General features: G+C 43.2%; 3 protein-coding genes and 1 pseudogene across 20 annotated transcripts in view; 3 read left to right on the forward strand and 1 right to left on the reverse strand.

Annotated features, from left to right (window-relative positions):
* Positions 1–25,191, forward strand: part of CCDC15 (coiled-coil domain containing 15) — an 81,322-nt gene extending 56,131 nt beyond the window's left edge. Inside the window, exons 14-16 of the mRNA XM_017853823.1 lie at positions 22,306–22,482; positions 22,800–22,948; positions 24,444–25,191. Coding sequence (XP_017709312.1) covers positions 22,306–22,482; positions 22,800–22,948; positions 24,444–24,565 — 448 coding nt within the window. The 3' untranslated portion in view covers positions 24,566–25,191. The remainder of the gene's footprint in view (positions 1–22,305; positions 22,483–22,799; positions 22,949–24,443) is intronic.
* A 9,891-nt stretch (positions 25,192–35,082) lies between these two features.
* Positions 35,083–71,987, forward strand: SLC37A2 (solute carrier family 37 member 2). Of its 9 annotated transcripts, none has more exons than XM_017853830.1 (19): positions 35,083–35,279; positions 59,623–59,704; positions 60,044–60,137; positions 60,264–60,342; positions 61,941–62,076; positions 62,513–62,589; positions 63,408–63,574; positions 64,217–64,254; positions 64,550–64,702; positions 65,039–65,129; positions 66,605–66,667; positions 67,010–67,095; positions 67,603–67,651; positions 67,846–67,919; positions 68,175–68,253; positions 68,358–68,455; positions 68,735–68,799; positions 68,991–69,047; positions 70,873–71,987. In XM_017853830.1, exons 2-18 carry the CDS (start codon positions 59,675–59,677, stop codon positions 69,040–69,042), a joined length of 1,431 nt encoding a protein of 476 aa, XP_017709319.1. In that variant the 5' UTR covers positions 35,083–35,279; positions 59,623–59,674; the 3' UTR covers positions 69,043–69,047; positions 70,873–71,987. The 9 variants fall into 9 exon arrangements, 8 of the variants coding, with proteins under 8 accessions (XP_017709319.1, XP_017709316.1, XP_017709318.1 ...); XM_017853827.1 differs by lacking the exon at positions 35,083–35,279 and adding an exon at positions 45,503–46,101; XM_017853829.1 differs by lacking the exon at positions 35,083–35,279 and adding an exon at positions 45,503–45,852.
* Positions 71,988–78,232: 6,245 nt separating this feature from the next.
* On the reverse strand, positions 78,233–92,982 carry TMEM218 (transmembrane protein 218). Of its 9 annotated transcripts, none has more exons than XM_017853841.1 (7): positions 92,811–92,982; positions 91,876–91,978; positions 91,736–91,793; positions 83,966–84,041; positions 83,349–83,548; positions 82,421–82,523; positions 78,233–78,955 (listed from the first exon to the last, which is right to left on the reverse strand). In XM_017853841.1, the coding sequence occupies exons 5-7, from the start codon at positions 83,456–83,458 to the stop codon at positions 78,821–78,823; spliced, it is 348 nt and encodes a 115-aa protein (XP_017709330.1). In that variant the 5' UTR covers positions 83,459–83,548; positions 83,966–84,041; positions 91,736–91,793; positions 91,876–91,978; positions 92,811–92,982; the 3' UTR covers positions 78,233–78,820. The 9 variants fall into 9 exon arrangements, with proteins under 9 accessions (XP_017709330.1, XP_017709328.1, XP_017709327.1 ...); XM_017853839.1 differs by having other exon boundaries at positions 92,761–92,927; XM_017853838.1 differs by lacking the exon at positions 91,736–91,793.
* A 210-nt stretch (positions 92,983–93,192) lies between these two features.
* Positions 93,193–96,499, forward strand: LOC108516388 (keratin, type I cytoskeletal 18 pseudogene; annotated as a pseudogene). The gene has a single exon (XR_001881807.1). The product of XR_001881807.1 is annotated as a keratin, type I cytoskeletal 18 pseudogene (transcript).
* Positions 96,500–110,944: the final 14,445 nt, after the last annotated feature.

Below are 110,944 nucleotides of genomic sequence, written 5' to 3' on the forward strand. Positions count from 1 at the left end.
TGGAAAACAGTGTGGCCATTCCTCAAGGATCTAGAACTAGAAATACCATTTGACCCAGCCATCCCATTACTGGGGATATACCCAAAGGATTATAAGTCATGCTGCTATAAAGACACATGCACACGTATGTTTATTGTGGCACTATTCACAATAGCAAAGACTTGGGTTGTCCATCAGTGACAGACTGGATTAAGTATATGTGGCACATATACACCAAGAAATACTATGCAGCCATAAAAAAGGATGAGTTCGTGTCCTTTGTAGGGACATGGATGCAGCTGGAAACCATCATTCTCAGCAAACTATCGCAAGAACAGAAAACCAAACCCCACATGTTCTCACTCATAGGTGGGAAGTGAACAATGAGATCACTTGGACACAGCAAGGGGATCATCACACACCGGGTCCTATTGTGGGGAGGGGCGGGGGGAGGGATAGCACTAGGAGATATACCTAATGTAAATGACGAGTTAAGGGGTGCAGCACACCAACATGGCACGTGTATACATATGTAACAAACCTGCACATTGTGCACGTGTACCCTAGAACTTAAAGTATAATAAAAAAAAAATTCAAAAAAAAAAAGGCTACAAATCAATGTTTTCACCTTCTATCTTAAGCTTGGGAAAAACTGCCTATTACATCAGAAAAAAAGAAGCCATAGGAGTAAGTGCAGAAATCAGTGAAATATAAAACAAATGGATAACAGAGGAAATCAAAGACAAAAGTTGGTTCTTTTAAAAATTTTGTTTTGCCAAGGATGTATCACTTTTACTAATCAGTAAAAAAGAAAAAACACAATGTACCAATATTAGGAATAGAAAAGGAACTATTACTACAGAGCCTACAGACATTAAATCACAGTAAGAGAACATTATAAACACCTTTACATTTTAAAAATTTGACAATTTTAGTAAAATAAACTCCTGTGGGGATAAAACAACTAAAATGGACACAAGAAGAAATTGAATACTTGAATAATCCCATATCACTGAAAGGAATAAAATCAGTTATTAAAAATCCTGAAAGAAAATCCAGGTTCAGATTTAGGCTCATATATGTTCACTGGGGAATTCTTTTAAATATATGAGGGAAAAAATAACAAAGTTTTACATAAATTCTTCCAGAGAATGGAAAGTAGCTCTTAGAGCTATCAAACATAAAATGTAGACTGACCTGTAATAGCAGGAAGCCTATTGATTTTAAGAGTCCTTTTGTGGTTACTGCTAAAACAACAACAACAAAAATCAAAACAAAACAAAGGATTCAATTGGATACCTAGTCAGTTTCTTACATTATACAACTGTTCTACGTGGGGGTAGGTTAAATTAAAAAATAAAACTATAACAAAACTATGCCCCAAAAGTATTTAATTCATTATTACTATATTGTAATATTCAGAGCACAGGGCATACAGGTATTTTACAAAGAGGCAGGACCCATTTGACTTGGGGAAGGACAACAGCCCTGGCATTACTTACGCCCCACCCTCTACCCATTCACTGGGAGGAGGGTGCAATTAGAAAATCAAAACGAGTGACTATTCTTAATATTTTTGGGCATCAAATTAATTGAATAAGACTTCAGACTATAATCCAAAATAGGGAAGGATTTAGATTTTCTTTTAGAATAATAAAGACAATTCAGTGCATGATGGAGGTAGTCTAATGGGAAAAAATACAATATGTAAAACATCTCCCTTGGTAATTTGGTCAGTCAGTTCCCAAATTGCCACAAGACATCAAAGAGCAAAGTTAGCTAAACTCGGGAAAATAACACCTGTTGGATGTACGAGTGTGGGTCTGTATGTGAGACTGTTTAAATGGTCTGTGTGTTTTTCCTTCAACTTTTCTTCTGTATAGTCTGAATATAATAATAAGTTTTAATTAAATAAAAAAAAAGTGTGTGGACTCTGTTTGGGATGCTTGGAAAAAAAAATCTTCATCAAGTTGTGTAGTGTGACTTTTAAGTAGAATTCTCTTTAAATATTTCAAAGAACTGTTCTATTTTTAATGTTCTTTAGAGCTGTAGTATAACATTTCAGCATCTAAGCATGTTGATGTTCAGCTCAGGAAGTTCACTCTCTCATCTAGGCCAGATTTATCTTAGGATAGCCTAATTTTTTAGCTGTAATTGTGATCTGATCTGCATCAAAAGATCTTTTCAGTTCTGTATTGCTCATATGTAAGCATTTTACAGGCTAACAGGTAAAAGACAAAATGGAAATTTAGTTCAGTTCATTTAACTGAAGCCAACACACCCCAGCTGTGGGTGTTTGATGTCTAACCTAAATCTTCTCATGACATATCTACCACATGGCATAGTCAGTGGGAGACTTTTCTTTAGCAATACTTCTGACCTTCTTTGAAAGCTTTTCTGCTAAAGGCTTTTGTTTTATTGCCATTTCCTACTGGATAATCTTTTTCCTCTTGGGTTTATACTCTTGAACTCAGAAAAAGTATGAAGGACTGATTGCTTTACAGATGGTAGCAGAAGACTTAATCTTGTATTGCTAGTTGGCAAATAATTAAAAATTAATTTTGCCTTTTACTTATTGAAGAAACTAAATCATTTATGCCTTCTTTGCATGGAAGTTATATAATTTAACTTGAAGACAAAACCACCTTAGCAGCATTCTAAAATAATCATACATCTGTTTTATAAACAGTAATTGATAACTACTTTACCTCACTTAGTGGTTATAAGAATAAAATGATATGATTTCATTCATTGATTTAGCAGCTATTTATTGAGCATCTATTAATTGGCAGAGATGGTGCTAGACATAGGGTATGCAAGAAATGAAAAGACATAATCCCTATCTTCAAGAATCTAGCTAGATAAGTTTGACTAACCAATGGGGAAGTAGATAAATACTGTCATGCCCCACATAAAGATGTTTTGGCTAGTGATGGACTGCACGTACACTGTTGGTCCCATAAGATTATAGTGGAGCTGAAAAATTCCTGTCACCTAGTCATGTAGCCATTGTAATGCATTCCTCATGTGTTTATGGTGATGCTTGTGTAAACCTACTGTGCTTCCAGTTGTGTAGAAGTATAGCACATACAGTTATGTACAATGCATAATAGTTGACAATAATAAACACCTATATTACTAGTTTATATATTTACTATCATATTCTAAAAGAAAAGTTAACTGTAAAACAGCCTCAGCCAGGTCCTTCAGGAAGTATTCCAGAAGAAGGCATTATCATAGGAGAATACAACTCCATGAGTGTTATTGCCTCTGAAAACCATCCAGTGGGATAGGATGTGGTAGCAGAAGACAGTAATATTGATGATCCTGACCCTCTGTAGGCCTAGGCTAACATGTATTTATGTCTTAGTTTTTAACAAAATAGTTTAAAAGTTTTAAAATTTAATAGAAAAGCACATAGTACAAGGATACAAAGAAAGAAAATATTTTTGTACAGCTATACAACATGCTTGTGTTTTAAGCTAAGAGTTATAAGAGTCAAGTAAAAAAATTCAGTTTATAAAGTTAAAAAGTTACAGTAAGCCGAGGTTAATTTATTATTGAAGAAAGAAAATTAATTTTTGTAACTTTAGTCTAAGTGTACAGTGTTTATAAAGTCTACAGTACTATATCATCATGTCCTAGACCTTCACATTCACTCACTACTTGCTCAGTGACTCACCCAGAGCATCTTCCAGTCCTGCACGCTCCATTCATGGTAAGTGCCTTATTTAAGTATACTGTTTTTAATCTTTTATACTGTATTTTTGCTGTACTTTTCTATGTTTAGATACACAAACGCTTACCATTGTGTTACAGTTGCCTACAGGATCCAGTCCAGTAATGTGTTGTACAGGTTTGTGGCTAAGGAGCAATAAGGCTATACCATAAAAACAAGAGTTTTTAAGTTGTTGCAATTGTAAGAAAATATATGTTAAATCCAGTTTCCCTTTGATATCACCTTATTTTCATTCTCTTCGAAATGTAAATATTGACATATTTTTTAGTCTAGGTTTGTGGAAGGACACTCTATGATGTTTTCATGACAAAGATGCATTTTTTTTAAAGAATGTATCTCCATAATTGGGTGACACATGACTGCAAATAGATCATTATAATACCATATATTTAGTATTACAAGACAATACAGCACATGGTTAAGAACATAGGGAGATATGTTTCCAGGTCCCAGCTCTGCTACCTACCGGCTGTGTGACTTTGAGAGTTACTTCTGTAATCCTCAGTTTCCTCTATATACAATGAGGATAATAATGATATATACCTCATAAAGTTCCTGCAAGGATTAAATGCGGTAACATGTAAATGTGCTTAGTACAGAATCACAAATATAGTGTGTGCTCAATAAATGTTAGCTGCTGCTTATCATTAGAAGGAAAAAAGTACAAGAATATGTAGTAGCACAGAGACTGTTTTAAAGCCAAAGTTGGGGATATGGGGTGGCAGAAGGAAAGGGAGGACTTCCTGAGCCGAGTTTTGAAGGATTTGTGGGAATAGTGTAAGACAAAATGGGAATTTGAGAGGGGAAAGGCTGGACAGGAATTCCAGAAAAAAAGGGATAGCATTGCAAAAGCAGTGCTTCGTGAGAGAATGTGACATCTCTGAATCTGATGTGATTGGAGCTAAAGGAATGGCAATAGGTGAGCCTGAAGAAATAAGGATAGACATGACTGTAAAGACCTTAGTATGTCATGAGAAGAAAATTTGACTTTATCTTAAAAACAGGGAGCTCAGTGGCATCATGGGGATAAGATGAAATGACTGTTAGGAGGTTATTGAAATAATGTACGTAGAGAAGAGAGGTGAAATTAATTTTTTAAAAGATCGTTATGTAGTAAGTCCTTTCTGTGTGTCAAGCACTTCACATAGATTATCTCCTCTTAATGGATACAGTAATCCTGCAAGGTAGCAGTAGTTAGCATTCACTGAGTGCTTTTACAATGTGGTAGGCGTAGTGTTGAATGCTTTAGAGGCACTAGGTTATTTACTTGCTTCAATAACCTTTTAAGGTAGATTTTATTACTCATTTCATTTTGCAGATGAGAAAATGAGCCCTAGAGAGGTTAGGTAATTTGCCTCGGATTAAGGGTACATTTAGCAAGTGGCAGAACTGGGATTCAACCCCAGATTTATTTGACTTTATCACCTAACGTCTTTGAAGTTTATAACATGGCCTGCCACATAAGACAAGGCCAGGGAGGCAAAGAGGAGGAGGTAGTTTTAAGAGTGATTAAGAGACTTGATAGGATTTTGTCAGAGGAGAATTCAAGGATAACTACCAGATTTATGGCATAGGCCACTGGGTACATGTTATACTATAAAACAGATTTGCCAGGAAGGTGGTAGAGGTGACGAGGATAAGTTTAGTTTAGAGCATATTGGGCTTGAAGTGCTAAAAGGAAATCCAAGTAGAGAGTACCGGTAGGAAATGTTAAATTATTCTTATTAGTGATTTCTCTCTTTTTTGATACATTATATTTGTACATATTAGTACATATTATGTGAAATTTTGTTATATACATAGGATACGTAATGATCAAATCAGGGTATTTGTCATTTCTATGTGGGGGGTACATTTCAAGTCCTCTCTTCTAGCTATTTTGAAAGATACAATATATTGTTGCTAACTATAGTCACCCTACTCTGCTATGAAACATTAGAATTTGTTCCATTTGAAGTCATAAGGAAGAATACTGTCAGAATCATGGAATTGGGAGGCAAGAGAAAGGTTGAACAGAAAAAACAGGAACAGCAGGAAAAAAAGTTAGACTTCTAAGTTAGACCTTAATCCTGTTACATCAAAGAGGCAGATTTCTTCCACCTGCTTGGGAAGTTATTTTTCCAACAGGGCACCTCTTTCACTCCTGAAGTAAATAAGCTTGTTTCTTAATCTTAGAAGCAGAAATCCTTTTATTTGAAAGTATTGGTGTTGGCAGATTTCTGTGATTGCTTTGGAAATAGTCCTTGCTTTTGGTTCTAGGTCTCTATTTCAACTTTGTGAAGGATTAGTGCTGTGGCATTATATGAAAGACGACTAACAAGAGTTTTTAAGTTGTTGAAATTGTAAGAAAATATATTTTAAATCCAGTTTCCCTTTGATATCACCTTATTTTCATTCTCTTCGAAATGTAAATATTGACATATTTTTTAGTTGTGCAAACACCCAATATAGCACTTTATAAACCTGTTTGCAGTCTTTTATATTCTTAACCTCTCTTTTACTGGAAGCTTGATGCTGGTTTCAGAATACCTTTTGGCATGGCCAGAGAATCACTATAATTGTATTCACACCATTGCTCTAGGAGAAACAGATAAATTGACATATTGATTTCTGATCTAGTCTAGTTTCTATTGTGTATTAACTAAAACATATATTTACAACAGAGGCTTTGAAGACATTGGAGAATAGAAACTTGTTTATGGAATAATTGTTTTTTAAATCAATTTTTAAATTTAGCACTATCATTTTTTATTTTATGATCCCTTCTTAAACTACTATATGGCAGTTGTTCTTAACCTGTGAATCTGACCAAAGCTGTGAATTTTTTTTCCTAAGAGAATACCTGTGAGACATCAAGTGGAGATGTCAAATTGGCAGGTAGATAAATAGGCTTGACTCTCAGGGGAATGATCTGTGGTGGTGCTATAGCTTTGTGAGTTATAGATGGTAGTGTATAGTAACTGAAGCAGAGGGCATACATAAAATCACCTGGGGGGAAGGTATTGAGTAAGAAAAGGAGAAGGCCTGAAATTGAGCTTTGAGGAACACCTAGTGTAGAGCAGATGGGCTTGCAAAGAACAGAGAAGGATGGTCTAAAGAAGTATGTGAGGAAATTCAGGGAAAGTATTGTGCCACAGAGGCTAAGGAACAGAACAGTTTCCGGAAGGAGGGAGTGGTTAGCAATAGTAAATGTGTCTGAGAGGGCAAGTAAAATTAAGACTGAAAAATGTTGCATCAGTGTTTCTCAACCTTTTCTTCATTATTGTCCCCCTATTGAACCTTTTAGACATTTTTTTCTAATTGCCCCCCCAATATAATTTTAATACACAGATATAACTTTGTTTATGTGCTGTGAGTTTTTGGAGAGCCACAAATTAATATCTAGGGGGTTTTTTTTGGCCTCCTTGGGGACAGTATTGCACCTAATAAAAATGCATGTACTGGATGGATTAAGTGACCTAGTGACTGGTGATTAAAGTCACCAGTTGTTTTGGTGGAGTGATGCATCTTAAGGCCATATTGGAGCAGATGGATCTTAAGGCCATATTGGAGCAGATGAAGAAGTGAGGAAATAGAGACAGAAAATCTACTCACTCCTGAGATGTTTGTGAAGAGAGGAATATCTGTGAGGAGAGGAATAGCTACAAGGAGAGGGATGGGGCTGACTCCATCGTTTCTAGTAACCATTCTGTTACCAAGACCTATGGTGTTGACACTTGAAAAACAATGGTGACGTGTTCCCTTAGCCCTTAGTTTACTGGTATAGAGAATAATTCATATAGAGAATTATACCAGTAACTAAACTTTTCTGTCATCATTGACTTGGCTCTGCTTAAATTCCATCATTGAAAACTTCAATTTGATTCATTATTTACAGGAAAATCTTTTATCATTTACTTTTTTTCCACAAGGTTGGAGTTACCAAACTTAACAAATACGAATGTCTTCAAAATGCTTACTTTTCCTTACTGGCTCTCATTGGAATAAGATCTCTATATATGCAGATCCCTAGCCAAGAGCGCCTGTGATCTTAGGCTCATCTTTTAACTTTTGTACTCTTAATAGTTTTCTTTCATTCTCTAACTTATTTCACACATGATCTTTTAAGAGAGCAAGATGACATATATTTTAAAGTCAAGTGTGATATGTTTATATGCCTGTTTTGGCCTTTTTCTATATTGCCTTCCTCACATTCCTAGTACACTGCTTTATATGCCTTTAAATCTTTATCTTCACTAGTATAAAAGCATCTCCCTCTGCCCAAGCTGCAATAATATTTTTCACTTCTCCCCTATTATAACTTTATGTTGCTTTTGAGTTTGAATCATACCATAAAAATGATGTTTATGTCCTGTACTATTTGAGGAATAGTCAATTAGGTTTACAGTTGTTGCTCAGGAAAGACTGGTAAATATGGTAGAGTAGTTGTAAGAAAATCTTTGTTTAAAGTGGCTTTGTCACTTTGCTAGAGATGGCCAGTGATTAGCTGTAAGAATCTAGACAGACTTGGTTTCACAGATACCACCTATTGTGTGTTTTTCCAATGCCTGATCTTTCAGCCTTTGTAGAATGTCTTCCTGGTTTTTAACTTATACCTGTGTTAATCTAACAAATTAGAAGGCTATAGTTCCCCTGGAGTCAATAGCCTGCCACAAATGGAGAGAAGCCCAGAATTTTCACCAGCACATGCTTTATTGAAGAGGTATGAGTATGAACTGGCCTCATACTACTGTTCAGAAAAAACAGCTCATTTGTTTCAAAGTAATTTTTAGCAATTGGCCTCATCAGGCCAATTCTAGTCTAGAACTCAGTTATGAGTTCCAGTCTTGAGTCAGTCATGTTTCTTAACAAAAGTTCTTCACATACTTTTTCGATGGGTTTCTCAATGAGCTGCTTATTTCCTCTCTACATGTTAGTAGGGATTTTTAAGTAGGTATACTTGATGTACAATAAACTGTACATATTTAAAGGATTTGATACGTTTCTATGAATTTCTGTTTTTCGGTTTGTTCTTTTATGGATTGTGCTTTTGATGACTTATTTAACAAGTCTTTGCCTAACCCAAGGTCACAAAGATTTTCTTCTGTTTTCTTCTAGAAAGATTATAATTTTAAGTGTTACATTTACTCTGTGATCCAGTTTGAGTTAATTGTCATGTATGGTATGAGGCTTATTTTTTTGTATGTGGATACCCATTTGTTGAAAAGGCTATATTTTCTTCATTGCATTGCCCTTGTGTGTTTGTCACAAATCAGTTGTCCAACAGACAATAAAAGAGAAGATTGATAAGTTGGACTTCATCAAAATTAAAAACTGTCAGGAAAGTGAAAAGACAGCTACAGAATGGGAGAAAATATTTGTAAATCGTATATCCAATAAGGGACTTATATCCAAAATACATAAATAACTCTTACAACTCAATAATAAAAAGACAATCCAATTTAAAAGTTGACAAGGATTTAAATTAACATTTCTCCCAGGAAAGTATACAAGTGGCTAACAAACACATGAAAAAATGTTCAAATCATAGTTATTGGGAAATGCAAATCAAAACCATGAAATACCAGCTCATACTCACTAGATTGGCTATAATTTAAAAAAAGAAAGATAACAGCAAGTTTTGGTGAATATGTGGAGAAATTAGAATCCCCAAATGTTCCCAGTGAGGAATGTAAAATGGTACAGCCACTTTGGAAACTTGCACCCCAAATGTCCGATAGCTGATGAATGGAAAAATAACGTGTGGCATATCTGTACAAAGGAATGTGGGCAATAAAAATGAAAGAAGTATGGCTATAATGTGGATAGACTTTGAAACTCTTCTGCCAAATGAAAAGCTAATCCAAAAAGACCACACATTGTGTGATCTTATTTATATAAAATGTCTAAACTAGGAAAATCTATAGAGATAGAAAAATTAGTGGTTGCTAGGGCTAGAGGTGAGAGGGTGAGAGTGACTGCTAATAAGTATAAGGTTTCTTTATAGCATAATAAAAATGTTCTCAAATCACATTATGGGGGTGGGGAATTTTATGATATGAAAATTACATCTCAATAACATTAAAAATGAGTCATCCATATATATGTGTATTTATATATACATACATACATTCATCTCTGTATATGCATTTATTCCCAACTTTCTCTTCTTCCATTATTTGTCTATCTTTATGTTAATACTATGAGGTTCTGATTAGTCTAGTTCTATAATAAAGCTTGAAATCAGATAGTCTTAGCCCTCCAATTTTTGTTTTCAGAGTTGTCTTGACTATTCTATGCCGTTTGCATTTTTGTGTGAATTTAAAATTAGTGTTCCCATTTTCTAAAATAGCATTTTTAGATTTTGATTGGGATTATGCTCAATCTAGAAATAATTTGGAAAAAATTAGAATTGAAATCTTAGCAATATTGAGTCTGCTGACCCATTAACATTTATATAGTCCGTCTTTAATTTTTCTAAACAGTATGTTATAATTTTCAGTGCATGGGTCACTCATGTCTTTTGTCAAATCTATCCCCAAGTATTTTATATTTTCTGTGCTATTATAAATAGTGCTGTTTTTTAAATTCCTGTTTCTGATTGTTGCTAATGTATGGAAATGCACAGTTGATTTTTGGATATGGATCCTGTTCCCTGCAACCTTACTATAGACTCACTTATTCATTCCACTGGGTTTTTTACTTGGTGATCATGTTGTCTTCAAATAAACACAATTGTACTTTTTTCTTTAAATCTGGATGTCTTTTATTTCTTTTTCTTGCCAGATTGCACCAAGAATCTCCGTACAATGTTGAATAGAAGTGATGAGAATGGATAATTCCTGATCTTAGAAACCATTTAGTTCTTTGCCATTAAGTATGATGTTAGCTTTAAGTTTTTCATACATGCCCTTTATCAGACTGAGAAAGTGTTCTCTTCCTAGTTTCTTGAGAATTTTTATCAAGAATGGATGGTGGATTCTGTCAAATTCTTTTTCTGTCATATATATATACATATATGTGTGTGTGTGTGTATGTGTGTGTATATATATATATATATGAAAGAAATGAATGTTAAGCCAACCCTGGGTTCCTGGGTACATCCACTTGGTAATAATGTATTGTCCTTTTAATGCATTGTGTAATGAGATTTGCTAAAATTTTGTTTGGAATTTTTATGTCTGTGTTCTGAGAGATACTGTCTAATAATTTTCTTAATCTAAAAAGATATTTGTCTAATATATTTGTCAAGTTTTCGTTTCAGGGTAATGCTGGCCTCATAGGATGAGTTGAGATGTGTTCTTTCCTCTTCAATTTTATTGATGAATTTATATGTTTGGTAGAATTTGGCAGTGAATCCATCTGGTTCTAGACTTTGCATCGTGGAAAGATCCTTAACTACATTTTCAGTGTCACTAACATAGGGCCATTTAGGTTATCAATTTTTTTCTTGAGTTACCTTTAATAATTTATGTCTTTCAAAGAATTTGTCATTTCATCTAAGTTGTCAAATTAATTGACATTTATTAATGTCATATTTATTAATATTAAGAACTTTATTAATGTCAAAGTTCTTAATATTCTATTATATTTTTGATATATATAGAATCTCTAGTGATACCAACTCTTAATTTTGGTATTGATCATTTATATCCTTTATTCATTATCAGACTGACTTTAGTCAGTTTTATTCATCTCAAACGACTAGTTTTTAATTTCATTACTTTTCTATTTTGTGTTTCTTATATTACTGATTTTGTTTTAATATTTGATACAGTTTCCGTATTCCTTTTCTGAAATGCTTAAGACCAGAAGTGTTACAGATTTCAGATATTTTTTGTTTTGTTTTGGAATGTTTGCATTATAGTCTACTGGTTCAGCATCCCTGATCTGAAGTCCAAAATGCTCCAGTGAGCATTTCCTTTGAGCAAATGCTGGTGCAGATTTTAGAGCATTTCAGATTTCAAAGTTTTTGATTACGGTTACTCAACCTGCTTTTGTTTTTTGTTTTTTTCCTTCTGCTTACTTTGGGCTTGATTTCCTTTTCTTTTTTAAATTTCTTGAGGTAGAAGCTGAGGTCATTGATTTGAGACCTTTTTCCTAACATAAGCATTTAGTGCTATACGTTTCCTGCCACATACTCTTCAGCAGCATCCAATAAACTCATTTTTATTCAGTTCAGAATACTATCTAATATCCCTCTTTTTTCGTTTTTTGATTATGGGTTATTTTGAATTGTATTTAGTTTCCAAGAATTTGGAGATTTTCTAAGGATCTGTTTGTTACTGATTTCTAATTTGATTCCATTGTGGTCAGAGAGTGGTATGCCATGTATGACTTGAATTCTTTTGAATTTATTGACACTTGTTTCATGGCACAGAATATGATCTATCTTGGTTAATGTTCCAAGTTCAAGAACCTTACAACAGAAGAATGTGTGTTCTGCTATTCCGTAAATGTTGTGGACTGTTACATAAATATCCATTAAGTCAAGTTGGTTAATGGTATTGGTCAGCTCTACTATAGCCTTGCCATTTTTCTGCCCACTTGTTTTATCAGTAATGAGGGAGGGGTATTGAAATCTGTGCCTGTAACTGGGATTTGTATGTATCTCCTTGCAGTTCCGTATATTCTGAAGCTCTTCTGTTAGGTACATAGATGTTTAGGGTTTTATGTCACCATAATTAATTGACACCTTTATCATTATGAAGTGATCTTCCTTATCCCTGTTAATTTTCTTTGCTCTGTAATCTGTATTGTCTGATATATCTAAATATCTATATCTGCAGTCCATCCTTCTTTTAACTAGTCTGCCATGGTATATCTTTTCTATCCTTTTATTTTTTAAACCTATTTGAACCTTTATATTTAAGATGTATTTCTTTTTTACAACGTATAGTTAGGTCTTGATTTCTATTCATGTTGTTGCAAATGGCAAAATCTCATTCCTTTTTTACGGCTGAATAGTACTTCATTGTCTATATACCACATTTTCTTTATCTGTTCATCTATTGATGAGCACTGGGACTGCTTCTAAATCTTGGCTATTATGAATCGTGCTGCATTAAACATGGGCGTGCAGATATCTTTTTGATATACTCATTTCCTTCTTTTGGCAGGTATATACCTAGCACTGGGATTGCTAGATCATATGGTATCTCCTTTGTAATTTTTTCAGGAACCTCCAGAGTTTTCTCCATAGTGGTTGTACTAATTTACATTCCCAAAAGGGTTCCCTTTTCTCCACATCATTGCCAGCATTTATCAGTTCTAGGAGCTTTTTGGATGAGTCTTTAGGGTTTTCTAGGTATATGATCATATCATCAGCAAACAGTGACAGTTTGACTTCTTCTTTTCAAGTTTAGATGTTACTTCTTTCTCTTGCCTGATTGCTCTGGCTAGGACCCATTTCATTTTCTAATTCTATGAGTTTGACTACTGTGTTAGTCAGGGTTCTCTAGAGGGACAGAACTAATGGAATAGATAGATATATATAATGGGGAGCTTATTAAATATTAACTCACATGATCACAAGGTCCCACAATAGGCCATCTGTAAGCTGAGGAGCAAGAAGAACCACTCTGAGTCCCAAAACAAAAGAACCTGGAGTTCGATGTTTGAGGGCAGGAAGCATTTAGCACACGAGAAAGATATCGTCTGGGAGGCTAGACTGGTCTTTCTTTTTCCATTTTTCTGTCTGCTTACATTCTAGCCTTGCTGGCAGCTGATTAGATTGTGCCAACCCAGAGTAAGAGTGGCTCTGCCTTTCCCAGCCCACTGACTCCAGTGTTAATCTTCTTTGGCAACACCCTCACAGACAGACCCAGGATCAATACTTTGTATCCTTCAATCCAATCAAGCTGACACTCAGTATTAACCATCACAAGTCTACCCCTTGTCAACTTGAGCCCATACACATCTCCTGAGATCATACATAATCTTCAAATAAAGACAAAAATAAGGTCATAATTATGCCTAGCTTCAACTATTCATATAACCGGAAACACACAAATCCCCAACTAAGATGCTATTACATAAAGTTAACAATACTTAAATGCTGATGTGAAATCAATAAATCTATGTCACATGATAAAGGAGATAAGAAATAAAATGAAGATATTTTCTTAGTACAGGTGTATACATGCACAAACATGTTTTTAACAAAAGAAGGAGGGGCCGGGCACGTTGGCTCAAGCCTGTAATCCCAGCACTTTGGGAGGCCGAGACGGGCGGATCACGAGGTCAGGAGATCGAGACCATTCTGGCTAACACGGTGAAACCCCGTCTCTACTAAAAAATACAAAAAACTAGCCGGGCGACGTGGCGGGCGCCTGTAGTCCCAGCTACTCGGGAGGCTGAGGCAGGAGAATGGCGTAAACCCGGGAGGCGGAGCTTGCAGTGAGCTGAGATCCAGCCACTGCACTCCAGCCCGGGCGACAGAGCGAGACTCCGTCTCAAAAAAAAAAAAAAAAAAACAAAAGAAGGAGGAAATACTCATAACAGTTACAGTCCTTGTTTCTGCACTGGTCACGTGATTGTAGCTGGTATGATGACCACCTTCCTCTACTACCCATTTTGTATTCTCTTTGCCTTCAGCAAGCTCCTCAGAGGGTCTTGGTTTTTTTCCTGGTGGAGTGACCCAAACCTTCACTCCTGAAGGGTCTGGGTCATTTGTAGTCCTGCCTGGATTGGGCTGTTGTAGTTTCCCATTGACCTTAATCACAGGGCATGGTAATACTAAGAGATGCCCTAATGGACCTCCTGTATTCCATGCATACTCCTCCTTACCTCTGTTGTGGATAATAGACTGATTTCATCTTGAAAGTCCAGGTCAGTCACCCCAGCCAACACTATCTCCCTTTTTAACCTATTGACTTAAAGGTAGGAGGAGCTCAAAGTGTCCAGGTAGCAATCTTAACTTCCAGTTTATTGTGTCTCCTGGTGGCAGTATTCCTCTGGAACTAAGACATCTAGGCCAACAGAATGTAATATCGTGGGAACAGGAAGCAAATATTTTGCTAGTGGATCACTAGGGGTGATAGTGAGTGGTGCCACTTCCACCCCTTGATTCCTGGACTTGTGAATTCTGGTTATGGGAGGAACAGTACCATATATTGGACGCTGACTCAGAACATACACAGCCTTCTGGAGAACTTTGCCCCAGCCCTGCAAAGTATTGTCACCTAGTTGGTGTTGTAATTGTGACTTCAAAAGGACATTCCAGCATTCTATCAATCCAGCTGCTTCAGGATGATGGGGAACTGATAAAACCAGTGAGTTTCATGAGCAGGAGCCCACTGCTGCACTTCTTCAGCTGTGAAGTCAGAGGTAATGCTGTGTAGAATACCATGATGGTGGATAGGGCATTCTGTGAGTACACAGATGGTAGTCTTGCCAGAAGCATTGCATGCAGGATAGGCAAACCCATATCGGGAGTCAGTGTCCATTCTAGTGAGGACAAACCTCTGCCCTTTACATGATGGAAGAGGTCCAGTATAATCAACCTGCCACCAGGTAGCTGGCTGATCACCCTGAGGAATGCTGCCATATTGAGAGCTCAGTGTTTGTCTCTTCTGCTGGCAAATTGGTCACTCAGCAGTGGCTGTAGCCAGGTCAGCCTCCGTGAATGGCAGTCCATGTTGCTGAGCCCATGTGTAACCTCCATCCCTGCCACCATGGCTACTTTGTTCATGGGCCCATTGGATGATGATGGGTGGCTGGGGAAAGAGGGTGAGTGGTGTCCACAGAATGGGTCATCCTATCCACTTCATTATTAAAATCCTTCTCTGCTGAAAGTTCACCTGTTGGTGAGCACTCACATGGGATACAAATATCTTCACAGTTTTTTACCCCTCAGAGAGGTCCATTCACATAACTCTTCCCCAGATCTCTTTGTCACCAGTTTTTCAATCATGCTTCTTTCAAGTCCCTCACCATCCAGTCAAACCATTAGCTACAGCCCATGAGTCAGTATATAATCGCACATCTGGCCATTTCTCCTTCCATGCAAAGTGCACAACCAGGTGCACTGCTCGAAGTTCTGCCCACTGGTAAGATTTCCCTTCACTGCTGTCCTTCAGGAATGTCCTGGAAAGGGGCTGAGGTTCTGCAGCTGTCCACTTTCGGATGGTGCCTGCTTGTTGTGCGGAACTATCTGTGAACCAGGCCCTAGTCTTCTTTTCCTCTGCCAGTTGATCTAGGGAACTCCCCATGAGGCCATTGGTGCAGGCTGGGGGAGAGAAGGCAGGGTGGCAGGAATGGAGACCATGGGCATTTGAGCCACTTCCTCATGTAACTTGTGCCTTCAGGACCTGCCCAAACCTGATCATGTATATACCACTTCCATTTGATGATGGAATGCTGCTTTGTACGACCCACTTCATGGCTATATGGTTCAGAAAGCACCCACTTCATGATAGGTAGTTCACGTCACATGGTAACTTGATGACCCTTCAGTTTTCACCAAAGCCCAGTAACAGGCTAAGAGCTGTCTCTCAAAAGGAGAGTAGTTATCTGCAGAAGATGACAGGGCCTTGCTCCAAAATCCTAGAGGCCTCTGCTGTGTTTCACCTGTGAGGGCCTGCCAAAGGCTCCAAACAGCATCCTTATCTGCCACTGACACCTCAAGCACTATTGGATCTGCTGAGTTATATGACCCAAGTGGCAGAGCAGCTTGCACAGCAGCCTGGACCTGTTGTAGAGCCTTCTCCTGTTCTGTACCCCACTCAAAACTGGCAGCCTTTCAGGTCACTCGAAAGTAAGTATTAACTCACATGATCACAAGGTCCCACAATAGGCCATCTGCAGGCTGAGGAGCAAGGAGAGCCAGTCTGGGGTAACACACCTAAATGAGGAATGTGTCGACACCAAAATCCAAATAGGCCCACTAGGCATTGTGTCTCTTTCGTGGTTGTAGGAGGGGCCAAATCCTTTACCTTAGAAGGAATGTCTTGACAGGCCCCACACCACTGGACCCCTAGACATTTTACTGAGGTAGAAATTCCCTGAATTTTAGTCAGATTTATTTCCCATCCTCTGGCATGCAAATGTCTCACCAATAAATTCAGTGTGTTTGCTACTTCTTGCTCACTGGATCTCATCAGCATAATGTCATCAATGTAGTGGATCAGTGTGATATCTTGCAGAAGTAGGAAGTGATCAAAATCTCTCTGAATAAGATTATGACACAAAGCCAGAGAGTTGATATACCCCTGAGGTGGGACAGTAAAGGTATCAGCTGAAGGCAAATTGCTTCTGATGGACCTTATGCGCAGTAATGGAGAAAAAGGCATTTGTCAAGTCAATGGCTACATACCAGGTACCAGGAGATGTGTTAATTTGCTCAAGCAATGAAACCACATCTGGTACAGCAGCTGCAATTGGAGTCACCACTTGGCTAAGCTCATGATAATCTACTGTCATTCTCCAGGATCCATTGTCTTCTGCACAGGACAAATGGGAGAGCTGAATGAGGATGTGGCGAGAATCACCAACCCTGCATCTTTCGAGTCCTTGATCATGGCACTAATCGCCGCAATCCCTCCAGGGATGCGATATTGTTTTTGATTTACTATTTTTCTAGGTAGAGGCAGCTCTAATGGCTTCCATTTGGCCTTTCCCATCATAATAGCCCTCACCCTACCAATCAGTGAATGTGGGGGTTCTGCCTGTTGCTGAGTATGTCTATGCCAATTATACATTCTGGCACTGGGGAAATGACCACAGGATGAGTCTCGGGACCCACTAGACCCACTGTAAGTCAGACCTGAGCTAAAACTCCATTATTTACCTCACCTCCATAAGCCCCTTCTTTAACCGGAGAACCACAATGATGTTTTGGGTTCCCTGGATTCATTGTCAGCTTAGAGCCAATGTCCAGTAGTCCCCGAAACATCTGATCGTTTCCCTTTCCCCAGTGCACAGTTACCCTGGTGAAAGGCCAGAGGTCTCCTTGGGGAAGGGTGGGAGAAAGATTCACTGCATAAATTGTCAGTAATGTACTGGGGTCCTTCCTCAAGGGGACCGGCCTCCCCTACATTCAAGGGATTCTGGGTCTGTAAACTGGTTCAAGCCTGGGAGTGGATTGACGGGCCATGATTCTCTGTTTTTATACTTTAAATTAATCTTTTGTCAATTTGACTTAGAAGTTTTCTGCTTATATAAGTTAAGTAGGAATGCAGTAGGCTTCCTGTCAGTTTCACTTCTAGGAACACCGTGAGTAATCAGCCGATGCCAGAGCTCTACACAAGTCAGACTGTTCTAATTGCTGCTTTGCCTCTGCTGTCCGTTATGGTAGCTGCACCCACCTTGCCTTTGATGGTCGAGTGCTGCCACTTGACCCCTGCCAGTTTGGGATCCAATTATTCCCATTGTATTTACATTTCGTAGTTGAGTGACTGTGATTCCCACTGTTAGATCTGACATACAGAGAAGAGCAATTACAGGACTCTTCAAGGATGTAGGTGCTGTCCTCACAAATCTGTTTCGCAAGGCATTGGTCAAGGTTATATCTTCTGGACCCTCCCAGTTGGGATGAGTAGGTCTAAAGTGACTAATCCACTCCATCATCTCAATCTCCCTAAGCCTTTGGATCCTTTCCTCTACATTAAACCAAGGGAGATCAGGCATTTCCACCTCACTCACAGTGGGCCATCTTTTACTCCATATTTCAGCCAACCAAGCAAATAAGCTATTAGAACATTTTTTTAACTCTCTGAGCTGCAACATTAAACGCAGAGTCCCTACTTAGTGGGCGGGCCCAAATCAATAAATTCAGCCTGATGCAACTCTATGTTTCTTCCACCATTATCCCATACCCTTAATATCCATTCCCATGCCTGCTTTCCAGATTTCTGTTTATATAAATTAGAAAACTCAAGCAGTTATTTTTGAGTGTAGCACACTTCTTCATGGGTCACACTCTCAACCTGACCTCTAAGGGCCCACCAGGACTTTAATCCAGTTATAGGTCTAGAAACAAATAGGATGTTGGGCGTGGCTCCTGAGGAGAATCAACATTATCTTGCCTGGCAACTGCCTCAGGGGAGGCCATCACTGTTGCCTCAGGCATCACAGGGTTTATCTCCTCAGACAAAGGTGGAAATGCTGATGGCAGCATGGGTTGGAGAGGGGATGTTGCCACTATCCTTGGGCATGGGGAAGCTGTTTCTTCTGGCAAAAAAGGTTCATCAGAGTTTACAGACTCAGTGTCCCTGGCTTGTCAGGGTCCTCCCACACATCCCCCTTCCAAGTTGCAGGGTCCCATTCTTTTCCAGTCAATTCCTTCACTTTAACAGTAGACACCTGGCAAGGCTGTGCATGCACCTTTCATTGCAGGTCAGCCACTTGCATGATAAGAGCTTATGTCTGATTTTCCACAATTTCAGGTCTTTCTCTACAGGAGATAAGACTCTTACTCAGGGCAATCTTAGAAGATTTGAGGCTTCTGAAGTCAGGAGTTAGAATCCCTGAGTTCATCATTTTCTTTCATCACTTTGTCCAGTGAACATAGGAGCAGCCAACCAACTTCATTATGTTACTTGATTCTCCACATATGGTCAAAAGTATTATGTAGAGAGTCACTAAACTCCTTGCCTCTCATGAGCGATGAATTGCAAATGTCAAATGCATTTATTTGACATAACTCTCTACACAGTTCATGCTAAGGACTATCAGTGTTCTTCATACTATTAGAAGTAGAGTCCTTAGCATTTCTGGGTTTCATCATATTAAGCAGCCAACTGCAGAAACCCCCAAACCATCAAAAGAACTCTATCTTTAATACTCTCTTCCTCTGGAACCATTCCTGGTACCAAAATCTATATTAGGGTTCTTTAGAGGGACAGAACTAATGGAGTGTGTGTGTGTGTGTGTGTGTGTGTGTGTGTGTGTGTAAAATGAGTTTATTAAGTATTAACTCACATGATCACAAGGTCCCACAATAGGCCGTCTGCAGGCTGAGGAGCAAGGAGAACCAGTCCCAGTCCCAAAACTAAAGAACTCAGAGTCCAATGTTTGAGAGCAGGAAGCATCCAGCATGGGAGAAAGATGTAGGGTGGGAAGCTAGGTCAGTCTCTCTTTTCACATTTTTCTGCTTGCTTGTATTCTAGCCTTGCTGGCAGCTGATTAGATTGTGTCCACTGAGATTAAGGGTAGGTCTGCCTTTCCTAGCCCACTGATTCAAATGTTAATCTCCTTTGGCAATGGCTCACAGACACACCCAGGATCAATACTTTGTATCCTTCAATCCAATCAAGCTGACACTCAATATTCACCATCAAAACTACTTTAGACCTTCATGTAAGTAGAATTATACATTGTCTTTTTGTAACTGGCTTATTTCACTTAGTATTATGTCCTTAAGGCTCATCCATGTTGTTTAATGTGACATGGTTTTATTTTCAAGGCTCAATAGTATTCCATTTTATGTATATAATATATTTTGTTTATTCATCCATCAGTGGACATTTGGACTGCTTCTGCCTTTTAACCTATTAAGAATTAGCTCTGTTAGGAACATGTGTGTACAGATATCTCTTTGAGACTCTTGCTTTCTTTTGAATATGTACCCAGAAGTAAGATCATATGGTAGCTGTATTTATAGTTTTTTACGGAATGTCTACACTATTTTCCATAGGGGTTATAACATTTTATAGCCACAACAACAGTGTACAAGGTTTTCAATTTCTCATATCCTCACCAACACCTGTTATTTTTTATTTTTTTGATAGTAAGTATCCTATTTGGTGTGAGGTGATCATTTCATTGTGATTTTAGTTTGCCTTTTTCTGATGATTAGTGATGTTGAGCATCTTTTCTTATGCATGTTAGCCAATTTGTATATCATCTTTGGAGAAATGTTTATTCAAGTCCTTTGTCCATTTTTAATATGATTAGTTTGATATTATTTTGTGCTCTTTTTGTCATTTCAGGTTTTTTTGTGTGTTTCATTTTGGATGGTTTCTATTGTTATGTTTTCAGATTTACTTCTGCAACATCTGTGCTGGCAGTATTCCCATCCACTGTTTTTTCAATCTTGAATCATAGTCTTAAAATTGTAGTTTTCATCTTTAGAAGTTTGATTTCAGTCTTTTTTATGTCCTAACATTTGGAACACATAAAATATAGTTGTAGTAACTACTTTAGTGTTCTTCTCTGCTAATTCTAACAGCTGTGTCAGTTCTAGGTCATTTTGATTGATTGATTATTCTCCTGATTGTGAGTTGTGTTTTTCTGCCTCTTCGTGTGCTTGGTAATCTTTGGTTGGATGCCCAACGTTGTGAGTTTTACCATGTTAGTTGCTGGATGTCTTTACATTCTTGAACCTGGTTTTGGTTATACAGTCAAGTTCATTTGAGGACTTGCTTTTATAACTTTTTAGGTGAGTCTGGTGCAGTACTCAGTCTAGGATTAGTTTTTATTCCCTACTGCTCAGATAAGATCATTCTGAATACTCTACCTAATGTTCTGTGAAATACAAGTTTTTCAAGTTTGATAGGTGGAAATAAGGACTAATTATTCCTGGAGCTATGTGGACTCTAGTCACTGTTCTCTTTTATTTTGGATGGTTCTCTTCCTAGCCTCAGGTTATTTCATTGCATACATGCACCAATCAGTGCTCTACTGTGTACCAGGAGACTGTCTATTCATCTCTGGGGTGCTGTTTCTGGGCAACTTTCTTCTCTCTGATACTTTGTCCTGTGAACTCTAATTGCCTTTGTCTCCCTGCACTCTTAACTCCATCTCTTAAATTCATAGAGCCCATCAGGCTTCACTTCAATTTCCCTGCCCTGTGCCACTGCCTGGAACCTTCCAAGGCAGTAATCTCTGGCAGTTATAGGGTTTACTTTGTTTGTTTCCCATCTGTCAAGGAGCAGTGTCGTTTGTTACCTGGTGTCCAATGTCTTGAAAACCATCATTTCTTGTATTTGTTTGATTTGTGTACCTTTTAAAACTTTTAAAATTTTTTTGGTGGTTTAAGGTTGGAGGGCAAATGCGGTCCCTATTACTCTGTTTTGGTCAGAAGCAGAAGCCTTGTTTACTTGTAGTTTTAATCTGAAAAGACTGTTATGCTACATTCTTACAGAAAACTTTTTTTTTTTTTTTTTTTTTTTTGAGATGGGGGTCTTGCTCTGTCGCCCAGGCTGGAGTGCAGTGGTGCAATTTCAGCTCCCTGCAACCTCTGCCTCCTGGGTTCAAGTGATCCTCAAGCCTCAGCCTCCTGAGTAGCTGGGATTACAGGCCCGTGCCCCCACTGCCCGGCTAATTTTTGTATTTTTAGTAGAGATTGGTTTTCACCATGTTGGCCAGGCTGGTCTGGAACTCCTGGCCTCGTGTTATCCATCTGCCTTGGCCTCTCAAAGTGCTGGGATTACAGGCATGAGCCACCGCGTCCAGCCCGGAAAAACTCTTCTAATAGTAGCTATTGCTCATTTCTCTTTGAGAGGAGATAAAGCAGTCAGCAGAAATTTTTGAAGATATTCTTGGGATATTAAACTGATTTCCCGACTCCTTAGTTTCTGGGAATTTCTTGAGTTATTTGGATAAAGAAGCTAATTTTAAATAATAATTTTAGGAAATTCCTAACCATGTTATGATTTTATTCTCAGAATTAAGAAAAAGAGAGAGCAAGAACGTTATGCTGAAGAGCAGAGGATCTTAAGAATGAACTTTCATGAAGATCCATATTCAGGAGAGAAGATGAGTGAGATATTAGCCCAGTTACAACTGGAAGAAATAAAAGGAGCCAGAGAAAAACAACAACAGAGAGAAAAAGAATACCTGAGGTAATTTGAAAAGGTCTTCATGATATTCTGGCTCTAGAGGAGACTTGGTAGAAAGTCATTGTTCTCATTTTCCTTAGAAGAGAATTGTCGGTGTCTTTTCATACTTGTCCTTGTTTAGGAGTTCATAACTTAACCAAATGTTTTGATTGCCTAATACTTCTCGAGTGGAGCCCTGCACTTTTCCCAGTACAGAGGGGAAATGTCAAGGCCCAGAGATATGGAATAGATTTAACAGTTAAAGCTGGCCGTAAAGTCAGGATTCACGCTCACTTTCTTTCTAGTAGTTCACTTTGCCTGATCATACTTTATTTTTATAGATATGTAGAAGCTTTACGAGCCCAAATCCAGGAGAAAATGCAGCTGTATAATATTACTTTACCTCCACTATGCTGTTGTGGTCCTGATTTTTGGGATGCTCATCCTGATACCTGTGCCAACAACTGTATTTTCTATAAAAACCACAGGGGTAAGTTTCTTGAACAGTCAGGGCCTAATGGCAACAAGAAAAGTCAATAAGAGTAGTGGCAGTAGTAATTTACCATTTATTGAGTGCTTACTATGTGTCAGAGACTGTTGTAAACCCTTTGTGAAATAACTATATGAGGCAATGAAAAAATTATAATGAGTTATATTTCTCTTTGAGATCTGTTATCTTCTTGTCTCCATTTATGCTGGGGAAATATTTTCAGCTCATTCTACTGTAGGAGGACTTGGGTTCCAGGTCCTTTAACTGAAGACTATTAGAATTTGCCTTTTATGTAAGTTAGGACTCTATCTAGTTGAATTCCCTATTACCCACATACTTTAATGGTATGTAACATGGATGTATTACCATGTATATCCACATTAGATTGCTAGCTCTGCCAGGAGACACTGAGGAAAATAAGAAACAGTATAAACTCCATCAGGAGTGTCACAGCTAGAGAAAACTTAGTCCTTCATATTGTCATTAATATTTGTTTCATATCCATCCTTAAATACATTGATTTATATAGTGTAAAGATTGTGTAGCCCTCATATACACTAGGAATACTGCCAGTATATGTATTCCTAGTGCTTCATCTGTATGATAGGAGTTTCTTATCAGCTTTATTTTTAAAAACACAAATCTAATTATGCCATTTCCCTATTCTAAAACCTCTAGGACTCTCCATTGCAGTATAAGATGCGTGGCATATTTGGTGTATTTTCTTTCTGGCACTGGGCCCTACTCCAGCCTTATCAAAGTTGCTATTCCCAGTATGTGCCATATTGTTTACTTCTTTTGCACCTCACACACTCAGTTCTCTGTGTTCTTTTCTTTACTCTTGTCATTTCTTCAAAACTCATCTTAAGTGTTACCACTTCTGGGAATCTTTTCCATCCTGTCCTAGGTAGTTGTGCATTCGTTCCCAACTTCATTCTATGATGACTTTTTTTTTTTTTTTTTTTTCCCCGAGACAGTCTCGCTCTGTCATCCAGGCCAGAGTGCAGTGGCACGATCTCAGCTCACTGCAACCTCTGCCTCCTGGGTGCAAGTGCCTCAGCCTATTGAATATCTGGGATTACAGGTTTGCGCCACCACATCCAGCTAATTTTTGTATTTTTAGTAGATACGGGGTTTTGCCATGTTGGCCAGGCTGATCTCGAACTCCTGACCTCAAGTGATCCGCCTGCATCAGCCTCCCAAAGTGCTGGAATTACAGGTGTGAGCCACTGTGCCTGGCCTATGATGACATTTTGTATATACTTCTGGTTTGGAAGTATTACATGGCAACTTAATTATTTTTGTGTCCATACTCTTTATTATCTTTTCCGTCCTCACAGAGTGTTTGTCATATAGTAAGTAATAAATATTTATTTGATAGATAGTTACTTGTAAGACTCTTGGTAGAGAAGCAGTACTTACATAATAAGATAGAGGCTGGTAGAGTTGTTTAGAATTTGACTTTATTCATTGCTGTGCAAACCTTTTTTTGCAGCATATACTCGGGCACTACATTCATTCATCAATTCCTGTGATGTCCCTGGGGGTAATTCAACTCTTCGAGTCGCAATTCATAGTTTTGCTTCTGCACACAGGCGGACTTTGAAAAATCTGTAATGAGAATCTGAAATTAACTGGTAGTATTTTGGCTTTTACTTAAAATCAGCCCTGAGAGATTATTTAAGAAAAGATGTTCAAGTTATAAAATATATAATCTAGAAAGAAATACTGTCTCATATAATAACTGTCTTTATAATTAGATTATAATCATTGTTTTAATCTGCCTTGGAACCAAGATTGAAAGCTGGCTTACTCTTCTTTCTTGTGAACCATATGGAGCCTATTATTTTAAAACACGATCAGACAATTAAGGCTTCTCTTACTTTGCTTTGCTCTGATCAGAAGAGCTCATGTGAAATCTTTGAGATTCTCTCATTTATCATCTTTCTAAAACTGTGTTTTTTAACTTGACAATACTGAAAATGTCTGGATGAAGCAGAAAAGAAAGTGATGAAATGTGTTTCTGAACATCAGTGGCCATCTATATTGCCATTACCTTTTCTAGTTGTATGTAAGAATTCAAGATTAGAAGAATTTAAATTTGTTGCACATTTTTTTCTCAAAATTTTTTCTCTTGTTTTTAAAAATGTATTGCCTCTTTCCCCATTCAGTGACACTAGACATAGGAATTTTTAATTGTGTAATTTTCTGTTGCAGAAAAGGTAAATAAATCCTTTGTCTTTTGAATATCTTCTATGTGAAATAATTGTGAGTGACATTTGAANTCTAGTTGTATGTAAGAATTCAAGATTAGAAGAATTTAAATTTGTTGCACATTTTTTTCTCAAAATTTTTTCTCTTGTTTTTAAAAATGTATTGCCTCTTTCCCCATTCAGTGACACTAGACATAGGAATTTTTAATTGTGTAATTTTCTGTTGCAGAAAAGGTAAATAAATCCTTTGTCTTTTGAATATCTTCTATGTGAAATAATTGTGAGTGACATTTGAAAAGTGAATCTCAAGTCAAAGTGAGTAAATTCCTTATTTCCCTATTTTAAAAAACCTGGTGAATGACATGGCTACAGGGCAAATGAAATAAAATTGCCATAGTTGGTATGAATTTGTTATTTCCTTGCAGTTTTCCTGATACAAAATATGAAAAGGTTTAATATTATGAATTGAAGATACATACTGACAGTTTCTTTTTTCTACTTTTTCTAACGTACAATGCTGAAGAAGCACTTAGGTTTATGCTCAAAATAAATAAATAAATAAATAAAAGCCTAAACATCTAGCCAAGGCTTTGAAAATAATTAGAATTACATGAACAAGATTAAATAGTTATGTCACCAGATTATCTAGTTCAGCCAAAATCCTCGAAGTAATTATAACTTGATTCAGCCTGTAAGCATTCTATTTTTTAACAGCTCTATTGAGATATCATTCACATATTATATATAATTGACACATTTAATGCGTATAATTCAGTGGTTTTTAGTATATTGACTGGTTGTGCAACCATAACCACTATAAAATTTTCACTCTAAAAAAAGAAGCCCCCATGATCCAGCAATCTCATTTCGAGGTGTATTTTCAAAAGAATTGAAAGTAGGATCTCAAACAGATATTTGCACACCCATGTTTATAGTGGCATTATTAATAATAGCCAAGGTGGAAGCAACTCAAATGTCCATCAGTGGATAAATAGTAAATAATAGATGGTATTCAATAAAATATTCAGTCTTAAAAAGGAAGGAAATCCTGTCACACACTGCAACATTATGCTAAGTGAAAAAAGCAGTCACAGAAGGACAAATACTGTGATATGCAGTACTTTAGGTAGTCAAGTTAGTAGAGCCAGAAAGTAGAATAGTAGTTGCCAGGAGCTGGAAGTAGGAGGATGTGGAGAGCTTTGTTTAATGAGTATACAGTTGCAGTTTTGCAGGATGAAATGGCTCTGGAGATCTGTTTCACAACAATGTAAGTACACTTAACAGTACTGAACTGCACACTTAAAAATGGTTACAATGGTAAGTTTTAGGTTATGTGTTTTACCACAACTAAAATTTTAAAATAGAAACTAAAGGAATCCCTCATACCCATTAGTAGTCACTCCCCATTTTCTCTCCCAAAATGCCCCTCCAACCATAGGCAATCATTAATTACTTTCTGCCCTATAGATTGGCCTGTTGTGGACTTTTCATGTAAATGGAATATATCATATGTGATCTTTTGTGATAGATTTTTTCATTTAGCATGTTTTCAAACATATCTATCTTGTAGCATGTATATTTCATTGCTTTTTATTGTTGAATAGTACTTTATTCTATGGTTATACCACATTTTATTTATCCATTTATCAGTTGATAGACATTTGAATTGTTTCTACCTCTTGGCTATTACGAACACTGCTGTGCCCATTTATTTGCAAGTTTTTCTGTAGACATATATTTTCATTTCTTTTGGATATATACCTGGAAGTGGAATTACTGGGTCTTCTGGCAGCTCTGTTTAACCTTTTGAGAAACTGCAAACTTTTCAAAAGTGACTGCACTATTTTACATTTCCACCAACAGTATGTAAGAGTTCAAATTTCTTCACATGTTCACCATCACTTGTCATTATCTGTGTCTTTGCTTATAGCCATCCCAGTGGGTGTGAAGTGGTATTTCACTGTATTTTTAATTTCTATTTCCTCATGGCTGTTAATGTTGAGCATCTTTTCATATACTCATGTCTTTTGGAGAACTGACTTTTCAGATCCTCTGTTTACGTTGTAGTTGGGTTACTTGTCTTTTTATTATTGAGTTACAAGTATTATCAGTGTATTCTACGTATAGGTTTCTTATCATATATGTGATTTGCAAATATTTTCTCCCTTTCTGGGGATTGTTTTTTCACTTTTTCTGTGATTTCTTTGCAGCACAAAAATTTTAAATTTTGACGAAGTCTGTTTTATATACTTTTTCTTTTGTGGTTTGTGCTTCTGTTGTCTTGTCTAAGAAACCATTACCTAATTCAAGGTCACAAATATTTACTCCTAAGTGTTCCTCTAAAAGTCGTATAGTTTTAGCTCTTATATTTAGGTCTGTGATCCATTTTGAGTAAGTTTTTGCATATGGTATTAGGTAGTGTTGCAACTTCATTCTTTTGTATATGGATAACCAGGATCCCAACACTACTTGTTGAAAAAGACTATTATTTGCCCCAGTAGATTGACAATACACATGAACTTCTATTTCTGAACTGTCAATTGTGTCCCATTGATTTATATGTTTTACCTTGTGCCAGTGCAATCTGTCTTGATTACTGTAGCTTTGTAGTGAGTTTTGAAGTTTGAAAATGTGAGGCTTCCAACTTTGTTCTTTTTCAAGATTGTTTTGCTCTTCTGAGTCCCTTGCATTTTCATATGAATTTTAAGATCACCTTCCTACAAAAAGCTGGCTGGGATTCTGATAAGGATTACATTAAATCTATTGATGAATTTGGGGACTGTTGCCATCTGACTTATGAACATAGGGTGTCTGCCCATTCATTTAGATTTTCTTTCATTTCCTTCAACAATGTTTTATAGTTTTCAAAGCATAACATTTGCATTTATTTTGTTAGGTTTATTTCTACATATTTTATTCTTTGATGCTCTTGTAAATTGAATTGTTTTCTTGCAGATTGTTTATCACAGGTATAAAGACATACAGTTGACTTTTTTGCATTTATTAATAGTTTTTTAGAGAAAACCTTAGGATTTTTTATAGATAAGATCTTGTCATCTATAAATAGCCTTTTATTTCTTTTCCTTGCCTAATTGCCCTGGCTAGAATATCCAGTACAATGTTTTATAGAAATGGCACACTGGACATCCTGGTCCTGTTTCTGATTTTAAGTGGAAAGCATTTAGTCCTTCACCATTATATAGGATGTTAATGGTGGATGTTATTTTTCAAGTCGAGGAAGTTTCTTTCTATTACTAGTTTGTTGAGTGTTTTTATTATGGAAAGGTGTTGGATTTTGTCAAATACTCTTTCTGCATTTATTATTGTCATGTATTCTTTGTCCTTTTTTTCTGTTAATATGCTGTATTACATTGTTTTCAGGTGTTAAATTACTTTGCATTACCAGGATAAGTTGTATTGGTTTTTATTTCTTTCTTTGGTCTTATACAACAATTTTATTTTGCTTGTTTGATTATACTTTTTTTTTTTTTTTTTTTGGTTTGGTAATCTGAAACAGGTGAATTGACTTGTTTGACATCAAGTTAGTAGTAGAATTATGATGGGATTAGATCTTGCATTGGATTAGGAGACTTTCAAGTCTTCTTTTAGCCTGTGAATATAAATTTCATCTGAGAATGTGTGTGCTTTTGCATTATAATTTGGTTATATGTAGACAATGTCTAATGATTTATGTTTGTAGAGTTAGAGAATACTGAGTAGCAGCTACCAACGAGGAAGCCTGAGTCTCATGACCCTTTGTGATGGTAGTATGGTGAATCCTGTTTGGATTGGATCAATGTACTTTGGAAAGGAGCCTGGAATCTTAAGTGGTTTTTTTTTTGTTTGTTTTGTTTTGTTTTTTAGTTTACAAGTGTGTGAAATCAGAGTTGTATAGACATATTCTACCAATTTTCTAGATTAGCAGGGGCCTATAAGAAAGAAAAGGTAAAGATAAGAACTGAGCCGAAATGAATATATTTTGATTTGGGCAGTAGGAGTGCAAGGGACAGGATTAAATTTGAGTCCCGAATTTCAAACAGGGTAAATGGCAGGCGTTTCAACTGAAAAATGATTAAGTAATAATGAACATTTCCTAGATGACTGTTTCATCTTACTCAAACTTTCCTCAAACTTCCTATAGGTTTTTCCTTACCTTCACTACCAGTTGGTGACAGTGCTTCCTGTGTCACTGAAAAAATAAGCAATCAATAGGAAACTTCACAAGTTTCCACCATCATACCTACCCACCTACTTGCATCTGTTAATTCCTGTTAATGTGGATGAACTGTTTGTTCTCCTATCTTAGGCCTACCCTGACATGTGGCTAGATCCAATTCCCTCCCACCTACTCAAGGACATTCCTTCAGCATTTCTTCCCCCTCTCTTCTGCATCATCAGTTTTTCTCCTGACTACTAGAGTATTACTATCAGTCTATAAACATATTGTAATTTTGCCCATCTTAAAAAGCAACCAGCTAAAGAAAACAAAAAGAAAGGAGAGAGGAAGAAAAAAACACCTTTCTTTATCCCACATCTTCCTTCAGCTGCCACTGAACTTCTCTGCTTCCCTTTATAACAAAATCCTTGAGTTGTACATATTTGCTGCTCCTATTCCTTTCCTCCCATTCTCTTTCAGATGCATTTTAGTGAGACTATTTGCCTTTACCTCTTAATGAAAGTACTCTTATTAAAGTCACCCAAAACTTCCACATTGCTAAATTCAGTGGTCATTCTCAGACTCCATCTTATTGTCTTACTTACTCACTGTCTTACTGACTTACCTGTCAACAGAATTAAACACAATTGAGCAATCTTTTTTTTTTTTTTAAGCACCTTATTACCTGGTTCCTACAACACTAGAGCTTTTATTTTCTTCCAACTTCAACTGGCTGTTGCTTCTTAGGTTTTTGTTTTTGTTTTGTTGTTGTTGTTTTGCTGTTTCTTCCCCATCTTTAGTTCCTTAATATTAGAGTATCCTGGGGCTCAGTCCTTGGACTTCTTTTCTGTTTTGCTTTTCACTTGATCTTTTGGCGATCTCTTCTTATCTCATGGTTTTAAATATCGTCTATATACTGATAGCTCTCAAACTTATATATCTGGTCTGCAGCTGTTTTCTGACCTCTAGACTCATCTAACCCTGACTGCCTACTTGACGTTTAGTTTTTCATCGATTTGCTCCTCCCGCAGTCTTCCTCTTATCAGTTGATAGCAGTTGCATCTTTCTAGTTATTGAGGCCAAAAACCTCATGGAAATCACTGACTCCCACCTCCGCTGCTCATCTCTCATCACTCCATCAGCAAATCATTTCAGTTCTACCTTCATAATAGATCTGCAGTTCTCATGACTCCCTTTGCCATTTGTCTGATCCACCCACCATTCTCTCTCTCATGGATTCTTGTAAGAGTTTCCCAAGTAATCTCCCTGTTTGCACCTTATGTATTTTCTCAATACAGCTGCCATACTTAATATATCCCAAAACCAACCTTCTGATCTCTGTCATTGCACACACTCACCAATAAAACTAACCAACAAAAAAAATGTTTTCCTTACTATAGTCTTCCCCATCTCAGTAAACAACAACTCCATCCTCTGTTTCTTCTGGCCAAAAAAAAGTGTGGAGTCAACCTTCATTCTTTTCTTAAACAACTCATATCCAATCCTTATTGGCTTCACCTTGAAAATATACTCAAAATACAATTATTTTTCAGTGCCTTCCCCACTACAACCCTGGTCCAAGTCATCATCATATCTCATCTGAGTTCTTGCAAAAGCTCCCAAGTTGGTTTTCTTGCTTCCATGGTATCCTCCTATAAACTGCTCTTAGCATAGCAGCCAAAGCAGTGAAAATAATTAAGGTCATACCACTTCTCTGCTCGAAGCCTCCTTTGGCTATGCATTTTGCTCAGGGAAAGCTGGAGCCCTTACGGTGTCGTACAGGCCCTACACAATCTGATCTCTGTTACTCCTGAGACTTTATCTCCAACTGCCCTTCTCCTCATTCACTCTACTCAGCCACACTGACTTTATTCTTCCTTGGACATTCTAGGGACACTTTTACTTCAGGGCTTTTTCATTTGTTGTTTGCCTGGAGACATGTCTTCCTTAGAAAATGTTTGGCCACCTCTTTACCTCCTTCAAATCTTTGCTCAAATATGACTTATCAGAGAGCCTTCCTTGACCATCCTATTTTTAAATGCAGTCTTCCCCCTGGCCCCCAAACACAGGTACTCTATATCCCCTTTCCTTTCTTTTTCCTCATGACACTACAGCTGTATGACGTACTATATATTTTGCTACTGTTTATTTCTCTCTGTCCCCACTAATTTGTATACTTCATGAGGACAGAGATTATTGTCTCTTTTTGTTTAATACTGTAGCCTCAGTTCTTAAGGCTATGCCTGGTGTGTAATAGGCTCTCAATAAGTATTTGTTAAATGAATCAATAAATTTGTCTTTAAAACATTCCAAATATTTCTACATGATTAGTACTTTCACCTAATATGCTATTTACTAAAAAGGTCATTAGGAATCATTTTATTTTGTTTTCAGGTTTGCATTGCCATAGTGATTTGGAACAAATAATTTGGTTTCTCTGGGCAGCACTTTCCTCTTTTGTAAACTAAGAGGGTTATACTAAGTGGCCTCCATCTACCCTATAGTTCTAACTTTCTAGGAATTTATTATTTGTTTTATACTTTTGACCTCACTGTTTCTCATTTTTCAGTTCATTCGCTCTTCATGCTGATGCGTGGAGTGATGGTAGGTTTTACTTGTGGACAGTGAGATAAGGGTGGAACAAGTTTATTCGCCTCTACTGTAACTCCAGGATTGATTGTGTTGTCTGAGTAGATGCAGTTTCTATAGGTCAAAGTGGAATAGAAGAGCAGAACAGACAGCAACAGGAGCATGTGGACATGAGCCCACCAAGAGAGGCACAACCCCATGAAAGCTTAACTTTAGCTCTTACCTAGAAGGGAACTTTAGTAACTAATTTCCAGAACCCATGGCAAGAGGTGAAAATGTGGATGTGATAGAGTCAATTCCAGGATTATGGTAGTAGCAGGGGATATATACGCCGTACTTTTCCTATAACAACAGTCAGAAAGCGTGTATGACATGTTTTCCTAGGCATGCAACGTGAAACAGCTTGCTCCAGTTGCTTTGACTTAGTAAACTTCTGTGTCCTCTCCCTTCCATTGTTCCTGGATATTACTTAATTGTCCAGGCCTCACCCTTACCTATTTAACACTTTTATAATGGACAGTCAACAACTTTATTGATGACCCACTGGATACAGAGGCTAGAAACTCTTGGTTTTATATTTTCTAGACATTTAAGGTTTGATAAAGGAGGCAGCAGGTATTATTTTTCTGTGTTTATTTACTTAGATTCTGTTTTTAGAAGTAAAATATGTCCTTCAGTTTCTCTCTGAGTGTGGTGAGCATAATTTACTTGTGCCCTATCTTAAACATTTTTTCATGCTTCTTAGAAAAAAAGCATTTGGGAGATAGCAGCTGTTACAGAGGAAGAGAAAAGCAAATAGCCTCCTGGCATGCTGGACCCACTCTGTTGGGTGAAAGAGTTTAAATATGTTGGTTCAGATTTTTATAGTTCTCTTAAGGTGGAGATGAATGGTCCATCTCTGGTCTTGTTCTCTGTATTACTGACCACTATTTGAGGTGAGCTGTATGGAAGCTCTGTAACATAGCTCACACCCTGCCAAGGAGAAGCCAAAGTGATTCCTTTTGATTAAAACAACATGGTGTTGTACCACATGAGTTATCTTATACAGGCGCCAAGATGAGCCTACTCCTGGTAGAAGTTACCACTCAATTCTTGTCATAGATTCTCCCCATGCTCAGATGCCTACAGCAATAATTAATGGATGAACTTATTAAACATGGTCATCTGATGTAATACAGTATGAAGCATGCAGTGCCTTCTATAAAGTATTTTTGCCAAATAAAAGGTCGAAACTAAATACAATCAAGCTTGTCAGTCGTTCTCACTTGGTTTTTGGGAGAAAAGCCCTAATGCTCTAAGGAATCCATTGTATATAATAAATTAACTTCTCTCCTGTTGATCTAGAATGGTACTAGTTATTTATGAACCATCCTTGAGGGAATTAAGGACATAATCACTCAACTATTTTCTGGTTTAGATGATGATAATATGTAAAGAGAAAAGCCATGAGGATTCCATTTATAGGAAATACAAGGAAACAAGTTAGATTATGCCACAAAGAAGCAAAAATCCAGAATATGGGAAATTCTCTAGGAAAATTAAGTCAATTTTGTTAGCAAGTTAAGGGCTTGAATTTTAAAAATGAGGAGATGGCTCTAGACAAACTCACAGAGTTAGCAACCACTACATATAATGTATGGACCTTGTTTGGATCCTGATGGGAAGAAACAGTCTGAGAAAAGTAACTTTGAAGCAATCAGAGGAATTTGAATAGAATCTAAGTGATTCATTTTGATAGGTAAGTCGATGGCATTGTGGTTATATACAAGAAATATACAGAGATGGCTACTGAAGTATATAGGGATGAAATTATGTTTGAGATTTACTTTAAAATAATTCAGTAAAATGGGCCAGAAAGATAGATGAAGTAAGTGTGGCCACAGCTTGATGATAGTGAATCTAGGTGACAGGTTTGTGGAGTTTCATCATGCTATTCTCTATTTTTGTGTATGTTTGAGTTTTTTAAAGTTATTTACTTCAAAAAACTTAAACCGGAAATAATTTTGTTGACTGTATAACTGTCTTCCTTTTCACTCTCCCAAATATTGGGAGATTTGGATGGGAAAGTAATATCCCTTAGTTCTGGGACTTCTGACATAGTTATTATTAGGTGGTGACTAGAACCTAGAGGCTAGTGTTTTGTGGCCTTTCTATAAGAAGGACTGATTAAATAGAATTTAGGTTTATTCAAGAGACCAGAAGCTCCCTCACATAGCTCACACCCTAAGTAATTAGATAGGCATGTAGCTACCTGGTTTTATAAACTATAACTAGTGAATTCTAAGGCATATAAAAGTTGAGAAATCAGGGATGAAAGACCATGGAGAACATTAATGACAGAAAGAACAAAATGGTAATTTTGTAAAAGCAGTTTTGAAACCTTAGGGTGAGTTGGGGGTAAGAGAGAATATGTGGTTCAATTCAGAGTAAAAGTCCTTTATATTTCTCTCTTCCCTCTGAATAGAGTCCGTAGAGATTGAAAATTGCTCTTTGTTGTCAGCTTTTCTTGCTGTCTTCAAAGGCCCTTTTTCTGTGGGATAGTTTGTAGTGGTTAGGATTGTGTTCACAGTTTAAATTCTGATTTTATCACATATCAGCCATGTGACCTTAAACTAGTTATTAATATTTAGGTCTGAGCCTCAGTTTTATCATCTGCAAATTGAGAATAGTAATAGTACTTACTTCATAGAGTTGTGGTGAGAATTCCATGAGAAAGTACTTAGCATAGTGCCTAGCACATGGTAAGTACAGGAAGTGTTGGAAACTAATAATCAGAATTAGTATCTTTGTTATCATAATTACTACCACTATTATATGTCCTCTGTCCTACATATCTGAATGTTACTACTCATTTCTTATAGTTCTTGCTTAATAATTCAAGAGGGGAGGCCTTCTTCCCTTACATTGGCTGCGTGTGGAATCCTTGATGTTTCAGATATTTAAGCCAGAATAAGCTAGTTAGGCATTGGAACACAGGGACATCCAATTTGGCTTTTTGAGTTATTGCCTAAGAGAGGTTTTCTATGTTCCTAGGTTATGATGACATTAACATTTGATTTGCATTTGGCTATTTGATCTTACTCAGTGCTCCATCCTACACTGAGCCTAATTACCACTAAAACCAGATTTTTGTTTTGAAGGTGGAGGAGCAAAGGAAGAGTTTGCCAGATGGATGGGTGTGCCATTTAGATTGCAAATTAGCATGCCTTCTTTATTGCTAAACCTGATGGTTAGATGATGCCTGTGTTTAAATCCTTCCTGTTTCAAAGCCGTAGGTACCCTCATTTGACAAGTTACGCCCATCTTATCACGTTGCCAGAATTCAGTTATGGTTCAGCTGGAGGAAGAGGATATGTCTGTCCGTTTTTGCCAGGTGGGCACAGTGTTTCCTCTAATGAGTTCAAAGCATTTGCCCTACACATGATCAATGACACTTTTTCTTTCACACATGAGGACGTTACATCCTACACATAAAACTTGACTCTGATACAGCTCTGTCTTTTAGGGCTTAGAGTGTTTTCTCCACATGGTTGTAACTCCGTATTCTTACCTTATAAGTAACTTGGGTCAGGAGTGGTAGATAAGGGGGGATCCAAAACAGAGCTAAGACTAAGAGGGGGATAACACAGATACAAGGCAAGGACCAGGACTGAGCTAAGATTAACAATAGAAAACAGAGTTTGAAGTAGAGCAAGATTGGAACTTGAGCCAACACTATAGGAATCAGTAGTTTAGCTAGACATGGGTCTCTGAAAACGGTGGAGAGGTGATTTTAACTAGTCTAATAGACTTACGTACAGTGGCTCACGTTGGAAAAATCCATTCATCAAGGAATGTAATCTGACATAGATAAACCGTGATAGCTGGAGACTGAGTTAATGCTCTGTGAATGTGTATTTTTATATGTATTACATTTTCTGAACCCCTGACCTACCTCTTCCTTTTCACCATTAGCAAAATAGAAATGTAGAGATGAATAGCTGTTAATACAGCTTAGTTTGACTCCAGAAGTAGAATATAATTGGATCCATATCACTACTACCTGGCCCACTGAGGCAGCAGGGATAGGGAATTTATTCAGGTTGTGGTATAGCATGTGGTGTATAGTTCTGCTATAGGACACACGAGAAGTGGGTTGTGATGCTCATTTCAAGACACATTGCTTTGGATCCATGAGCCATTTATCCCGGTTACCATTACACCTCATGCTTCTGTGTTTCCCAGGAGCCTTTCTTCAATTGAATAGTTGGGACTGTAAGCCTTGCCAGGTAGGATGATAGATTTACTGGGATTGGTTCCAAGTTGGGTATTGCTCCTGCATGAATCACATGGGACTGAGTCTGACTTCTCCTTGGGGACTCTAGAAGCTGGCTAGGTCCATTACCAGGAGAGTCCCTTAGGATTAACAGGCCTTTTGTTTGCCTGAAATGTTCTTCAAATTCTCAATCTTAAAATTCTAGTAACTATTAAGGCAAAGTACTAGTACCATCTGTCTATGAACACTTAATCTGATTTCTCTCACTCTGAAGCAATTATTCCTGCCCAATTACATAGTATACTAGTTTTAAGTATTTAGCATATAGGTTTTCTGAATTATATGATAATGTTTATATATCTTAAAAGATAATTTTCATAGAAAGGTAAAATAATGACTCATACAGATATAAAGATGAACATGCATTAAACATTTTATTTAATCCATGAGAGAAATAAGTAGATGTTTCAACTGGTTCCAAGAAAAGAGGAAAAAAAGGCACAAATTTATATAGATAAAGGAATGTTGGATTGAATGTGCAAATGGAGGCAAAACTGATCTTTTTCACATTTATCTACAGTTTGCAGAATTGTTAAACCAAGGAGAACTTTAGGCTAAAATCAGATCACTTTAGAGGAGTGTCCTCTAGACAATACATTATTTTCCACTGAAACATAAATTTTTTTCTACATCCTCTCCCATTTTGATCAAAATAGTCTCAAAGAAAGACTATGCTTGATCACAAAATAAGGCTGGTCTCATTAGATTGGATCTAATTATAAGTACGGTAAGCATGTTAATTTACCATATAAGTCTTCTTCAGTTTACATTGCTGGAAGTTTTCATAAGGAATTTCAGATTTAACTTTTAAAATACTTGTTAATTGGACTGTATTTGTTCATAGTGCATCTGTTTTCAATGTGATTGGATTGTTAAATTTTGAGGGGTATGTGTGCGTGTGCGCACGTGCCTTAAATTTCATTCTGTGCAGTGGACAAGGACTTGATAAGACAAGAACTTGAAAGAAACTGAAGTGTTTTTGGCTTTTCTAGAGATATCTGGGCATGTCCATTTCTCTCTAGCTGAAACTCTGTCATCATAAACTAGGAAGTACTTGTTTCAATTCATTACTAAGAAGGGGGAGAAAAAGTTTAGTAACAGTGATCAGAAAATACCAGACACGCTGGACATGGTGGCTTTCACCTGTCATCCCAAGGCTGAAGGGGGAGGATCACTTGAGGCCAGGAGTAGAGACCAGCCTGGGCAACATAGTGAGACCCTTATCTCTAAAACAGCAAAAATAAATAAATAAATAAATAAATAAATAATTGGGCATGATGGTACATGCCTGTAGTTCCAGCTACCCAGGAGCCTGAGATGAGAGGATCACTTGAGCCCAGGAGTTCGAGGCTGCAGTGAACTATGGTAGCACCACTGCACTCCAGCCTAGGTGGCAGAGAAAGATCCTGTCTCTAAAACAAATTATTTTAATTAAAAAAAAGAAAGAAAATAGAAATTACTAGGGCACGCTTTGGCATACAGTGAATATTTGGATGTTACTTAATTCTGAAGAAAGAAACATTTGGGCTTAAGAATGAGTTTCTAAGAAGGTAGAGTGGATCAGCACTCTTTTCCCAGAAATTTCCATCTTGATCTTGATTCCTGAGTCTTGTAGCCTGTCCTTCATATATTTTACAATAAGGAATGCCAACCGTGTACTAGGAGCCAGGGCTCTCAGGCCAGTGTTGAAGAGTTGTAGGGAAATTCCAGGATGAAGCTTTTGCTGGGACAAAGCAGATGGAAGAGTCGAGTTTTTCCAGATCTGGGGCCTACCTGTTGGGGCTGCTGTAGACATCTAGAGGCAGCAGGGATATCTTCAGTCTTTATTGTGTAGTGCTGGTTTATTTATTCAGACCTTCTTTAATCTGACTAATAAAACTCTTCCCTTGAAGACCTTTCAGTCCTTGCCTGTGAAAAGCATCATAGTTCTTCTTGAAGTCACATGCTTTTGATTTCTAAACCCATTTCTATTTTCATTTGTTCAACCTGTTCTCCCTGTTTCATTCCTCTTGCTTCACGATGTTACAATAAGAATACATTCCTAGTTGTAGACCTAAGGAGCAGTGTAAGGCAGGGAGGCATTCCCACAACTTCCTTGAGCCTATCTTAGGCTTAATTGGTCACAGAGACAGAGGTTAGTCCCACATGATAAGAAGGAATCTGCTCCTACAAATGGAGTGGCCCTTGGGGAGAGCTTCTATCTCATCTTTCCACCAACATCACTGTGTGAACCAGGCATGTCTGTTCTCTGCAAGTTAAATTTGTTTGAGTAATAGGGAGGAGTATTCTAGAGGTGCTGATGAAGCTGTTCAATAAAAGCAGAGTTACACGTTTAAAAAAATAGCTCAACATCACTGATCACTAAAGAAATGCAAATCAAAACCACAGTGAGATGCCATCTCATGCCAGTCGGAATGGCTATTATTAAAATGTCAAAAAACAACAGATGCTGGCAAGATTGCAGAGAAAAAAGAACGCTTTTACACTGCTGATGGGAGTATGAATTCGTTCAACCATTGTGGAAGACAGTGTGGCAATTCCTCAAAGACCTACAGACAGAAATACCATTTGACCCAGCAATCCCGTTACTAGGTATATACCCAAAGGAATATAAATCATTCTGTTATAAAGATATATGCACAGATATGTTCATTGCAGCACTATTCACAATAGCAAAGGCATGGAATCAACCCAAATGCCCATCAGTGATAGACTGGATAAAGAAAATCTGGTACATATGTGCCATGGAATACTATGCAGCCATAAAAAGGAACAAGATCATGTCCTTTGCAGGAACATGGATGGAACTGGAGGCCATTATCCTCAGCAAACTAATGCAGTAACAGAAAACCAAAAACTGCATGTTCTCACTTATAAGTGGGAGTTGAATGATGAGAACACACAGATACATAGAGAGAACAGCACACACTGGGGCTTGTCAGAGGCGGGGCAGGGGTGGGGTGGCACTGGCAGGGGCGGAGGGAGAACACCAGGAAGAATAGCTGGGCTTAATCTCTAGGTGAGGGGTTGATCTGTACAGCAAACCATCATGACCCACGTTTACCTATGTAACGACCCTGCACATCCTGCACATGTACCCCTGAGCTTAAAAGTTGAAGAAAAAAACAAGTATTAAAACTTGGAATCTAAGGCACAGTACTGAAATCTGTATTGCTAGTGAGGTACTTGAGTTACTATGGGCAGCTGACCATGCTGCTCCATAGCATATTCTCCAAAGGAAAGATTTCTACTTAAAAGGTGAATTTCTCCCATCCTGTTTCTGGAATTAGAAAACTGAGAACTACTAAAAGGAAATTAAAGTTGACATAGAGCTTTCTCTTTCAACTTTGTAAGACTTTTATAAACTAAGGATAGATTCACAGGGAGTTACAGAAACAGGTCAGAGAGTTCATGGTTCCTTTACAGTTTTCCCCAGTGATTACATTTGACATAACCATAGTACAGTATGTCTGTGTCTACTGTTCTATCACATGCATTGATTTGCGTAAACACCAATGCAAACAAAACAGAATTATTCCATCACCACAAAGACCTCCCTTGTGTTACCCCTATAAAGTTACACCCCTCTCAGCCACCACCTTCCTTAACTCCTGTCCATCTCTAATCCCTTTTCCATTTTTATGATTTTGTCATGTTGAGATTGTTATATAAATGAAATCATACAGTATGTGCGGTATGTGACCTTTTGAGATGGATTTTTTTTCACTTGGCATAATGCCATTGTGTCAATAGTTCATTTCTTTTTATTGTTGAGTAGTATTTCATGGTATGAATGTACCACAATTAGTTTAACTTTATTGAGGGGCATATTGGTTATTTCCAGGTTTTTGTTATTATAGATAAAGCTGCTATGGACAATTCATGTACAGGTTTTTGTATGGATGGAAATTTTCAGTTATCTGGGATAAATGCCCAGAAGTGCAGTAAATGTATGGTAAGTGTATTTTAGTTTCTTAGAAAAGTGACAGCATGTATTTGGGTAATGTTTTTTATCTCCTCTGCCAGGGGTCGGGGGGTGAAAGTCCAGGTTTCCTATTTGGCCTCTGTTAACATCCCTGGTGGAGGGAGGCAGGGCAGGGCACCTCATTACTGCTTGGAAGGGTGGGAGTTCTGGCTCTCCACTAGGCCTCCATTGATATTGCCCTGTATGGGCTCCTTACTGCTCCCCATGTGACCTCCAATGACACCTTGGTGGTTGGGGTGGGGTGCTCTTTACCATTGGAAGGTGGTGAAAGTCCTGCTTTCCCATTGGAGTTCTCTGATACCAGCCAGGCGGTGGGTGGGGGGGCACCCCTCATTACAGCCAGGTGCAAGTGGAAGTCTAGGTTCCCCACTAGCCTTTGCTGATAAGGTGGGGTGGGGCTGCAGTGTTTTCTGTGAGGTTTAGTTGGAGCAGGGTGGTTATTGCTAGGTTACCCCTTCCTTGGTCCCGTGGCTAGACAGAGCCAGCATTTCTTAGAGCTTTGGTGTTCTGTGTCATTGGTGCTTCTGGATTTCCTGGCTTCTTCAGCACCCAGTCTGAGATATATGAAGCCAAAATCAATCCCAGATACCTCACCACTGTGTCTTTCCTTAGATCTCAAGGTCCCTCACTGATCTGTCTTCTCTCCACTTTTCAGAGTTTTCTTATGCTTGCTTTATATATAATGTCCATGGTTTTCAATGGTACTTAGCAAGAAGAATAGAGAGAAGTGTATCTCTTCTGTCTTCATCCAGAACTGGAAGTCTTACAAAGCCCTGTTAATGGCCGTTTCTCCTCTGAAAACATAAATCTGATCCTGTCTTCACCCTTCTAAAGCTGTCTTATAGCACCCAACTGTCTAAAGAATACAGTTCCAACCCCTTATTGTTGACATTGAAGGTTCTTCACTGTCTCACCACATGTAATAAGTCATATCTTCTGCAGCTCCCCACCTTGCACACATACTCACCAGCTACAAAGATGTCTCATGCACCATTTCTTCAATGTACCCTGCTTTTTCATGATTCCTTGTTTTGCACATGCAATTTTCCGGTTCAACCTTTTTCCTCTTTGCTTGGTATGCACTTAGCTATTCTTCAAACCTAGTTCTTATATTGTCTACAGTAAGTCTTCTGAGACTCTCCCGGAGTTATCTGATCAGTGCCACCATATCAGTATGAACATTTTCTTGTTTATATAACGTATTTCTTGTTTGAGTTGATCTCTTCTGCCAAGTTGTTTGAAGTGGGATTATCTCTATACATCTCTGTCCCATTTGACTGTAAATTCTTTGGGATTAGGGACTATGTCTGACTTTTTTTTTGAGATGGAGTCTCACTCTGTTGCCCAGGCTGGAGTGCAGTGGCTCAATCTTGGCTCACTGCAAGCTCCGCCCCTCCAGCTTCACGCCGTTCTCCTGCCTCAGCCTCCTGAGTAGCTGGGACTACAGGCGCCCACCACCAGGCCCAGCTAATTTTTTTTTTTTTTTGTATTTTATTTTTTAGTAGAGACGGGGTTTCATCGTGTTAGTCAGGATGGTCTCGATCTGTTGACCTGGTGATCCGCCCGCCTCGGCCTCCCAAAGTCCTGGGATTGCAGGTGTAAGCCACTGTGCCCGGCCTGTCTTTTTCATTAGTGTATCCTCAGCACATAGCACTGTGCTTGGCACATAGTTGTCACTTAACAAATGCTATTTATTTATTTATTTATTTATTGAGACGGACTCTTGCTGTGTCTCCCAGGCTGGAGTGCAGTGGCACGATCTCGGCTCATTGAAACCTCTGCCTCCTGGGTTCAAGTGATTCGGCTGCCTCAGCCTCCTGAGTAGCTGGGATTACAGGCGCGTGCCAGCACGCCTGGCTAATTTTTGTATTTTTAGAAGAGACGGGGTTTCATCTTGTTGGCCATGCTGGTTTTGAACTCCTGACCTCAGGTGATCCTCCCACCTTGGCCTCCCAAAGTGCTGGGATTACAGACAACAAATGTTTATTAAGCAAGTAAGTGAATGGTTACTTTCAGATACTAGAACAACTAAAAACTGTCCCCAGCTGTGAGACCAGGCTGAGACTACCTCACTTTTGTCATTACCATATATTCCTTTTAATTTTTCCTCTAAACAGGGTGACTTTGGGACATTTTAATAATTTAACAATTTCTCCATCCTTCTCTTCTCTTCCTAAGGACTACTGGCTGTCAGGCTGTCTTTGTATATACCTGCTGTCACTACTGGTATCCTAAGGAGGTTGACCATTTGAAAGCAGGGCTGCCCTGTCGGTGGACTGATAGGTCTCCAAAGCCCATTCTTCAGGCCATTATGAACCATCAATCTAGTCTTCAGTACATTGAAGCCCCTACTTTTGGCCAGTTAGATGAGAGCTGGAATGTTCTTTGCTAAGCATTCCAGAAGTTTGACTTCTACTGAGAAATAAAATATTTTTGAATACCTTTGGTCACCTTGCTTATCTATCTTTTGACTGTGTGAGCTGGGAAGAATTTAGTAGTAATTCTTAGTGAGATTTCAGCATCCAACATATTTAAGACAATAACTTCTTTCATTTTTATGACACTCTACTCAACACATCCTTGTCAACTCCAAATTATTCAACATGTATTACCACAAAACTTACAATAACTCAGTGGGTTAAGTTGTATATATATACACACATACACAGATACACACACACACAAGCACACGATATTAAGGATTTTGCAGGTCAAAAATATGTTTTGTTATACCCATTGATCCTTTTTAAGAATTTTGATCCTTTAACCCCTGTATTTTGTTCTCATTTATGACAGTCATTAGTTTCTGTCAGCTGCAGTCAATGTCTGACCCTAATACCAATATATTAGCTCCTGCACACGTAATTGCTCCATTTGCCAAACCTACTTAATATGGCCAGGCACTGTTACACTTTTTATATGCACAAATGTTTGATTCTTACAGCACTCTGTAAGGTAGGTGCTGTTACACACATTTTACAGAGGAAGGAACTGAGGCTTAGTGAAGTAGTAAGTATCTTGACCAGACTTGGTTCTGACTCCAAACCAGTGTTCTTTTTACTGCACCACTCTGCCTCTCAATAAAAGGGCCTAATATGAAATTGAATATTTAAAAGATTGAATAATTACAATTTATCCTAATATCCCAGTTCTTACCCCCTCGATCAAGACTCTGGGTCTTGATTGTATTACCAAAAAATATGCTTTTCTCTGTTTAGTAAGACAGAAGTGGAAGGAGGCAAATATGTTCAAAAACTGATGCTTGTGGATGGGATAAAATTTTGGAGTTCTATTACCTAGTGGCCTATTCTCATGGCATTTGTCCTCATAGACTTAAGCATTTGGATCCTTCTGTCTCTTTGAAAAAAACAGGGAAGACACTTGTTGTTTCTTAAAGGGCATAAAACACCAACTGGCTACCCCAACAGTCCTGTGGGTGGTCATGAAACTTGCTAGCAGTAGGGACTGGTATTTGATGGGTAAAATGGCTTCTTTCTCACCAGTGTCTCATACTGAACCATAGGAAGCATTTTTGACAGAGTATAAGGCTATCCATATAAGAACTGAGGATCTTTTCCTTTAGCGTTTGATTCAGGAGCTCCTCCCCTCCCTCTTTATTTCCTTCAGATCCTGTCCACATTCTGCAGGGTTTGAGGAGGTGGTTGTGGGAGGGGGACCTGATAATAACAAGAAGGTGAGTCGAGAGTGGTGAGGTTGTGTAGGTGAGTGAAGGCACTCCGTGAGGCACAATATCCCTCTTTGCCACTCCCCCAAGCAGTAGGAAGCAAAGAGATCATCCCGCTCACCAACAGGAGCGAGCAGGAAAGAGTTCCATCATTGGTAGGAGTGTTCCCACTGCCACCCTGGCCCCTGAACAGGGATACTTGGCTGGAATTCACAGGAAGTAACTGTGACAAGGCAAAGTCTGTTTCAGTACCGGCCCTGCTCCCTGCTGCTTGGTGCACTGTGAACAATAGCCATACTACCATGAGGGCATATTCCTAATGCCTTTCTGAGAGTCCCAGCCTCAGACAAGCATGGTCTCCTGTGAGGCAGGAACACAGCTTCCTGACAAATGAGCAGGAGTGACCCTTATTCTTGGCTTCTGTCTGTCTGAAATGGAAAGACAGATGTTCCACACTACTGAAGTCTGGACAGCACCTCTGAAGCTCTGGAGATGGTCTCTTCCATTCCTCTGGTGATGTCCACCTACTCCTGAAATGTAGCATCAAGGAACTTCAGCTGCTTCCTTGGCTCAGCTGGATTCCAATTTTACCCTTCCCTTTAGTCCCTCAGAAATAAGCAGCGTAGAAATAATTCCCTTCCTGAGGTTATCAGCTCATTCCTCTAGTGTGTTTGCCACCCCTTAAAGGAGTACCTTAACCTGGGGTGCTTGTGATTATTGATGCTAGAGTGGGTCCATCATAGGTTCTGGGACAGCAGGTGTCTCCTGGCATTGTCCCAGGCAAACCAAGACATAGAGTCACCTTACCTAGCTGGATAATAGCCACCTAACTGACTTGAAAGAGTGTAATGAACATACCCCCAGGCACAGTGAGTGGTCTAATCAGGGGTTTGATTCAGTGAATCGCCGCTAATGACACTGGTCCTTTGGTGTTTCAAGCCTCTGCACCTTATTTGGGCCTCCCTTCTACTTACTGCCTTTCTTCTTTTCTCTGTTCCTTTACCTTTTGTCGTTGGCGTGTTACCGTCTTCATTTCTGCCACTAGACCTATGCCCCTGACTGCCCGGGATTCACAGAGGCTTTTACGACTCTGCTTACCCTCTTTTTCTTGATTCTAGGGCTGGTACCACCCAAGCCCATTATTCTGGGTCCTCATCTGTTTGGTGGAGTTGTTACTCCACTTCTCTGACCTTGCACATAGGGCCTGGGCACTCCTAGGAATTAGGGGCAGGGTGGGGTTAGGGCTGAAACCCATTTGCTCAGACACTCCTATTTTATGTTCTATTAACTTTATTCCTCAGGGGAATACTTCCCTTTGCAGTCCTCTGTAGTTCACCCTTGGGTTCATATACAAGATCTCACAATTATCAGTGGAAACATACCCTGAAATCTTCAGTTTAGAGGCAGTCACTTTCAGGACCACAGAAGTCTGCCTGGTGGCTGCTTGCCTCCAGAAGGCAGAGCAGGAGTGACTGCCACATTGTCATGGCGGGAGCGCGTGAGGGCTAGTGTCTGTGAAGTGGGGGAAGAGTGGGGTCTTGTGGAATATGAGCAGGGCAGGAAGCCCCAGCCTGAACCTGTGCTGTGTTTGGGCCAAATATTGTCGTCCCCCTGCCCCTGCCCACAAAAAAAACTCCTGCGCTCCCAGAAGGTGCGAGTACTGAAATTAGTGTCATGCGGGGCCGCTGAGTGTGACTTCCAACCCTCCAGCATCTCGTGTCCCACCCGTGTCGGAGACCACGGCTTTTCAGGACAGGAAGCGCTGCGGGGTAGTGCGGGCGGGCAGGCACGTCACACTGGACAGCGACCAGATTGCTGCTTTCGGTTCCCCGGCGGGCGGTGAGGCAGAAAGCGCAGGGCGGAAAGAGGAGCCCCAGCACCTCAGAGCTGTCCGGCCATGGCCAAGAAGCAAAGCACCGGAGCGCCGCGGTGCCAGCAGCCGGACTAGGGATGACCGGCAGGTTTGCGCTGGACCCAACCCCGAGGGCGGTCAGGCGCAAGGGGGCGGGCGCTGCCGTACTCCGGCCGCGGGGTCAGGGCGGGCCGGCCGGCGGGGCATTTAAACCCCGCTGACAGCCAGTCCTGCCCGGGACACGCGCCCAGCTCCGTAGCCTCCTCCGTCGACTCAGCCTTGGGTACCGGTCGGGCAAAATGCGGTCGTCTCTGGCTCCGGGAGTCTGGTTCTTCCGCGCCTTCTCCAGGGACAGCTGGTGAGCGGGGCAGGGGAGGGAGGCGCACCAGGACCTCCCGGGCTTGGGGATTGCGGGGCGCCGCGAGGGGCCTCGGAGATCACCCCCAGATCGGCCCTGGCGTCGCCGCTCGGCCAGGGGTGCTGGCGGGACTTGGTCCCGGGCTCCTCCAGCGGCGCCCACCTCGGAGGTTGATAACCCTCCCTGCCTCACTCCACCCGCCCTCCCCCAGACCCCGCGCCGCCGGCTCTGTGACACTGGTGAAAAACAGGCTGCCGGGGAGGGTCTCCAGCGTTTCCCGTTTCCATCCTCCCCTCCTAACACACACCCAGGGCGCTTTCAGAGCGCCTTTCTGTAGTTGAGCAGCTGGAGAACCTGGGCTCGCAGGCTGGGGAACCGAGACCAGGGGATGGTAGAGGAAAGGGGTGGTCACTGGGGTTTGTGAGTGTCCCTCTTGGTCTCCTTTAGCCCTCAAATGCCAAGGCCAGAACTCAGTGGTCCTAGGAGCTCGTCTCGAGGCCTTTCAGCACCTAGAAAGGGCACAGCTCTCAGAGCAGGGCAGGGCAGCCCCTCAGCAATGGGCGAGGGGCTTCACAGTGATTCTCTTCCTGACCGCAGGGACCACATGTTGGGCTGCAAGGTGGGGTGGAGAGGTTTCAGCCACTCTTTCTTAGAGGCAGTCAACCACTGGAGCAGTCCGTTCGGTCTGCACAGTTTTTAAAATATTGTGTTAGTTGCCATCATTTACAAATAAAATTTAACAAAAATAGCTAGATTCCCGACTTCTCTTGAAAAATAGACGATGTGGACCGGGCATGGTGGCTCATGTTTGTAATCCCACCACTTTGGGTGGCCAAGATGGGAGAATTGAATGATGCCAGGAGTTTGAGACCAGCCTGGCCAACATCGCCAGACCACCACCACCCCCCACCACCCCGGTTCCCCGCTCACACCTCTCCCTGTCTCTATAAGTAAAAAAAGGAAAGAAAAGAAAAATGGATGATGTGGCAATACCGGACCTAAATTTCCAAATTAAATGAAAAGGATTGAGGAGTCCCCTTTAAATAGGGCAGATGCTATTAAAATGGCCAATTTGTCCTGGTTTTGAAACAGTCTTTTGTCGGCAACCCTCTCAATCCTGCGCAAAATGAGACAATTGGCTGCCCTACACATTTTTTAATTGTTGAGAGCCCTCATCAATTCTAACCTTCTTCACCAATTTAGATTATCTACCTAGTGTTTTTTGAGTTGGAGACTGTTAAAGTTATTTTCAGAAAAAGGTTAAAATTCTGACTCACAAAGACATAAAAATGAACCCATGTTAAAGATTTTCTTTTACTCATAATAAAGGAGCCAGAAGATGTTATAATTGGTTCAAAAGAGAATTTAGAGAGGGGGATTGGGGAATTATTGTTTAATGGGTATGGAGTTTCAGTTTGGGAACATGAACAGGTTCACGAAATGGATGATGGTAATGGTTGAGAGACAATGTGAACATACTTAATGCCACCTAAACGTAGACTGAAAATGGTTAGAGTGGCAAAATTTACATTATATATATTTTACAATTTCAAAAAGAGAATCTAAAGAACATATTCATTTATAGGTTAGGAATATTGAGACCAAACTGGTCTTCTACAGATTGTGAGGGAAGACTACTGAAATAATCTTCATAGGCATATTTTGCATGACTTCTCAGTTACCTACCACTTCAAAGAATTTTATAATAGCTCAAGGTCAATTAAAAGCTGGAATCTGATAACCTGGAGGACTATCCGCTAGACAAGGCATAGTTTTCCATGGACATACATTGTTTTTCTACAGTCTCTCCTGCTTTGATTTTTTTTGAATTTCTTAGAAAGATTATTCTTGATCACAAAATAAAGCTGGTCTCATTGAATTTGACTTGATTATGTACATAGGTACTACAAGTGTGTTTTACCCTATAGCCCTTGTTAAGTTAATAAACTTGACTGGAAGTTTTCATAAGGAATCCTAGATTCGATTTTTTAAAGCCTTTAATTATTTATTGTCCTGACATTAGAAGCCAAGTCAAGAAACTGTCTCCACCAGGTTTTACCTACTGTACTGATATATTTGGGCAAATTCCTCTTCTCAGGGTCCCCAAAATATCCTAAAGTTTCTGGGCTAGCCAGGGAGTGACCTTCCTTTTGGCTTGTGAACCTGGAAACCCAGTAAGCCCATTTTCTTGGAAGGGTTTTCTTAGTATTGGCTCCATAGAGTGAACCTCAGTTTTTAAAGGAGGCTGGTTGAATCTGATTAAATAGACATCCTGATCAAATACAACATCCAGGCAAGGTCTTGGTTGAATAACCGATTTTTCTAATTATGTACTGGTAAAAAAAAAAAAAAAAAACTTACTGAACCCATGCACATAACCATATTGCCATGAAAAACAAGAAGATTCCATGAGAGTTTCTGAATTCTGAGGAGTCAGGTAGGGAGAAAAATATATTTATAAGTGTTACATTTCAGTTTATGAAAGCAGAATCTACTAAGTTGTTATGGGTTAATATAGCCTAAGAAGAAAGAGAAAGGTCTTCCTTATATGTCCAGAAGATAGAACACTATAACAACATCAACAATATTCTGAACCTAGAAGACCGTCATCCATCAGCAGTTCATGCTGTCTGGTGTGATTAATTCTGTTCCACTGAATCTTGGGTTAGCAATCTCAAAAACCTATCTGCTCCTTGACTTAAGAGTTCTGGAACTCCTGACTCAGTCCACTAGTACGTTCTTAGTGTTGTCTAAGTGGTGCCATCAGAAGCCTATACCCGAGAACAATTAGTACAGTGCTTTTCTGAGACAGTTCTTGGTTGTTAAAAATAAAAACTCTGGCCTGCCAGGCCCAGTGGCATGCTTATAGTCCCAGCTACTCAAGAGGCTGACGTGGGAGGGTCCCTTGAGCCCAATAGTGTGGGACTGTAGTGCACCATGATCATGCCTGTGAATAGCCAGTGCACTCCAGTCTGGGCAACACAACAAGATCCCATCTCTTAAAAAACAAAAAACAAAAACTCCTCCTCTATTCTATAACTGAATACAGAGCCTTTAAGAAGCATCAGAGTAAAATAAAACTATCTGTAGGTGACAGAGACTTAAAAGTGTTGATTATTACTGTTAATTTTCAAGAATGAATGATCTGATAAAAATTCATGACAAGAATAATACAACTGACAAGGAAATTTGGTTGCTTCTGTGGTATGCAAAACAAAAAGATGCTAATCCAAACAACAAAAAAATCTAGACAATGTCTAAAAATATAAGGCTAATTTCAAAAAACACAATGAACATGATATTAATTTATAAAAATGAACATGACTTTTACAGAGAAAAAATCTTATAATAGATAAAATGTCTGAGATATAATTTACATAAAATGCCAAGAATATCGACTGAAGATACTCAGTAAGCTTGAGGTAAGTCCTAAACATCTGTATTTTAATAAAACTGCATAGGAAAGGCTGATGTACAACTCCAGTTGAAAACCAGTGGCCTGGAAGATGCTAGATTTAAATTAAAGAAGGAAAGTTGCAGCCCAGTAACTTATTTTATTTTATTTTTTTATTTTATTTTTTCGAGACAGAGTCTTGCCCTGTCACCCAGATTGTAGTGCAGTGGCACAATCATAGCTCACTGCAGCCTCAAACTCCTGGGCTCAAGGGATCCTCTTGCCTCAGCCTCCTAAGTAGCTGGGACTACAGGCATGCATCACCACACCCAGCTAAGTTTTTTATTTTTGTAGAGACAGGGTCTGGCTATGTTGCCCAGGCTGGTCTCAAACTCCTGGCCTAAAGCCATCCTCCTACCTTATCTTCCCACCTCATCCTCCCAAAGTGCCAGGATTGCAGGCGTGAGCCACCATGCCCAGGCTTCAGTAACATTTTAAATAATAATTGAAATCGTGACTAGTAACACGTATACTGTTGTCATCAGGGAAGGCACCATCAGGGTGCTGATAAATAGAAACATGTCATATACAGAGAGGGCATTGAGAAATCTGCACAACTCTCATATAGTATATAATTTCTCAAATATTTAGATAAATAATATTATTTTACCAATATAGATTTAACCTAGAGAAGGCTGAGCATCTCTTTTGACTTGACAATTATTTCCGAGCAATTGATCGATATTAACATATTAAATAAATCTAATTATTTCTAGCACCTCTCTTTTTAAAAGATGAAAGAACAAATCTTTGTGGTTTTCCAGGAGCCCTCCCTCTTTTTAAGTTAAATATTCAAACTCATCAAGATTTTGCCAACTTTGGCAAAATTTTAACGCATTTAATTGCTTATTTTCAGACTTATTGTTTGCATGTACTATAAGACAAATCAAATTTCCTTTCTACAAACCTACAAATTTATCCATTCAGATTTGAGCTTCACTGTTCTCTTTCTTATTCTGGAGCAACCAGTCATTTTTCTTATGTGTAATATTTTTTCTTTTTTTTTTTTTTTTTTTTTTTTTTTTTTTTTTTTTTGAGACGGAGTCTCGCACTGCTGCCCAGGCTGGAGTGCTGTGGCTGGATCTCAGCTCACTGCAAGCTCCGCCTCCCGGGTTCACGCCATTCTCCTGCCTCAGCCTCCCAAGTAGCTGGGACTACAGGCGACCGCCACCTCGCCCGGCTAGTTTTTTGTATTTTTTAGTAGAGACGGGGTTTCACCATGTTAGCCAGGATGGTCTCGATTTCCTGACCTTGTGATCCGCCCATCTCGGCCTCCCAAAGTGCTGGGATTACAGGCTTGAGCCACCACGCCCGGCCTATTTTTTCTTTTAATAAACAAAAACAGGTTTCAATACGATGTATACAAAGTCATACTTCTCTGCCACTATTGCACCTAGTAGAGTCTCATTCAAGTATATTGGTTATATCTTTTAACCAAAGTAATTAACATTTCAGAGAGAATGGGGAGTGGGGAGGGTGGATCATCATAAACCATCTAGAACACACTAGCATTCTAGAAGGGCTCAGTAATATGCGTAACATGACTTTCTCTAGCCTCCAGCACTCTTCACGTTCACACTTCTCAAGGTGTGAATTCAGCTACTGTGTTCCCCAACATCTCTGGGATTTAAGAGAGACCTGGGTTGAAATCCTTTCACCACTGTGAGCCTTGACTTTGCTGAGCCCCAGTTTCCTCATCAGTAAAAGTCAGATGGGTTCTTGAGGATAAATGCGATAATATAAGGAAATATTCTTGACGTCTTGTGGCTGTTGGAGGGTACTCAACAGGTATCCTTTTACTTCCTTCCAGATAAGTTTAGGTTTGGATTCCTATCAAACACTAAATGTCACGTAGTTCTTCTGTAGGTCCATTATTATGCTGAGCTCTGAGGCCTGCAAAGACAGTCAAGACAGGGTTCTACCTTCTTGGAACTAAGAATCAAGCCGGAGAGAGGGTGTGTACGCATAGTCAGCAATTTTAGAAGGCCCTGCTCTGCTTATTGAGTGCCAAAGGATGACATTTCCCATGTGCCATGTCATTCAGAGGACCAGCGAGGGGAGTGCAGAAGTCAGTTGGGGAGATTTTGAAGAAAACTGACTTGTTGAGCATTTAACGCATAAAAGGTTAGATATTATGTGTATACATTGCCTGGCATACAGGAAGCATGGAATACGTGGCGGCTTTTACCATCATTATTAGTGATGATGATGTTATTATTACAGATACATATTAACCCAATTCACCTTTCTTGTGCTAAACAAAATACAGTCCAGGGTGGAGACAAATAAAAATAAAGACTTATAGTCTCTGAAAATGAGAAATCAAGGCTCTGTCACATTTAACTGCTTTCACATGTCCCCCATTTAAGAAGCGAAGAAGACAGAACAGGAAGCTGAAAGTGGATTGGCCCTGGGCCTTGGACTCTTCCTCTGTAAAATGAGGGTAATAATAATACCTGTATCACACGAGTGTTTTGAGGTTGAAATGAGGTCCTATGTGTAAGGTACTTAGGTCAGTGCCAGGCTGATGTGAAGCACTGAGTAAACACTGATGATTGACTATATTCTATTTGCTTTTCCTACTACTTTGTGCCAGGCATTGTTTATTTGTAATTCTTGTGGAACTGCAAGGTGAATGTTAGCTTCCCTGTGGAACATAAGAGTATAATGAGGCACAGAGCAGTTACGTAAGCCTGTCCAGCGCCACACAGCTGATAAATGACTGAGCTGGAGTTGGAATCAAGATTAGTCTGACTCGTAAGCCCGTGGTCTTTCCACTGCCTTCCTAATGATAGCGTTGGGTGGGGAAAAGATTACATGACCATTTGGCCTTGGACAAATCACTTAACATCTCCAATAAGGCTCAATTTCCTTATCTATGAAATGGAAATAATGATGTACCTATATCACAGGGTTTTGGTGAAGTGAAATGAGAAACTGCTTAAAGCACTTAGCCCAGTGTCTAGCATACTTGGTATTGGCTAGGTGCTTATACGTTTCTGTGAAGGGAGAGATTCATCTCCATTAGGAGAAGGAAGTCTTTGACTTGGATCTGGAGGTGTTCTGAGCAGAGGCCACAGAGCCGGCAAAGGCATGCAAGTGGAGACATGGCCCGTCCCCTGTCTCTGAAGTAGTAACATGTAGCTCCAGCTGGCAGGAACAAAGGGCGCCCCTGGACAGGAGGCTGGGAGTCATATGGCGCCAGGTGTGTGGAGACAGCTGCAGACATCCAAGCAAGAGTCAGAGACGGTGGAGTTTCTGCCCAGGAAGATGTTGCTGTCCTCCTCCTGTTAGGCCTTCGTTGTCAGGATGACGATGAATGGCTTGTCCATGGCGTTTCAGAGCCACAGAGCACCCGGAGGTTCCCCAGCCCGGAGCCTGGCTGGTTCCTGCCTTTTGTGCCAGTGTCTGTGTGGGTGTGTCTGGGGGCGCCTGGCAGCATGGGAAATGACTGCGGCTGGTCTTTATGGGGCTGGGCCCATTTCCCGGGGCCCTCTGAGGGGACAGCCCAGAACGTGCAGAAGAAAAGCCTGTGGGAGTAAATACCAGGGTGACCACAGCTGGATGAGCAGGAATGGGCAGGAGGGCGAATTGGGCAGGCAGGAAGAGCAGGAGCTGTGAGCTCCCCACACCTCGATCTTCCCCTGTGAGCTGGAAAAGGCCACTGCTGAGCTAGGATGGATGGTTCTGCCCTATGGAGTTAGCTAAGGGCTTTCACTGCCGGTTCCTGGTGCCTACCCTGAGGAGGATGCAGGAGAAAGACATTCAAACGCATACCGAGAGAAAACCTGCTGTGTGCCAGACACTTTCACATCCAGGATATCTCATTTAATCTTTATAACACTCTCGTTCAGCAGGAGTGTATGATCTTATTGAAAGGAAGATGAAACTGAGGCTTAGAGACGTACAACAACTTACCCAACGTCACATGAAGTGGCAGAACCAGAAATAAGGACTCAGCCAATTTTGCTTGAAGTCTGAGGTCCGTTTCCTTGTTCTGTGGGCTAGCTCTCTCGTATCTTACTTTCCTGCTGACTGCAAAGAGGTGCATGATAAGGGCAGCAGAAAGGGCTGCTTAAAATGAGCTTTGATGGGAAGAGGCTGCTTGGAATAGGAAACGAGGGCTCCTGGGGAGAACCTGGAGGCTCAGCCCGTGATCCCTACTCCAGCCCCCAAGAAGGGGCACATGAGCCTGTGGAGGTCCCATCCCCACCCCTCGTGACAGCAGCTTCTCCCCCAGCTGCTTTTTGGGCTTCCTCTTCCACCCTGCTGTTTCCTCTTTCCCTCCCTACAGTGGACTGGTGTGCACCTCACTGGCCTGGGGTGGAGCTGTCTGACTCAGGCCCTGTGGGCTGGTCTAGAAGGTAGCAGCAAGGTTTCGAAATAGTCTGTGTGGTTGGCCAAGGCCTTGTTTTTTCCAGTCAAGTTTCTGTATCAACTGAGAGCTGGGGTCGGAGTTGACAGTCCCAAAGTAACAGCAGAATTGAGGACAGACACCAGGCGTAGAGTCCCTGAAGCCCAGGACCTCCAATCTGAGTCACTAACAGACACAGACACTAAGTTGGTGTGTGTGTGGGGTGGGGCGGGGGGTGGGGGGGGCAGTGTCACTAATCTCCTGTTGGCTTTTGGCTCAGGTCTTGTCCCCTGGACCCTTCCTGCTCAGGAGAAGGAAGGCCATCCTCCTACCCCTCTAAGCAGGACTGCAGCTCTGCCATCATCAACATGCTTCCATCAGTGCTATTTACACAACCTTTCTTCAGAAGAGACACCAAGTTAAAACCTGTTGGCTGCCTCTTCTGAGCTCCACCAACACTCCCACCCTCCCCGTTACTCTGGCTGCTGATCGGAGCCCCTGCTGCAGCGTGAAGCCTGTCTTCATTCTGCCTGACCATTCAGGGTCCCCTACTCAGCTTTCTTCCCAAAGCAAAACAATCTATCCTGTATTTTCCTCTTTCCTAAAACAGATTGTCATCTGAGCCACCAATCTCTTCTCAAACGTCCTGAGTTCCTTGTGGCTCCTGGCCAATGGCTTCTTTCTCTGGGAAGGCTCTCGGGGCAAGCTCTGAGTCAACTTGATCTCTCTGAGCATGCACCCACGTCCCAGCTGGAGGAAGGACAGCAAACAGAGGGTTCCCTGAGGGGCTGGCTGCTGCCCTGGGAGAGCTTTGCGCCTCCCAGAGGGAGCCTTGTCCTGTCTTGCATGCTAAAGGCCTGGCTCAGGGCTCTGCCCCTGTGGTATCTGTTCCTGGCTGGCTTTTTCCTAGCAGGGTGTCTCCCAGTGCTGGTGGAGGGCTTGGCGGGGGGAGGTGGGCACTGTCACCATTGACCCTAGCCAAGTTCTTATGGTGCCCAGCCCTCTATCCTTTTCAGATCTGCTTAGTCTCAGAACAGTCACATCCGAGAAGAGGCCACTGAGTCCATTTTCTCAGGACAAGTGCCAAAGTCACCTGTAGCCACAGCCAGCCCAGCCTGGGATGGGGGAGTGGCTAGGGAGCCACTGGGGAACAGGGGCTGTTTCTGCTATCTCCCAGGAGCAGCGTCCCTCTGCTGGGCTGTTTCTTGGTTTTTGCTGTTGCAGTGGTGGCGGCAGTTGGTCTTTTGGGGATTTTGTTTGTTTGTTTGTAATCTGTTGCTGCTTTGGGAGATGCCATTTCTTGATTTTTACCCCAGAAGCATTCCTAGTGCAAAGTCTCAACAAGGTCAATAAAGTTATTATCAGGCTTCTTTGAAAAAGTAGGTTGGACTGTCAGCTAGTAGCTAAGAGATAGCTAGTCGACCTCTCTATCTAACTTGGTTATTCAGTAACCAGTATCCGGTGGGGGGAGGTGGGATTCTGAGAAGTGCCACCTCTTGCTAACAAAGTCTTTGAGGGTCATCAGACAGCCACCCCATCTGGAGCAGCCGGGGATCTTTCCCTCCATCCTTTGGTCATTGGCCTACTTGCCCAGCCTGGCCCAGCCCCTGGGCTGCCATCCTCCCTGTCACAGCCACCCTGGGGCCAGCTAGGCAAGGCCTGGCTGTTCATATTCTGTGCCCTGCTTCTCTTCTGGGACCTCTTGACTCATGAGGGAAGGACTGGTGACAGGAGAAGTGAAACCTGCGGGTTCTAAACGCAGGAGCGCGTCAGCTGCTTTCCTGTAGCTAGTGTGAGCTTGACAATCTTGGCCTCCGTCTAGCCTAGCCCTTAACCTGACCGAAGTTCCCAGTCTCCTGTGAACCATGGCACCTTGGCCTTTCTCTTAGAACACCTGACAATGGGGAATGGATAGAGCACCAGACTCAGAGGAGGCCCAGCTCCAACTATGCCATGCCCAGCGAGTGGTGTGACTTTGAGCTCGTCCCTCCATCCCTCTGGAGGCCAGGAAGGAAGTCCCAGAAGAGGCCAGTGCCAGGCCTAGTGTCACACAACACAGCTGAGGACCCCCTGCACCCCCAAGACTCATGACTCTCCTGCTATCTTGGGTGTGTCAGGTTTTCTACCGGCAGGATCATGGGGGACTCCAGGTGGTGGATTTCAGGGAGTTGGGATCAGAGCTGACAGGGATATCAGGCCACCACCTGGAGGAGGGCAGGGCTGGAATCTAGGAACCTACCAGGTCAGGATGTAAGTGGGGACCCCTGCTGACATGCCTGTCTGCCCAGGGGAGCAGGTAGGAGGGCCCCGGGCCTGGAGTCTCCCCTGTGTCCCACTGTAGGGTCCCCAAGAAGCCCTAGAGCCCACCACAGGCAAGGCCAGAGCTCTAGGAGCCAGAGAATCCTTATGTTCATCTAGACCCAGCTATGCACAGTGGGAGGTGGGTGGAGGGTCCCAGGCTGGCAGCCACATCTCTGCCTTCCAGGTAAATCCAGGGCTAGAACCTCCACTTCCCAGGAGAGTTTGGTTCAGCCCTGACCCCACTTGGCTCCCCTAACAGAGCAGTGTGAGCCGCCTCCACCCCTCCAGCCCTTCTTCCTCGTCTGAAAATTGGAAGCACACTAGCTGTCATCTAAGCGCTCACTGGGCATCAGGAGCAATTTCAGGCTGGTTAGATGCATCTCACTAACCCATCAGTAGTTCTGAGAAAGGTGACAAGACTGCTTTTCCGATGAGTAAAAAGATGTAAGGAATGAAACCAGCTTTTGCCTGATTCCCAAGTCCTTACTCTTTTCTCTTATAGACATCCACTACCTGGGGTCCCCTGTGATGCTGCCATGTGCCTGGGAGTGGCTGGCAGGATGAAAAAGGCCCAGGGAACTGGCCTTGAGCCTTAGTGAGGAAGCCTGTCTGCGCTTCCCACCAAAACCTACAGGGCACAGCCCTGGGTCTTCACCTGGCTTAGGCTGGCTGGGGTTCAGAGCCGCTGACCTGGGAACTCCCGCTCTCTTCAGTGGCTTCCCATCACCTCCACAGACAGCCTAAATGCCACAGCTTGGCATCTGAGGCCCTGCGCCATGCCACCTGAGGCCCCTGCCCTTCCCAGTCACCTCTGCTCCTCTGCTTGACTTAGTTTCACCCTTCAGATGTCCCCACTGAGACAGAGTTCCCCAAACAGGTAGTGCCATTTCACACCTCTATGCCTTTGTGCACGCTGCTTCCTCTCCCTGGCAGTCCTCCCTGCCCCAGCTGTGGTTGGCTTGGCCTCGTCCTGCTTGTTTTTGAAGCCTCGGCTCCAGGAGCCCTTTCCCGACACTGCTCCCTCCTTCTGGCTCGGAGTCTCTCCTCTGTGTCATCTAGGGCTCTCTCTTATAGTGTCGTCACACCAGGTCTAACTGTTTCCCGGCTGACCTGTGCGCCCCGGCAGGTGGAGATCCCACTCACAGATTCTCTTGCTAGTGCTAGATTGTAGCATGGTGCCTGGTGCAGGATGGGCACAGGGATGCGTGGGAGAGCAGCCTCACTTTGGCCAAAGAGAATCAAGATGTTAGAAATGGGCACAGCTCCTCCTACTGAGGTTGGCAGGGACAGGACTCCAGACAAAAGGGCCATGGGGCAAATAAGGTAGAACACCTGGGGCCACAAGCAGGGGAGTCGGGGAGGGCAGACTGGAGTTGACACAGTGCAGCAGGGGGAGTGGGGTGGGAGGGGAAGGGGTGCTGGCAGGAGGCTGTGCCTCCGGGCCCCCATTGGCTCTGACCTGCTCTGGGAGGGCTCAGCGTGAGTGTGGAGGTGCAGTCTGGCTTCCTAGTCAACACCAGGCTACGTAGCCAGCAAGGGCTTCACTGCCGAGCCTGTGATGAAAGAACAGTCGTAGCTGGGGCCCCGAGGCCCCCAGGGATCTTTCAGACACTGAGAGGATCTGATTTGTCACCATGGTCAGTGGTCAAACACCTTGGCAAAGGCCCTGGCACATCCATGTGATCATGAAGGCTGGTCCCACTGACTGGGGTGCCTTACCGGCAGTATAACCAGGGACCTGGGGACTGGGGTAGAGTCATGCTGTGTTCTCTTGTGGGACAGACAGGGTTGATGCTAGCAGCCATGTGTAACTGATGAGGAAACCAGAGGCAAAAAAAAGGCTTAGGGATTCCCGGGAGGCTACACAGGCAATTAGTGAGAGGTGCCACGCAAAGCTTCCTGCCTCTCCCTGAACCAGGTGCATCCCAGGCAGGGCTTGGTGGGTGCTATCTGTAGGGCTGCTGCGTTCTTCCATCCATTGCTCTTTACAGAAGGCCAGCTGGACAACCCCTTCAAAGTCTCTCAGAGGATTTCCCTCAGATTCTAGAAGTCCCTGAACTAAGAGTCATGAGCCGTATGGCAATAGGTGGAACCTGGAAAACATTGTTGCCACAAGCTTGCCCATGTCAGTCACTGTGACAGGCACTTGGAGTAGCCCCAGCTTCCCTAGACAACTTGAGTCCCTAGAGGACCTCTCTGACCCACATGTGCGCCTTTGGGAACCGGTGGTCAGAGAGACTGGGGTGTGGAGCTGCCTGCATTCCAGACTACACTGTTGCACCTTCATGCTGGATGGGATGGAAAGGCACTGAAAGCATTTTAGCAGAGCTGTGGAGGGGCAGGAGCAACTCCAGTCTCTCAAGAAGACAGATGTGGGGACTCAGGTAGGAAGCTCGATCCAGGGGCAAAGTGAGAAGGAGCCTTGTAGCCCAAGCCCATTTCGGGCTTTGCTGAAATGCCCCTTTATTTCCCAAGTGGTCGTGGGTGTTGCTTCATGCCACATTTGGGGGAAGTGGGTTTGAAGGAGGATTCCTAGGCAGAGGGAGCATCCAGTGTCCCGCCTTTGGGCTCTCGGAGCCAGGACAGAAAGAGCTTCAGGAGCCCTCCCACCCTTTTGCCTGACCCTTCTCCATGAAGTCTTCAGTGAGCCCTGGGTCTCGCCTAACTCCTGGCCCCTTCTCCTGGACTGGGGCTCCACGCTGAGGCCTATTTTCCATGCATGTCCTGGCTCCTGGCTGCGGCGAGGAACAGACAGTGACTCAGCAGGGCTCTGGGGTCCTTCCCCAGGCCTCAGGCTCGGGGAGCAGCCGGGGCGCAGTGGAAACGCTGAGTGCCACCCAACTGGACTGTTCTTTCCATCCTGGGCCAGGGCATGGGATGAGACATGAGGAGTGGGAGAGAGCACATGTGTGTGAGTCACAGATGGAAAGAATGGGCTCTGTCCAGTGGGATGGACGGACTGGGACTAAGAAGAAGGCTTGGGTCTGTCACCAGCTGTCCCACTGCCACTTCTTTTCCAACTACCACCTGGCTGAAGGAGTTGCTGTGTCTGCCCTGGTGGAAGCTTCAGAGGAGTGTCGACCTCATTTTAAAAACAGACACTTCTCCTGACTGACTCAGTCTCCTTCCTACCGCCAATCATTTCAGACATGGGAAAACCACTCGAACTCGCTGCCCCCACCTCTGCCGCACACACGCACACACACAGGCGCCCTGACCTCAGGGAGGCCAACAAAAAGCAGAGGTGCTGCCAGCTGGTCAGAGCAGGCGGAGGTGCTTCCCGTGAGCTGGGGCCGAGCTGGTGGTGTCCAGGCCCTGGGACTGCCAGAGGGGACACGGGTCGGGGACGCCGGCCCAGAACTTCCAGCCGGGGCTGACTTCCCACTAACACAGATGCTGTCCCTTCCTGCAGGTTCCGAGGCTCCATCCTGTTGCTGACCTTCCTCATTTACACCTGCTATCACATGTCCAGGAAGCCCATCAGTGTCGTCAAAGTGAGGCTGGCTGGCAGCAAGGGGGAGTGCAGAAGCATACTGTCATAACCGTCCTTACCCCTTCCCATGGCCACCGAGGCTCCTTTTGAGTTTATTCCCCAAGACAGCTGTGTGGGTGGCTGTAGATGGAATAAGCGTGCAGGGTCCCTGGGCTATGTGGATGCTGCTCATGGCTCTGATGTGGCCGCTTTCCCCTGCAGCCAGTTCCTGCAGGAGGAGGTGCCAGTAGGGGGACATGGAATCTGGTTAGGAGGCAGTGTCTCTGGTATGGTTGGGGCAGGTGGTTGCTTGCTCCCCTCTGGGTCAACCCCTGACCTGTGTGTCCCATTGCCTCTCCAGAGCCGTCTGCACCAGAACTGCTCGGAGCAGATCAAACCCATCAATGATACTCACAGTCTCAATGACACCACGTGGTGCAGCTGGGCCCCATTTGGTAAGAACAGGACAAGGTGCTCTTCCCATTCCCCATTCCCTCTTCCTCGAGAAGGGGCTGTCCAGGGAGGGCTTCCTGCAGGGGCATCCATGCAGTCAGCTTTCTGTTCCTCCCATCTGCTTTCAGACAAGGACAACTACAAGGAGTTGCTGGCGGGTGTGGACAACGCCTTCCTCGTCGCCTATGCCATTGGCATGTTCATCAGGTAAGGACAGAGGCTGAGCCTGTGACCAAGAGGAGGATTTAGAGCTGCTACCTCCCCTTAAGGAGCCTGGGGGCAGCTGGGTTGAAGCAAACTCCCACCAGGGCGTGATGGCTCCCCAACGTGGGAGTGAGATCAGGGATGCTGCACATACAGTCCACCCACAGCCATCCTCCTTGCCTTACCATGGTCGCAGAGACTGCTCCTTTGCCTGGTAGACTCCCACTGGTAGCAGCTCTTTTGCCTGGAAAGGTTTTCCTGGATGTTGCCTTTGAGTCTGTTCACTCAGATACCACAGTTGGTAGGTATGGACTGGGACCCTTTAAGGATGGCCCTGTGTGCGCATATAGCTGGGAGAATCCCCGTCCTCTGCTACGTCTAAACCAGCGCGGGAAGCATGCTGTTCATTGCGAGGAAGCCACGATCAATAAGGCTGCAAACTGCCTCCAAAGAGCTCACAGGCTAGTGGGGGCAATGGATGCATCAGCAGCTGGTGCTAAAACTTGTGGCCGGCTCCATGACAGACGTGGCCATCGGGTATTCTGGGAGCTCCGAGGTCATTACTCAGTCCAAGCTGAGCTAGAGCAGAGGGGTCAGGGAAGGCTTCTTGGAGGAGATGGTGCCTGACCTGATGCAAGGGACTTGGGCGCAGTGGTGCAGATGGAGACCTGGGCAGAAGGAATAGCAAGAGCAAGTAGGGCAAATGTGAAGAAGCAGCATGACCTACGGGAGGAACTGCGGGCAGGTGTATGGAGGGAGTGACAATGTAGGGAAGGTAGCAGCAGGGCTGAGGGCTGAGGCACATGAGGTCCACGGGCAGAGATGCATGGAAGGGTTTTCGCCAGGGCGTCCTATCCAGATGGGCATTTCTGAGAGCTCACTCTGAGAGTGATGCTGAGGTGGATGAGACTGGTCACACAGAGGGACCAATTTGACAACAGCCCAAGCTGTTGAGCTTGTGTTACCATAGTGGTGATAGAAGTGGAAAGAGGCGATGTACTGGAGCACTAGCTAAGAGGTAGCCCGGTGAGTCTTGGAGACTGAATGTGAGGGGTGGGGAGGAGGGGCGGGAGTCTGAGGGAGCTCTGAGCCTGGCTTAAGTGGCCAAGGGGTGGCATTCACTTAGATAAGGATAGCAGGATGATGAAGGCGTCAGGGTGGTTGGCAGGAGGAGGAAGAGGAATTCAGCTTAAGAGCACTGGGTTTCAAATGCCCCAGGGGCATCTGAATAAAGGAGGCACCTGGCTGCGACTGTGAAGCTCTGGGAGACAGATCAGGCCTGAAGATACGCATGTGGAGCTATTTAGCCTATGGGTGGTTGTTACAACCATAAAAGTGATGCAAAAGGCTGCTCCGAGAGGAAAACACACGACAGAGTGGCTGGCCAAGCGAGGAAGATGGGCAGGCTAAAGTCATGGAGCATGGCCAGGTGTCACAGAAGCAGTGGGGGACAGAGGTTGGCCCCGTCACATGGCAACACAGAAGTCATTGGTGGGACCTTGGCCAGAGCCACTTCCTAGTGCGGTGGGGGCAGAAATGTGGTAGGGAGTTGAGGTGGACTCAGAGGAGCTTAACCACAGATCCAACTTTCTCTTCCCCAGTGGGGTTTTCGGGGAGCGGCTTCCGCTCCGTTACTACCTCTCAGCTGGAATGCTGCTCAGTGGCCTTTTCACCTCACTCTTTGGCCTGGGATATTTCTGGAACATCCACGAGCTCTGGTACTTTGTGGTCATCCAGGTATGAGTCACCGTCTTACACTTGGGCCTGTGTTCCCATCTCAGGAAGGACCTGGGAGACCGCCGCTCACAGCGGATGGGAGCCTGTGTTCCTGGCTCCCTGTCTGGTGCTCTCTATTACACTGCACTGGGTTCCACCTCCTGGTCCTACTGCCCCGACATTTATTCACTCAGAGAGTTGGCCTTGAGCACAATGCCGTGGTCACTTCTGATGCCCGGGAGGCTTGGTCTCTGCTTGAACAATCTTGAGCGAGAGAAGCCAGCTCATGACACTGGGGAGGTGTGGCATGTGTGTAAGGGAAGAGCAAGGTTTGTAGTGTGGGGTATGGAGGGCTCCTTGGCCATAAAATTGAACCTCCTCAGCCCAGAGTGGTCAGAGCAGGGAGCCAGTTGCTCAGCCCAGGTCTGCTCCCACCCTCCCTCCCCTCTCTCTGCAGGTCTGTAATGGACTCGTCCAGACCACAGGCTGGCCTTCTGTGGTGACCTGCGTTGGCAACTGGTTCGGGAAGGGGAAGTGAGTGTGACAAGGGAGGAGGAGTGGGAAGGATTGGGAGGGCTGGGAGTCCCGAGCTGGTCACTGTGGCCTCTGATGTGATTTCAGAGGGAAGGGTCAGAAAGCGGCCTCTGCGTTGCTGTTCATATACTTAGCAGTGGCTAAAAGCAGGACTGATTTTCTCATTGATGAGGCTTTAACCCATATAGCAGGCAACCTTAGTTATGCTTTTTTCTAATAATAGATGAATTTCTGTTTTCAACAAAGACAAAAAGCCTATAAAACATCCCCCCCCCCCCCTTAATTGGCTTGTGTGCAAAACAAAGTTGCTTCGGAGAAGGGATTTTCAACCTTGGCACTACTGACTTTCTGGGCTATTGGACCCTTGTTTGGGGACTGTCCTACCACTGCAGGCTGTTTAGTAGTAGCCTTCCTGGCATCTGCTCACTGGATGCCGTAGCACACCCCGAGTTGTGACCATCAAAAATCTCTAGCTGTTACCAGATGTCCCTGGTTGAGGACAGTGCTTTAGAGTGAGATGGTGGGACAGAAAAGAACGAGGGCCGGGCCCGCATGCCCTCAGCGTGGCTCGAGCTCCCATCGGCACTCACTCAGGGAGCTGGGCAGGGGGAGTGAGACCCCAGGCCCTGCAGCCACCTGCTTGACACCACCCAAGGTCTCCCACTCCTTGCTGACTTGCGGCTTTGGGGCTCAGTCTTTGGTGCCTTGAGGAAGCTGTAGTCAGCCCAGCTTTAGAGCTTGGTTGGGGCCGTTGCTATGAACAATGTGCTTTGCTTTTTACTTTTTCTACCCTCTTCCCTTCTCTCCCTCCCTTCCAGGCGGGGGTTCATCATGGGCATCTGGAATTCCCACACATCTGTGGGCAACATCCTGGGCTCCCTGATCGCCGGCATCTGGGTGAACGGGCAGTGGGGCCTGTCGTTCGTCGTGCCTGGCATCATTACTGCCATCATGGGCGTCATCACATTCCTCTTCCTCATCGAACGTGAGTGGGCCCCTCACTCCCCACAGACCCACAAGTGAGCCTAGAATGTCTCGATTTCTGGGAGAAGGCAGCTGCATCTACTGGAAAGATTGCTGGTCACAGAGTGGGAGGACCAGCCTTGTGACTTTGGACAATCTCTCAGAGCCTTTATTTTCTCATTTGTAAAATAATAATAGTAATAATAATGTCTATTTTGTAGGATTTCTGCAGGCTTCACTGAGATACCATAGTTAAAATGCCTGGCCCATAGGAGGTGCTTGGCAAGCATTGGTTGAATCTGAGAGGTGTGAGCAAGGAAGGTGGAGTTGAAGGGACATTCTTACAGTGACCAGGCTCTCCACTTGCTGCAGGTGGCCTTGTGCACTAGCCAGGCCAGGTATGAGAGCCACTCTGTAGCTAAGAGTACTAAAGTCCAAGAGGCAGTAGTGACACAGCTGGTTGTTAGGAAAGCCAGGCCTAGAAAGCTGTCTCCTGAGCCCCAGGCCCTGCTCCCTCCTGCTGGGACACACACTGGCCACCTTAGGAATCGGAGGTGGGGCCGGTTCCTAGGATGGCTTAGACCCAGTGCACAGTGAGGGCCTGGCAATCACCTTGGGATTGGGGGGGTTGGGAAGCTTCTTAGAAGGCGATTTTTTTTTCCAGACCCAGAAGATGTGGACTGCTCCCCTCCTCAGCACCATGTGAGTGTGAGCCCTCCCAGCCCCATCCCTGCCCTCCAACTCCATCCAGAGCGCTGGATGCAGAGAGGCCTGGGGAGCTAGAGCAGAGAGTTCTGGCCCTCACTGACCTCACAGACCCAGTGCTAGGCACATGGGTTGGCCCTACAGCCTGATGGGTCTGGCAGGTCAGTCCAGCCCGAGATGAACATGTGCCTCCCCGTCCTGGGAGCCAGTGTCTCTTGCCTGGGCTACACCTTCAGCTGGTGGGAGGCAGCACACAGACGCACCCACATCCGGGCTCATCTCCTCTGCTCAGGGTGAGCCAGCTGAGAACCAGGACAACCCTGAGGACCCTGGGAACAGTCCCTGCTCTATCAGAGACAGCGGCCTTGAGACTGTGGCCAAAACCTCCAAGGGGCCATGCGAAGAGCCTGCTGCCATCAACTTCTTTGGGGCGCTCCGGATCCCAGTAAGAAGTTTGTGGAATGGAGGAAAGAGAGGGGCTCTCCATATTTTTCTGTTGGTGATGAGGAGATGGGGTGCTTGGGTGATCTATTTTTCTAGAACTTCTTTATAGGGGAGATGTAAGCTGGGCAGCCTGCCTGGGGAGGGCAGTGGGGGAGACTTGTCTTGAAACGACCTTGCACAGTGGTCATGTTGCTTTTATTGGGACTGGATGTGTTGGAGGCTGCCTTGTGTGGCAGGTGATGGAAAGTACTGGGGTGGTACTGAGCACCCCTCGGGGCCACCACTGAACCCAGGACCTCTGGACCCCTTCCCATGTGCCCCCTGTTGCACTCCCCAGGGCGTGGTCGAGTTCTCTCTGTGTCTGCTGTTTGCCAAGCTGGTCAGTTACACCTTCCTCTACTGGCTGCCCCTCTACATCTCCAATGTGGGTAAGTCCAAGAGAAGGGGAATGAAGGGGTCTCTGAGGAGGCCAAGGCCACCTCTGGTGGGAGAGGAAGCCCTTTGTGGTGATACCTGTGATTCCAGTATATAGGCAGAATTCCTGCTGAACCTCTCCTAGAGTGAAAGGAGCTTGATTTAGTTCTTTATTTAAATGAAAGCTAAACCCAGCACACTACCCCCTAGACCCTGATTCCAGCCACCTTCCCTCCGTTGGAACTGAGCTGGGGATTAGGAACTCAGAGCTCTGTTCTGCAATTCTTGCTATCTTCTTCTCTAGCCCTTAGTGTAGGAGAAGCCCCCTCCAGGCTGCTTGGCTCATAGGTGGTAGGGTTGGGAGGTGCTAGGAAAGGCCTGCCTGCTGGATCTGTCCCCAGTCCAAGGAAGAGGGCCTGATGAGCGATCCCACTCCTTGTAGCCTGGTGGTGACCATGGTGGTCTCCCAATGGGACCTCATGGGATTGATGCCCCTATGCTTGGGTCTGTTGGGCTGCACTGGTGTTCTGCCCTGTCTCCTGGACCTACTCCCTGCTGCCCCTGCCCAGGGATGTACAGATGAGAAGAGATCACTTGAAAAAGGATGTTTCATGTCCACCTGGCCTGGGTCTCGGCTTTTCCATAGGTCAGGCTACCAAAGAGCAGCCCACCCCGCCCTGCCCAGTCCCCAGGAGCCTCCAAGCTCCACCAGGGCTGAGGACCTCTCACCCAGTACTGCTCCCCTCCCTCCCAGCCCTGGGGAGGAACAACAGCGCCTTGACACACATTGTGCTTGCTCTGAACAGGATACTGTAGGAATTACTCATGGCCAAGTCTCAAGCCGTAGCTTGCCCTGCAGCTCTGTCGGGGCCTCTCTCTGTGACAGTGTGGAGCGCTAGGGCAGCTTCTTGGACACCGTGACTCTTTGTTTTGTGGCCTTGGTGCTGACTTCAGAGTATGAGGCAATCTCGAGGGTGGGGCTACAATCTCGGCTTCTGGACATTCCTTTTTTAAAACATGGAGCCAAGGCCTGTTACCTGAGGCCCCTGTGTCCCTGCAAGTCTCCTTCCTGGCTCTGTGTACCTTAGGCACAGCCTAAGGTAAATGGGAAGAGCTCCTAGTGCTGCTAGGGCCCCAGTGAAGCAGAGAAAGGGCTGGGCTGAGCCTCAGGTTGCGTTCCAGGGGAAAGGTGGCCACAGGACAGCAGGCTTGGGGACCAGATCCCAGGGCTTGCCAGGGAGGGCTTGTTCTGGGAGGTGAAGGTCATCCTGCAGGGGAAGAGGGCAATACAGGATGGGACCAGGAGGGCGTCTGTCCAAACTGCTGCACTCTCACCCTGTGGCCCTGGCCAGCCTGCTCCACACGTCCCTAGCTCCTCCTCGGAAAAGGGGGCAGTGGCCTGGATCGTGCTCTGCAGGGCTTCTAGCTGGGACGCTCAGGATGTTTGTCCTGAATCCCAGGTCTGACCACATACCTGTGTTTTCCACAGCTCACTTTAGTGCCAAGGAGGCTGGGGACCTGTCTACACTCTTTGATGTCGGTGGCATCATAGGTGAGGCCCTGCCCTGCTCTGCCAGCAGTCTCCCTTCCCCTCTTTTCTTGTGGGGTGCAGGAAGAAGGGACAGGTCCGATGGGTAGGTGGCACCAGAGGAAAAATGGCTCCTGGGTTTATTCTCAGTTCTGCTCCTGCCTGGCTGGGTGGGCCTAAGAAAGATGCCCTTTTGTTTGGTCTCCAGTAGTGATGGGCACTAGAGGAAGGGGAGGGCTGCGGACAAAGCAGCTCTGCTGGTTCTTGCTGACAGGCCCAGGCCAGCACTGGGCACAGCTGGGGTGCCAGGTGAGGGGATGGGTGGTCCTGTCTGGGAGGCAGTGTGTGAGTGGGTGTGTGTTCCAGGCGGCATCATGGCAGGGCTCATCTCTGACTACACCAATGGCAGGGCCACCACTTGCTGCGTCATGCTCATCTTGGCTGCCCCCATGGTGCGTATAACTTCGAGGGTAAAGTGTGAATGCATGTGAGCAGGAGCCTGTGTGGGCCTCTGGCCTGTGTGCACGTCCACACGTTACACACATGGATGTCTCTGTGTACACGTGCATGTGCATCCCTGTGCACACACGGGGGAGGAGAGGCGAGGGTCTGCAGAGGCACCTTGGAAAAAGAGCCAGACTGCAGACTTTAGAGGGAGATTCATGACTGTTTGGCCTTGGTAGAGAAGGAGACCACCTCCTAAACTTCTTGATCAAGGAAAGAAGAGATTGAGGTTGAATCTGAGAGAAGACTGTTGGGAGAAAGGGAGATGATAGAGTACCACGTTTTAGACCATCCATCCTGGGACATTTAAAGACCAGAGAAATCTGGGTATGCAAGGGAAAAGGAATAGGATGCCTTCTGGGATTTCAGGGCAGGAGACAGTTGTTCCAGACCTCAGGGCTCCAGGCCGGCAAAGGGATTCTGGGTGACTCTGCCTCTCCCCTCTCCTCTCTCAGATGTTCCTGTACAACTACATTGGCCAGGACGGGATTACCAGCTCCATAGGTGAGGAGGAGGTTGCAAGTCCTGCCAGGCCACGGGAAAGGCACTGCCTTGGGGGCCCCATGAGGCTGGCCCACATAGGGGCACTGGCAGGTGGAGGGGCTGGGAGGGCTGAAGGCCAGAGGGTGCTCCTGCCCTAGGGCTGGGGCTGTGGGTGGTGCCTCCTCTCTGACTGGGCTGTCTCTGTGCCATCCCAGTGATGCTGATCATCTGCGGGGGCCTGGTCAATGGCCCCTACGCGCTCATCACCACTGCTGTCTCTGCTGACCTGGTAAGTGGGGCCACCTCCCGAGGGCCAGGAACCACTCTGGGGGCTTGGTCAGGGTCACCATCTCCAGGTCCATTTCTCACTGTCTCCCATCCTGCAGAGGAGAAACCATCAAGGTCCTTCAGAATGTACCATGGGCCCCTCTCCTCTCAAGCCCAAACCCCAGTCACCACCTTCCCTGAGTCAGCCCCTCTCCTGTCCTGGTTCCGCTCATGCTGCTGCTCGGCTGGGCTTTCCCACGCCACTCTCTCTCTCCAGGGCACTCACAAGAGCCTGAAGGGCAACGCCAAAGCCCTGTCCACGGTCACGGCCATCATCGACGGCACCGGCTCCATAGGTCTGTGACTCTAGCTCTGTTGTGGGCCGGCCCCTGGGCATAGTGCCCTCCGGTGGGCAGGGGAGGTGCAGGTCCCCCTGCTCACGAGCCTGTGCTCCATTCAGGCGCAGCTCTGGGGCCTCTGCTGGCTGGTCTCATCTCCCCCACGGGCTGGAACAACGTCTTCTACATGCTCATCTCTGCCGACGTCCTAGCCTGCTTGGTAAGAGTCTTGGGGTACACAGATAGGTATTAAGGGATGCTCCGTCCTGAGAGGCTGCAACCCTGGAGGTCCAAAGCATTGGCCATTGGGGGTTCTGGGGTCATGAGAGCAGCTGCCCTTTGCTCAGAAGCACTCTCCCTTCCCCTGAGTGACCCCTTGCCAAATGGGAGTGTGTCTCTCCCCCTTCTCCACTGCCAGTCCACAGGTCACCTGGCGCTGGGCACTCAGTGCTCAATGCTAATGGTGCCCTCGCTTCCCTCTGTGCCTTGCACTCCACAGCTCCTCTGTCGGTTAGTGTACAAAGAGATCTTGGCCTGGAAGGTGTCCCTGAGCAGAGGCAGCGGGTGAGTCCTCTGGGGAGCTGAAGTTACTACCCCTCTGCCAAACTCACTTGTCATGGGAATCAGCCCAGGGCTCAGTTTCTCCAAACGCAGGCTGAGGCTCATCCAGCCCAGACCTGAGGAGCACTGAGCCAGTCCCTGGGTGGCCCCCACCCTGCTAACCCGTCCTCTGCTGTCCCCGTGTGTCTCCATAGCTCTAGTGTGGTCCTAACCCACCAGCGACCGTATTTTCCTCAAGTCCCATGACTTTTGTGAGTATTTACTTCGAGTCTGTGACCCAAGTGCCATTTGAATGCGGGCTGCATGCAAATCCTCTGTCCTGCAGTCTGACTTTTTCCAACTTTCTCTTTTTTCTTGTGGGCCACTTGTAAAGACTTTCCACCTCAGCAGAGCGTAGTGCTTGGGAAGTGTTTGCCAAGGGGTCTGAGATGCCACAGAGGTTGGCGGCCTCTTCCCTGAGGGACAGTGTTAGAACTTTGGACATGCCCTCCGGGGACAGAGGAGGCAGAAATAGGGAAACCAGTTTCTCTCTGAGCTGAGACTGAGTTGCAAGTGCCTCCTGAAGTTCAGAAACCAAGGTCTTCTGGCCCCTCTGCCTGGGGTATGCAGAAAAACAGCAACTACCAATCAAAGTCTCTGAAACAAACGTGAATCAAGCATGGGTGCTGGCCTGGTGTGCTCTCTGCCTCCTGTCTGGTGGTGGTGGATGTGGTGGTGGCACCAGTAGGTTAGTGGCTGAGGCTGCACAGTGCTGGTGGTCTGCTGGTCGGCGACCCTCTCTGGCTGGGCGTCCTAAGCAGGAGCCTCGTGCTAACAAGGAGGCCGCTCACGAGCTGGCCGGAGCTGTGGACCGGGGCTGGATGGCAAACGTGAGGAGGAACCCCCTGGGTCATGGTAACCAGCACACATCCGGGGACGCACTTCCACTTAAGGAAGACACCACGCAGGGGAGAGGAAGTGAGAGCAGGAAGACACACGACACAGGAAGCACGCAGAGCACCTGTCCTGCCCTGCCTGTCCTGGAAGAGCAAAGTTCCTGTGCCTGTGCTCCTTGGAGCCGGGCCTGAGGGTGGGAGGGGAAGAAGAGCAGCGGAAAGGGAGAAGGAGTATTTAGTGAGCAACTGCTCGGTGCCTGGAATTGTGTCTGGCTTTGGATGTGTGAGCTTGCCTTGTGCAGCCTCTCATTGGAGGTGAGAGGCAGACCCAGAGCTCGGGCACAGCCTAACACTGAACCTGGGCCTGGGGGTTGTTTGCTTTTCTCTGGACTGCCACCGCTGTCCCAGGCTGGTCCTTCTCCACGGGAGGCCTGTGTGTGAGGTGTGCAGTGATTTGTCAGAGCAGACAGAGCACTGGACTTGAAATCCAAAAACCCTTGGACAGTCCCGCTTTCTCCACTCACTCCATGAGACCTTGGGCATAGCACCCAGATTCTCTGAACCACCACGTTTATATGTATGAACGGGGATGCTTATCGCTGAATACCCGGCAGAATTGACCTGAGGCTGAGATAAGAGGGGATATGTGATGTTGCTTTTGTGATGTTGCTTTGTAAAGCTGTCAAAGGTGGCATGAACAGTGTAAGGTTTTAATTTTTTTTTTTTTTTTTTTTTTTTTTTTTTTGAGGCAGGCCGAGTTTCCACTCTTTGTTGCCCAGGGCTGGAGTGGCAGTGGTACAATCTCAGTTCACTGCCACCCCGCTTCCCACCTCAGTCTCCCGAGTAGCTGGGACAACAGGCAAGCGCCACTACGCCCGGCTAATTTTGTATTTTTAGTAGAGACAGGGTTTCTCCATGTTGGTCAGGCTGGTCTTGAACTCCCGACCTCAGGTGATCCGCCCGCCTCAGCCTCCCAAAGTGCCCAGATTACAGGCGTGAGCCACTGCGCCCAGCCAGGTTTTAAGTATTAATGTGGCTTGCTATGTCCTGCCTGAGAGGTGAAAGGGAGGTCTAATTACAGAGAACTGAGATGAAAGCGATGATGACAGGACCCTGGGACCCTGTCTTTCCTCTCCCCAGTCAGCAGGTGCTTATGAAGTCGTCTCACGTTGTCTTCCGCCCCTCTTTCCTCTTCACGCAGGTATAAAGAAATATGAGGCCCCAGTTGGAAGAGCAGCATGGAAGGCCCCAGTTGGGTCCCCAGTGTGCTCCCCGTGGGCAAGACAATGAAAACTTCCACAAGTAAGGAAGGCAACCCCTCTTAACTGAACATCAGCCAGCCCAGTCCGAACCCAGGGCTGCCTCAGGACACAGATTCTCCATGGGAAGGGAACTGCCAAGCATGAGGAAATAGAATATTCAGGGGCCTGAGCTCTGGAAGCTGCGAGCAAAGGCCATGGGACTGGGGCTGAGTTGTGTCTCCATTTTGATAAGGGAAGGATATGCGCAGACTCTTGCTTGTTCAGATTCCAAGACAGAAGCCTTCACAAGGCCAAGGCCTGGAAAATGTGCATCTCTACTTCCCATGTTAAATTTTAATCTCTGTCATCTGCCTGTATCTATAGGTGGGCATCTCACTCCGTCAAATGAGCCCAGCCTCTCTTTGTCCCTCTATCCATGAAACAGTCTTCTCTGTGCATTTCCCCAAGCTGGGCCCTCTTCTACAGCCTAAATAGGCCTGTTGATAACTCCCTTACCTGCCCGTCACTGCTGTTTCTCCAGGGCTAACACTCGGGCGAGACAGGGGAGCTGCCTTCAGTACATAATTTGAGGGGCACTCCCTCTTGGGCACATGCTGGCCCTGAGTGCCTCCCTTGCCTCACTCTGATCCTGGCCCCATAATGTCCTCAGTGGAAGGTGACGGGAGCCAGTGCTGTGGGGAGAGTAGAAAGAGGGGTTGGCGTGACTAAAAATACCAGTATGTGTATAAAGTCTTTTGAGAATGAAATGTCAAGGAGTGCCTACTGTATGCCAGCTCTGCTCTAGGAATGCAGTAGACAATGGACACAAGGACTTACAACCTGAGCACAGGTGCCAGCAGTGACAAGACTGGCAAGATGTGAGGGCATGCATGGTTCATTCAGGCAGTTGCTGCAGGTGTGGTCGCCTGGCGCCATCTGCCGCTCCCTTTTCCACTTTTCTATATCCTCCTTCCACCCCAAGTCCCGGATCACTCAGTCTTCTGGCTAGCTCTTGGCATCTCCATCTGACCCTAAAGTTGCCCATTGGCACCAATAGATTCCCTTTGACCTGCTGCGCCCATGCTCATCCTTGTTGGGGCTTGGCTCGGCAGTGAGCGGGGCTCGCATGGGCTGCTGAAGTGGGGTCCCAGGACCACCAGGGGGTAGGTTAAAGCTGCTGACAGTGGGCATTCCTGAGAGGGATGCTCAGGACACTGATGATGTGTGGCCAAACTGGGAGCTTAGGGCGCCATACAAGATACAAGCCTTGCATTTCCTGGGATGTGGTGGGCTGGTGCATTAGCCAGATACACACCCTTCCACGCTGAAGCAGGCTGCACAGGTGCCAATGGCAGCCAACAGGGAAGGCTCCTCCTGCCTGCAGTCACTTCAGCTCTGAGTGTAGGAGTCAGCCAGGGACCTCCAAGTCCTCAGAGCCCACAGGGGCAAGAGCTATACTCTGGCCTTATGTTCAGCATTCACGAAAGCTGCTCTCCGCTGCTCTTTGACATTGAGAATGAAATGAAATTATTCATTTAATTTAACTTCACATTTGGTCTCAATTAAGCTTAAAATGTTCTCCCTTATAGATGCTTCAATAGCACTTGTAATTAAGGAGCTTAAGGAGAAGCTGTGTTGCTTACATGAGCCACTAGATGGTGACCCAATCCCATCATACAGCCCAGGGTGGGCTGTGGTTCCATCCTGCTTCCCGGAAGGGAGACAGGAGCAGGCGCCTCTTGACTTTTCAGACTTTCAGCTTGCTTTCTGCTTCAGAGGGCAGGGGAATAGGAATGGGTCTCTCGAGGTCTTCTCTTCGCCGGCTGCACTGCTTACTAACTTTAAGTCTGTTTCGTCATCAGGAAAATGGTGACATTACCTACCTCATAGGATTGGTATGAAGGGAGACAAACATACTCACCACACTCCTGCCCTTGGAGAACTTGTCTAGTTAGGGGATAAGTAGGAAAATACACGGAGACAGTGGCTCCAGGTGAGAGCTATGCTGTTCATTAGTCCAGCCATGCAGGAACAGGGCTGGCAGGAGGGCGATTCCAGGGGCAATGGCAAGAGTCCTTCTTCCTTATGAAGGCAGAATTCTCAGGACCTGGATGATTCATTTGCTGAGGTAGTGAGGGGTAGTGGAAGAGGGAGGAAGTTAACATGAATACTTACCCAACTCCTACGATGTTAGGCCTTAGAGACAGAAAACTGAACAAATGGCATTGGCTCCTACCAGCAGGTAAGTGTAGCACTAGATCCATCCAAAAGGCATTGTGGGAGCTCAGGGTCTGGCCTCAGAAATGAGGACTTAGGCTGTGGGTAGGGAGTTGGGAAAAATACCAGAGGTTGGCGGAACCCCAGCCCTGAGATCTGCCTGTCTGCACCCATCTCCCAGATCCCAGGTTGCTGGCCCTGTTTGGGCAGCTCTGGGCACGGCCTGTTCACCAGAGGCCTGGTACCTGCCTTCTCCCTGGGCCTCAGCACTCACACGGGGCTAATGTAGGAGCATTACGTTAATTAGTTATTCATTTAATTTAACTTCACATTTGGTCTCAATTAAGCTTAAAATGTACTTCCTTATAGATGCTACAATAGCACTTGTAATTAAAAAGCAATAACTCTTTGCGTTTCTCCCTTAGAGATCCACTGGGAAGCTGGGCAAGCGTGTGTGGGGTGGCTGGGGGAGGAGGAGGAGGCAAGAGGCAAAGAAAAGAAAGGGACAGAAGCTCTTGGTCGGTCCTAACACCATGAGGCCACAACTAAGATTGAGGCTGGCAGGAGGAACTCAGCACGTCCTGGGTGTCTGAGTGGGGGTGGGAGAGTTGCTTTTGGGAATCCTGAAACGTGACAAAGGAGCAGACCTCCTACTGAAAGGTGTGGAGGTAGGGAGGGTGGCAGATGGGGGTGGAAGGAGGCAATGCTTAGAGTTACAGAAGCGACCCTATATTCTGTGGTAGGTACAATGTGCCCCCACAAGATGTCCACATCCTAATTTCCAGAACCAGTGAATGTTACCTTACATGACAAATGAGATTTCTGCATATGTGATTAAGGATCTTGAGATGGAAGGACTGATGGGGTGGACCCAGTGGAATCAGGGCTCCATATGAATCACAGAGGGAGGCAGGAGTGTTGGGGATTGGCAGATGCCGCTCTGCTGACCTTGAAGACTGAGGAAGGGTCCACCAACCAGGGGGATGGGCGTGGCCTCTAGAAGGTGGCAGAGGCAAGGAAAAGGGTTCTCCCGAGTCTCCAAAGCCTTTCCTTTACCCCCTGAAACCCATTTCTGGTTTCTGACCTCTGGAGCGATAAATGTGAATTGTTCGAAACCAGTAAGTCTATGGCAATGTTACAACAGTAATAGGAAATTGATAATATTCCCAGTGTAAAACTGGGGTATGACCAGTTTAAAGGCAGGAAAATAACCACAGGCAAACAAAAGAAATCCCCAAAGCTTAAAACAAGTGAAGGGGCTGGCCTCGTAACAGTTAGGCACAGCATAAGGGCTACTGTGTGACGACCTCACCCAAGAGTTCTCTGAGGGCAGGACTTGGACTAAATGCACAGACTGTATCATCCCCAGCATGATGTGATGAAAACCATTAAAAACACACTTTCTCATTCTGTCTGTGGCACTGAGCCTGATTTCGATCCCAGCTCTCATTTCTTTGGTGGCAGGAAACTGAGAAAAGGTCGGAGAAGCGAGCGGGGGGGCGGGTGATAGGGACTCAGATTTTTTTTTTTGCATAAACAGTCACCACCAATAATCTGCTAGAGACAGAGGTCAAGTAGAAAACAAAACAAAAATTCCTAGTGTGTGGCTTTGATTCTGCCACTGGCACCTCTGAAAACCAACCCAGTCTCAACATTCCAGCTGGATGGTGCTTACAAGAGAGGTGGCAGTGTTCTTGAAACTTGAAAACCTAGTCTACTAGCAGCTCAGCTGTTTAGTAGCTCTGAGCAAGGGGGAAACCAAAGTCTAACAGCAGAGACCTGCCAGAAACACGGGGCTAATGGGTGAAGCTCTCTCTGAGGCCTGCGTGCCTGTTCACGCTTTCCCCCAGACTCCTGCACAATTCCTAAGCTGCTGCTTTTTCCACCAGGCTCAGCCACTTTTCCTTGGTATTTCTGTCAAGTGGATTTTCACTGCCTGCCCTTGCCCCTCCTTTTCCTTCGAGTTTATCTTATGGAGCGATGCCCTATAACAGAAAGTAGTCAGGCTCTTAGACTCTAGAGCCAAACTGCCTGACTTTGGATCCTGACTCCTGTTTACCCCTACCACCCTGTGCCTGTTCCCCATCTGTGAAATGGGGATATGAAGAGTACCTACTTCATAGGGCCAATATGAGGAAGACATAATACTTACAACACACTTAGAAAAATGCCTAGCATATGTTTGCTAAATGTAACAAAAATTGTTATTTTGACATGTGGAACCCTAGACTTATTTCCAAGTATTGGGATGAAAATAGAGATTAAAGGTTGAACTTTATGAACTATAAAATCTCTTCCAATCCTGAGTTCTTATGCTCCTATGAGGATAATCAACACTTTTCCAGATTTGTTTCCACACGGTTCTGATTCTCACATCTGGAAATTCATTTCTGTGTAACAGCCAGATATTAAAGGTTTAAGCAAAGGAATTATGATTGAATGTTTATTATTTCTACTAAAATGATCATTAGAATCCTTTAGTGAAAACTTTTACCTTTTGGATATGTGTTAGGAAAATGTCAGGTAAAATAGCTAAGAAACAGTATGAACCAATGTAAAATAAGGAGTTACTTGAAAGCTAAAAGTGATCTTTAAACTATTTGAGAAATGAGATGTCAGGAATCCTGATGTCAAGTTGAGCCCCACTTCTAATTAACTGTGAAACTTTTTAAATCCCTTGTCCTCTCTGCCTGTTTCTCATCTGTAAAATAATCACAGCAGGTTTCTTTACACATTGAGCAAAAAATAAACCAGAAACACTTCAACTGCAACCACCATGAAATAGAGTTGATACTAAAGTTTCTGTTAAATAACAGAACAAAAAAAATGGATTGCTTTATGTTAGAATAAAAACATTTAAAAATCAATTGGATGCCCTCCTTCCAGGATGGAGAGAGGAAGACAGTGTAGATACCTCACAGCCCAGTTCTCTGATGGGCTTACTCCACCAGGACTAGTGCTTTACACCCTACGGGCTACATGCTGAATGAACGGCAGGATGCAAGAATGAATGGCTGTGTACTCCCTAGTCCCTGGACATTGGTATGGTAATTCTGATGCAGTTTTACATTAAATTTACATTGTACACAAAGAATGGTAGCTTTACTTCCACTTTTATAAGTGAAAAATTTAAGGAACTTATCAACAAATTACCCATTGTGATCTCCATTGTGGGGATAGGGTGGTGTCCTGCTAATTCAGCTTTTGTCAGGATACAATTTTAAGAAGCTAAGAAATCACCTATTTTCTTATATAGAAACCCAGATTTACTCTCCCTCTCCACCTTCTAAACGGTGGGGATCACCAGTCTACCACAGGATCCCCTCTGGGTAGGGAACAGTGTAGGAGGGAACACGCTCTAAGGCCACTGATCGCAGAATGGTTCTGAACACTAAGATGACTTCTGTCTGTATTTAAGGAATGACCTCTGAGCCCTGTCTCCAAGAAGGCCACGAGCATACAGGGCACCATAACAGACATTGACTGTAGGGTTATTCCATGCCAAACTCTCAGTGAAATTCATTTTGAGCCCTCTCAGCCTTCTACGTCTTATCCCAACCCCGTGGGGATTTTTTGCATAACTGCACTGAGTATGCAGGTAGAAAGAAATCTGTCATTCATTTCACCACAGCTGGTAATTACAGACTCCAGGTCTGTAGATGGTAGGTCAAGTCAAGCTGAAATAAACTTTGCACAGAGTATTTCTTTTTTGCCTAAAGCCAATCTTTAACATATAAGCCTGTCACATCAGGTAAAAAAAAAAAAAAAAAAAGAAAACAGTAGTATTAAGGATAGAATTTAGTTTCCAACCTTAATACACTTTCCTCCATCTAAATAGTCACCCAAAACCTCACAGTTATTATCCATTGATCTAATAGTTGAATAACTTTTGGGGGGAATAAAAAAGGTGGACTCATGGTCAGGAGCCTGTAAGAGTTTTCCCAGAGTTACTTTTTTAGCAAGGCTCTCAGAAGAACGCAACAATTGGCAGCTCGAGTTTGTTAGGAGCCAAGCTTCCACTTGGGCCACAGGGAGACTCACAGAGTAACACAATAGCATGAGGATCCCAGCTTGTCTCACTTCCCTCAAGACTTACGCATTCTTTTTTCTCTCCCTCAGCCTACCTAGAGGATGTTTCTTCTTTTCTTACCTGTGCGCCCTAGGCCAGATTAGGAAACTATTTCCTTTGAAGTTTTCTGTACAAAGCCTTCTCTGCAAAGTTTTTACAAACTAAGTAAGATAAAGGAAATGGTTCGACGCAGGTAACTATACCTGCCCCTCACCAGCCCATGACTCTCAATGGTTACCTGTTCTTTCTTCTTGGAATTTAGAGCTCAGTTGCCTCTGGGGTGGCAGGACTGGGTACCTTCTCTACCCTGAAAACAGGACTGAGGAAAGAAAGTGAAGGAACAGTGGCCTTAACCTACCTCAAGCTCTCAGAGTTCCACAAAGCCTCGTGTGTTTTCTTTCCAAGACAAGCCCTGGGGCCTACCACACCTGGGTTTGCACACTGGCTGTTAGGTGAAGCTTGGGCAAGTCAGTTGATCTCTTTAAGCTTCCAGTTTTTCTACTTTAAAGTGGGGATGATAAAAACGAGACTGTTGTAAAAAATTAAATAAACCCCAAAGGAATTAGTGTGCTACTGGCATAGAGCACATACTCCATCAGTGATCTCTTTCCAACTTGTTTTCTTGGTTCTTAATTTTAAGCCAGAAGACTCTTTTTCAAATGGCTCTAGGAAGTCAGGATCAGACTTCCAAAGTGGAACCTGACCAGAGCCCCTCCATTTAATGCAAATTTCATTTGGTCTCGGAGATGAGATAAGTATAAAGTTATATCTAATGTTGAGAATATACCTTCCTCACTAGCTTTGGAGAAAGGGCTACAAAGATGAAAGAGAAGACACCCCAAAATGGATTCATGGTAATTAAATAAGGCACTCAGAGCCCACCACATCATAGAAGAAAAAAACCTACAGATACATGGCAAGACAAAACAACAACAACAACAACAAAAAACCAAAACACAGTATTTCCATACCTTTCCTCTAATCCCAAGGAAACCTAAAGATACTTGATTCAAAAAGCTGTGGCCAAGAGTTCAAAGTGAAAGTCAGCCCTTTAGCTATTATTTATTGCTTTATTAGAGCAGAGGGAAGTGACACTCATTGCCTTTATAGAGCTCTGCAGAAATATATGCACAGAGTGGTCAATGACCAACATTTGAGTAAGTCTTCCATATTATCACATTAAAATAGCCTTTCGAATTTGAGTGCCTCTCCTTTGCAAACGACCGCAACTTCATAACGAAGAATTTTATATATTGTCAAAAAGAACCAGAAGCCCATGTGCTCCTTTCCCCAAAATCCACTTACTAAGGACTTGAGTGAAAATCCACTCTAAGCAGATCACTGTTACTATTTCCCTTTCAAAACAGTTGGAAATCCTAAGGTACGGGTACTAAGAAGATAGCGATATCCTTCTTAAGCTGGTAAGAATCTAGCCCCACAGGGACAATTTGGCAATCCTGTTTCTGGAAGCCAGGACTCAGGAGATTCGTCTTAGAGATGGATGGATACTCCTAGTCTTAAGGCAGGAGGGCTGTCAAAACAAGGCTCTGAATAGTGCCTTTCTGCTCATCGATGTCATCACAATGAAGGAGAGAACAGGTTTTCGTTTTCCTGAAGAGTGGTCAGTAGGAGCGCAGTGGTTTGGCATAGATGGGCTCCAGAACATGATGGATTAAAACCAAGAAGAGGCCTCCAAGGAAGATGGCGCTAAGAAAAGCCAGCAGGACATAGCGGCCAATGAAAAAGTCATCCACAATCTGGAGAAAGAAAACATCAACATGAAATTACTACCAGTTAGGCACCCGGGCTCGGTTAATCTGAACTCCGTGATGAGTGGGCCAAGAGTTAGTTCATGAGTGTAACTTCCAGTAATATCCTGCCCTGAGTCTCCTCTGTACGTAGAGAAAAAAGAATCTTTTCCTCAACTCCCTGAGCAGAAGACACAGGTCAAGAAGGGATTAATGAGGTGCAGGGAACAAATGGCTCAATTTAGGAGGTTGGTAGACACTTTGAAGTCCCTGGATTAATTATTTTATATTCTGAAATCCATTATCTGAAAGAGTTAATGAGAAGCTTTTGCTGGGTCCTAGAAAGGCTCATTTTTGTTGTTGCTAAAACACATTTTATTACAGAGAATTTTAAACATACATAAAAATGCAATAGTATAATAAACTCCCATGTATCTAAGACCCAACCCCCAAAATCATCAATCCATTGCCATTTCAGGAGGGTTCATTTTCAAAATGAAAGGTGACTTAACTTTAAAGCTGTCAGTGGAAGAGTCCCTTGCCACAGGGCAGGGAAAATGGTAATTACCTGAGACACTAAAACACTAAGAGGATAGGTAACTTGCCCCAAAGCAGACAATGGGCTGCCTGGCCTTACACTTGAGGCCCCAAAGATGTTGGTCTTTGCTGACAAAACCCTATAATTGGTGTTGGCTCTACCCACTTGTCCACTGTCCCCTTCCAGAGCTCCACTCTCCCCAGATCCAAATGGTGGTACTTAAATTTGGGCAGGAAAAAGCAATTTAATCTACAGACCTAATGGAGCAACATTACCAACCAAGTGGCTGACTGACTTCACAGGTTTGAAATCCCAGTACCTAGGAGAGAATCCAAAACACCTGAAAGGCAATTGTGGTAGACAGAATAACGGCCCAAAGATATCCACATCCTAATCCCCAGAAATTGTGAATATGTTAGATTGTATGTTAAAGGAGAATTAAGATTGCCAATCAGTTGCCCTTAAAAAGGGGGGGATTAACCTGGATTATCCAATCCAGGTGGACCCAATGTAATCACAAGGATCCTTCTAAGTTGAATAGGGAGGTGGAAGAGAGGGTCAGAGTGAGAGAGGTGAGGATGGAAGCGTCACTGAGGTGTGATGTCACTGGCTCTGAAGATAGAGCAAGGGGGCTGTCAGCCAAGGAATATGAGCAGCCTCTAGAAGCTGGAAAGGATAAGGAAATGGAGTATCCAATAGAACCTCCAGAAAGGAATGCTGCGCTGCCAACCCCTTGGTTTTAGCCCAATGAGACTGATTTTGGACTCTAACCTACAGAACTGTAAGATAATACATCTGTGTTGTGAGCCATTAGTTCACACGATTTGTTACAGCAGCAATAGAAAACTAACACAGCGGCCACACACAAAGCACCTCTCAGACTCAAGCCTTGGTGGGATCACTGAGATCCAAAGACACCTCAGCTGCTCCAGAGATTACCCCAACAGTCAACTTACAACAAAGGTCAGTTTGATAAAACAGCTTTAACATAACTTTGACCTTGGCTCCGGTACTGAACAAGTCTCTTGCGGGCCACATGTTTGCTCGTTTGACACGTTTCACTTTTTAATTAGCCAATTAGCTGGCCTTGGGTGCAGAAGGCCCAGCCCATGTATTATTGATACCGCATTGAGCCACGCTGCTGCAAAGGCCAGCTCTCAAAACCTGAAAATGAGAACTCCAATTCTGTCGGCCATACTGACAAAAGTATTTTGCTCAAACCCCATTTTTGTCTCGTGGGTCTCAAACTCATATGATAGAGAATAGAGGGATCGATTTCAAAAGTGTGTTTGCTCTGTGCCCTTCTCCCAATGTTTATATCTGCAGCATCCAGAAATGTGGCAGCCTACATCACTCTCCCCCTTAAAAGACAAGGAAAGCGACCGGGTTCGGTGGCTCATGTCTGTAATCCCAGCACTTTGGGAGGCTGAGGCTGAGTGATCTGAGGTCAGTTCGAGACCAGCCTGGCCAATATGGTGAAACCCTCTCTCTACTAAAAATAAAAAAATTAGCTGGGTGTGGTGGCACATGCCTATAATCACAGCTACTCAGGAGGCTGAGGCAGGAGAATTGCTTGAGCCCGGGAGACGGAGGTTGCAGTGTGCTGAGATCGTGCCACTGCACTCCAGCCTGGCCGACAGAGTGAGACTCTGTCTCAAAAAAATAAATAAATAAAAAAGGTAAGTGAGGTGGGAATTTGCCCCTGGCTCACACACGTGGTACCCAGACCTCCAGAGTATTTTCCAAATACTGACAACAAACTGGCATCAATGGAAATAATTCCTTAAGTGCCTGTGGTAAGTACTATTTCCCTTGGAGTTTAAGTTCCTTCCTCTTGCCATAGTTAATCCTAGAGTGTTGATTTTAGTTCAAAAGTTACACGTATATTCTTGTATACTGTTGTTGTCTAGTGTCAACATGCTAACCCATGAGCTCCCTGGGACTGCCTTGGATATTCTGTTAAGTTCTCAACAATGAAGATTTTGAAGACGGACCTCAGCTTGAATCCTTGTTCTGCCTCTTGCTATGTGGCCTTGGGCAAGTTACCTTAACCTCTGACAGGCTCAGTGTTCTTACCTACAAAATGGGGATAATAATGGTACCTGTGTCATACTAGTTAGGGCTGTCCTGAGGTTTAAATGAGACGGTGCAAACAAAGTGTTTGGCACAGGACCTGGCACACAGAAATCCCTTAAAGAATTGTAGCTATTTTCATGACTATCACTTAAAACATCAAAATGAAGGTTAAGAGGAAAGCTGTGAGAAGGAGTAATGGGACAGAAGAGGTCAATGCCATTGCCAAGATCCCATGGGTCTGAGACCAGCCAGGCATGGTAAAGCCATGGTAAAGAACTCCAGAGAAGGACTCTGAGAGAGATGATAAAAATCCATTTAAAGACGTGGGTGCGGGCAGGTATGGTCCCAGGCATGAGGACCAAAGAACTCCCAGAAGACTGTTGGGAAAATTCTAGCACATGCAGTTGGAGAAGCATGTCCTCAGCACCCTCAGGGCACCACATCAGTTTCAGTCCAGGATCTGCAGTTAGGAGCCCAGGCTGCCAGGAATGGGAACACTTCCATCTCGGGTGCAGGCCTGTGACTATCCTTATTTCATTTTCTTTTTTTTTTCTGTCCCCATGGTACGACGTGGCTTTCCAACAGGCTGTTTTCAACTTGATGCAAACTGGAGATGAGACCAAATCAGGCAAATAACTGCCTGGTGGGGTTAGAGGTGGAATTCAGAGTAAGATTCTTTTCCTGAGTGAAGGGGCAGGGAAACTGAAAACTCTCTCTGAACTTTCCTTACCATTGGTTGAACTTTACAATTCTGACATCTTGGAAAACCTGGTCAGAGAACATCGAGGACAGGATGGACACACAGATGAAGAGAAACAAGAGTTACAGCTCAGGAAGCAAAACAAAACCAACAGCTTTACCTTAACTTCCACCTCTGGGGCTGGGAATTCACCAGCTCGTGGGAAAAGCAACAGAACTGACGTGATGATCACAGCACCGAAGAATAAAAAAATGACAGAGAACCTGGGGTCAAAAAGACAAATATTAAAAGCACTGTTTACAGTTTTTTCTCCGATCAGTTAGGTCTGGAAAGACTCTTCCTTAGAGCCAGTATTCTGTATTTCAGTCCCTTAACAATGTTCAGAGACCTGCTGTCAACAATCCCTTCATCCTAAAGTCCTTCTTCCTACACATGTACCAGCTAAGTGCATTCCCGTTTATTCTTGGTAATTCCCAATTCCTAGGAACGGAAATGTGTAGTTTTTATTTTTACTTCTGCCCAAAGTCATAATTGAGAAAAAACAAAGCATCCCCTCTCCACCTCCACTTCTGTTGTTTTTAGAACAGAATACTTTAGAAAATTCTACAACTCTCTGCTTCATACTAACACTATCTCGGTGTAACTCTACAGTTTTTTCAGAGTCGGTTTATGGCCTAACCCTGTTCTGAAGGCAACGCGTGATACAGAAAAGCAGGCCCAACTCATCACATGTTGCTTTAGTTTTCCTGGGTCCAGGGCTAGAGCCTCGGGGACTGGACCAAGCCTCTGCCATAAATCTGAACAATTCATAAACACACACACGTACGACCTCCAGAAATTCAATAAGCAGTGAAAGCAGAATTTCTTGCCACAGTTAGAACTCAAGAACACCACTTCCTTCTCCACCCATCTCGGCTTCCGAGCATAAATAACACAGTTCGTGCTTATAAGAAGAGGTTAAAATGCAACTCATTCAAACTGCCAGTAATTACAAAACTGATCTCTTAAATTCTAAATGTTTAATGAGCATCAGCGATTTTGCCTCTAATTGCTTTACCTGGGACTCCCAGCTGGAAAGAATGCCTTACCTCGCCGCCCCGGAGGCCCTGGACAGCAGCACACACAGCAGCAGCACTGACACCCACAGCAGGGCTAAGATGAACACGCCAGCACCGACTCCGAGCACAGTGCCAGCCATCCCGCGGGGAGGCAGCGGCGGCGGCCCCCTGCCCTGCGCGCCGCACGATCAAGTGTCCTCTGTGCTCCAGCGCCGCCTTCCTGCCACACACTCCCATGAAGGCATTCAGACAAATACAGAAAGCCTAAATTCAGTACAGGGAATTTTCTGATGATCAGTGTGTTAGGAGGATTACTCAGTACAGGTCATTAATTTTCAGAAATGTCCAGTCCCAGAGTCCCTTAATGGAAACTGGAAATTTAGAACCCAAAGCCTTTCTCTTTGGCGGGGACTGAGAGGGGTGTTTTCTGCTCTGCACTCAGAAGTTCTTTCTGAGTATTTCCCTTCAAATTTGGTACCTGAGTTCTACTTTGACCTCTTCCCCCAGCCCACAGGAGAAAACTGAACCCTCTCAAGATACAAAACCCTAAGAACTGTTAGAAGACACTGGGGCATGGGAAGGAACTCCAGGGCCAAAGCAGAAGTTGAAGCTGTCAGGTGAAATCCATGGTGTGAGCTTTGACTCACCAGGCAATCGATCACAAGACACAAAGTTCTCACTCTATTGTCGAGTTCTTATTCAAGAGGACGAAAACTCTCAGTCCTTAAAGAAGAGGAACAGCCATCACTATTTTTGAACATTTATGTGTGCTAAGTGCCATGCAAACACATCTCATTTAAATCTAATCCCAGCGTGAAGCTTCTGAGAAAGGTATGACTATAGCCATGTTACAGATGGGTGAGATATAAGCGCGATGGGGTATCTATGAGTTTCCTAATTAGTGGCTCAAAATAGAAATTTATTTTCTCACAGTTCTAGAGGCCAGCAATCCAAAATAAAGGTGTCAGCAGGGCTGTACTCCCTCCAAAGGCTCTAGGGCATGAGTCCCCAACCCCTGGGCCATGGACTGGTACTGGTCCATGGCCTTTTAGGAACTGGGCTGCACAGCAGGAGGTGAGCAGCAGGCAAGGCAGCATTACTGCCTGAGCTTCGCCTCCTGTCATATCGTGCATAATGCCAGTGGTGGCATTAGGTTCTCATAGGAGGACAAACCCTATTGTGAACTGCATGTGCGAAGCATCTAGGTTGCAGGTTCCTTAGGAAAATCTAATGCCTGAAGATCTGGGGTGGAACAGTTTCATCCTGAAACCATCCCCTTGCATCCACCTGTGGAAAAACTGTCTTCCATGAAACCAGTCCCTGGTGCCAAAAAGATTGGGGATGGCTGCTCTAGGGGAGAATCCTTCCCTGCCTCTTCCAACTTCTGGTAGCTCCAGGCACCGTTCATTGGCTTTTAACTCACAACACCAGTCTCTGCCTCCATCTTCCCATGGCATTCTGCTGTGTCTGTCTTCACCTTTCCTGTCTCCTGTAAGGGTACCTGTCATTGGATTTAGGGTCTGTACAAATAATCTAGTATTATCTTGAGATGCTTAACTTAATTAAATCTGCAAAGACCCTTTTGTCAAACGAGGTCATGGTCACAGATTCCAGGGGTGAGGATGCAGACATATATTTTTGGGGAGCACCATGCGACTCACAGCAGAGGAACAGCACACTGCACTACCTTCCTTGGTTTTCCTTTTCAGCATCGGAGGCAAGTCTTAAGCAAACACATTCCTCTAGGTTGCTGGTTTTCTTTACCCTCATGGTTTAAATACCACGAAAACATTAGCTATGAGAAGTTATAAAGTTATGGGAAAGGAGGGTCTAAGCATGAACTGCTAAAAAAATACATTTATTGAATCAAGATTTATGATGTGCCTGCCACGTAAAGCACTGCGCTATAAGCTGGGGATGCCAAAGGTGAATAAGGTGTCTTCTGACAGAAGCTCAAGGTCTATTGGAGAACACTGTCCTGAAAACAAGTGTCCATATTACATTCTGAATAATGGTAAAAGCGAAGTGCAGTGGAACGGCAATAGCGAGAGGGGCTTTACAAAGGAAGTACTCTGCACAGGCACGCTGAAGAAAGAATCAGAGTGAAAAGATGACAGAGTGAGGGGAGATGGGACCTGGGGCCCACCTGCATTCCTAACTTCTCTGGGGAGCAGTCTGCCCCCATTAGGGCCACATGGGCACCATCTCAGTCACTCTAACATGCCCACGGTTTCCCCGTCTCTGGGTCTTTGTACTTGCTGTTTCCACCGCCTGGAACTAACTCTCAATGCGAAGCACGCCTGCTACCATTTGTAGGACTGGCTTTCCTCAGCCTTCTGATTTCTGCTTAAATGTCACTCCTCAGTGAGGTGTTCCCTGAGTGTCTTCTCTAAAGCAACCCCTCAAACACTGACTCTCCATCACTCTATTGCCTTCAGAGCACTTTTCACAGAACTAGTTAATATTTTCATTTATTTGTTTACAAGTTTATTTTCTGTCTCTCCAACTAGAATAGTAAACTCCATGAAGGCAGAGACCTGGTATCTTTCTCACTGTGGTAACTCCAGTTCTTAGCACAGAGATTATGCACGACAAGTATCTGCGGGAGGAATAAATGACACAGTGCTAACAAGTCCACAAACATCAGGTGAGGGAGTGAAAGGATCATATGGAGTTTTAGAAAGATGACTGTAACCTCTGGTCGATATGCTGGACGGAAGTTAACAAGGGAAGTGCCTCATACAACAGCAAACACAGAAATGTTCAATAAAATGGAACAAGAAGAATTTAGTACACAGCAGAGCTCAAAAACAATAAAGAAAAATCATTAAGTGCTGTAAAAAAAATGTAACTCAAGGCCTGAGCTGAGCCTAAAAGTCTATGGGGATACTGTTGCCTGATACAGACCTTCAGGGTGATTCTCTTCAAGGCAGATAAGGTCTCAAGCCCACGATGGCAAAGAACTAGAAATGGGAACAAGGCAGAAAGCTGGGCCCTCACAGGGCTGACCAGTTCTTGAAATAGGGTCTAAAAAATTTGCTACTGACTTAGCTGGAAGAAAGCCGGCTGAGTACTTCAGGCCACAGGTCAAAAAACAACAGCCCAAGAGAAATTTGATTCCCTACCCCACATCATATCCATGTGTGAGATTCAATACTGCCAATGTGATACGGGAATCCCAAATAGATTAACATGAAAACTAGACTAAAAGTGAGAACCCACTGGATCCCAGCAGAGACAAAACTAAACCCACAGGCTGGCATGCAAGACTCCCTCAAGAGTAAGTATAAAATAAAGATGTTTTCAGACACACAAAGGGTGAAATGTAGTACACCTCTCATGGATCCTCAGTGGAAGAGCTACTCAGAGACATATTTCAGCAAGAAGGAAAATGAACCAAGAAAGGAGGTATGAGATGTAGGAAGATTGGTGAGAAAAATACTAAGAAATATTGACAGTAAAGATTTCAGTAATAATGACAATTTTTGAGGGGTTACAAATCAGAAAGAACTAAATATTACTCAACAGTTACATGGTAGATGGAAAAGGATAGTTCATAGTTAAAGCATTCTACAGTTATTTTGTTTTGGAGGAGGTATATGTTTTTTAAGCTAAGTACACAAGTTTAAAAAAACATAGGTAAACAGCAAGCAACAGAAATAGAAAAAATAGCTTCTACACTAGTAAAGTGAAAAAAAAGGTAAAGAAAACAGAAAGTGGGGCAAGAGTCAGTGGTAGTGAGGTGGGTGGCAGAACAAAGAATAAGCAAGGAAAATGGAAAATACAAAATAAGATTGTAAAAATGAACCCAAATACAGCAGAAATCACAGTACAAGGAAACATTATATTTGGCTACTAAAAGAAATTCTCTTAGATTTTTGTTTTTAAAAATAGCTGTGCACGAAAGCTCTACAGAAAGTATAATGAGAGGCTGAAAATAAAGAGATTGAGAAAGACATGCAAAGCAAATATTAACAAGACAAAAACCAGGGAAGGAGGGAATAGGGAGATCGTCAATGAGTACAGCGTTTCAGTTTTGCAAGATGAAAATGTTCTGGAGCTGTGTTTCACAACACTGTGAATATACTTAACACGGCTGATCTGCACATATGTTTTTTTTTTGTTTTTGTTTTTGTTTTAAGCCACAGTTGAAAAAAAAACAAGCGAAACAAAATAAAAGCTACTAAAGCAATATTAGTACCAAGCAAAATAGATGTTAAGCTCTGAAACATATTAATAAGAACAGTCACAAAAGGAACAATTCAGTAAAAAGATACAACTTGAAACAAATGTGAACCTAACAACAAAACCTCCAAATATACAAAGCCAAAACTGACAGAAGTACTATAATAAATGGATAAAACCACTAATTTAGTGGGAGATTTTAAATATGTCTCAGAAACTGATAGATCAAGCAGATAAAAAAGAATAAACACTTGAGAAAGAGGATACCTGAATGAGAATAAATATGTAAAAAGGTGCTCAACTTCATTAGTCATCCCGAAATTGCAAATGAAAACCAAATTCAGTAGCTTCATATACCCACCAGAATGGCTAACGTGAAACGACAGACAACACCAAGTGTTGTCAAAGATGTGGAGTAACTGGAACCCTCATATACGGCTGGCAAGGGCCATAATTTGTCAACCACTGCTTTGGAGACTATTGGAAGTATCTAATAAAGCTAAATATAAATGCACCCTACATCCAGCTCTTCTATTCTTAGATGCATTCCCAACAGAAATGCACACCTAAGTTCAAAAAAAAGACATTGCAGCCCTACCTGAAATAGCTAAAACCTTAAACAATCCAAGTATCTACCAATAGAGTGGATATAGTACTCTACAATCTATTCATTCATACAGTATATAAAGCATTATGTAGTATAAAGCAATGAGAATAGTATAAAGCAATGAGAAAGAACACACTACAACTATACTCAACAATGTAGATGAATTTCACAAATATTGAATGAAAAAAAGCTAGAGGCTAAAGAGTTCATAGTATATGATTCCATTTATATAATGTTCAAAAACAGGTCAAACTAATTTTAGGGGCTAGAGGTCAGGGGTACGGTTGGCTTGTGAAATGTAGTGACTGTAGGGGGTTCAGGGAGATGCTGATAAAATTCTGTTTCTTGATCTGGGTTTTGGTCACCTGGCTTTGTTCATACGGTGATGTTGTATCTAACCATGCACTTAGGATTTATATACTTTTCTGTATGTGTATAACCCTTCACTAAAATGTTTACTTTACAGAAAGAATATCAAGAGATGTGTCAGCCAAGTGTAGTATACGGACCCTTATTTGGTGCTGATTCAAACAAAGCATTGCAAAAACCTTTTATGAAATGATTGGGGAAATCTGAAGAATATCCAGATTATTGATAATATTAGGAAATTACTGTTTGTATTTTCAGTGAAAAAACATTATTGAAAAATATGCTATTATTATATTGTTAAAAGAGTATGATAAAGATATATGCATATACACATGTAGCACATTACAGATAACAGAAAAGGGTTTCTAGGAGCTTTCTATTGTCTGAGTGAGAGGAGGTGAAGGGGCTGGCATGAAACAAGACTGGTGATGAGCTAGTTGTTGAAGCTGGGTGATGAGTATGTAGATGTTTGCTATCCCGGAATTTTCTATACATCTGAATGTATTTGAAACTTTCATAACAAAAAGATGTGGATATGTATATGTATATCTGTATAAATATGACTACAACAAAAGATGAGTAAGATTTATATAGCTAAAATTATAAAACTTTATTCAAAGATGAAAAAAAAGAGAGAGAGAGACCTGATTAGAGAAATAAAGCAGATCTGAACAGTAAAGACCTGGGTAGAGAAATAAAGCCGACCTGAACAGAGAAATAACCTGTGTTTCTGGGTGGGATGGTTCAATTAAAAAATCTCAGTTTTCCTTAACCTATAAATTCAATGCAATTCTAACCAACGTCTAAAAAACAATTTTTTGTGGAACTTGAAAACAGATCCTAAATTCATATGGAAGAGCAAAAACCCAAGAATAGCCAAAACAATTTTGAGAACTAGGATGGCAACTTGCCTTTCTTGTTACCAACTGCCGCAAGACACATTAAAAAACCAAAGTAATTAAAACAGTGTGATAGTGGCACAAAGACACATGGCCCAGTGGTATAAAATCAAGAACCCAGAAACAGATCCGTGCATTTGTGAGAACTTCCTATAAGCACAGAGCTGGCTTTATGATTCAGTGGGTAAAGAACTTCATAGATAGTGCTGGGACAAATGATTCTCCAATAGGAAAATAATAAAACTAGATCTCTGTATGATATACAGAAGTCGATTTTAAATGGAAAGTAATTCGTAATGAAATAGCATATGTTTAAATATACAAATGTTCAGGCTGACTACACTAGAATACATAATGAAGTACAGTAGTCAGATGCTTGCACCTAAACTTAGAATCCCCACGAACGCAAAAGCTTCAAATGCAGACTATGCAGGTGTGTTGTTCTGGCAACTCAAATACCACGAGCTGTGCTGCCTTCAGTTATGTGATTTGCTAGAGTGATGAACAACTCTTGTTAAAGTTCCAAACCACAAATAAGTATAATTTTCCTCTGATTTACATTAGAGCTGCATTCCTGGAAATTTTACTATATTAAACTGTGCCAAAAAATACATTATGTTTATACAAAAACTGGAGTTCGGCTCTAGACTCAGATAATTATAAATGAGTATCTTGTGGGATACTCAAAAGTTGCACAGGATACAGGACAATTCTTCATTGTAAGGACTGTCCCATACATTACAGAACATCCAGTATCCCTCATTCCTGATCTGTAAACCCCAGTAGTGCCTCCAATCAAAGAGTAACAAAATACATCTTCACAAATTCCAAAACACCCTAAAATGGGCAGCAACATCTCTTTGGGGAACCACTGTTTTAGAAAGCTCTTGCATAAAGAGACATGTACAAGGTGTTTATTGCAGCTTTGTTTACAATAGCAAAACATCAGGAAAAAACTTAAATGTTCAATCAGGGAACAGATACAATATTATATATTCATAATGAATATTTAAAATGAAATTGATCTATATGTATTGATGGGAATATATCAAAAAAACAATGTTGAGTGACAAAAACAAGTTGCAAAATGGAACCCACAGTACGGTACTACTTGTATTTTTTAAATTAAATACAATTTAAACAGTAATATGTATTGTTTCTGATGTACATATATACAGCAAAAGTATAAAAACATGGGCATAAATGATGTATGACAATTTCAAAAGACTGTTTGCCTCTGGAGAGGGAGGAAGGAAAGGGAATGGTGTTGGGAGTGGAAATAAAAGGGATCTGAACTAAATCTGTGATGTTTTATTTCTTTAAATAAAAAGCTTGAACAGGTGTGCCAAAATGTTAATATTTATTAATCTGATTGGTGAAACATAGATATTATACTACCCAATGTACTATTTTCTGTTTTAAATTTTTTGTGATAATTTTAATTTTAAAAGGTAATGGGCAGCAGGATGCATATGAATTGGGTGATCAGTTAGGAAACGCAATTCTCCAGATAAGAGATGAGGGTCTGAACTCCAGTCTTAGCTGTGTCAAGGGAGAAGATGTTAGAAATGACACAGGTTTCTAGCTTAGTTGACTGACCTGATGGTACTGCCCTTAAGAAAACAACTATTTAAATTTAATTTGTGCTATTCTGGATATTACACAAATAACCTAGAAGACTTGGATCAACTCTAACAGTTAGAATAGAGGGCAAATGGTAGTTGAAGCTGGCTGGCACCGTTAGAAATGTTGCCCTTCAATACCCCTCAGTAGCTTAAGAGTTCATGAGACATTGGGTTTACATATGGTATGGCTTTAAAGTAAATAAGATAAATATTCCCAAGTTCTTTTAAGAATGGAGCTCATAATTTTATAAGCAAACTATACATTTTCTTATTAAGCATAGAAAAGAAGGGCTGGGTATAGTATAGAGTGCTGCTATAGGGGAAGAGAGAACATCTAGTCATTTTTATCTGATTTCAACGTGAGAATAATATCTGTGATAATTTCCCATATTAGAATAGCTAAATTATTGTTATTGAGTACAATACAATAAAATATAAAAACGAAAGTGTTTTTATTTACTGTTCACGCCGTCATTAAACCTTCTTTGAGAAATGATGGCTTGTCCAACCCAATGCCAAGGGTAAGTCCATTTACTTAATATCTGTGGCATTTAAAGCAGGTAGATTGGAGTGAAAAAAATAATTTACATTTGAACAGTTCAGTAGCTGACAAGAGCAACTACAAGGCCAATGTTTTCCTTCTGTGTTCAATGCTGTGAGGTTTTTCTCTGGAAAGAGTTTGTTCAAAACCTTTTAGATGTGTGTGTTCATTTAATGGTTGTTTCTACATACTCTTTCATCAGCTGTCAGAGAAAATAGGAATAAATTGACTGATCCCTGCACAGGTAACCTAATGGATTAAAAACACAGTACTTATCACCAGGCTGATCATCATGAGTGAGAATACTAACGGCCATTATAAGATGACTTACTATCTAAGACAAATGTGGATTCCTCAGAGGGTAATGTGGCCTAAGTGCTGCTGCTGGTAGGAGATATCTCACCCATCCCCCGATTTTCATACTGACTCAAGCCCTTGAAAGCAACAGAAAACAGTGGGTTACAGGAATGAAGTGCTCTTCTGGAAGAGTCCTTTTCACTTTGCTTTATAGCTGTTTTCCAACTCTTCAAAAATAACTGGGCGGTTACTTTCACACTTGTATGCTTCTACTTTAAACACTATCTTTTGAATTTTAAAATATTAGAATAACGCCTCTACCTTTGTAATTAGATAAAATGCAAGCCTGGGGAAAAAATCAGTTGCCAAGCTCCCAAAATGCCACCGATGTAGCATCAGCTCTTAACACGTTGATAGAAAAAGAGGATCAGTAAACCTAGGTCTCGTCCTTGCATCTCTCTCCTGGACGGTGTTGTGGGTTGGAACGGCTGCAGAGCCTCGGTCTCGCCGCTCTCTGCATCTCACAGCACTGCAGCCTGGGAACACTCTACTGGAACTCTAAGCTTCTCCCCAACCCTGTTGCAGATTCAAACTGGCGACAGGAAAACAATGCCCCCCATGTCTCGTCTTCAGAATGTTCACCTGGCCACCTCCCAGTAGCTGGAGAGGGATTAAGGTCTTGATCATAAGAGATCTGAATCAGGCACTGACACTTCCTTTTCTTAAGAGTATGAAACATAAAACAGCCCTTCCTTCTCTGCCTCCCATTAAGTATTTATTAGCTGGGCCTTGGGTCCAGATCAGCGGTAAGGGTGGTCTGCGAGGTCCGTGCACCGCCGTCCGCCCACGCCTTCTTCCAACCACCTCAGCCCGACCCGCCACTTTTCTCCCTTCTCCGCAGCCGCCCTGCTTTCCTCACCTCTGCCCCCCTCACCTGGATCCCACTGTCCATCCAGGCAGTACTCACACCTCAGATTCCGGCCCGTTCCAGCCCACCGGTCTCCGGTTTACTTGGGGCGAATCACAAGTGGGCTTTCATTCAGGTGATTTAACCTTCACTAATCAGCGTCGCTCTCTCAACGCCCAACTTCTTCCTTATTAGCTTACGCCTAGCGCGGCTCCCGGCAACGCCGAGCGCGGTGGGTTGGCTCGTCACCCTTTCTTACGCCCTCCGATTGGTCGGTGCCTGTCGGCCCTTGGACCGACCTCAGTTCAGTTGGGTAGCAGCGGTCCGAGCTGCACGCCACACACCCCCATGTCAATCACATCATCTCTCCGTAACTCATTGGGCCATTGGTCAGTCTAGCCCGAGGGCGGGTTGTTGGGCGGAAGAGAGAGGCTTCTTCCGGCCTCACTCGGGGTCACCATAGAGATGGCGCATCCAGGCAGCGAAGCGGCAGGGCTGGGCAGCTCAGATCTCGAACTCCGGAGAGCTGCACAGTCGTCTAGACATAAGTGCGTTTTCTGGGGTCTGATGAACATCTCACTCCCCAACCCACTGGCTCGAGTGGGGCGCAAGATGTGGGGGACAAGTCAGCTTAGGCCCGGTCATTAAGTGCCCCAACAACCCTCCTGGAGGGAACTGAGGACGAAGCACCAGTTATAATAACGGCACGCTTCATTTATCTTTATCTCGCCTTATTTTATTTGGCATTTAATTCTTCCATTAGCCTTGCGAAGCAGACTAAGGCAAGGATCATTCTACCCACGGGACAGACTGGGGAAGCGGCCCTGGGTCCCTCAAGTAAACCCTCTGCTGCCAGGCTGCTGGAACTGGAGTTGGCCCACGCTATTGGCAGACTGCTGTTACCTTACTGCCAACTAAAGCTTGCCATGACTTTGCTTTGAGGCTATGGCCTGTTAGACCAAAAGATGCATCAATCAGGACAACCAAAGGAAGTAGGACAGACAGGCTACGTGCTCCACCACGGAATCAAGAAGGGAAAACAAAAATCAGTACCAAATTGGAGAGTTGCACCGTTTGAACCTTTGACCCTAAACAAAATTCAGAAATATCATGAAGCAAACTATTCAATCTTAGAGCACTGAATCTCTGATTTAAGGAATTCTCCTGAATCACAGCTTTATGAGCCAAAAAGAAGAAGATGGTTGAATTTCAACTGCACGTCTCAAATTTATTCTACTTTCAAGGCTTCATTTGCAGTCACATAAAGTAACCAATGATTTCTTGTGTGTTTAGCAACTTAACATTACTTGGCCCAGTGAGAAGCTCTGTGGCTAAGAAATCCTTTATTTTGATGAATTCATTTCACTGGAATTGAGTGTTGACTGCAGCTATGTTCTGTTAGGAACTGTGAGGATATACCAGAAATGAGATGTGACTCCTGTCTTAATAGCCTGTGGTTTTGTAATGTTAGGTCAACAACACATAAAACAAATAGGAAACACTTTAAAACAAGATATAACAATGGGCCAACCCTATTGTACAATTAATTTCTCCAAAATATAATAATACTTCATATTTGCAGATCATTTTGTAGTTTCCAGAGCACTTCTTCCCTTGTATTATTTGGGGGATATTTTGTTATGGCTGGAATTAATGTGTATGTCTTTATCATAGAGCTAGAACTAATGCTGGGTCGTAGCATATGAGTAGGAACAGGAAAGGTGGAACAGAATCCAGGGAGAGAAAGTAGTTTGCTCTGAGCAAAGAGGCCAAGGCAAGAATGAGCACTGAGTATCTGGAGAATAATAGGGAGACAAATGATAGAAAGTAATGTGTAGACAAGTTGGTCAGAACTGGCTTTGAGACCTTAATATTTTGGAGGAAAGTGGTCAAAAGTTCAAAGTTTGAGATTGGAAAAGTTAACTTCCTTACACTTCTAATGTTCATACTGGCTTCAGTTAAGCTATAAATTAAAAATGGGCGTGGCTCGACAAAACTTGAGTCCTGTCCTCTGGCTTTTCTCCTTAGGCAGCATGAGCTTCACCATTTGCTTTACCACCTCCACCAACTACCAGTCCCTGCACTCCATCCAGCCACACAGCCATATCATCTGGTCCATCAGCAGCGCAGGCGAAGTCTATGCAGGCCTCAGGGGCTTGGGCTCCCGAACCTCAGTGTCCTTCTCCACAAGCTTCTGGGGTGGCTGGGGGTCTGGAGGCCTGGCTGCAGGGATGGCCAGGGGTCTGGAAGGAATGGGGGACATCCAAAATGAGAAGGATACCATGCAAGGCCTGAGTGACTGCCTGGCCTTCCTACCTGGACAGAGTGAGGACTCTGGTGACTGAGAGTCAGAGGCTGGTGAGCACAATCTGAGAGCACTTGGAGAAGAAGAGACCCCAGGTCAGAGTCTGGGGGTATTACTTCATGACAATCAAGGACTTGAGGGCTCATATCTTTGAAATTCTGTGTTGTTCTACAGATTGACGATGCCGGTCTTGCTGCTGATGACTTTAGAGTCAAGTATAAGACAGAGCTGGCCATGTGCCAGTCTGTGGAGAGCAACGTCCATGGGCTCCACAAGGTCATTGATGACACCAATGTCAGTCAGCTACAGCTAGAGACAGAGATGGCTCTCAAGGAGGAGCTACTCTTCATGAAAAAGAACCAAGAGAAGGAAGTAAAAGGTCTACAAGCCCTCATTGCCAGCTCTGGGTTGACCACGGAGGTAAATGCCCCCAAATCTCAGGACCTCAGCAAGATCATGCAGACCTCCTGGCCCAGTATGATGAGCTGGCTCAGAAGAACTGAGAAGAGCTGGACAAGTACTGGTCCCAGAAGACTGAGGAGCACACCACAGTGGTCACCACGCAGTCCACCAAAATAGGAGCTGCTGAGATGACATTCATGGAGCTGAGATGTATAGTTCAGTCCTTAGAGATAAACCTAGACTCAATGAGAAATCTGAAGGCCAGCTTGGAGAACAGCCTGAGGGAGGTGGAGGCCTGCTATGCCATGCATATGGAGCAGCTTAGTGGGGCCCTGCTGCATCTGGATTCAGAGCTGGCACAGGCCCAGGCAGAGGGGCAATGCCAGGCCCAGAAGTATGAGGCCCTGCTGAACATCAAGGTCAAGCTGGAGGCTGAGATTGCCACCTACTGCTGCCTGCTGGAAGATGGGGAGGACTTCAGTTGTAGTGATGCATGCCCTGGACAGCAGCAACTCTATGCAAACCATCCAAAAGACTGTCCAGGATAGTGGATGGCAAAGTGGTGTCTGAGACCAAAAACACCAAAGTTCTGAGGCGCTGAGCCAGCAGAAGCAGGGTACCCTTTGGGGAGCAGGAAGCCAATAAGAAGTTCGGAAGTCACTGGATGACAAAAATAAATAAATAAATAAATAAATAAATACATACATACATACATACATACATACAAGAATGGACATGAATGATGAGGTACTCCAAAGTTTTTTACATCTTCCTGAATGAACATAACATTATTAGGTTTTCTCTCTCTTAAGAGGGGACCCACCTCCCAAGTACTCCCCAATTGCACCCCTTAACTAGGAGCGGGGTGTTATTAATAGTTTTCTAATTAAATGATATCATACCCTCTCAATGAGATTGAAAGAAGTGCTGTCATCTTAGTGCTTCATCTTTGCTGTCTCAGAATCAAAACTATGTCCCTCACTCTAAAAAAGACTGGTTATTTGATTATCTAATTTTTCTCTTTTAAAAAATTGTCTTCCCTGGACGGGCACGGTGGCTCATGCCTGTAATCCCAGCACTTTGGGAGGCCGAGGCGGGTGGATCACCAGAGGTCAGGAGTTTGAGAGTAGCCTGGCCAACATGGTGAAACCCCATCTCTACTAAAAATACAAAAATTATTCGGGCGTGGTGGTGCACACCTGTATTCCCAGCTACTGGGGAGGCTGAGGCAGGAGAATCTCTTGAACCCAGGAAGCGGAGGTTGCAGTGAGCTAAGATGGCGCCACTGCACTCTGACCTGGGCAACAGAGTGAGAATCCATCTCAAAAAAAAAAAAAAGTCTTCCCCATGCCATGTTATACAGCACCGCTACACATTGCTCCACATCTCTACTGTGTATGTATTCTTCATACTAGTAGAATGCACATAGGCGGCATATATAAATGCAAGCCATTTTGTTAACTTATTTTCTTCTCTCCTAAACAAAAAAATCAAAACAATAATGACAAAAGCCAGTGTTTCATTTCCTCCTCAAATGTGTAAAATCACTCGTTATGCTGCCTAGCAGAGGGTAAGAGTACAAAGAGGCCACTAGGGTTAGCAAGGGCATGGAATGATTTCAAGAGAAGATGTAAAGTTTTCTTGCTCATTTTATAGGTATCAAAACTTTTTCTGCCAGTGAGCCCTGAATTTTTTGTACACAATTTCTTGTGTGATTACATTAGCATTTCTACAGGTCTGAAAATGTAGCAAAAACTGAAGTAATTGTTGGTTATTGGCTGAGGCTCAAAAACTACTAATTTTGCTAATTCTCAATTTTACTAATTGAGAAACCAAGTAAACAAAAATATCCTCAACAACTATTGTCAGTAGTTGAAGGCAAATTACTGACCTTCCAAGGCCACCCAGAATTACCACCTTGATTTTCGGGATCACAATATTCATCTAATGTTATAGATCAAGGGTTGGCAAACTATATGGCCTGTGGGCTTACTCTTAGCTTGTACAACCTGCAACCTAAGAATGATATCTACATTTTTAAATGCTTGAAAAAAACCAAAAGAAGAAAAGTGCTTTGTGACATATGAAAATGATATCAAATTTAAATTTTGATTTCCATAAGTAAAACTGGACTGGAACCCAGGCATACTCATTTGTTTATGTGTTGTTTATGTCTCCTTTTGCTTTATAACAGCAGAATTGAGTAGTTACCACAAAGACTATATGGCCCATAGCCTAAAATATTCACTATTAGGCCCTTTAAGTAAAGGTTTTAATTCTTACTACCTTAGAGATTCCTAATGAATCATGTCTGATAAACTGTGGGAATTGAAACAAACTTTGGAAATCATTTAGTGTTAATTTAAAGATCTCACATTGATAGAGCTATGCTACCTCTTGCTTAAAATCGCATAGTCAGTAGATGGAGGTGGTATTAATACTAGAACCCCAGTTCCCCGGTCCTGTTTTTTTCCTCCAGACTGCGTCTTTCCTCATGTAGAGTTTATTTTATGATGGGATAGATGTTAGATAGGCTGGAAGCAAGGAGAATTCATCAAAATTTTTCCAAGTTTTGATCTCATGTCTCATTCACACAACTGCAGTGCAGCATGCATCAATTTATGAATACTTGGGCCTTCATTATTTATTTCAGCTCATTTGAACTGCCTTCTGTTTTCCATTTTTCTTACTTCTCAGAAAGTATATGGCCATATTAAAGAAACTTTCTTACTTTTATGCTCCTTCTCTCTTTAAAAAATGTTTTCTCTTTCTCCTTCTACAAAGGATTTTGGAGGTGACTGAATTTCTATTCCAGCCTAAAGTTCTTAAAGGAAGTGAGGATGGTTAGAAAAAAAGAGGGCACCTAGCTTTGACGTTGGGATCCACGATGGGCCATATATGTGGAGAGGAGAGGGAGTGTCCTGAATTTTGTGTGTAGTGTACATGGGCATATATGGGCTTTTCCAGGGAGAGTATTCATACATAAGATTTGTAAAAGAGTCCATGACGCAAATAAGATTTGGAACTTAGATGTGAAGGAGATGTATTTTGAGGAGAAAGCCGCCCAGATGTGTGGTGGTGGAGATCCATCCAGGTTCCCAGGACTGTCAGACCTCACCCAATGTGAGAGGAGAGCTCTCCACCCACTTACATCAGCCCACCCAAGTCTTACCTTTTCTGCCACTTATAGAGATGATAAAAATTCATCAAATTCACAGAATGATTGAACTCAGATGGTGATGAAATCTCAGTATAATTCTTTCCAAAGAAGGTTCTGATTAATAGAAACTGCAGAGGAACTAATTTTATGAAAATAGCAAATGGGATTGTTTCATTGAAGCAAGCGGGAGAGCAGGAGCTATTGCCAAGCAGGAAGATGCAAACAACCCCATTGTGCGGAGCTGACAGCTCCAATCTTGCCGCTTATTTATTAAATGTCTTTCCGCTGTAAATTATTAAGCCTGGATTTTTTGAGATGTGGGAGCTGACAGAATAAGACAATAGAACGGAAAGCAAACCTGGAAAGCTTCCTTCAGTTTTAATGCAGTATTGTACTTTCTGAAAAGCCTTTGCCCCACTCTGGTGTTGGAGAAGGGGGAGGATTCTGTCTTTGGTGGGACTCAGAGATGGATGAGACAACTAACAGGCTTTTAATTTCTGAATTATTTGCCAGTTCTTACAAAACAGAATGGTTTTCAGAGAAAATTCAACCTTTTGGCTCAAAAACTGAATGCCAGATATTTTGTCTATTCTCTGAAACTGCTGTTTCAGACGAGGAGCTTGGTTTGCCTTAACATTATGAAGTGCCGAATTACATGTTTTAGGGCACTCAGCGGCCACAGGATTGGATTCATTTGGCTTATTGGGTAGGTGGGAAGGTGTCTCACTCTGAGAAAGAGTTCTAAGGTCTATTTCTTTTTTTCTCTTTTTCTTTTCTTTCTTTCTTTTTTCCTTTTTTTTTTGTTTTTTTTTTTTTTTTTTTGAGATGGAGTCTTGCTGTGTCGTCCAGGCTGGAGTGCAGTGGCGAGATCTCAGCTCACTGCAACCTTTGCCTCCCAGGTTCAAGACATTCTCCTACCTCAGCCTCTCAAGTAGCTGGGATTACAGGCATGCACCACCATGCCTGGCTAATTTTTGAATTTTTAGTAGAGACAGGATCTCACCATGTTGGCCAGGCTGGTTTCGAACTCCTGACCTCAGATGATCCCCCGCCTCGGCCTCCCAAACTGCTGGGATTACAGGCATGAGCCACTGCACCCGGCCCTAAGGTCTGTTTCTTAAGCTAAAGAGTAGGAAAAGACTGATGGACAGAGAGGGAGTTGAACTCTACGCTGGGCATCATTTGAAAAGCTGGAGTTCTGGCAAACAGGAGAGTAGCTACTTTATGTGAATTTTACGTTCAATTTTAAGTCTTCTGTTTTCCTGACAGCATAATGGAGGGCAGTGGGCCATATTTCTTGGCCAGGCACCAGGCAAGTAACAGTATGTGCGTTAGTATGGATGCATAAGAGGAGGGCCCTTCATTCACTGTGGGTCCATTCATTTGACAAATATTTATTGAGTGTTACTGTGTGCTTTGAACTGTTCTGGATAATGGGGATAAAGAATGAACAAAACCAAGTCCTCCTCTCATGGAACTTACACTCTAGTGGGAGAAGCCAGATAATCAACAAATAAATGTATCAGCTCTCTGCTGGTTTTCAGTGCTGTGAAGAAGCACAGTGAGGAAAAGGAACGAAGAGTGATGAAGGGGCATGTAGGGTGGGAGGGGACCATTTTATATAAGGTGGTCAAGGCAGACCTGTCTGATAAGGTGACATCTTAGCAGTGACCTGAAGGAAGTGAGTGAGCTGGCAGTTATTTGGGGAACACCTAAGGGTCGAGCAGGCATAAGAGGCCCTGAGACAGGCGGGCACTGGGTGTACTCCAAGAACTGCAAAGTTCAGGGAGGATCTCCACAGAGGGCCTTGTGGGCCACTGAGGGAGCTTGAACTTTCTTCTTAGTAAGATGGGAAGTCGAAGGAGTTCTGAGCAATGGTATGACAAGATCTGACTTACCAAAAACCAAAAAGAAAATGTAAAGCCCAATAACAGTGAATGCAGTCTATGGTCGGGGGGCCTAATTCCCACGATGCCAAACCCTTGGCTGATTCCTCCCCAGTATGTGGAATGGGAAGGCTCATTTCAGTTCTTCTCTGCAGGGCAGGCAGGATTTCTCTTATCTGTAAAATGACATCCTTTCCTGGAGAGTGCCAAGGGTGATGATAATCTGGGGTTAATGTCCCTTTGTTCTATAGAAGAGGAGGAGGATATAAAGCCATCAAACATCAAGAGAGAGAATCTGTCCCCATTGGCCCTGCCCAGCCGCTGTGTTTGCCATCTGGGCATCTTTTCTAGGGAGCGGATATCAACTGGCTGGCCAGAGGAGGATTCTGTGAGTTCTGATCCCTTCAGCTCTTGCAAAGGAGAGGACCTATGCTTGAGAGGCAAAATACCAGGCAACAGCTAGGAGGATCTATGTTGCAAACTCGGCTGGAGCCTATAGAGAAACATTTGGTGGTGGGGGTTAGAAAACTCATGATACTTTATGGGAAAGTGTAAGAGTCTTAGAAGAACCACGGGGTTTCTGTATCAGCAGATGTCTTGAGTCATCGTTACAGCCCATGACAAGGCTGAGCCCGCACTTCCTTATGAAATTTGAAGTTCACTGTGCAGCTGGAAAGTATTCCCGTTCAGGTGGGTTCACAGCAATGACCACTTTCTATCTGTTCTATCTGACAGAAAGGTATTTCAGAACAAGGTCAAGCTGAAGCTGTGAGCAGTGTGACCACTGTTCTTGAGCTCTGAGTAAGGGGACATGGCCAGACTCAGAACTGAGAGATTTTAAAATATGGGGACAAATCTTATTTGAACTCTCAGCTGCTCAAACTGAAAAGCTTTTTTACAGATCAGTGCTGTATTCTAGGACTGAAAAACCAAATAATTGGGATGGAGATCTAAGAGCTAAATCAGGATTAGGAATAGAATATTCTCAGAAGCTCACACATTTCTAGGTGTGGCCCAGCTTGGGAGTGTAGTCTCACAAATATTCCACTTTCTTTTGGGCAGGGGCTGGGGGACACTGTCCATAAGGAGGAGAAGAAGCCTTGAAGATTTCAGTTCTGGGACTTTCTGCCGCAGAACCCTGTTTTGCTAACCTCTGTGGCACCATGCCAAACAATTCTCAATGGAAAATATTGACATTATGAGTTTGCTACAAAAACTCAGAGGCCTTGAAGGCAGTAGATGTGATTTAAATTAATAAATGATGATACATGGACTCACTGCTTTGATTACATAGCCAGCGAGGCCCCCAGGTTGAGACAGTCAGGGGACATTAGCCAATATGTAGGCAGGGGACAGGGAGAAGAAAGGAGGGGAGTGACAAAGGGCAGGAGACTTGAGCAATGAAGAGAATGAAGCCAAAGCCCCTAAAGAGAAAAGGAAGCCCAGTGTGCAGTCCTTTAGGTGGTACATGGTTGAGAGGGATCACCATGCCTTTAACTGGTCAAGATTTCCCACACCCTCTATTTCTGAAGGTCATTGCCCACTGGGTAGACTCCAGATTCTGCGTGACCCCTTGGTCATGTTTTGACCTAAGGAATAAAGGCCTGATGCAATTCACTTCAAAAGCTGAGCATTCTCCCATCCATCAGGCAGATTCTAGAAATGGGGGATAGGGAGATAAGACACAGCCCCTTTCTTCACATTGTTCACATTCCACTGTGTGACGCAAACAACAAAAACCAAGAGGTAGCAAATTGAGGGTGCTTCCTAGGTACACAGGAGGAAACTAGAAGGCTTGGGGATGGCTTCCAAGGTGACATTTCTAAGGTGACACAGCCTCTCTGGATGAATGCAGATTAGCCAAAGTGAGCGCGCGGGAAAAGATTCCAGGCACAAGGAATAGCACGTGCCAATACTGAGTGGCGTGACAGAGCATGGCAGAACAGGTGCTGGGCAAGCAGTGTGGAATGTGTTTGGTATGGGACATACTGGAGCTGAAAGCAGGGGAGGCAGTAGAGGCAGATGTCCAGGAAGGAGGTCATTGGGATCTGGATCACAACAGCTTGAATAACATGGCAAGGAATTTAGACATTATCTTGCAGATTCTGTTGAGCCACTAAAAGATTTTACAAAGGAGGGTGTTTATGCTTCATAAAACAAAACAAAACAACAAAAAGACTATTTTTCCATGAATCTCTTATCTAGTCTTTGGCCTCTGCTTGAGCACGTTCAAGGTTGGAGAGCTCCCAACCTCCCAAAGCTGCCCACTTCCCTGTTGGATGACCAGAAATTTTAGAAAGTTCTTTCTTACACTGAGCCAAACTCTGTCTCCTCACAATTCCTACTCATCCTGTCTAGTTTTACCATTTGTAGCAACACATAAAAGGCCATTTAAAAATACCTGAAGATGCCTCTCAAACCTTCCCTTAGTTTTCAGTTTTTCAAGTGTACAGGTTTCCACAGAGCTCCCTCATTCTTTGTCTATTTCATTGTTTCTAGACTCCTTTACCAGTCTGCTCACAGTTTTCTGGAGGAACTGTGACTTATCAGTGTATCTTTTAGAATCTTGTGCTAGAATGACTCATAATCCTTTAAATCAGCCCTGAAAGGCATGAAGTGCAGTGATGCTACTAGGATGCTGCTTCTGCGCTGGACGCCTATGACCATTAGTGATTCCAATGTCCTTAGATTGTTACTGGTCACATCTCACTGCTTTTAAAGCTTTTGATCAACCAAAGCTTCTAACTCTTCTGCACATTAATTGCTGCTGTGTCAAATCTCCACCATACTTGGTATGTGCAATTTATTTTTTAAATTTACATATAGGCCTTTACACTTACTTAAATTTTACCTTGTTTTACCTTGTCAGTTGGAGCCCAACATGTAAGCCAGTTAGATTCATTTTTAAAGTCTTATTTTTCTTTCCTATGGTATGTCTCCTTTCACATCTGATAAAAATTCTTTGTATGTTTTAATCCAAGTCACTAATAAAAATGTTGCCTTGGATAGAACTTGGTAGCATTGGAGACCTCCTTCCAGTATGAGTATGTGTTCAGGCAGCTTCAATTTTCCTAATGACCCACTGTACAACATTATTCATAATGTTGAAGATTTATTAAACAGTCTGTTGAAATCCTGAGAGATTTATTAAATATTCTGTTTAAATGAAGTTACATTGTATTTGGTATTTCCTCTCATTCACATCAATAAACATATATTGGTTGACCTCCTATCTTCTAGATTCTTTGTTAGGTGTTGTAGAAACAAAAATGACCAAGATACTAGTTTTGTCTTTAAGAGATGACATCTAGCAGAGGTGACAGACATATATACACCAGATTCAAATTCATATAGGTATAGTTAATGCATGTGTTACTTCTAATTTGCATTAAAGGCATAGATATATATGATAGATAGAAATATACAATATAATAAATAATGTAATGTCTCATATGTATTACATTATACAGTAGCAGTATAAACAAAGTATATTGAAAACCTAGAGAAAGAGGAGATTAATTCTTCATGGTGAAGAAAGAGAAAGGAGGGCTTCACACACACACAAAAAAGTGACATTTGACTGAGTCTTGAAAATACAGAGTTTTCTTAGGCTGGGCGTAGTGGCTCATGACTGTAATCCCAGCACTTTGGGAGGCGGTGGATCATTTGAGGTCAAGAGTTCAAGACCAGTCTGGCCAACATAGTGAAACCCCGTCTCTGCTAGAAACACAAAAAAATGAGCCAGGTATGGTGGCATGTTCCTATAATCGTAGCTCCTCGGAGGCTGAGGCACGATAATCGCTTGAACCCAGGAGGCAGAGGTTGCAGTGAGCTGAGATCACGCCACTGCACTCTAGCCTGGGTGACAGAGTGAGACCCTGTTTCAGAAAAAAAAAAAAAGAAAAGGAAAGAAAAGAAAGTACATAGGGTTTTCATGAGATAAGTAGAGAATGGAGATAGGAAGAAATTCCAGAGTGGAGAAATAGGAGAAGCAAAGCATGGAGGAATGAATGTCTTCAGTATGGCTCAGAAACAGCAAATATTCTAGTGTGAGTTAAGTACCAGGTTCAGGGAAATGTGTGTCAAGAGATGAGAAAGTGTGTGAAGGGTCTTGAATGCTAAGATAAGGAATTTTGACTTTATCCTGTAGGTGAAGGGTTTAGCTAAGTCAGAAGTATTTAAGCAGGAGAGTACGCAACATGATCAGATTTATCAACTTCATAACTCTATTGCACAAGGAAATAAGTTCAATGTAGCAAAACTTACTCTCAGTTAACCCATTTTTGTTCTAGCATGAATTGACCACTAAACATCTGATTAATGAGTACATCAACCTTTTTTGTATGTGTTTTGCCCTGCTCTTATGTTTTTCCTGACTTTCACTTTGACCTGTTGGCCTCTTGGCTTTATTTTTCCCTTAGGCATCTGGGTTCTGCATTCCCTTGGTTTATGTGTCCGCCCACAGCTTGTTCTGACCTTTATTATTTAACGTGTCCTCTGACTTTGGCTTACCTACAGGATTCTGAGCCACAGCAGTTCCTTGACCTCAGTCCTGGACTTGCCTCTGCTTTGGAATTCCCACCTGATTTCAGTTGCCCAATTCTGCTATGACCTCTGCATTCTGTCCTGCCTTGGATCTAACCTGGTCTCATCCTTTGTGTTGCTATCTCTGCCTCAGTTCTTCTAGTCTAACTCCTTGGCTGCAAGTTGTACACACTGTTTACTCACCTGGTCTCCAGTACTGGCAATAAAATGTAACCTGTCCTTTCTAGAAGCTGTGGTGTGGTTGAAGAGATAGTGTTAACATGAAAGAAAGTATAAGTTCTAACTGATTGACAAACTGGACTTGCTAACTAAAAGTGTTATACGAGCTTAGAGAAAGACTGAACTGGGAAATTCAAGACCCTTAGGAGGATTGTTCCTTTCCAGGCAACTTCCTTTCTGAAAGGTTTGGATATCTGGAGCACGGGCATTTCTTTGGAAGGAGAAAGGGAAATGTAAGGCAGGACTTCCTATGGACTTTCCTATCATTGGCTCCAAAGCTGCCTATCTTTGAGGAGCTACCTTGTCGGTGCCATCTAGTGGCTGCTGCCACCAGAAATCCTACCCGCCTCAAGGAGAGAGCAATTTAACGCCATTTCCAACTTAAGCACCATATCTACAGGGCGTGAAATTAGTTCCAGCAAGCAGCAAATTTGCTGCTAATAAAAATATTTAGCGATTCACTTGTCTTTAAATCAGCAGCAGAATATTCTTTTACTTGCATCAGTGCTTGTTTCTCCCAATTCTAATATTTGATAATCAAGCCTAGACGTGTTTAGCTAAAGCTATGAAACAGCCAGTTCTTCAGCTCTGCAAAAATTTTTTAGTTTCCTGAGCAAGAATTTTTATTTCCTTTTTTCTCTTCGTCAGAAATAGGCCTGGGTGTTCCTTGGATCATAGAGATGGAGCACTTCCAGTGATTTGAGAGTCTTAGAAATAAGTTTTCATTCTCTTCTGTCTGCCAACATTAGCTCCTGAGTCATTACATGTGGAGAATCTGGGATTTCACAGGAAGACATGATCTCTAGCTCATGTTTAGACACTTATTTATTTATTTATTTATTTATTTATTTATTTATTTTTGAGATGGAGTCTTGCACTGTCACCCAGGCTAGAATGCAGTGGCACGATCTCAGCTCACTGCGCACTGTCGCCCAGGCTAGAGTGCAGTGGCACAATCTTGGCTCACTGCAACCTCTGCCTCCCAGGTTCAAATGATTCCCCTGCCTCAGCCTCCCGGGTAGCTGGGACTACAAGTGTGTGCCACCACACCAGGCTATAGACACTTCTTTACTCTGTCTCAGTGCCAAACTCATTTCAGTTCCTTTTCTGTGTCTTTTAGCCTCTACACCGGAGCAAGAGTTATCTGAATACCACAGAGAATGCTAAAACTACTTTTCAAAAAGTAGAATGCTAAAACTACTTTTCATTAAACTTGACGAATATTTATTGGGCACTTTCCATGTGCATCCATTGTTCTAGGTCCTGTTGGGGGTCAGAAGTGTTCCAAGAAGCCTAGCATGATAGCCAGATGAGAGACTGACATGGCAGATGACACCTCTTCTCCAGGTCACTGGAGCAGTGAGTCAGATAGACTTCTCTGTATTTTTCTTCTCCTTAAGGAGCTCATAGAAGGAACAAAGTGCACCAGACATTCTACCCTTCATCACTTTATTAGTCTAAGAGTCTCTGTTTGAGCAGATCACTAGTTCCAAAGTCCAAATTATATATATATATGTGTGTGTGTATATATATATATATATATATATATATATATATATATTGAGATTGATTCTCCCTCTGTCACCCAGGCTGGAGTGCAGTGGCACAGTCTTGGCTCACTGCACCTCCCCATCCCTGTTTCAAGTGATTCTCATGCCTCAGCCTCTGGAGTAGCTGGAGATGTGTGTCACCACACCCAGCTAATTTTTCTATTTTTAGTAGCGATGGGATTTTGCCGTGTTAGCCAGGCTGGTCTTGAACTCCTGGCCTCAGGCAATCCACCCACCTCAGCCTCCCAAAGTGCTGGGATTACAGGCATAAGCCACCATGCCTGGCCCCAAATAATCTTTAAAAAGAGGATAGTGGTCCTGTGGGAACTCTGTCTTCTGCCCCAGAGGAGCCCTGGCTGGATTATCCTTCTTTAGCTCCTGGCAAGAAATCAATTTTGATCATCCTGGCAGGAAATCAGGATACAGGACAACTTCAGACAGGAGTACCACATCCTTCTCAGAAATCAACCAACGTGATATGCTGAGTGAAAGCTGGTCTCTTGGTTAAGAGAGGGGTGTAGGCAGGGCTGATAACAAGTAGTTGGAATCAAAGATTCAAACTAAACCTGCTAGCTAACACCAGCTTCACTGATGGAGATACCAGAGCAGGTAGATTGCAGAGAGGGAATGACATTTGACAATGGTCAAGAGACCAACATGGAGGTTCTCATTGGAGCCTCCAAAATGGAGGCTCTCCAACAAGGAGCTACAATGGTTTGGGGATCAGAGCATCTGGACTCTATTCTTGGCCCTTTCTCTCAAGTTCATGACTCTAACACAGCCCCTTCTCCACTTTGGCATCAGTTTTCTCATCTATAAGAAGGTATAATAAATTTTACTCCCCATCCCAGGTCCCCTTACTGCAGTATGAGAAGGGTGGGATAGGGCCTATTTTAAAGGGTTGTAAGAGAGTCTCCAGAGGGGGCTGTGATGAACATCTGTATTCCTCATGGAATGGACAGCCCAGGAGGATGGTGCATTTAAGTAAGACAAAGCAATACTCTTCTGATGGTAAGGGATGTAAGACCAGTAAATTGGACCATGTGCCCTGGATGATATGTAATTCCCCCATAGTGCTCTAGCCTCAAAATCCCAAATATCTGTTACTCAGTGAGGATCTCCCAAAGCTGCTAATGTCAAAACCCTTGATTTTACTGTAGTTAAAGTGATGGAAATCATTAGCTTCAAATTACTGGGGAAATATAAAAAGCGATTTGAGGAATAAACTCTATCACTTACATACTTAAGCAAGAACCAGACTCAAGATCAGGAAAAAAAATAAATAAAACCAAATACTTTCATAATTAGAATAAAAAATGTTCTCCAGTCCTGATCCTGTCTTTCTCACATGTCCACATGTAATCAAGAAAGACTTTCCAAGAGTGAATATCCAAGGAAACAGGTAACTTGGTGGATGCAGATTGAACCTAAGGCATCTAAGATGGAGCAGAGCACAAGGCCACTGGGGACCAGGGAACATAAGCCGCAGATAAAGGAGCTATGAGAAACATTGGAGAGAAAGGAGGGAGCTGGGAGATGAAAGCCCTGGGGACTTCTGTGAGTCCCTGGACCCTAGAGGCAGAGCTGCCAGAGGCTGAAGAGAGGAACGAGGAGACCAGAGCAAGGGTGCAAGCTCTTTCTGCAGGGCAGCCTGGTCCGTTGGCACTCTCCCCATTGCTTCTCATCTTAATGTCCTTTAGGTCAGTGATTTGCTTCTCCATTTCCCATTCCAGCAGCTTTACCTTGGCCAGCTACCACACAGACAAGAGATCACTAGCCTACGGCCCTCTTGCTGTCGGGTGCCAGAGTTGGGTCAGAAGTCATGCAGGTTCTGTGGATGAATTAAGGTGTCTAATTCCCCTATGTTTCTCAGGCATTTCTCATGACAGCATGAATCATGGGCCAGTCATCAGGACTCCCAGTCATCAGGATTCCCAGAGTTCTTGCATTGATGCACATGAAAGATAGTGCCTTAGCAGTACCTCTGCAAAGTCCTGATAAACTCAATCCTAGGAGGTTGATAATTCCAAACCTAGGCTGATCAGAGCACATAATCAGGGATCAGTAGTCAAAAAGGCCTTTACGGATAAAACGAATAGTGCTCAGAGGCATTCACTTATTCTGCCATCTCAGAAAGGTACATGGGTAATACGTTGGTTCATAAAACAGGCTGGCCGTCTGCAGAATTTCTAAGTGGTTAGATTGCTGATCTTCATTAAAACTAGTTGTCACAGAGGTCATAGATTGGGTACTGTAGTTAGTTTTTCTTTAAGGAAAGCTTGATCTTCTCCTTAACCCTTAGCATCAAGGATATGGATTATTGAAATCAAGACTGGACATTGTGTGTAAAGGGGAGGAGATATGTGCAGTACAAGACTGTCAAAAAAAAAAAAAAAAAAAAAAAGCCTCTGCTTGGACACAACACTCCAGAATGGGAAGGTCATTTGAAAACTGTCAAAATGAGAAATAGAAGCAACTTTTAGAGGTCCCTTAAAGGCAGCATGGCATCCTAATAATAATACAGGTACTCTTGTCCAACTGCTTCGGTTGGAATCCTGGCTCTACCCCTTACTGGCTGTGTGACTTGACTTTACCTCTCTGTGTTTCTGTTTCTTCATCTGGAAAACTAGAAAAAAAGTTACCTACCTCAAAGGTTAGTTTAAGAAAGTAAATGTAAGATATTAACACCTCTAGTGATTGACCCATGGCAAATATTTGCAAAGCTCCTCAAAATGAACCATACTATTTATATGAGCTCTCTCTCCTTAATGTAACTAAAAAACTTAAAAAAAAATACCAATTAGATTGACTACACATTTACGCTATTTAAGCTTGAGGGGCAGGCTATATAGCTGCTGGAAAATTCTTCTACCTATTTCTTGTTGACTTTTAGTGAAATTCCCTTAATAATTGTTCATCTAAAGAGCATGGTTTCTCAACCTTGGCACTATTAACATGTTGGGCAGAATAATTCTTTCTTGTGGGGGCTTTTCTGTGTACAGTGATCCCTCCCTTAGCTGCATAGGATATGGTCCAAGACCCCCAGTGGATGCCTAAAGCCACAGACAGTACCAACCAACCCCTATATACATACTACGTTTTTTCAATCTGTTAACTAAGACAGCTACTAAGTGACCAATGGGCCAGCAGCGGATACAGCTAGACACACTGAGAAAAAGGATGATTCATGTCCCTGGCAGGATGGAGTGGGTTGGTGCAAGATTTCATCGTGCTGCTCAGAACAGCTGGCAATTTAAAACTTTTGAATTGTTTATTTTTGGAATTTTTCTTATTTATTTATTTATTATTATACTTTAAGTTCTAGGGTACATGTGCACAATGTGCAGGTTTGCTACATATGTATACATGTGCCATGTTGGTGTGCTGCACCTGTTAACTCATCATTTACATTAGGTATATCTCCTAATGCTATCCCTCCTCCCTCCCCCACCGCACAATAGGCCCCAGTGTGTGATGTTCTCCACCCTGTGTCCAAGTGTTCTCATTGTTTAATTCCCACCTATAAGTGAGAACATGCGGTATTTGGTTTTCTATCCTTGTAATAGTTTGCTCAGAATGATGGTTTCCAGCTTCATTCATGTCCCTACAAAGGACATGAACTCATCCTTTTTTATGGCTGCATAATATTCCGTGGTGTACATGTGCCACATTTTCTTAATCCAGTCTGTCATTGATGGACATTCGGACACATGCACACGTATGTTTATTGTGGCACTATTCACAATAGCAAAGACTTGCTATTGGTCTATTCAGGGATTCAACTCCTTCCTGGTTTAATCTTGGGAGAGTGTATCTGTCCAGGAATTTATCCATTTCTTCTAGGTTTTCTACTTTATTTGCGTAGAGGTGTTTATAGTATTCTCTGATGGCAATTTGTATTTCTGTGGGGTTGGTGGTGATATCCCCTTTATCATTTTTTATTGCGTCTATTTGATTCTTCTCTCTTTTCTCTTTATTAGTCTTGCTAGCGGTCTATCAATTTTGTTGATCTTTTCAAAAAACCAGCTCCTGGACTCATTGATCTTCTGGAGGGTTTTTTGTGTCTCTATCTCCTTCAGTTCTGCTCTGATCTTAGTTATTTCTTGTCTTCTGCTAGCTTTTGAACGTG

The sequence above is a fragment of the Rhinopithecus bieti genome, unplaced genomic scaffold (assembly GCF_001698545.2).
Source record: "Rhinopithecus bieti isolate Rb0 unplaced genomic scaffold, ASM169854v2 scaffold_37463, whole genome shotgun sequence".
NCBI lineage: Eukaryota > Metazoa > Chordata > Mammalia > Primates > Cercopithecidae > Rhinopithecus > Rhinopithecus bieti.

What these genes read in the sequence shown, in the direction of transcription:
- SLC37A2 (XM_017853824.1), top strand. Translation starts at nt 59,771, where the DNA reads ATGGCCACCGAGGCTCCTTTTGAGTTTATTCCCCAAGACAGCTGTGTG. An exon ending in GGTACTTTGTGGTCATCCAG is followed by an intron (nt 62,077 to 62,512) that starts GTATGAGTCACC and finishes CTCTCTCTGCAG; the next exon opens with GTCTGTAATGGACTCGTCCA. An exon ending in AACTGGTTCGGGAAGGGGAA is followed by an intron (nt 62,590 to 63,407) that starts GTGAGTGTGACA and finishes CCTCCCTTCCAG; the next exon opens with GCGGGGGTTCATCATGGGCA.
- TMEM218 (XM_017853838.1), bottom strand. Translation starts at nt 83,458, where the DNA reads ATGGCTGGCACTGTGCTCGGAGTCGGTGCTGGCGTGTTCATCTTAGCC. An exon ending in AGGGCCTCCGGGGCGGCGAG is followed by an intron (nt 82,524 to 83,348) that starts GTAAGGCATTCT and finishes TTTTGACCCCAG; the next exon opens with GTTCTCTGTCATTTTTTTAT. An exon ending in CCCCAGAGGTGGAAGTTAAG is followed by an intron (nt 78,956 to 82,420) that starts GTAAAGCTGTTG and finishes TTCTTTCTCCAG; the next exon opens with ATTGTGGATGACTTTTTCAT.